A 111663-nucleotide genomic window follows, 5' to 3' on the forward strand; every position below is an offset into this window, starting at 1 on the left:
TGGGGAGTATTCCAGCCAGGCGCCCTTTAACAGACGCTCACAATGCTGAGCATACTACATTAACTTTGGCATCCTACCAGGTACCCATTTAGCACCTGGGTGGAGAGTGCCAAATGTAGATTAACGTCGGTCCGGGATTTGAACTCTGTACCTTGTGATCTACAGTCCGGCAACTTATCCACTAGAGAACCTACTTCCTAAGTTCTACATTAGACAATTTTCATTAGCCTTTTACCTTTATCAGAGGATATAACCTGAATGGCTAACAAAGGAACGGATTGAATTTTCTCTGGACCCCCAAATCATGTAGAATGCAGTCACAAATAAAAACATTGTATTGTCATCATGTTTTGTATCCACACGACATCACTCTATCAAGAACTAAAAGTCAAGAAAGCAATACAAACAATCTAGAACATAGAAGCAAGGTACATATGATACACAATGAATAAAAAGACGTTCAGCCACAGGTAAAATAAAACAGAAACAGATACATAACAAGGGTACCGTATAAAGCATGCATAAAATGACTTGATCCTGCTCTTTTTAAGTTGCATAGGCAAAAACATACATAGCGCATAGTAATGAACGGTGTCAAATTGAATAAACCTGAATTGAATGAAATGTAGATAAACAAAGCTCATTTTTAGAAACAAATAATATTTCCATCATTACTGACTGAACAAGTTTTTTAGAAAAGAATTATTTGTTTGTCTGATATTCATCAACAGCACACCAAACTTATCCAGCTTTAAACCTTGATTTTTAGCGCGTAGACTAGAGGAGTCTGTTGATTGTTGACCCCTCTATCTCCAACCCCAATCCCGTCATTATGAAACATATTTCTTATTTTAATTTCATTTATTAATTTTGTTTCAAATATTAGTAAGTGGAACACTAAGCAGTCCATAAATAAGTGGACTTCATTAAGCAGGCTCTGTGAATATGGGTCGACAGTATGACATGGTTGGATACATTCAACTCAAGATACGAAACCAAAATTGTTTCAAAACGTACTGCAAGACTTTTATCAATGGTCTCCACGAATATCTTTTGTATCCTATGCGTGTAAAAGCATACTAAAACATCCATATAAAATACTGCAAAGTGTATACTGTGTATTATAGACATGAGATGATTTGAATGGATATGGAGTTGCAGAAATTCTTGCGCAATAAATGTCCCTTTCTCTCTTTCTTAAATCAATCTGAATCTTTTTTTGAATCATCTTAATAAGCAATTAGCACACATCTCGAGTAGCTTATATTCCTGTTTCTTTCATTCTTACTATATAAAGCCCCGTCCTGGCAGTCATGATGCCCTGAAAAGTCTTTAAAAAAACCTGCTGCAGATAAATGACATCACACCTGCATACCATGCATCACAAGTCTGTATATATCAGGACATATAAATCCGATTACAGATAGCAGCCTTCTAGCATTGCCACATTTCTTTTACTCCACTTGCCATTCACTTTATACACATGAACAAAAAATCAATTCCAGCAGTGGTTTAATTGATGAACTTTATGGCAGCCTTTGCGAACATGGTTCAATATCTGCTCAGAATTTCATGCAAACACGAGGCAAGATAAAAATTTCAACCGTTTAATTATCAACTGTTCGATAAAAAATTAATGAATCAAATAAAATCAGCCAAATCTGTTATATATATATATATATATATATGTATTCTGTATGTAATGATTGCACTAGACTGTTCTCCCTACCATCATTGCACGGCAACTGAGCAGATCGTTTTGTGACCTTTGACCTATTGGTTATGCCATTCCGAAGCCCACGTTCCCTTCGGTGATGGCTAATACAATGGACTTCTGGAGATGTTCGATGGTGTCGTAGGTAGGCAAGCACAGCTGGTTAAAACTGAAAAACAAAGAAGAAAAACAAAATCTGGAAGTGCACAGATATGTCGTATAAATGTAAAATTGTTGTAAATGTATGACACGGTCATCAACATATCAAGTGTGAACAGCCAGACAAAGTTAAGGCTGGGTTAAATAATATGACTTTATGCCCTTTCTGACTACATCATTTACTAATAATAATAATAATAATAGGTAATAATAATAACGTTTTGTTTACCCAGGGTAGCCACTTCAGTTATAAAACTGCTCTCCCAGCGGGCCCTGCATAACATAACATGTTACTATTACCCTTCTCCAATCTAATATGCTGAGCGCCTAGCTAGAAGGCAGAAGGTTCCATTGTTATACGTCTTTGGTATGACTCGGCCGGGGATCGAACCCACGACCTCCCGTTCATGAGGCGGACGCTCTAACCATTGAGCCACCATGTCCGGTCAATTTAAATACAGTCATGATCATACTTTAATTCATGTTTATACCAAATACATTTATATTTTTTACCAAATGGAGGTTATGGACTAAGACTTTAGACAGTATATTTTTCAGGGTAATGTAATTTTTTGACAAGAAAGATGTTACTCCTCGAATCCCCATACACCTATTTCCTCTCACAATTGCATCTCTGTCTTAAAGCCTCGGTTGAACAACAACACATGCTCCGAAAATTGCCCTGTGGCCAATTTCCTACAGTAACAGGCTTTTTAACTTCTAACCTGAACTCAACATTGTACCAAAACCTAACCCTACGGGAAGTCTGATCTAAAGCCATATTTCAACCTAAACCTAACCTAAAACCCCAGATTGCAACCCTAACCCTATCCCTATACATTTGATAAGACAAAGCCTAGAACAATTGTCGCCAGAGTTTAAGTCAAATCAGTGTATTCTCACCATGTATGAGCTGTTGGGAGGATACCGTGGGTTGGGGCAGCTACCAGCTGGAACTTGGGTCTGAGTTCAGCAAAGCCTCCTGGGGGTAGCTGGGAGCAGCCGGTGGTAAACTGAAGCAAGCGAGACATCTCCTCCTGGGTGAAGCTAGCTATCACAATCCAGAACCACTCAATCATCTAGGAGAAACAGAAAAAGAATAGTTTAGTACATGATGCAAACATTTCTAAATGGCATTTTGGTTGCTTGATGCTAAAAATGTGTTTGGTAACCTAAAAAATATTTGGTTTAACAAGTTGATCATAGAGCTTGGTTTAACTCAGTTTGAAAGTCGACAATTACCTTTTCAGTTACAAATTTGCTTAACTAAGAATTTGAATAATGATGATGAAATCTAATAGTATAAAGTATACAGGTCTATCGCATGGCTAGCAGTCTACAGAAAACAAAGAGCAGTTGCTTTCATGCATAAATGCTGAATTAGAAAAGTGAGAGACACAGAGAGGTAGAGAAAGAGGGTGATAGAGAAACAAACAGAAACAGAGAGGGAGGGAGAGAGGGAGAGGGAGAGGGTGAGGGAGAGAGAGAGAGAGAGAGAGAGAGAGAGGGGTGAATTGAATTTAATTAATTGAAACCATATATACGTAAAAGCAAAACATACATTAGAAAAAAGAATACAAAATACAAAGCAAATATTATATGGTCAAGACCACAAAGAAGCAAATCGGAGAGAATGGGTTAGAAAAAGAGAGACAGAGAGACAAAATAAAGAAAGGAGAGTAACAGAGAAATAGGCAAAATTATGATAAAAGAGAGAGAAAGAGAATATACAGATAGAGAAGCAATAATAAAGAGCTGACCTTTCTGAACTGAGGTCCAGCCCCAGCCAGGATGTGATGAGCCTTGAGGTCAGCCAGGTCAAAGCAACATGTTCCACAGATGAGCAACTCTAACTCATTCTCATCAAACATACTCAGTAGGTTGTCTGGAATCAGATCATTCAAACCTGTCACAATAAAAAAAAAAGATGTATATCATTCATGGAAACAAATTAGAAAACCACCAATTAACAACAAATTAAAGGAATGGTGTATCATCTGAAATAAATATTTCATTATGTATCAAATATTTGATCTTGTTATTTCAGTCGTGGTATAGTGGTTCACTCATTTGACTCTTAATACAAGGGCAAAGGGTTCGGATGGCAGCTTAGATACAATTTTGCTTACATTACATTACACATGGTTATAAAAAAGAAGAAGATGATATTAGTTAAAGTTGGCCATTAGATAAGTTTTTAGGCTGGCCTTGAAACTATCTACCGATTTACAGTCCTTAAGTGTGTTAGGGAGACTGTTCCACAATCGGGGAGCTGCTGAGGCAAATGCTCGATCTCCCCATGATCGTCTGGTCTTAGGGATGATCGTAGTTGATGTATTGGCAGAACGCAGACCAGAACGACCAGGCTTGCGAAAGTTGAGTAGAGAAGAGATGTAATGTGGCGAGGAGAACTAATCCACATTGCCACTCTCTACCCAGGAGTTAATGGGTACCTGGCTGCCAACTGCTGGAGTAATAACAATTGCAGGGCCCACAGGAGGAGCAATATTAGTACCGTGGGTAAATAAGGCCCAATTATTATTAATTTATTACTGGGGGTATTTGTTTTTTCCTATACAAATTCTTTGCAGATGAGTTTGGAGCAACTGATGCATTTACATCAGAACACAATGTCAGAATAAATGGCTTAATTATGAACATAACTCGCCCCAATAGCTTTAAAAAGAACCCCCCTCCTCCCCCCCAAAAAAACAAAAACACAGACAGGTCATTTATGCCGTCACATGGTTTTATTTACTGTACGATAAAATGACTACAATATTTACCCTTTAGGAAAGCATCAATTTCCTCCTGGACCGATGTTGAGAGTCTATACTGGGCTAGGAGATCAAGGTATTGCATCTTGTTGTCTTCTGTTACTTGGAGACTTGAGCCTCCAGGTAACAGCTCTACAACCTACATTGAGAGAGTGAATAGATAACACACATTACTGTAAGGAAATTCTAAATGAATTCTTCTTTAGTAGAATTTACATTTAAAGGTGACTGCCATATAATTGTGCTTAAGTATTAATTGCACAGGACATAAAGAAAATGAATTTGGTGTAGTTCAATGATGTCAATAATCACGAGGACAGAAGAATGTTTAATTAGTAGTGATTTGGTTGTGGTGGTTGTGGTGGTGGAAATGATGCTGCTGTTGATGAGATTCATTTTAAGACAATGACTATGATAATCAGGAGGATATACAATGATGATGATGGTGAGGATAATATTGATGATGATCATGATAATGATGAAGGCGATGGTGATGATAATGATATGATAATATTGATGACGATGATGATAATGATAAAGGTGATGGCGATGATAATGATATAATATTAATGATGAGGATGATGATAATGGATAAAGGTGATAGTGATGATAATGATATGATAATATTGATGATGATGGTGATGATAATGATAAAGGCGATGGTGATGATAATGATATGATAATATTGATGATGAGGATGATGATAATGGATAAAGGTGATCGTGATGATAATGATATGATAATATTGATGAGGATGATGATAATGGATAAAGGCGATGGTGATGATAATGATATGATAATATTGATGATGGTGATGATAATGATAAAGGCGATGGTGATGATAATGATATGATAATATTGATGATGATGGTGATGATAATGATAAAGGTGATCGTGATGATAATGATATGATAATATTGATGATGATGATAATGATAAAGGTGATTATGATGCTGCTGCTACTGATGATGGTGAGGATAATATTGATGATGATGATAATATTGATGACGATGATTATGATTGAGATTATTATAACGATGATGATGATCATGAAAAGGATGGTAATGATGATGATGAGGAGGAACAGGTGGAGGAGAAGGAGGACACAAAAGAGCAATATGATAGTTGAAGTTGAAGTTGAAGTTGTAGTTTGTTTGTTCCACATTTATATAAAAAGCAATTCGAATAATCTAGATTTCAAATCAAGTATAATCTACGGAAAATAGGTATGAAGTTTTGAAATATATAGATATGACAGGCAAGGTAATACAATTTAAAATGTGGGGAGCCTAAATGAAAAGCATACTTTGTTTGTGAATAGGCTCCCGTACTGAGTAACAAAATATAGGTCTGAATTAAAAAGGCATTATAGAAGGCAAAACAGAGTAGTAGTATGAGATTTGAGAAAAACAGTTACCTGTTCAAGGTGTCCTTCTGCATCATAGACCTCCTCAGAGAAGTTGAGTTCCATGGATTCCACTTCATTGTCTCGTATATACCTCACCTTGGTGGTGAAGAATTCAGAGTCATCCGTCTCAAAATACTAATCAAAAGAGAAAGATAAGAGGATTCTGTTATCAATATCTGAAGCCATTTCAAAATACCAGCCACCAAAAAAGGCTACTAATCAAAAAGAAATATACAGTTCTATTTGCATATCTGAATCAATTTCCAAACACTAATGACACAGAATACCAATCAAAGAGAGAGATATAGGTCTAAAATTGTATATTCCATATCTGTCTCCATTTAGAAATACTAACCACAACGGGATGAATTATAATTTGGATTTACCCCGCAAAAAATGTCTACCAAACATGACATTTCCAATATTATTACCAAGCCATTAGCACAGACCTTTGCAAGTAATGTGTTTAAACCACACAACTATGACATTCCTGATCAAATTGTGGTCTAGCCCTCCATCTTCCCCATATTTGATCTGTTTTACTGTTATAACTGAACCAACAAAGAAGTTTAAGGAATATGACATATAAGATGCAGCCAAATAAAATAGAAGTTTGTGGAATATGGTAATCCTGAATTGAACTGAACTGAACTGGACTAAACTGAATTGAACTGAAGTGAATGTAAAGCTTCAGTCACTCTAACAGTATAATGAATAATCACTTTTTAGATGCAAATAAGTTGGTTATTTAATCACTTGATCATCCTGTCTTCCAAACTTTGGACAGAAGTTCTTCCATCTCTAAGCAGAGAAAAATTTGACCCCATACCTTGTGAGTGACTCTGAGACCGATGAGCTGTGCAAGGAAGGAGCGAGTGAACCTGGCTTTGACCACCATCTGAGATGCGGTTGCCGTGGGAACCGATGACTCGAACAGACACTTGCCAATCAGCTTCCCTGCAAACTCATAGTATTTCAACTTGCTGAGGTAGGTTGGGCGGTTAGGGTTGGGATGGACCTAGAAATGAGAACATCAAAGAAATGGAAATAAACCAATAATTGAAAAAATGTAAATAAACTACAAAAACAGAGAATATTTGTGACAGTTTTGTTGTCATGGAAGACGTTCATCTTATTGATAGGGTCAATAAGAACAAATTTTCATATTACACAATGAACTATTAAATCAAATCAGTTCATAAACAACTACTTAAATATTTAATACAACCAGCCTACTACCCTGAAAGGAAAATGTACTAGATACTGATATTTTCTCACTTTAAAGGGTGGAATACCGCTATTTTCTTGTCAGTTCTTTTAAGAGAAAATAGCATACAAATTTAAATAATTACTACATAAAGCATTCTTCCAGTTTTGACTGCCAATCAACTTTTAAAGTTCAACATTCAATATAAAAACTTCAATAAACACTGGAAAGAATGACATGTTGTGTCAATACATTACCAGGGCTTGATTATTGTCGTCCTCAAAGCGTTTGAAGAGTTTATTCTCGGGATCAAAGAGAGAGACACAGAGGAGATTGACCCATTCTCTCATCAGACCTCCCCAATCTTGACCTGCGTGTGAAAGATTTTTTAATATTTTGTTTTAAGTTGGAACTTGCATGAATGTAAAAACCACAAAAAGGGAGAAATCATTACATTTTACAAAACCATTATAAGTCTAACTTTGTGGACATCTCCTTGAAATGTGGTAGATATCGTCACTACGCAGTTTGTAGGATGTTAGGGAACTGATAGGGAACAGGTATTGTCCTGAAGTTCCCTTTATTCACAGACTTAGTTTTGAAAATATGAATAATTATTAGCCACCTACCAATAAATTACCAATTGCAGAGAATACAATTTTTATTTGAAACAAAAAAAATCTACTTAATATTCTCTATAGAACTTCATCTTATTATATGTAGGATTAAATTGTCCATATGCAAATGCTTGCAAAACACTTTCCCTTGGATTCCAGGAGATACAATACAAAATTAAGCACGTTTTCTTTAATCACATTAAAAAAAAATTTGCATTAAATGATCCTTACCATAAAATATTTCACTAACTTACCTTCTTCGTTCACAAAGTGGATATCAAATTTCTTGCACCATTCTGATGTTGACAGGCTTTTAGTGGCTTTCATCGACTGTGAAAGAAACAGTGCAGACAAAAATTATAATTCAACGTAAAATCCATGACATATACAATATATTACTTTGTATGAAACAACAAGGAAATAACACTTATGCAAACTTCATATAAACCATGTGTCAAAAAAGGGCATGTCTGAAGTCTTGATCCATATGAGAAAAATTATGAATATCTACAATACCACAAAAGAGTAATTATTTGACTCATACTTTCAAAATTCTGCATTAAAATAATACACCCCTTCACGGTTACAAGAGTGCGCGTGTGCCGACATGGGCGCAATTTTAAATTACAGGTAAACAATTTGTTTACTTGTAATTTAAAATGGCGCCTATGTCAATAAAGATGTGAGCGCTCAGCGCAGGCAGTGAGGCAACACTACATGCACATCTGAAAACATTGATGATGCAAAGTTTACTCGCAAATTAAAATGGCAGCCTTAACCGTGAAGGGGTGTACCGGTATTGCTTGAAACAAAAATATTTTATTCTACATCTTATTCTCTACATCAATTCTTTGATTTCACACGATATGAAAGAATTTGAACAAAATCTGATGAATTCCTATTGAGTATTTTATCAATATTTCTTTTGCACAATCAGAATGCCACAAAGTGATGAAAAACAACAACATGTTGTAATACAGTCAAACCTGCTTTAGTGACCACCTGTCTATAAAGACCAATTTTTGTGTTTCCCTTGGGCGGTCGCTATAGACAGGTTTGACTGTATATGATGATTATCTTGACTTACACTTTCTAGAAGGTTGTGTCTATCAATGACAAGACTGATGACTGATAATTTCCTGTTGTGATGCTTTATAACTTCTGAGTAGAAACATTTCTGCTTGTCTTGAAACGTCTCAGATCCACCTGCAAAAAATACAGAATATATGTTGGTGATTAACTTGTGATAAAAATAAGTACATTGACTTTATATAGAAGGCATACTGCATATCTTTCTCCTAAACATGTATCTGTTCAAGCTAACCACCAGTTTAAAGTTGACTACATATTTGCTAGAACCAACTCCTCATATGTCAATAACTAGTTAGAGAAGGTACAGGCCTAAATGCTTCGGACATAACAGTAAATCTACTTAGCCATTGTATTAATATCCGTGTTAAATGTGAACGTACTTATAGGGACTCAAATCAATGCATTTTTACTCTTTTGATCATAGTTTAGATCAAGCCAACTGATATTTGCTACTACAGTCAAACATGTATTAGTGGCCAACTCTCTTTAAAGGCCACCTGTCTATAGTGGCCAAGTATTTTGTTTCCCATGAGAAAGAAATGTGCTGTAAAACCTGTCTAGAAAGGCCACCTGTCAACAGTGGTCATCTTTTTTGTTTCCCTTGAGTGGCCTTTATAGACAGGTTTGACTGTATACCAGTATCTTCCAAAGGAGAACCCTAGGGATTATCAATGAAAGTCAAAGGTCATAGGTGACATACCTATGTTCATGAGGAGGAACTTGGTGAAGGTAGCAGCCATGATATCTCTGTGCTTGGATGCGAGCTTGATGGGAGGCTGCCCTCCGTCATCTATGCTAAACACAGGCACACTCTGGTCAACCTCTCCACCTTCAAAATGAAACTAGACAAGAGACAGTAGACATAGTCAAGAGTATATTGCGCATGTTGATTTCAAATTTCTTCATCGTGTCTGTACACTATGTTTTTACTCGTTCAAGATGTTAAGCACACAGTGAAAACTCTTTTGGTTAATATATGACCAACAGAGATTTTCTTTCATTTAAATTGTGAAGCAAAGCGAGAACGGTTTCAGTCACTTTGTGATCAGGAAGTATTTTCTATCACCATTATCAATTACAACTGACCAAGGGTAATCATCAATGTGACTTGATTTTATATGATGGGTAATACAAGAACAGAATATCTTTATTATCATTATTTCCATGGGATAAAAATACTTTTCACTCGTTCAAATGTTCAAGAATCTCTCCCAAATGAACTAACAATCTACCAAAGAAAAAGAAATTCATAACTCATCCCAATGACAACTGGATTAAATATATACAAAACTTTAATATCACAGTTTGAATATTTGATTTGAAACTGAAGTGAGTTTAAAACTACAAGTCATTTTAGGAGACACAAGACTCTGTGTGTGTATGTATTGGGTTTTTACAGACGTGTATCAATCAGATATGATTATTTACGTCTGGGGACCGACCTTTAAACGTCACCATCCGAAAGACGTGACTCAGTTTTGAACTTGCGTCCTTGGCTGAATCAGTTTGTAACTTCCCTTTGTTAGCTGAATTACAGGTGCACGCTACAATGCTGACATAGCCTCTGATGTTATAAAGAGCAAATATGAATTGCTTGAATACTAAATCAAAATTACCTTAGTTGCTGGACACACCCTGAAAGTGAATAATCTCTTTGGGATGACCATGAGGTAATACTCCTTGATGGTGAACTGTTTGGAGGAGATGTAGCAGTAGACCTTCCTGGGCTTGCGCAACTTCTCCTTGTTGGTGGCAAGCAACGTTGCTTCGTACCAACTGTCCACGTGCTTCTTCTTGATCGTCTTGCTCACCTTCGCAATGTCCGTTTCTATATTAAAGAAAGAGAAAGGAGTTTGTTGCATTCAATAGAAGCTAATTCACAAATAAATAAATAAAGAGTATTTTTTAAAGCCTGTCTGCACTAGTTTGGCCAGGAGGGATAAGACCTCCAAGAGTGGTCTCATCAAATCAGCTCTCAAGAAAAATGGGATTATGGGGGACCAACGGGTACTGCTAAAGCATTGTTTGCTATATAGAGGGCACAAGTAGCTACAAGTAGTGCAGTCCCGCTTTAATGCATGAAATAATAAGAGCAATAGTAATAATACAATGTGCTTAAGTCGTGTCATCTAATAAACTTTTCCAAAGTGCATTATGAAACTAAGAAGTGCACAATAGAAGAAACTCCAGGATACTAGAATTTTGTGCTGAATTACATGCTTTGGAAAAAGGGACTGTATGTAAATGAATCCACAGTTTCTAAGGAACAGATAAAAATAGACAAGGAGCAACAGTTGAGAAAGCTCGAACTCCAAAGGATGACGATTTTCTCTGGGTTACAAGTAGTTTCTTACCAGATAAATGGAGACTGCAAGTTTGAAAATATTGAGAAATGATAGAACAAAACCATGTACTTCTTTCCAAGATATGAGAAGCAGTTCATGCAATAATAGTTCAGCTCAGTTTGTTTAGGAATCTTAAATTAAACCACAGAAGTTACAAACAGATGTGTGAAACAATATATTGTGATAAGGATATTTGAATTTTCTTTCTACATGGCCCTGCATATACCCAATTAAAACTCCTAATTAGAACTAGGACCTGATATAATCTGCACGACATTTGAAGAGTGTCTTTCAGAGAAGCGCATGCCCCAGTTGATTATCTCTGGAGCACTACTTTCTTATCAGTATTCTTCTTGTTGGCTTAACATGTAACTCGTAGCGGCGGGGCCAAGTTCATTATCATGGTTATGGTAATATACTGATTATCTCTTAAATTCTACTTTGTAATCAGTTATTATCTTTCTATTTGGGCTCACCATTCAGCACAAGGACGTTGAAATCTCCATTCATGAGCTGTGTACCGTGGTATGTTGCAGTTGCCTTGTAGCAGCCGGCCAAGTCCAATTTTATGATCATCGAAATACACTGACTCTCCCTCACCGGGGCTATGTCGTAAAGGGGACTGAAAGAATCAAACTCTTGGTCTCCGACCTACAAGAATGAAAAAAAAACATGTTCATCATGAATTGGATGATCATGGATTCATTTTGACTGCATGTGCTTATCATGGTCCTACAATGCATGCTCCTGCAACAATTGTTCTGCACATAAATTAACTTCAATTCTCCGGTAAATTTCAAAATTAAACCCTGGACCAAACATTATACCTAACCCTAACCCACTCCCTATATTATTGATGAAAGATCGCCAGAGCAGATGTAAAGTCAACATCTATCACATTTTATGTTTTGCAGAGGACTAAAAAAGAAAAGAATATTTGGCTCTGACCTACATACCAGTAGGTGGAAAACACTCAGGCTTTATGTAGAGATATATGATTGTCCTTGACATTGCCAAAGTCATCGAGTGACCCGATGAATCAATTCATTGTTCTCTAACGCTGGGAAAGCTGACCCTGACTTTAGTGAACAAAAAAAAAAATCAAACAAATATATTGACTCTGATATACATGTATAAAAAAGTGTGGAAACTTACTTTATATTATAAATATGGTATAATCATTGTTTTTGTCTTTAAGAGGTCAAGTCTATGCATATTCCAAATGACCACAACAATGTGACGTCATTGACTTTGGTCTGTCCCTCTGATCAAAGGACTTGTATATGTATAGTGATTGCTGATATCTTTTGGATATGGATGTTGACTTAAAGTCACTGAGCAAAGTTTTGATGATGATAATAATAATAATGATGTCAAAAACAAATGTAATAAAAACCTCACTGTAAGAATTAGCAACGATAAATTGGTGACCAATATTAATGTTGCTATTAATCTCATAATCAAACCCTATGAGAAACACAGTTCACAGATTGCTATTTGTGATATAAAATGAAAAAAAGTTTTAAAAAAAAGGAAACTTCGCATACTTGTAAATACCAAACATAGACTTCAACTATAATAAACTGACAAAAACATATTAAAATTAAAAATTAATCCTAAATGGTTTGATACTCTTACAATGCTGACCACCCTACAAATTCTTCTACTGAACAAGGGATACACACCCTTGTGACTTTGAGCTCGAAACCATGCCATCGCTTGTCTCCATCGTCATGCCCCTTGCTCCACCTCTCCGGAGAGCATGTATTGCCAAACTGATCCCTTGGCTCCACCTGGAGTCCATGAAGGAGCCCCTGTGTGACTACCACTGTGGAGCTGTGTTGGACAAAACCTGTCTTGTGAGGATCCACATCACCTGGAGATAGATCAGAGACAAGATCATTTAAATTATTATCCATTATCATACTGATCCTTTGGCTCCACCTGGAGTCCATGAAGGAGCCCCTGTGTGACTACCACTGTGGAGCTGTGTTGGACAAAACCTGTCTTGTGAGGATCCACATCACCTGGAGATAGATCAGAGTTGAGATCATTTAAATTATTATCCATTATCATACTGATCCCTTGGCTCCACCTGGAGTCCATGAACGAGCCCCTGTGTGACTACCACTGTGGAGCTGTGTTGGACAAAACCTCTCGTGAGGATCCATGCATTCATTTCCATTCAAAAATACTTTTCTTCATACTACTGCAAGTTAGTCATTATCAATCTCTATGATTTGTATTTAATCATAAAGGACATTGTTGTTTCTCATTCTTAAAGTATTCTTAAGATAATGGCTGGTTCTTTATTACTTGAAAAATGAAGAAACCAAAACTAACACAATTCTGAATAGTATATGTGTACTTGACGGCTTAAAATAAAAATTCAAGACTATAGTGTGAAATCAAACTAAATTGATAATTTAAATTAAATCAATCATAAATTAGTAAACGGGTCATTAATGTTAAATATCTGTAACTTGTACATTGGAGGAATTCTATCCATTTCTTTTGAACACCAAATTTCTCAAAATATGATTTATTTATAATATAATTTTAAGGCACGTACAAGAATGTAGAAACTGTGTCCAAAAGCATATTTTGAAAAGGGCCTTACAAGAAATATTTCTTGACAGAAAAACAAAAATTCAGACAACATTTCTGCGTACAACAAAAAATATGTTGGCTTCATTTACCCCATGTATCATTTTGTTCATGCTAACTTCCATGTTACCTTGAACATTTTGGTAACAAAAAAATAAACACAAAGACTGAAAGAAAATAACCCTATGCTGTCAGAGGCATGAACATTTCACTAATTTTCTCAATGCACTGATCTCCAGAGGGAGCATCATGCTAGACATTATTCATGTGTCTCCTGAATACATACAAGTGCACCACTCTAACACATTAGTCCAATTTCTTAAACGTCGAACAGAATGCCACTACTTTCCTCCGTAACGCCCCGAGGCGAGTACCCAAAGTGCACCTGCTTTCCATAATGCATATGAAATCATGTATCTAGCACACGATCTTCCGACCCACATCCCTGGAGACGGGGTATATACATGCATGCATAAACACACAATGCATTTTTTTTTTCTTGGGGTCACACCAACTTGGATATTCAGAACTGATAAGCTTTCAAAGAATCTGATTTTAAAGGAGGAAAATACTTCAGGTACTCTGTGTACATGTGTCTACAGTATGTGGTAATATAAAACAACATACTGTACACTGTTTCAACATTTCAATATGAGGGGAAAATAAAATATCTTGTGACACTGATCAAGAAGGGTCAGAATGCATAAAAGTGATGATTACAGTAATAATTGAATCTTGTGAAATCTAAAAGAAGAACAAAAATAAGTAAAAGAAAAAGATAGAGATAGAGAGATGAAGAGAGAGAGAGTGAGAGAGAGAGAGAGAGAGAGGGAGAGAAAGAGAGTAGAGTAAGAGAGAGAAGTGGAAACCTACACAAAATTCTCAATCAATTACAGAAATGAACCATATAAAATATCAATACCGTCATTATATTCAGGAAGAAATAAATGTTCAATTATAATACATGCTCATTTCTATTTACCGGTATTCATCTGAACAAGTTCAGATGAATTGAAGTTGTGCTTTTGCTCCATCATATTGTCGAATTGCCCCCATCTCACATGCAGTTTGCATACTGTTTACGGTATACCTGTACATTTACTTCTCAACCCCAGATGGTATAACAAGGGAAAGAAGGGAATAAAGTTCATTTCAACATTTCATATTAGGTGTATTCGATCACTGGATCAGTGCCATATCTCAAGATTATGGTGCCTAAGTAAACATATAGTGCACCAACCACCCTTCCCTGTCCACAAAATTATCAGCTCTATCAATTGATTTAATCGTTCTTCCTTTCCTCTGCTTTCTCTTTCTCACTTTTACATTTGATATTTGCACCCTTTGAGTGCTGCCCGGAGCAAAGCCTCCCAATCCCTATCCACAAATTATCAGCTGAAAAAATGTTTTCATTCACTTTCTCCCCTTTCTCTTTCTAAAGCATTGTACCCCTCCGCTCCACCCCCCCCCCCCCCACACACACACACCACACCACAAACACAATACACCACTTTTCTGGACTCACCGGCCAAGAACTCTCTGATGAAGGGGCTTCCCTTGATCGGAGTGGGACCCAGACGGATGGAGATGTTATAGAGTCCCGACCGACGTACAGTGAACGCACACTTGACCAGGTTATAGTCTGTCTCACTGTATTCCACGGAGCAGGCCATTCTCTGCTGACCGACCAGGATCTCAATGGCTAGCTGGTCAGCATCAGAGATTGCATACTTCATGCCGTTCCTTTGGTAAAACTGAATAGCAAAAATGTGGAAAGCAGGAGATTTTTATGAGTTTGAAAGTGTAATTGTTTGTTGTTTGTTAGCAACCAAAGAATTCAATTTGGTAGAACTGAAAAATAAAATATGTAGAAAACAGGATATTTTATGAGTTTGAAAGTGTGATTGTTTGTAGTTTGTTAGCAACCAAACAATTTGATTTGGTAGAACTGAAAAGTAAAACAAATGTAGAAAGCAGGAGATTTATGAGTATGAAAGTGTGATTGTTTGTAGTTTGTTAGCAAACAAACAATTTGATTTAGTAAATCTGAAGGGAAAAAAATGTAGAAAGCGGGAGATTTTATGAGTTTGATAGAGTAATTGTTTGCAATTTGTTAGCAACCAAAAATTTGTTATAAATGACAAGCAACAATTTCTATTACATTATGTTACCAAAATCTTGAGTTCAAAGTTTAATAAAATATACATCAAGAGGACTTTGATTCACAATTATGACACACGTTTTCCTAAGATTTATAACACTTTTTCCTAAGGATACAAAATGCTGAATACTACTTGGCTTTAGCTGAGCATACATGATAAACCCCGAAACATATACAAAATGTCTTTCTATAATGTATGCATTACCTTCACATGGATTGAGAGTGGCAAATGTAGATTGATGTCTTGCTATAAAAGGATGTGAGTGCAATGGCAGTGATTAGAACTCATACCAATGAGATTCAAAGTCCAGTGATTTAAATCTACTATTGTATTGTTTTGTATTGTATTTATTTTCCATCAATTAAACAACAATAACAAATATACATTTACAATCATGAAGACACACTTATAAAATGAAGATGGAGGGATGGCCCTACTCAGCGTTGTTAGCACAACAATGCTGTTTTACAGAGGGGTCCCTATAAACTAGACTAAACCATGACAGATACTCGTAAATGATGTAGAATATAGAAAAGGTTTTCTCTTTATATGAAACTATTCACAAGGTTTTTATTGAACATACCTTGATAGTGAAAGACATGGTGTCACCCACAGGAACTGACCCCTCCCATCCCCAGTCCACCAGGCACCCGCATGGGTCAACCAGGCTTCCTGTGATGTAATCGATGATGGGGGCATTCCTGCTACGAGAGGAGACCCCGCTGGCCTGAGCGGTACGGTAGTTCCCATTCACCCAGGCAAAACCAACGGCGCATATCAATGTCGCAAGGGTGACATTGCCTGTATCAAAGACACAAGGTTAGATATTCTCGCTTAAAAAAAACCCAGTGGAATTAGCCTAGATATAAGAAATTTCTTTTGGGTAAATTACAATGATCATTTGAATTCAAGACATATTTTATTTGTTTGTTTATATGTATGTTTGTTGGCTTGATTTGTGTATTGTATGTTTAGTAACAAATATATTTCATATTTTTTATTATAAAAAAGGGTTGACCTTTATATAAGGATTATGTTTCCTTTCAGGTTGCAACCTATCAGTATTCAGTTTATTGTATGTCCTTGTGGAATATGTTCTCAATGCGTACTTTATGTTATATACATGTAGCTGATTGTTATATGAAATGTTGTCTTTTTAATGAAATAAAATTGAATTGAATTGAATTCTTTTTTGATTCATTTTTAACTTAATCAGGTTGATCTGACCGATCTCAGTGTGTTAAAATTGGTAATTCTACCTCTGGTAAAACTACCATGAAGTATGCATGGTGTACCCCAGGGTTCGGTAGGAGGACCACTGCTCTTTATATGCAACCAATCAGCAAGATATTTCACAAACAATGTATTAGTTACCGTTGTTACGCAGATGACATACAAATCTACCTATCTTTTAAGCCTACAATGTCTTCACTGTCATCAGCTGTCAGAAAACTTGAAACATGTCTAGAAGAACTAAAATCCTGGCTAATATCTGATGGCCTTAAGCTGAATGATGAAAAATCTAAATTTTTATTATTAGGTTCAAAGCACATGTTATGAAAGGTTGACTATCAATCTTGTCTTCTCCATATTGGTAGCACTTGCATCACTCGTAATTTAGGTGTTATATTTGATCAGGGAATGTCCTTTTGCAGTCATATAGCGGATGTTCAACAGAGTGTAAGGTATCAATTACGTAATCCTAGTCTCATAAGAAAGTGTTTCTCCAAACCTGCGGCCGAGATCTTGATTTACGCTTTAATTTCTTCTCATTTAGATTTTGCAAGTTTATTGTTCTGTAACCTTCCAAAAAAGATGTCACAAAACTTCAACGACTACAAAACTCTGCAGCCCGCCTATTAACATTCACTAAAAAAATCTGATTCCATATCACCAATCCTTCGTTCTCTTCATTGACTGCCAGTTGCCAAAGGATTATCTTTAAAATTCTGTTACTAGTACATCATTCAGTTTACTCTCTTTCCCCCACATACCTGCCCAACTCTGTTTCCAAATATAATCCCACACAAAGTCTTCGCTCATCATCAGACAGACTATTGCTTCATACATTTAGAATAAAACATGCTGGGGGCTATTGGGCTTTCTCAACCATGGAATGAACTCCCTCTACAATTATGTCAACTGTCTTCAACAGAAACATTCAAATCACAACTGAAAACTAGATTTTTCTTTTTGTTGTAATTATTGCAATATTCTAATTTAATATGTCTAGGAGAATTTTTGTTTTCATCTAATGTATGTTACATGTATTTTTCTATATTTAAAGCGCCATGAGCATTATTAATATTATCTTTTTCACTCATAATATTTACAAATTTAAACATCAATGTTGTTTTAAATGTTATTTTTCATCTTGTGTATACATGTGCAATTCAGCTTTTTTATATGGCTGCAAAACATGTTGTCTATTGGTCTAATTTAACTTTTTTTAAATTTAATTGAAATGAATGGAACAAGTGAATCAACCATACCACAACCATATTCGATGTGTTGTTAACAGATGTTCTAGATGCTCTGTGGGTTTATCCCACGTACTGTAAAATCTAGAAACTCAGCTATTCTCATAAAACTCTTTTGTTCATTATGTCGACCTGTGATTGAGTACGGCATACCAACATGGCTCCCTCATCAAAAGAACCATACAGAGCTATCTAAAGTCTTCAAAGGCATTTTACCTGATTCTGTTTCCCTTACAAAGTTGCTTAATTCCTTATCATACACGGAACGCCTGTCTCGCCTAAAAATGCCCCCTCTGTATAACAGGCTTGTGTACTTATCAATGTCATTTGTAATGCTAAACACAGACTTTATGACATGCCTGAATATATGTTACCAGTCCCAAGTCATAGAAGAATCAATACACTTGTTTTCAACCATGAACTAGCAAGATGCAATAGTTTGAGATTTTTTTGTTTTTATGTTTTCCCCAGATTTTGGGAGCACCTCTCAGAGGAAGACAGAGACTTGTGTCTTGGTACCAATGTTTTCTAATTTTTCTAGGAATCAATAATGTTTCACAATTTTGCTAACTTCCAATCATTTCAATAATCATTTTCCATAATTTTGATGACTTCCAATCAAATCAATAAAAATGTTACACAATTTTGCTAAGTAGGTAAATGCTAACTTCCAATATTACTGTTTCCATGTGATTGTACAAACATACAATTTTCTGCATTTAGCATGCATTTATCATACATGCATAGTTTGAACAGCTCTTCTGATAATAATCCTAACATCAATCTATCCATATTACTGTATGGTAACAGACATTTTGCTGTATTTGTGTATCATATACCAAAATTAGTCTTTATTGTATGACATAAAATTATTTGCTACTGATCTCCCTCATATGTGCCTTATATGAGGGTTAACTTTAGTTACACCTTCATGTATACATGTATGTTTACCTTATCTTCATATTTGTTTTATGTACATGTATGCACCAGCCAATGTGGAGAGCCTCTCGACAGAATTCCTAAATTCTTTTAGGTGATCCCCATGCATTGGCTGGTGCTAAATATCATACTGTTAATGTTATATCATTTTGTCAACCCTGTGATGTTGTCTATGTATTGTTATCATCTTGCTTGAGTATGAAATAAAAGACAAATAAAATAAATAGACCTTCCTAAAATCAGTTTTTGTGTAAATATCTTCCACATCTTAAACTATGAAACTAAGGAAAACTGCAAGAAGAATGAAAGTACCTTGCAACCAACAGAGTTAAAGATATATCTGTATGATTGATTTCTAAAATTTATTTCATTTTCACTCAATAAAATATACTATGGAGGGCTACAAAGAAAGAAAGAAAAATATCCAACTTACCAAATGTCTGCACAAAATGTGTGATCCCGCTCCACATGCGCCTTGCCAGTGAGAAGTCTAGCTCATATGGGCGATCCGATGCCATCTGCTTCTCTACTGCCCTCTGTAGGTTGTTGAGTTCAAGGTATACGGCAATGGATTTGAGAGGGTCTTCGTCGTCCTGGGTTATGTCATCTAAATCAAGGTCCAGCACTTTATGAAGTTCACTATATGCTGTGATGTCAAGATCATCAAGTCTGTGTTGAACAGATACACAAGAGAAATACACAATGAAAATAATGTTTGTTTTAGCTGTTATTTTTCCTTTTTTTTGTTATGTACATAAAAGTGGGCACAAAAGTACCACAACTTGAAGTGATGACAAAACCACATGATAAAAGAGAGAGAGAGAGAGAGAGAGAGAGAGAGAGAGAGAGAAAGATAAATAAAGATACCGATAATACTAATAACAATACAGTTTTTTTATAGTGCATTTCACTGCCATTGCGAAAGAGAGGGAGGGACTGGTAGATAGATAAATAAATACATGTATATATATATATAGAGAGAGAGAGAGAGAGAGAGAGAAAGAGAGAAAAAGAGAGAGGGGGATTTCAAGAAGAGCCTGTACAATTATACTCATCTTTGATCAATTTATCAATGCCAAGTTATTTGACTGATCATTTTGGATTTATTCTTAATATTAATTTACATATACATGTATATATTATATTGTAAATATTTTAATATGAAATCACAAAGTGAAAAAACAATCTATGGAGAATATAAAACTTAATAAAACTGGTAGGGAACCACATTACCTATACACCCTTGCAAATAAATAATAACACAGACATGTTGCACATGTACTGTACTGTCTGTACACACGCTGGGCGAGCCGTTTAATTACAAAAACAAGGTGTGCACACAGACATCTCCTAATTGAATAGAGAGCTCGCTTTAAAAGATAATTAATCATGTCAGTTTCCATGGTAACTTCTCCATTAGATAATTAATTTTGAAGTGAATGTTGTTACAGTTACCGAGAATAGGCTACACATATTGCACTACAAGTAGCACACATCAATGCAATGCAGATTCAAGGTTATAACGTTTTACAGAAAGGTAGAGCCAACATGATTGTTGTCCAAAAAGACATGCAGTACATGAACATGTACTACTAGGTATCATTTGACAGACTCCCTCGACTGATAAATTTAAAGTCACATTTGGTATCAAATTAAATTTTGCAGAATGTAAAGTTTAAGGTATTACATTCTTGTTTCAGTGATTCCTTAGTTTGCAGAGTAAATCCACATTGAATATCATCTTTAATTCATGCATTCTAAAGTAGAGGTGTTGTGGTCTAGTGAATATGTCTTTGGACTACGAATCACAAGGTATACTATGGGGTTCAAATCCCTGCCATGGCACCAACGTCCTTTGGAAATACATCTACACTGGGCCCATTATTACAAATCAAAATTGGGGAGGGGGGGGGGGGTGGGGAGTGGGTCACACTTTAAACATGTGCACACAGCCCCTGTTAGTATAAAACCTTTTGCAAACTTAGGGATACTAATATACAGTATAAGAAATATTCCATTTATTGTAAGCTTTGTTGAATGTACAATAAGTCTACATGGATATACATTTCCCTCTCTACCATACATGTCTGCAAACTGCACTGTATGAATACACCCCCTTAGAATATAAAATGTGATGGTATTAGTTCTTGTCTTCTTGAGCAATCTAATAAGGTAGCGATGCTTTGATTGTCTGACTGACTATGCCTCAGGGGGTGGCAGACAGAGAATATAATCCAGAGATTCGTCATTTAATCATTTCAAGAAGGTCTGTCATACTGATATCCTTTGAGTATTGCAACCACAATGAATTATTTAAGATGACAGGATATCATAGAGGGTTTCCGGTGAAATTAATGCCTAAAGAACACTTCGAACTTGAACAATAGTGATGCTTAAAACATGATAAATACTGCCATCTTGAAAGTGGATAAGTCTAAAAAGACATTTATTGCTTATCAGTGCTGTATTGATTTGTGGAATAGAATATTGTTTTTTGTTTCAAAAGAGGGCCAAGGAATCTGATTAATTTTTTTTAAAACCTAAAATATTAAACTGAGCACTAGATTTGTATTCTACATGTAACAACAACAACAATAACAAGAATAATAGCAACAACATGATTGAGAGCCCAAAATAGAGTTTGGATAATTTAAAATTGTATTTCATCAACTCCCTTGGCAATGTACACAAGGTCGTCAAATATCAGAATTCACATACCGGTACACTCATTAAATATAACCAGTGTACAAAAGTACAGTGTACATATATGCATTTTATAACAGTCGCATCAAATAAAATGTAATGGACTATTTTCCCTTCATGGCCTTCATATGTTTTACCACCAAAAATGTCAAATCTTCGAACATGGGAGCTGAGCAATAGTACCACATCTAACCAACTTGCCCAATTAGGCCAATTTTCTTTAATTTGCAGCAACATATATAAATTAAGCACTCTGGGATCGACAGGCAATGCACATGAACTTGTATTCTGGACAATATCTCATTCTGTAGAATGCCAATTCGCTCAAAATGAATGTAAACTGAGTATGGCTAATTCAATTCATTTTAAAATATGTATCACGAAAATTCACAATCATGATGTACAAATGTAAAGGAGCTAAAATCAAAAGCTTCAAAACTTGTTTCGGCCTTCACTGCTTCAAACGATAACAAAAGATATTTGTGATCTTGCAATACATACCGGTACATCAAAGAAACTGAGTAACAAAATTTAATTCACAGTTGAAAATGACTGAGTGATTTTAATCACCGGCAATCATATCATGGCGCTTATTTCTAGGGCTGGAGATGAAAGTAAAACTTCAATATATCATTGTTTTTAAAAGGAAACCAAATACAATATGGGAATCACATATCTGTTAATATTGTACATCCAGGGGGGGGGGGGGGAGCTGGCACAGGGGCAAGTGCCCCTACTGCTTAAAATTGCTACTACGGTTTCAGCACTTTTTAGTTATAAAGATTTGTAGTACAAACAACAATTTGTATTCCAACACAAACTTTTGTTCCATTTCTACTTGTTATACAAAATTACAAATGAACACTAAATATTTAAATAGTTTTGTGTGGATGGTTTGAAAACAGAATGTACACCTTGTATTATTATATCAAGAGCAGTTAGAGCACAGTAGTATGGGAATGTGATCTGCTGCCACTTAACCTTTGAACATTTTCTGAGTTCCATTCACAAATTATGTGTGCTGGTAAGTGCTCTGGGCTGAATAACATTAGCTGCATGTTACAATCGCACATGTATGGGGTTGCAATGCACTGCAGGAATTCAGACTTTGACATGTTAAATCTATATGTACATACAATTTTAAAATGAAAAGGGGAAAATTGACAGTTATATACATGTACGTAATCTTAACTCTAGTACACAAGAAACAGGTATAATCCCTCAATGTTTACATGCAAAGATATATGTTGCATGTTTGCAAATATTTGCATCGGTTACATAAGAACTAGGGGTACATTTTATTTATTGCCTTGGAAATGAAAGAAGGCTTATTCTTCTCAATTATTGTATTGACACTTGAGAAAGGTGCGAGGCGACAAGTTAAACATTTGTGCATGATGATATTGATAAAGCTGTTGGAAGCTAAGCACAAAATCTTAAATCTCAAATATCTAAGATGACAAGTAAAGACTCCCATATGTAATGCATTTTAGCCAATCATTATGCTCCCCAAGGAAGATGTATAATAAAAGATATGTCAAAAATTTGTGAATGATTGGCTGAAATGAATTACATACATGTACATGTCTATGCGTGTGCCAGAGTCTTGTCTTGACTTATCTCATTTCTGTCTTATACAAGCCAATACATGAACTCTGAAGTATACATATAATGAAATGAACAGTTTCTTAAAAAATATAGAGAGATATTGTTCAAGAAATTTTTTAATTCAGGTCTGATTCGGGTATCTCAACTGTATGTATACATTTCTATAGTAAACTATGGTGTACAAGCATGAAACTATCTAAGAAGTACTTGATCAATGTCACTGTAATTAATCTTTCTTCATGAACCTGTACAGACTGCCATTTACTCATGACATCACAACACTGCACAGTTTCTGCTGTGGCACATTTATCCAAGTTGAAGTATCTAGGTACACAACAGGAAGCATGTCATTTGTGAGGCATACCGCAAATTGTTCAAACATGGTAGTACCACTACATGTATGTGTAAACAGAGGTAATTTGCAAATACACACTCAAGGTTCTAAGCTGGAAAAATATTAAAATTTGCAAAATTGTACCCACCAAGTGTAAATACTTTTATAGAATCCAAATCTACAACCTTCTAACCTTTAGTAAAAACTGTTCAATCAACATGACTACAACACCGCTAATACCCAATAACATTTGTTCTGCTGACAAGAATCATGAATGTCGAAGAAAAAAACACAAATGTGTGTAATTTACATCTGTCAATCAAAAATACATTAGCTGGAATGTTTGACTATTATTGAATAAATAATCAAAACAAATAAAAACTTGTTAATTCGATACATTGCGCATAAGAACCAAGGTTAGAAACTTGATCTACTTACTTCGGTAATAGACTAAGTGAAGAATAATCTTCCAACCATTGGTTCAGTAACAGCTGGTCTTGTAAGTCTTCAATGGCTGATTCAAGATGCTCCTTGTCACGTTGTTTGAGTCTTCGTAAGGCCCTCTGATTAACGTCCAATTGGGCTGCCTCTTCTACACTCACACAGCCTGATCGAAAGAGAATGAAAAAGAATAAAGTTATGTTTGTTCTAAACTACTAAAGGCAAAGAAAGATAGTTGTTACTTGCAGATAATTATTAATTTCTGAGAATTGAACAGAGAACTCTAACCATTTCACTCAAAGTGACTGCATTGAAAACACACATCAGCAACAACTTTTTCTTTCCTTTGGCAAGATATTCATATTTTCCCCAACAAAATGTTGGCATGACATTAAATTGAGTATCATCAGCCAACTGCCATGATTCATTCCAAAACCAAACCTGTCTGTGATCTTACACATGTACATATAATATATAAATAATAATTTAAACAAACAGTTGTTACTTCATCGTACAGGATATCAGGTAAGGGTAGATGTAAAGTGTAGGTTACAGTGAAAACTATTTATAGTGCCATGGTAACAGGGCTGCATACACCACATTAGCAATGATTCATGGTTTGATTCTAAGTTTATCAGACAGACAGAGACTATCTTAGTTGTATGACAGGGTTATATGACATGGTCTGAAGTTTCAATATGAATGTGTAACAGCACATTCCTGCACTTGATGGCACTCCTTTCAGCTGCTTGCCTCACCTACCATCCCTGTAAAGTTATGAACCAGAGCAATATAGCACTGAGTTCCTATAGGAAATCTATTTCTTCAGATGGTCATATCTCAGCCAATACTTAGCATATTCAATTGGTTTTTGACATTCAGACATTATTTTTGATGCTCTTACAGAAAATGAAGAAAATATTGAGAAATTCCAAAAATAGATTTTTCATGACATCACACTTCACCACTCTATAGCTTCCTGAGTAATACTCTTTTCACACTGGTTTTGCTCAACCCCGTACTTTGCTTAGCCCCGTACTATCCTTAACCCCAGACTATTTTTTTTAGCTTTTCACACACGCTGTTTTTAGTCCCGTACTAGCGCCTATTCCAGAATAAGAAAATTCCCGCTGTTCTCACTGCATTTCGTTAACCCCGGATATCGTGAATGTTATGATTGGACATACTTCGCATCTGGCCAGCTCCGATACGCTCCATTGCGTAGTACCGGACTATTTTTCGTTTCTGTTCTCATTCATTTGCTTAGCACCGCAATTGCGGGGTTAGCAGGAGTTAGCACCACAATTGCGGAGTTAGCCCTGCTATTTTGCAGGGTTAGTTAACCCCGTACTATAGGTGGGGTTAGCCAACTTTAGCCCACTTTGGTAAAAACCAGTCTGAACAGAAAGTGGAATAGGCTTAACCCCGTACTATAGGTGGGGCTAAGACCCCCCTTAACCCCACCTATAGTACGGGATTAAGCAAAATATTGCCAGTGTGAAAACAGTATTAGCTGCTAAAAGGATTACCCAATCATGTATCAAGTATCCACTATCCAGGCAAAACAAAGTTATGTAATCCATGTGCATGTAAGCCTTTTAAAGTTCTGTTCTAATATTGAAATTAAAGACTCCCGATCGGTGACATGATATGGGTCCAGCCACTGAGAGGGTGCTGGGAGGGGAGGGGGAAGGGGTAGGGGAAAATCAGAGTTTCATGTTCCATAACATGAAAGGTAAATAAATACCGTTAATGTCATCATTTAGGGGAAGGTGTATTGTATTTAACATGTAGGGTCCTAATCCTAAAAACTTTGCTGCACAAAGCTACTTTCTTTATTCCTTTAACTTGCCATGAATTCATCTAGACGTATAAAAACAACAACCAAAATGAAAGAAAAGAAAACAACTTCCAGTTACAGTATTGTACTGGTATATCATTCTGAGAAGTGCAGTGATCACGTGCAAAACAAAAACCAAAATCAAAAGATCAGTCAGAAAAGGATTTGTTTTTCAAGAAACTTGAAATTTTAACCCTGAAATGACTGGGTGCTTTTTCATACGGAACCCAATCCCCCCCCCCCCCCCCCTCCGATCTCGAAACTTGGCACATAGACAGGGCATTTTCTGGCAAATAAAGCCCATAAACTTCCTGGTAAATAACATCTATCTCAAATGATTTAAACAAAAATTTATTATTGCTAATTAATTATATAAATCTTCATATACAGTCAAACCTATATTATTTGCCACCTCTCTATAAAGGCCACCTGTCTATAGTACGGGTACCAGTATTTGATTTCTGTGTTTCCCTTGGGTGGCTTTAATTGACAGGTTTGACTGTATTGATGGTAAAAATACAATGTGTACAATACTGGAGAAATGTATGTTTAGAAAGCCCTGGAAGGCTGTGGCACAAAAAATACTGGGTAAACAAATTAAATAAAAAAATAAAAAATAGAAAAAAAACATTTAAAAACATATTATAGATATAAGGTGTGTCTGGGAAGGGGGTGGGGGGGGGGGGGGGGAGAGAGAGAAATGGATTTACTGGATTCTGCCTCCAGCCCTATTCAATAGGAAAATATATAATATACATAATGTATATTAAACTTTGGTGTGATGGAAAAGAGTACAATAGTAAAAGTCTGTTCATTAATTTCAAATAAAAACTACGATATTACCTAGCAAATAAACAAAGTTTTTTATTGACGAAACACAAAGAAATTTTTCAAGAAATGTTAAGGTTATAACTATTTAATTAAATACTTTTAATTTTTTTTTTATTATGTTAAAATGTAAATTGATGTAAATACATGTATATATGAAATGTGAAATATGTGAAATAAAACACCTCGGCAAGAGGACAAGAAAAAGAAAAAAATTAAATAGGCTTAATCCATTGCAGAACTTACTATGCACTTACACAAAGTTTGGAAGAAAAAAATAATCTTGAACCAAATAAATTTGTGGCAAATGAAAATATTGATCAGCAGGTAGAAGTCAAATGGCATACAGATTACAGAATGAATCATTGTAATGTATACCAAACTTAGCACCTCATCAACATTCTTCATCAGCAGCAGCATCACGGTCACCACAATAGCACCAGTCAAAACCACCACCAACCAATACCACCACTAAAACCACTACCACGATCATCGCCATCATGCCTTTGGAATTTGGAATGTTGCATCCCTGGCCCTTCTACCCTTCTCTCATTTATGCAGAGCAAAGTGTACAAAAACGTGAATTCATTCAAGTTCTGAATGGTTTCCTTCAAATGTTGGGGATCAAAGCAATAACTTGATATAAGTATGGCTGTTAATATAACATGTGTTATTAAAGAAATATTCTTGTCCATAATGATGTTAATCATGCAAATGACATCTTAACTTAAGACAACAATAAACAAAGTCAATCAATTGAAAAAACACACAAGAAAATAAAAAATGACACAATCTATCTGACATAAACATAGACGTTAAACAACAATAAACAAAGTCAATCAATTGAAAAAACATAAGTGTAATTTAAGGAGAATTAATTACCAGCGTCTCTCAGTTGCTTTTCAAGATGTGTCAACTCGTTTCCCTTCAACCAAGTTTGAAAAGGGGCTTCTTCCTCAGAACTAAATAACTGTGAAAATGCCGTTTTCAGAACAACGTATATCAGTATACATAACAATAACCTGGACAAATATTTGAAGACAGTCGTTGTCTCATCCGCCATAGTATTGTTTTACGGGTTGTTTACTTATCAAGATCACTTTATAAAGTCCACAATGAAATGAGCGAATGTGTTACAGCCGACAGGACGTTGAAGGAGGCCGACGGGGTTCTACTAGGCCGAGCTCGGGTAGCTAGCGGTCGCCGTATCGCACGGTACCGTGTACTCAGCTACCAGCCCATGGATAAGGGCAAGGATCCGAACATTCGAAATGCAGTCAGCTCAGTTAATCGGTTAAAATATCTGATCCTCGAGAACTAAGTCACTTTTTACAGGAAAATGCAAGGTATGAGTATTATGGTAGGTTATGATCTATTCAAATCCAAACCATGCATCATATAAAATACTATAAACTCACAGAAATCCAGCAAAAAAAAATATGCCAAGACAAGACGACGCGATCCCTGATCGAAGATTTAGCTTCCATTACAGACACCCGATATTCCTAATGTTTATGTTTACAAATTTAACGATTAAATTGACTATTTTATCATTGTTTACATCACTAAATCAAAATTAGCTCTCATGGTGCCTTAAAATTGAATAATGTACTGCTCTATTCACAGAATGATGTTTATGATAAAATCTGATTAAAGACTGTTAATTCGACAGGTCTGACCACAGACTAACAACTCATAAATATTGCAATGCTATATTAATTTTCAGTAGACCTACAACTATGATTACTCATTCTTTTCAAACATTTACTCTCCAACAACTCTGTTTCTAATATCAAAAGAAATGAATATATTAGATTTTCTTCAATAGTTTTCAGTTTCACAATTTCTTTATTTTCTCAGTATTACGTCTTTTCTGGGAGACTTGCAACAACTGGGGAGGCGTTGATCTCTTTCTCTCTTTGTGCATAGTTTTTCAAACAGATGAATATTATCATATCTCGTAGGCCTACTACTTGATATATAACTCCTAACAAATAGGATAAAACAATAGAGATCGTTTTTAAAATAAAGTACACACTACATAAATGTTTGCTCTATTTCAAGCATGCCCTTCCAGGTACGTGTGGAGTGCTCATGAGGCATCTAACAAAGCATAGCCAGTTCGGCATGGCATCCATGGCATCTAATAACACTACAGAGCGCCATCTCCCGCTTTTCGTTTGGTACCAAATTCAACTCTCAAAATACCACGAGTAGGAAGTAAATACATAAAAAGCGAAAGGGATCCAACGACACTTTTTTCAAGAGATGAAAAGGAGATGATTTAAAGCTGCGGCTGAATAACAGCCTCAAACAGCTTCTCGAAGAAAGCAGTCTTTGCATGCATCTGCATCTCAGGGGTGTCCCACATGTAGAGAACGACGTAAGCAGTATGTACCCGCGAGATTGAATAACGAGTGGTGCAATATGTAATGCGTTATATTTCTTATTTTCTTGAATTGTGATTTTCAGGTGAATGTGAGTGACATATATGTAATCTTGTAAAAGAATGCAGTGCTCCAGAGAGTTCAAACTTGGTGTGAAAGCTAATGGATAGATCATTACATGTGTGTTTTTTTAAATAATATTTGTGTTGTTTTCCCAGTCTGACTAGACCTTTATCTAGATAGTCTATGAATATATAATAAGGTAATCTCCAACGTGATTGAACGAAAACAATTCATTAGATATATATATATATATATATATATATATATATATATATATATATATATATATATATATATATATATATATATATATATATATATATATATATGAAATACTCCATACAAAAGGTTCACATTGGCCTAATAAAATATTCTGTCAAGATTGACATTGATCCTATGACTGAGTTGTTAATCAAGTGGGAGATGCATCATTATTTTCTTATGTTTCTCTTTTGGGCAAATTGAGGATTATTGGTGTCATATTTAATGATCATCTGGCACCATACACATCCAAAATGCTTAAGGTCAATAGTAACAGGAATATCATGTTAGCAGTGCACCCGGAGGTGGGTTCCCCCTTACCTTTTTAAGAAGGAATAGATGATTCATGCAGACTTTGACAAATTCAATTTCTACATACCCGGTACTTAATTTCGGTCCACTAGCTGTAATCCATAATCATGCTTTGGGGAAATCTCAAGGAATAACAGCAACAAACTATTATTTAGAAATTACCATTATTTATTTGTTGTTCTATTTTTCAGCCCTCCACCTAAGATGTCAATGAAAAGAATGGAGAGTACAATGACTTGCCACGCCCTCAGACTGAGACCCGGAGAGGAGCTGAAGACTAAACTCCTAGAGTATGTCCAAGAGCACGGCCTCAAAGCAGCATTCATCCTGTCATGTGTTGGCAGCCTCAGGAAAGCGTCTGTAAGAATGGCCGATTCAGTATCGGTGAGTAGAATTACACTTTCCTTTGGATACATTGTATATATTGCATCTATTTATATGTCACTTTAATCTTGATTGGACACACTCTCAAAGAATTCAGAGAAATCAACTCAGCCTAGTCCATCATCTATTGAAACATGAAAAACATTGCATTGATATATTCAATACACAATGCGAACATGATTTCTGCGTTTTAAAATAGGGTAATGAAAGTGCCCCTGAGTTTATTTTATTCAAAGTAGTTGCAGTCATTTTTCTTTTTGAGGAGGTACTGTGTCGGTCATGTGCATGCTCACGTGGTGTCTTAGTTTGCTTGGCCTGTACTGCATATGGTAATTGTGTTCTTGTGTATATGTAAACTTATAAAGACCAAAAGGAATTGACAAAATCTAATCTTACAAGAATCAAAGGTGAGACCGGGCTCATGTAGAGATCAGCATTCACTGTAACACCATATTAATAGAAGAATGTACAGGCCTGCCAACTTCTGGAGTTCAAAAACTGTATTCTTTAATCCCAAAAGTTGTATTTTACTGTCAAAAAATTGTATTTAAAAAAAAATGGATCAATGCCTCTTACAGTTCCTACATACTGTACCGTGCGAGTGTAAAATAGTTTACACCTAGAAAATTGCTACTATAGTATTAATGACTGCTTTGAGAGAAATAGTTGTTTTATTACGCTCAAGGGAAGGTTAGAATTGTGCTATTCCCTGAGGCTTGCCGAGGGGAATAGCCCAATTGTAACCTTCCCGAGAGCGTATGAAAACAACTATTTCTCGAATATTAAAGCAGTCATTAATACTTTTATATGCCGAAAAAAAATAGACTAAAAAATAAAAAATAAAAAATAATTTACATTTTTGTCGAAGACGGGATTCGAACTCTTGCGTACAACAAGATGTGTATCGAAAACCAACGCTTAGACCACTCGGCTATCGCGCGCCGTTAACATGCTTGGCAGTTTTCTCCAATATATACATTAAAATGGATTGAAAACGGCTCCGCGTGAGGGATGCTTCGCAAAAGCTCCATGAAACGGACCCTTCTTTTACTTTTGCAATGCATATTGGCATGAACTTAGATCAAGATCTATCGGCAGATGTTGTTTTTTTGTTTTTGAGAGTTAATTTTCGTCTTCATGTCAACAATGCAAGATAAAATTGTCGGTAAGATCGATCGAGATTCAATTGTATTGAAATTGCCGACCAATTTTTCGCACACGTATGGTATCCTCCATCGCTCAAACCATTTTTTAACATGTAAACCTATGGGGTAACCATGGAGACTGACCTATTTTTTTAATAACCATGGTTATTAAAAATATTGAAATGTTTTAAGCATGGTTACCGGGAATTTTACAGGAACAGTTGAAGTTTATGAATGCAATTCGACCAATCAGATGGCTGGATTTCTTAAGTGAGGTATATAATGGTAATTATTTTATAAATCGTCTACCTGGCATCATCATGATACAGTGGAACCTCATTATAAAGAGCTCAGATATAATGAGGTATCTATTACCCGTATAACAAGGTGATTTTGCTGGTCCCAGCTCTTTATATATTTTTTTTTTTACCCCGTTATAACAAGATTTGTGATTTAAGAATAACAAGGTAATTTCCTTGGTCCCAAGGACCTCGTTATAACGAGTTTCCACTGTACTGTATATTCTCTATACACAGGTGATCAATGTTGACAAGAATCATGAGATTGTTTCACTGGTTGGAACACTATCAGGAGGGCATGGACATCTACATATCAGTTTGTCAGATGAGAAAGGCAAGGTAGGTTCAGGACAATTCTTCTGCTCTACAGGACTGTTGTGGATGAGGGTAGGGGGAGGCTGGGAGAGTCATATTGTTTTGGTCCAATATAAACCAATGTCTACTTTTGAGGGGAGGGGGGGGGGGGGTCTAGATTTTTTTTTTTTAAGGGGTCTTTATACACTTCAATATCTTGGGGTCCAATTTGGGAGCTTTTCAAGTATCCAGCCTTGCTTTATAGATGATGGCCTTCATATGCAGTGGACAAGCAGACAATGAAAAAAATATGATTAAATTAAATAGAGAGAACAAGGGTTTGGGTGTAATTCTGTAAATGTAAAGGAAACTTTATCATACATTTTGGCATCTTTGGTGAATGGACAAATCAGCCTCAGACCGAATGGTAATTTACCTGATGAAATAACTTGTCACAAAATTCTGTTCCAAGATATATTGCAATACAGCATACAACCGGTGGATCAAGTTCTGTATGCGTTTGTCATAATCTACCCGTTGTTTCTCGCTTTTTAGGTGTTTGGAGGACATCTCCTGGGTAGCGCAGAGGTCTTCACCACAGCAGAAGTTGTCCTTGGAGAGCTCCCTCAGCTGGAGTTCCACAGAGAGCCAGACCCTGAGAGCGGTTACGATGAACTTGCGATCCATAAGAGATCCAACCAAAACATAAACTGTGCATCAAACGATTCAAATCATGAGGGTTTGTGTACTGACAGCTGATATCATCTGACCTTTGACACTTGGGAAGTTGCTGGTTTTACAGTGGAAGTAAAAGGAGAACGGTTGAAGCCAAAAGGGTGCTAACTGATATACTTTTACACATAGTTGATACCCTTCTGGCTCTGAAAGACGATATTTCTCATTCCTCGTATATTTTGTTACCTTTATCTCACAACACATGGGATGTCCAATATCTAGGTCTGGAACCCCCAAACGTTCAAAATTTCCACATAGGACTCAAATATTTCAATCTGGACCCCTGACCAAAAAGCCCTGCTTTTATGCCGTTTTAAATTAGCTTAGACTACTGAATTATCCCATCCCAATTGACTCAATACAGAAGCCACCTAGTTCCCAGAGACAATGGGTTAATTATGTTCACTTTAGGCCACCACATACCTCAATATCCAATTAGACTGGTATGCATATATTCTAGGTGAACTTCTATTTCAACACAACAACAAACATTACTTTAAATGTTGATACTCTTATGGCACTATAGTGTAGTTGACTTCATATTGCATCACCAAGATTTAAGCATGTTCCGTTAATACTCGGTATAAAATTAAATAAAAACTCATACAAACTGTTGATTTGGATTTCTGTGTAGTTTAATACATGTATATCTACTTTTATGTACAAATTATTGTCACTTATTTATTACATAGCGAGTCAAAAAAGAGAACCAAGAAAAAAAATAATGAGATTTACTAAATACAAGCCAGTAATAGAGCTTCTCCATATTACAACATACCAGAACATGATCAAATAATTAACAGACCACTGGTGATATTTCTCAATTATGTCAAATTAATGCCAATTATTATAGGGTTTAAAAAAACCGGAGGTGAATGTTCAATCTGCCAGGGCGACACCTATTTATGGGAGCCTACAGTACACTGTACATGTGGCCCTTCCCTTTATAATCAATTATAAAAGAGGCTTTTGTTAACAGATAATATTAAAGATCTGAGAGAAAATTTACACTACTTATCTGTAAAAAGTAGACATTTTCTGTAATATCTGACTGAAATATCATGTATATATTGTCCTCTTTGGCACAAACAATATTGTCTACAAATTGATGTTTGTGTAAAGAGTTGTATTTGTAAATAAAGATATATAAACCTCAACGAATGTGTTAAGACTTTGTTTATTACAAAGGAAGTGAAACTCTACATTCACATCCTAAAAATTTAGAGTAGGCCTACTATCTATTTCAGCTCATATGAAAGAGAGCACTGGTTATGTTCATGCATTTCCATACATGTACCGGGTATTCTCAAGAAATAAAAAGAAGCATTAATGTACTTGCAGGTGAAAATAAGTGGTTTGATGATAAGTTTAATATGTGAATGATTTCCTGTATGAAACGCACTCATTTCCTCCATCCAAAAATGAAATGATGAATTGAATGGAAGTGGAACCAAAAAAAAAACAAACTAATTGTCAATGGTCACATCAAAATGATTTTTTATTTTTGGATGACATGTGGTTAAAAGACTTTTCATTTTTTATCAGATTACAGGGCCCAGGCTGGGTGCAATAACTGATACATGTACCGGTACATCATTTTAATGAGGGGAAGCGAGGTGATTATTGGCAATCACTTTGACTTGAAATTTCTTGAAACTTTCCCATTATTTGTATGCAATTCAGCATTCCTATGTGTGAATCAGAGCTGAATGACACCATTTATAATGCTTCATTGCTCCAACTAGTTGTTTCATGTTTTAAAGTATTGAAAGAAGACAAATAGATCTCCTCACTAAATGTGGAAGCAGGGTGAAGCATAATCTCATGAGTTTCCTTGCAGACATCATATCGTGCAACAATATTTCTACCAAGATGATTCTCCTAACGTCAGAGCCTGATAACAAACTCCAAGAAAATGAGAGTCACACAGGAAAGTCTGTACTTGTAAAGGATTGCGATCAATTAGTCCTTTGAAGCAGAAGCCGGTTGAAGGTACATTCCACATAGTTCCTTGCAGCTGTCTTGTCGTGCACCAACATTTTTACTAAGCCGACTGAATTAGTTGTATCAGAGCTTTATAACCATCTCAAAGATAGGTCCTGATCCTTGTAAAAAGTGGTCATGGGCTGCTGTCATTGTATCAAATGTCCAGTTGAGATGTGAGTCTGGAATAAGAGACTATTTTCAATATTCTGATCATACCTTAGGAGCACCGAAGGCATCTGGCATCCTTTCAATTGTGTACCTGAAAGAAATATAAAGCAACTTGAAAGTAGACTGGGTACTAAAATTGATTCTCTAACATAACAAATTTACTATACAGTGAAAACTTGTTATAGCAAGGTCATTGAGAACAAGAAAATTAATTTCTTATATCAGGAATCTTGTTATATCAGAGCAAAGAAAAATAAGAATATAAAGAGCTGGGACTAGCAAAATCAGCTCGTTATTACACATACCTCGTTATATTAGAGCCCTTTATATTGAGGTTCCACTCTACTTGTTCATTACTCCAATCATAAAGAAAATTTCAGTGTATCTTGTTATTCATTCATCAAAATCATAGAACTTCATCTAAATGACAATGGGGTTGATCAGCAACATAAGAGGCAATTTGAAATATGACATACAATGTTTTCAAATTTACGTTTCGATTCTATTTTTCATCAGCATCTCAAGTACTTGTAATAGTGAGCTTCTACATTCAGGAAAGAAAGATGTAAAATAGAAAAAAATAACTGACCTATGTTGAGAGAGATACATGATGGGCACTCCTGGAATCTTTCGTATTCTCCTCTTCAAATCTCTGTCACAAGTTGCAACAATATAACATTTGTGCTGCATAAAGACAAATAAAGAAGAAACTGTCAACTTTGCCAATGAGAAGATTCGTTTTGTCACATGCTCATGGGAATACTTCACAAATCTACATGTAGTTATAAAGACAATTCAATATGAGAGTCAATCGATTTCAGATAAATACAAAGTGTTTTTTGCAGAAATTTCATGGGAACAATGTGGCTTTTTTAAGTTATTGCACTGCAGAACCCAATACAAATTTGGGTTTTTATGAAATGTGGAGGAAAAAAAATTGTTCTAGTTTGGAAAGTTCAAGTTCTGATTATAGAAGTTTCAAAATAAAGAGCTATTTGTACTGTGAATTCCATCTAATACATTAGACTGCATACTTACCAGCCATACTTTCAGTTGGTATACATCCTTTCCATTTTCTACAATTTATTAAGAGGTGGCTGATCCCGCACTTGCTTTTGTGTGCTAAAATCCTTCCCATAGAGATTGCACACATCCCTACACAGTCAATGAGCATTGAATGCTGGTTCAAGATTGGTCAATGTTTTTATTACCAAATTGAGATTAAAACCAATACTGCTCGTGATCCTGAAGGTGATACTCAATGAGTGAGGTTTCATATGAGAGAGCAGGTTTTTCTCCATATTTCCCAAAAGGGGCTCGACTCTGAACTCGACAAATACCTTGATCAAAACAGTGGTTTAAACATTGTTTTCATCGTAATTCAGAGATTTACCAATTACATGAAGTGAGCCCCCGATGGATAAGTTGGGCCAGCTGTAAGGAATATATCCATGCGCCTATTTTTTTCTCTAGTCCCAAGGGATCATGAGCAGTTACAGTTTAAAAATACCCTTACCCCACGCTTTGCATATCGTGCTGTGCAGCTTTTGAGCAAAAATTAAAACTCGGCTTGTACCACTTTTTTGTCCATTCTGGACAAAAATTGGATGAATATTGCCTAGATTTTTTTTTTTTTTTTGGGGGGGGGGCTGTATCTTTTGATTGAAACATCGGTGAGCCTTGAAATTTGAAATGTGTTCTACTGAGTAGTTAATTTTTCAATTATCCAACTATGATGGTGAAAAACAATCCAAAAGGGAAAATTTAAAAATCGTTCAGACACCCTATCAAAGGCACTTGAAAAGTTGATTTTAGGGGGAAAGAAACATCATTTCTACACCACTGACCTGTGTAACTCTTTGTACAATGCAGTCATCAGCATATGTCCCTGTGTGCATGCAAGGCAGTCTTTCTACCCTTGGATCTTTGGCTGTTCGTAAAGCTACATTATACTTCTTGCCCAGCTTCTCAATCTCAGCCATGACACAGTCTGTAATGCATGGTATACCTGAAAGGATCCGAAAGACAGCTCCAAGTTGATTTTTCTTTAGACTTGATAGGTATCAGGGTCTCATTCATGCCCACTCTGTAATACACATATTTCTACTTTTCAGAGTTGATACAAACCCATCTTAGATGTGATGTAAGTTTAATTTAACCATCACTTACATACAAATCAAACACAAATAACAATTGAAGGTTGAAATGTATTTCTAAAAACAAGCTTGAAAACACCATTCACTGTTTGTTTATTATGTATTTTAAAAACAAGCCAGATAATTACCCAATTTAAATCGGTTTCCTGTTGTTGTCCCCCCCCCCCCCCCCCCCCCCGATTTTCCCCTTAGTTTCTCTATTCTTCCCAATTTTCCCTATTTTTTGCAATTTTCTTACTCAAGAGGGGGGAGTGTTGTTAGATGCCATTTCCCCCCCTCCGAATCCTCTTCTTTTTTTTTTACTCAGGGGGGGGGGGGGGGGGGGGTGTGGTTGAGGGCAAACCCCCCCCCTTTTTTTTATAGTGCTAACTATCACCCCTGTAAAAAGAAAAGATCATATGTAAAATGAAACAACATCTACAATTCCATCTTGAGAAAATAAGCAATTAAAAAAAGTAAGTACTTTTTCTGACTTGCACTGTTGTACCTAAATGAAAACAGAAAATTCACAACAGATATCAATTCAGTTTTGTTCATGCTGAATCCTTAATGAAATGTTAAATTAATTGTTAAGCACCGGTATTGTATGGTTTGAATACTTCAAATACTGCCTATGGGTTATTGTACTACTTTAAAGAAATGCCTTTCTACAGGTGTTATCTTCTCCATTAAAAAAGTAAATAGAATGCTAATTATTAACCTAATTTTGAATTTTCTATACAAATTGAAACATTCAGTTTCCCTTCAATCTCTGGGACAGAATTGCAGCTTACAGTATATTGTATATAGATGAGACTTGTAAAATTTAGCAATGGGAGATAATTAGGTAAAGAATGCTGTGACATATCACTTTGCATAAGAGATCTTTTAGAATTAAAAAAAAAAGGTAGAATTCCATCACCCCTTTGATATCAAAGGAAAGGCACTTACACTTTGCATAGAGGCAATCCATCATGCCTTGCACAAGGTCTATCTTGTTCTTGATGGAGAAGTTGACAAAGTTGGTATCTACGATGACGTAGTAAGGAGGACCTAGTTGGGTGTTGTACTTGAAGAAGAGAGCTGAGGAGTACTGGGGAACTTCCCTCTCTTTCAGTTTGGATGCCATTTCTTTATCTACTTTCCATTTGGGTTTCTCCTTGGGTTTTTCTCTGTCCTTTGCTTTTCTGTAACATATCAGCAGAGAATAGGATATAGACTAGTTCACATCATCTTCATAATAACAAGAATAAATTACGAATACTACTTCTACTAGTACTACTAAATAATAATTATCATCATCTCAATAAGAGGTGGCCAGCAATCTTATTACTACCCACGCTTAACGCTTTAGCCTGGCTACCATAAGGCAGCTACCTGTCATAATCCATTATCCTGCATTACCAAAAGAGATCATTAATGAGGCGAATGGCAGCCAGTGAAAGCCAATCAGAAGGGCCAATATATTATAGGCGCCAGACATGAAAGTGAGATATGATAAACATTGTGCATGCGCTAACTTCCGTTAAGTAAATTTAAATGCAAGCTAATTAATTGTCCGCGATTTGTATTAAGACTGTGCACAACAGTGTAATGAGGTACCCGAGTACACTCCCAGGCTTACAAGCGAATACTCGAATATTCGGACGTCATGTTTTTTTTATAATTTTTGTTTTTGTTGTTGAATTTTTTTTAATTTTTTTTTTTTTTTTGCCACCCCCATACCTTTGGAGCAGTATCCCAGTTCTGTCGCCGAAAACGCATGCAATTTTACCTCGAGTTGCAGTTGAAAGCACCGATTTAATAACAATAATAACAGTAAACAATGCTGTTTTAAAAACCAAAGATGGCAGAATAATCCATTTTCCTACAAGTCCAAACAGAAATCCAGACATTTGGTCCCAGTTTCTGAGTGGTGAGTTTGACAGTGCTTGAGTTGGGAAACATTTTTAACGACGGCATGAGTAAGCGTCGGCCTGGACAGATTTTTTTTTTTTTTTTTTGGCGGCCGAATATTCGGGTACGAGAGTAGTTGTCAACCGTGCGGGTACTCGAGCATTCGACTACACGTCGCAGCTCTAATTTGTATTACAGTACAGGTTAACGAAAAATATTTATATTATATCCTTGCCTCGTTTATCATCAATCCTTATTCTCGGACCAGCACCCCTACCCTTACCACTCAGTGTTATTCAGGGTACGCATATGCATGTTCCCTCCCTTTGAAAACACTCCCCTAAGTCCGGTGTGACTGTTAAGTCAATACGGGCCGATGTTTGTGTGTATTAGTACGAGCCGGACACAGACTTTGTAATTGTAGCGTGAAAAGTACCCTTTAATATTATGGATTTTGGGAACATAATTGCAGTCCCTACGTCCCGGAGTGGGGGGGGGGGGGGCGGGGCGGGGCGGGGCTGGACCCCTACTGGCTAGGAACATCAATGCGGAACTGTTAAACTCTGTACACAGGACATGGGAAGCAAACTGTTGTGCATGTGCAAGGGTTTGTGTCTGAAAACTAGCTTTACATATTTTTCAATACGTGGGAACATAATATAATAATTCTGAAATTGAACTCACATTCTCGAATCTTTCAGAGATATCATGCGCTTCATGGTAGCAACCTTCTTTGTTCTTTTATCCTTCCCCTGAAAGATATAAATAGAAAAAAGGTTTAATGAAAGGAAATACGTTAATAACATATCAAAAAGAGTAATTGACACTTGTTTTTTTCTTACCATGCTGATTTAATGTAGATATAATTGCGCATATGCAATGGTGCATCCGTCGCTGATCTGTATTTCTGTACACAGATCAGTGTGCATGGTGCGGTGCACGCGCTCACATATTTCATTATCACGCTATTATATCCTCTAAAACTGAACGTTGTTAGTACGGTGTCTTTAATGAGTACCTTTCCTTCTCTGAAGTTCTTGCTCTATTTTTCTTTTCAATTTCCTTTCGATATTTATATTTTTTCATCTCCTAATCTTTTCCTTTTCTTTTCTAAACGTGGATTTTTTTTTCCATGTATTTTTTAATATTTTTATTTATTTGTTATTATTATTATTTTTTATTTTTTAATAAAACAAAAAAAATCTTGGGGGGGGGGGGGGGGGGAGGGGGAGGCTGCAGCTCCTAAGCCCAAATCTATCTTGCTCACATTGATCAAAATGTTGATTTATCTAGGCCTATAAATGTCATGTTCTCCTTGCTTCTAATAATTGACACTTGTTTTTTTAATATTGCCCCTATGCACTTCACGCTCCCTACTATACTGCCCACCTTCAACTGTTGCCTGGACCTCGCACCAAGACACGCTACGGAGACCGCTCATTCACAGTTATTGCCCCCAAGTTATGAACGAGAAGCCCCTTCATTAGAATTATTTAAGTCTCTCCTGAAAACCCACCTCTTTTCAAACTGTGTAGCGATCCCCCTCCCCAAGTTAATTGTATTGAGTGTAATTATAATACCTTGCAGTTTAATGATATTGTTATTTTTATTGCATGTTGTATGATATGTATTTTGATATGCATATATAAATTGTTATATCGAATATAATAACTATGAATTTAATCTGTATTTGAATATTTCACTAGGTATATTATAATTATAAGTCCATATCTGGATTATCTGTAATATCAATTTTTTTTTGCCGTTGTCCTTATTTTTTGTAATGTCATATTCTTATTTGCCCTACTTGCAATTCAATATTTTTAACATGTTTCTGTAGTATCTCTCACTCTTCCTTCCTTTTCCTTTCTTCTTTTTCTTAATTGTTGTTGTTGTTGTTGGTAAATGTTTAGTGGCGTTCATTCAGTAATGAATATATACGCCATAAATATCTTCAATTTTATAAGAAAATCAGTTATAGTCTTCATAAGAAAACTGAGAATAAAGATTTGTAATGAAATAATTAATTAATAATTTTTCTTAATTGCGCTTAAAAACATTGCTTTATAAATATAATATATTATTATTATTATTTCTATCTTAGAAATGACTACTTTGATTCTGCGTCTACATTAAAGACGATATCATAGAGCATTTTTTTTGTTGCCAATTATCATGAGAAAAAAATTTGAAAACAAACCATGAAGTCCTTCAACATGTTCAAAGATCATTTTGATTTTAAAAACAGCGAGTACAATTTTTTGTTTGCTTACTTGAAGACATCACTCATTATATTGCTGCGCATTGTTGGTGGTCGGCTAACTAAATTCGCATCGACAATAATTCTTGAGACCGAGGCTTCAAATTGAATGACAGAGAACATATTTTTATAAAACGAAATGCCTCCTACAATTCAGAGTGGGGAAAGAAAGGATCGAGAAAGGAAGTGAGTACATTTATGATCATGAATATATTTGGCCTTCTCATGAAATATGATGACAGGGTGACGGGTCGTATTCGACTTCGAGTGCACAGCACAGCTGCACAGCCGACAGCACAGCGGCGGCGTTCACAGCACACTGACTGCACAGCAGCTCAGCTCTGTGACACTGACACACATTTGCCTATATGGGCATGATGGTGATGGGGAGGTGGAATTCCCCATCCCATGCATAGCCAGGCTGTAGAGGATCGTCCTCATAAATGAGGATATCCTCGTGAACGTGGATAAATCGAACCCTAAAAAATAAGGACCGTCCATATTTTTCGCGGAGGTTATTTCTTTGGCGCTCTGCAGGTTTCGGTTTCCCGTTCCGTGCGTTGGCTATGCGAAAAAACGGATTTGGCGTAGGTCTAGTCTAGATCTAATAAAATACCCCTAGTTCACTGTCTATCGCTCATTCAATGTAAAAGTCAATGTGAAAAACATCAAGAAAAGCTTCTCGGAATCCATTTTTTGCATCGCCATTGCGCAGATCGGAAATAAGAATCATCCGCCAAAATGCGAAATGATTCTTATTTTTTTGCGGACACATCTATCCGCGTTTAAAAAAAGATAATTTTTTGGAAAACAATTTAAATTGAGACTGTATTAACGGTAGATATTCACTTGAATGGTCACATTATTTTCTCCCATTTTTGTACATCATTTTGCTCATTTTTTTGTTCATTGTTTGTTGCATAACTTCGCCACGGTCTATATTATGACAGTGGTTGACCCCTCGTTTTGAAGTATTTTTAAAACACTTCCAGACTAAAAAAAAAATTAATATCGTTCAGTCATTTATAACATATTTCAACAATTTCATGAAACTGCCTTCCCTGAGTCTTTACTCTTGACTCTTGTCTTATACACTAAATCAAATGAAATTAAAAATAGGTCAGCATTTTGTTATGAAAATTGCATGTTTTTAGCTCATTATCCTCAGAATCATTTGGAAGAGCTATCATTACGGTAACACATTTCCTCATTTCTGGTTCAATTATTGACCGATTTCAAATTTGTTGGGGTATGAGTAGAAAGAAGAGCCCACTAGCGAACTCCAAAGTTTGATTGTGAAAGTGTAAGTGTAATGCATTTTTCTAGTCTAAATGCAAAACGTGTTTAATGTTTCCCATCTTATTTCTATTGTTCTCTACAGATCCCGATCATCAACAGGCCCAGCAAGGTAAATGAATCATCCTGTATTTATCTCGAGTATTTACTTCAAAATTATATTAAGAGAAAAGAAGAAATAAATACTTCAATACGAAAAACTAGTTAATGCTAAATGAAAGTGGTAATTGTTTCTCATGTAGCCAATACCCATGGGCTCCAAAGCCTCCCAGTAGAAGTCAAGAAATAGATGAGCTACATTTATGGTGCTCATAGCGTCATTATTCAGCAAAACTGCAAAATCTTAGTATTATTCAATGTTTATCTAGAGTGAATGATATGTTGTGAAAGCAAATTCATGTCATACCATGGCGTAAAACCATATTCTCCAAAAGGTGACCAGGCATTTGATTTACATTACAAGGCAGGTCCGGATGTCATACTCAAAATCTGTGTATTTCCACTTTTGGGAGATACTAAAGTTTTAAAATAAAATTTAGAGTAGTCATTAGTTGTCATACTCTACATGTATTGTTATCACTATCAGTTGAATCTGTATATGGAGACTTTCCAAGCAGTAGATTTTTCTGAATCTCTTTCAATCAAGGTCTGATATTGTTTGTCGAGTCAAGTATGCCAACTCGCTTCCAGACATCCCGTTCGATCCCAAGTTCATCACCTACCCTTTTGAGGCCAATCGCTTTGTCCAGTACAATGCCACATCACTGGAGAGGAACTACAAGCATGAGCTGTTGGCTGAGCATGACCTGGGGGTAACCATCGACCTCATCAACCCCGACACCTACAGAATACCTGGTAAGCTTTGGTTTGAATTGGGTCTCACCTATTCCGCAAATAATTGTATAATGTTTGAGGAAATTTAGTGTATGTGACAGTTTATCATTTCGTTTTTGAAAATAACAATTGTTATATATCAATATATATTATATTTGCTTATTTATGATTCATGGTCAGAAAAATACTTATTGTACTTTATCATTATTGTTATCCAAAAACTGTGTATTTACATGAATGCAGAAGAAAATCAAATCAAATCAAAATCAAATCAAAGTGTATAACCAGAAAATTCAGTGTGCATTAAATGTTTGCAATGTTTAAAGGTGAATAAGTTAATGATGTAACATTTATTTTGTAGAAATTGAATCATTTGTAAAGTGAATCCTGTGTTTCCTGCATAAGCCCTCTAAGGGTGGAATCAAGTGCATATATATAAACCAGTAAATATATATTTAACTAATGTACAAGTAGTTGTTGACATTGCATATCAACCCTAATTTTTTTGTCATTGTAGAGGAACATGTAGAATTGGACCCGGCAGATGAGAAATTACTTGAGGAGGAGATTGCGACACCAGGGGATTCTAAGAGGTGAGTTATTTATTTATGTATCGTTTCCTCACATACAATAACTTGTGAGAAATTATCAGTTTTCAAAACATGTTCGTAGTGTTTGCATATATATGGTTTGAATTGCTTGGAGCAAGCAATGGTTGAGTAGATAACATTTATCGCTAGTAGATGGTATAACTTGAAAACAAATACATTATTTTTATATCAGAATTCTGAATATGTACCCCTCCTATTATGGCAAGGTGGGTTATTGGTAGGGAACATTTCTCTACTATGCTAGAAATCTCTTCTTTTATTGAGCATGGTTGAATTAAAGAATTCATTTATGTCTGTTTATAGACCTTTAATGAAGAGGAAGAGTGCAGGTTATATGCCTTTGACCTCTTTTTTTGTCTTTTGGCCTGAGAAAATGAAATGAAATAGAGAATGATATATAACAATGAGCACTACCAGGTGGTGGTACAAATGTATAGAAGATAATGTATGTATTTGTTAGGTATTTGTCTATGATACCAAGGTTTATGTTGATTTTATATTATATTATGGACAAGGACAATAAATCAATTCAATTCAATAATTCTACTTGTCAAACCAAAGAATTTACATGCAGGGGATATTGCTCATTTTAACAATTTGATATAGCTGCAAAACTTCGTACGAAACAAGAATAATTGCTCAATTTTGTTAAAGGAAGAAATATAACATCCTGTATAAATACCTCTGTTTGCTTGCAGATCTCGACAACATTCCAAGACTGTTTCGTGGCTGAGGAAGACAGAGTACATCTCCAGTGAATACAACAGATCACAACACAGCAAAGACAAAATAGAAACGAAGTAAGTTCGAAAAATATCAGTATACATTTATTTTGTATGTGTACTATCGTAATTATTATATATTTGTTTTAATCAATCTTTTTTCTAGAATGTGTTTTTATGTTTGTTGAGAAAAACAGTAAAGTAATTTTTTTTTTTTTTGGGGGGGGGGGGGGCTTCAGCTTTAAGTCCCATCAGATGGACTTGTATGAACAAAGCAAAGGGCATTATTACCAAGACATGTTTATAAACTCTGGAGTTCCTGTTACAAGACCACTGCGCTGCCATCGAGCCGTCAGTTATGTTTAGATACTTCACTGAGTTCAACATCAATTGGCATGACAACAAAAATAGCAGAGAGATAAAACCCATTTGGTATGAAATGTGTGTTGACACTGTCTACTTTTGTCCCTATCTCTACACAGAGTCGGTCATCATCTCAAGAAACAATTCACTGAAGAGAATCTTTACAAGGTAAAGTCAATTTTTTCTGTACACAATACCTCATTATATCAGACAGGAGCCCTGCTTTTCCAATGTTGTTGCTGTCATACAAGGGTAGATGTGTGCTAGTGCAAGGCTCCACTAACTTCTTTTGAAAGGGGTTCGGATTGAACTGTTTTCAATCTGTATGCATGAGCCTTATGTAAAAATGTCCACATCTTGAGGGTCTAGACTTAGATTTTGGGCGCCCATGTGTCCCAGGCCCATGTTAGTGTCAAGCTCTGGCTAGTGTCTTAATATTTCTAAGAGAATTCTATTTTGATGAGCTTCCAGTGAGATTTCTTACAAATGAAATGAACAGAAGCTAGACCCTAATAATCTTTCCATCATGATAATTGTGTTTTGTCAAATACAATGTAAAATCTGTTGTGCAACGTATGAATTCAAATCATAGTTTTAATGTTAACAATTTTGATTTATACAATTCATGAGATTGAATGTATGTATGTTTATAATTCTCTATATTTTATACAACTTAACTCATACAGAAGCTTATCATTCAAACTGTCCTATTTTCTTGATTGTAAAGTCTCTTTTGAATCTTTTAGTTTTCAAATACCTTTATAAATAGTAGTGTGTATTTTTTTAAATGATTCAAATGCACTATATATTGCAATTCTATTTGTATCAAATGCCTTTGATTTAGAAGTTTTTTTTTATCAACAAGATGTTCTTACTTCTTTTAAACAGGACCGCAGCAACCAGATTAGTGCAATCCAGAAAACATTTGAAGATGCTAAGAAACCAGTAAGTATTTTTAGCGTTGTAAGTTTAAAATTCCTTTGAAAAATCATGGAGGGAAAAAAATATTACAATGTAAAGTTTTGGAAAGTAAAATATGTAGAGATTCAAACTATCTTGTATAGGTAGCTCTGAATTCTGTTCTTATTGTATGAGTATATGTTTGGTGCATTTGTGGATGCATTTGATTGAAGAGAAAGCTGGTATTTTAGTCATTGAAATGAAAGCCAGTGCTCAGCCTGTGTGAAGACAAATTTTTCCATTTATATGTGATGATAGTGTTTACGCAACTTAGTTTTCTCAAACATCCCTTCTGCTCATTATTGATTATCTTTTCTTGTCCTATCTCTCATTAGATCGAAACCCACTACAGCAAGCCTCATGTCACTCCAGTTGAGATCTTGCCTGTCTTCCCCGACTTTGAGGTAAGAATTGAAATCATAAGATATTTGCTAATCATCTTTGTAGAAGATTTGAGATGTATTCAGAGTATGTTTGAAGATGATGGTTTAGTCATTTAATAATTACAGTGCTTATATAGCGCCTAACACTTACTTTGTCAGAAGTCTCTAAGCGCTCTACAATAATGCAGCATAATTACCCTGGCTTTAGCAGTGCAGCTGTTATGCGCGCTGCATTTTAAGGAATAAATTCCTACCAGGTACCCATTTACTTCACCTGGGTGGAGTGTGGCAAATGTAGATCAATGTCTTGCCAAAGGACATTATTGCAGCGGCGGGACTTGAACCGCGGACCTTGTGATCGACAGTCCGGCGACGTATCCACTCAACCACAACACCTCTACACCATGTACATTTACATGTGCTGTATGTTTTACATCATGCATCACAGTAGTCTTTTCAGAATAGTAGAATGAAAGGGTGCATTTCTTTTCACAATATGATTAAAATGGCAATGATTGTACCTTCTACATACACCTTGAGTTAATTTCTTTTTTAATGTAACACATGATATTACAGGATTGGTTGGTTGATGAAATGGATGCGAAATCAATTAAAATTACACAGTTCAAATAAGCTACCTTCTAGAACTAAAAACATTGATTCTTTAAATCTATTATTTCTTACAATCATTTTACCATTAATTTTGCCCGAAATGTGTGAGTAGTTTAAACTTGTTGAGGTTGATATTGATTTGAAATTCCACTCTGTATTTCGAATGATCATTATCCTTGCGTATAGACCTGGATTCACGCATGTGCTCAAGTCATCTTTGATTCTGTTAATAAGCGTGTTGAGGTTAATATTGATAAGAATTTCCACTCTGTATTTCGAATGATCATTATCCTTGCGTATAGACCTGGATTCACCCCTGTGCTCAAGTCATCTTTGATTCTGATCCTGCTTTAAGAGATAAATCATCACATCAACAGCTGGAGGAGATGTCACAGGCTATGATCAGGTGGGTGTGTGTGTGGTGCAGCTTGCGTTTATGTTGTGTACAGTCAAACCTGTGCATTTGATTGATTAATTAATTAATTCATTCAAATATATTCTATCTCATATCAATTGTTTGAACAATAAAGAACATACATGTAGTTGACAAAGAAAGTTCAAAATCATGAAATGAAACAAGAACGTACTGGAAAGTATAGCTTGTTATTGTAGGTTTCCAATAATAAATATAATATGAACATTGTTTTCATAAATCATTTTAAAGCTGTTGCACAAGTTCAGTAAGTTCAGATTTCAATGGGAAATACTGTTTAAGGTAAATGAAGAGGTCCTTGGTGCGGGTTTGTACAATTTGTACAATTTTAAAGATTTGTTTTGTGCATGGTTTTGGTGCTATTAGGAGTTGATGATTGTCAGACACTGTCATTTCATAGTAGTGGGATGAGCAGCCATTTGATCGCTTCAAAATGTATGTTAGCTTTTGTGCTTATGAAGTGCAAATTATTGTATCATTAACAGGTTTTTGGCTCTCTGTATCCTAAACAGAGTGGTGGAAAACATGTTCTAATCTTGAAAACACAAATGAAAGAGGAACGCTGAATGTCATGTATCTTCTATTACTTCTTACAAAACCACTTCATTCAATGTTACTATCTTTGCTGTTTTTATTTTTATTTAGGGGTATGGTTGATGAGAGTGAGGAGCAGTTTGTTGGTTACTTCTTGCCAACGGAAGAGACCTGTAGAAAGAGAAAGAGGGACTTTGAGGAAGACATTGACTACGTGGAAGGAGAAGAGTAAGTCTTCTTTTCTTTTTTTTCCTCTTTTTATTGGAAACCACTTCCATACTTATCCCTATGCTTTCCTGCAAAGTTTACCCAAATATTTATCATCTCATTCATTTGATTTAATTAGTTTGATATATTATATCTATAAATATATAGTTTTTAGCCTAGCAAGTAATTTACAATTAACAGCATCATATATTCATGGAATTATCCAGTATCACTGCTTAAATTAGATGTTTAAGCATCAGGTACTAATGAGGCACTCAAATGATAATGTCATCAGTACAGATTGAAGAAATTTCCCTTCTTCAACAAGATGTGGCACATATTCTATATCATAATATGGCAGGCATTTGTGAAAAACCCACCCGTTTACAAATTTGGGCTGGTAATCTGTTCTTAGTTTAAATAGATGGAAGTCTCACAGGACAAAGACATCTCTCAAGTATACATGACTTTTGCTTTTTATGCTCTCTCTGATATTTTTGTAACAATGTTTTTTTATAACAGATATGAATACAAGCTGACGAGAGAGTACAACTGGAACGTGAAGAACAAAGCAAGCAGAGGCTACGAGGAGAACTACTTCTTTGTCTTCAGGAAAGGCAAGGGTGTGTTCTACAATGAACTGGAAACAAGGTGAGAAATAGAATGGTGCTCAGACACATGCTGGGGTGACAATTGCTCCAGGACCCTGTTTCACAAAACGTGTTATCAGTAACAAGTGCTACAATTCTATGACAAATTAGCTCTCAGCCAATCAGATGGAATGGTTTTAGTAGCTTATAACAGATCTTGTAACTTGTTATAGGTAATAAGTTTTATGAAAAAAGGGCCCTGTTCATCAAAGATTCAGGTTTAGGGTAGCATATGGGCTTAAGGCTAGGGTTCGGTGTAGAGTTGGGTCCAGTGAAGAGAATTCAGGTAGTTTAGGATGTTGACCGTGATGCGATTGTCACAGGGGCATGTGTTGTAGACCCATAGTACCTACTGCATCATAATCAATGACAACTTATAACTACAAACAGATATTTACCAACAATTTTTGTTGTTGTTGTTTGATACTGTATTTGGGGATTGGATGTGATTTATTTCCTATATGTATGTGGCAACATGATTACAGTAGGTCAAAGTGAAAACAGTTGTGACGTTATGTGACTTTAAACTAAATCTATTTGTCAAATCAATAGTACCTATAATAGAATAAGATACTCCAAGAATATTAATTGAATAGCGTATGTGGTTGGATATTACTTGGATCTGTACTTTATTGATGAATATGTGTCAATAAGTGCTTCATATGATTATTAAATGGGTCTGGAAATATATCTGACCATTTGTGTGTATATATACCCGGAAGAAGGAAATATATTAATCCTCAACCCTAGATGGAATACACAGGAGGCATGTGTTATTGCCCATATATACTTGACCATATATATATATATATATATATATGGGCAAGTCCAAGGTCCTGACCACATCAAAGAGAGCTTGGATCAAACCAAATATGATGTTGAATGATTGATGTCAATATGTCCATAATACTATTATACTTGGTTATGCTATGAGGATGATGTTGACCTGTTCTGGTGTATTTCTGTACTATTTCCAGGGTGCGGCTCAGTAAAAGGAGGGTCAAAGATGCCCCCTCAAGCAACTCGCTCCTGGTGGTCAAACACAGAGAACTGTTTGACCAAGAGTCGGCTATGCAGGTCAGTTTCTTTATCGTTATGCTTATGAGGGAAATGGAGATAATGTTGAGCTTGTTTGAGTGACAGGAGCCTGTCCCCAAGACCCTTACTATGCCAAGACAATGAGATCATGCTTTTGAATGAATTTTTCTGTGAATTTGTGTTATTTACACTTTGTTCCAAATTTACAGAGTAAAGCTGATCTTGGATTTCAAGATATTTGATTTAGGAAAATAGTGTAGCCAGAATTGGGTAAAGAGAAGAATGTCATACATTATACATGGCGTCATATTATCTTATTTGTAAAGTTATTCTGATTTTGCCCAAAAGAAGGTTTCCAATATATGTTTGACAAATTTTTAATCCGATTTTGTATAAATGCACCATTTTCAGACTTTTTAACAAGTACATTATCTTTACCTTCACTACTTGGATGCATGTCTTCTACTCTGTGAAAGCTCAATCACACAAAAGTGGTAACAATATTCACTGTTGTGTGGGTAGGTAATCATGTCTGAGGGTTTTGTCATCAATGAACTTTATTCTAATTTGATCTTTTTCTTATATCAGGATATGCGCATGAACCAGCTGGAGAACGTTGTCCAAGAAGAAGAGGAAGAAGAGGAGGAGGAGGTCGAGATGGAGGTAACGGAAGGAGGAGAAGGAGAAGAGCAGGAGGAAGGAGAAGAAGGAGCAGAAGGAGTAGAAGGAGAAAGTCAAGAGGAGGAAGAGGATGGAGAAGAAAAGGAAACTGAAACAGAACAACAAGATTCAGGTTAGTTTTATGTAACCGTTTAAGTTGACCACCTGAAAACATTGTAACTATGTAAAAAAAAAAAAAGGGGGGGGGGGGTTATACCATTTGCTTTAAATTTTAATTCATCAAGTACTCAGCTATTCTCATTCCACTTTGCCTGTACCCAGTCTATGTAGTATCCAGTTGGTCTGGTATAATTTTGCCTTCAGTAGTCCAACTTCCATTTTAATAGTCTAATGATTATAGATGACCAATTAGGCTCTTGTCATTTTGTATTCTGTATACTTTGGTCTAAAATTCCAGGTCCTGTAGAGGAAAAATATGTTTATTAGATCAAGTTTAAATGAGAATGAAAGGGGCATATAAGATAAATTTGGAATTGAATGGCTATTAGTCCATATGGACAAAGCAAAACTGATGTGGACAAAGCCAAACATTAGACCATATGGAAAGTAGATGTAATTTAGTGTAGATGGAGTACAATAAGATAGATTGGGTGTTTGGAAAATTAGAATTGGACCAAATGGCAATTTACCACTTGCACAGAAAAATGAAGTACATTAAATATACTGTTTTGGACAGTGTTGAGTAAATTTTCTAATTATGGCACTTTTGGTTCCCATTCTTTTTTTTGTATCAGATGCTGAACAAGTGGAGGAAGCTGGCAGTGGAGAGGAAGAAGAGCAAGAGGCAGAGGAGGAAGGAGAGGAGATGGTGGAAGTAGAGGAAGAAGAAGGAGAAGAACAGATGGCCAGCGGGAGCGAACAAGAGGCAGCTAGCGGAGAGGAGGAGGAGGAGGAAGAGCAGGTGGAGAGAGAAGAAGGAGAGGAAGAGGAAGAAGAGGAGGAGGAAGATGAGGATAGAGGGAAGAGGGAAGTTCGAGATGAGGAAGAGATCTTTGGTGATAGTGATAGTGAGGAAGAACAGGCAGGAGAAGAGGAGGAAGAAGAAGAACAGCAGCAAGAGAGTGAGGTAGAGTCACCGGTAGCGTCGCCGGTAGCCAGTGACAGCGATTAAAACCCCAAAATCACTCTTAAAAACTCTTCAGTCATGCCATCCCAGCAGAGAAAATTTTCTGTTAACGCTCTCACAAAATTAATTGCGTACAATAATTGTATCCATTGACCATAGTCGCATTTCTAGTTTTCTGAGAGACACGCCTAATTACATTGGGAAAAATATGTCCAAACAATAATATAATTTGTAAAATTTGGGTCTCTAATTCAAGCCTCGTAGTCTATTCAGGTAATGCTGCAGAAGAGCTTGTAATGTTTCTAATAGCTGCGTGCAGTGTCAGTGTTTAAAAGGAAACCATCACGTGTTGCAAATTGTAGAGTAAGTGCCCTGTGATATAATGCCCCAATCTTCAGTATTGAAATTTTATTCATTGCCAAGAGAGGAGAGTCGTTCATCCCTTTTATCTCATTTATCTCATTTTCAAAACATATTTACATCGCCATTTCAGAGCTGAGAACCATTTTTTGTTGTGCCAGTACACACCAGTGAAAATGATAACTGAAGTTGATTAGACTTCATATTTAGGTCAAAGGTCATCGAGGTAAATGTAAAGACTTGCAGCATTACGATACATATAAAAAATAGTTTCATTAAAAGAAACCTTTGTACTTGGTTGTAATATTGTAGAAAGATAACATTTACGAGACTTATTTTATCCCTAAGGTCATGGTCATGTCTTTGAACCTGTTGCCTTTCAATATCTCTGGAAGTGCGAAAATGTACTACAGTATTGTACAAACTTATGTACACTATGATGTGATGATGAAATTATGTTTTAGGTTTGTGATATTCAAAATTTGGAATTGCTCATTGTGATTAATGGTATGATGTGATAATCATGATCATTCTGATGTAGTGAGACAATTTTACATCTAAGCAACAGTTAAAACTGGATAGTCAAAACATATACTCCAAATGTACAGTGTGAAAACAGATAAATACAGTTATGTATGATTCAGGTTTTAATATCGTAGGATTGAATGGTCAGAGTGTGAAGGTTTCTATTGGTCATCAAGATAGTCATTGGCAGTGAAGTGTATGATGGATCCCTCTAGTTTTTTATTTGATTTTCTTTGTTCCTTGTAATTTCCTGTTCTGAAAGAAGACCGTTGAGAATTCATTTATCATACAGTACTGTTAAAGAGTCAAGGCTATGATGCTATGAAATTAGAAAATGCCCATGCCATTAATTCGGGAAAAAATTAACAGAGTTGAACATAGAATATTCCTTCCTTTAGCTTCATTATCTTTGCACAAATCTGTATTTTACTTTAATGCAACGTATTTGAAATAGCAATGAGTGCCAATTTGTCAAATGTATTACTACCCACTAGTCCTTTTTTATAACTTTTCCATTGCTGAATTATCCACATTGGTCATAGGTTGCACTCCAGACCTTCCTTCTGAAAACTTCACTGTTCCTTGTACATCATTTTAAGTTGCATTCTAGTAAAAGGTGTATAATACATGTACATGTATTACACATTTTGTTTGCTGTTGGGACCAGATTGTGCCCCCTGGGACGAAATCAAGCTGTGGGGAAGAGAATATTGTCAGCTGTAGGTTTATAATGTTTGTAAATATTGTAAATATGCAATTAAAATCATGTTACATTTGTAAATTATACATTTGTGTACGATTGTGTCATTTCTTTTTGAAGATTTCTGTATCTCCTTTAATACTGTAGGTTCACTGGCAAATGCATCTCACAATTCTAGTTGTGAAAGTACATGAGGTCAAATGAGGGGAAGGTATATTTGGAAGTAAAGGGCAAATCTGGCCCATTTGTCAAGTTGAATTGAATAAATAGAGAAAAATGAAAACAAACAAAACTGAAAATTTCATGAAAATTAAACAAAAAATAAGAAAGTTATGGAATTCTGAAGTTTGCATAAATTCATGAAATGCATTGACTGGATGCTAATTAGCAATTTTGATGATGTCATTCCCCATATATTTTGAAATATTTGTTAAATTTATGTACAAAACAGATGAAGAAATGGGCCAGACTTGCCCCATTTTAAGGGGTCTAGAGACGAAGAGGGATGGGTTGGGAAGGGGCCAGCTATAGGCCCAAAATCAAGTTTGGTTCCAAAATTTCTTGGCTAGCAGTAGTCAAGAGAGAGAGAGATAGAAAGAGAGAGATAATTTTGTTTGGGGGCGGGGGTTGTAATGCAAGTCATAATTCAGTACAACTGAAAAAAACTGAAAAATCTATATTCAGGGGATAATCAACCCCCCCCCCCCCCCCCCCCATTTCCATATACAGTGCAGTGGCGAGGGTCAGTAGAGTATTACTACACAATAAAGTCCATTTATCCATGGAGGATGAAGGATTCATAATTCATATTCATTTTGTGATGTGAGTTGTCGCCCTCTTGTGTTAAGGATTTCACATTCCGATGTTAAATGGAGGTTTGATAAAAATTCGCATTTGTGACTCAGCTCACACTGATGAACTTGCAAGAAGAAGGTGAGTCTTATTATATATACATTTAAGTTATAGAACGAATGAATATGTAACTCCGTTTTTTCAATACCGTTCGTATTAAGTTATTTGTCATTTGCTTGGCAGAATAACGATGAAGTAATGAGTGATTGCCAGACGAGTGCGAGAAACTAGGGGACTTGGTTACAGTGGACGCTTTATCGCAGCGGGTCAGCTTCGGCTTAGCAGTGTCCTGGGCAACCGTACCGAGCCCGCCGTGTCGGGGGCTTCAGATCTGCGGGGTGTGCCGTTGCATTGTGACTTGTCTTGTGTAAATAGATCTAATGAGTTGTTTTGCAATTAAATGTAGATCTAGATCCATTTGCAAATGAATCTCTTAGTTACATCATTCGATTTATATGATGGACAAGGGTCAAAGTCAAAGTGAAAAACATTAAACAGGGCTTGCACAAGAAGTTAAAAGATTTTTTTTTTTTCAGAACGAGAATCTGACAAACAAACTTACAAAGGCAAGCCAAGTCAAACCAGGGACCAATGTTTGCAAATAATTTAAAGATTTTATTTTTAGAATAAGAATCCGACAAAACCAAGCACAAGGCAATGACAATGGCAAAGTCAAGCCCAAAACAAGGGAAACAAGATGCAAATTTACACAAAATGCCAGACAAAATTTACATAAAAAAACAAATGAAACTCCATTCAATCTTGCTATTTGGATTGCATCTTAAAAGCATCTCCTGAAGTATAACATATTTGTTTTAATTCCTTTTTTATGGTTTCATGTGAAAATGTAGGTCAGATTTTCTTGCATGAATGAATGTATTTGAGATGTACTAATAGATGTACTATCTACATCATACATGCATGGCAAATTAAGTTTTTATTTCTTGATTTACATCATCCGTTTTGTATAACCATCTCCCTTGTTTTTTCTGATTCATTTACACAGGTCAGTGTATGTGGAAAAGGTTTTCCATGTATACAAAGAGATTACTGACTTGAAAAGCACATTTCCATGATATTGTAGCCCCTGGAGCATTGATACCTTGATACCTTGAAGAGATCATGAGGTAGATAAACTTCTCAAGGCTTCAGAGAGCAGAGAAATCACACCATGGGTCAAGAAGTGCCACTCCTCAACGAATATAAGCGGGATTTCTTCTGGAAGAGGTTCCCGCAGACCCTGCTAGGGGGTCCTAAGCTCAAGCTTGGCTTCTCTGCACCAGCCTATGTCTACATCAACCAACTCACACTCTTTCTCCTGCCATGGCTCCTGGGAGGTTTGTTCACCATTGTGGTGGAGCTAGATGTCCTACAGGCCTACATCGCTTACTACGTCTACGGGGCATGCATGGTGATGTACGTCCTTGCAGCACAACTGATAAGTCTGATCATCCAGCGTAGGGCGGACACAGTGGCAGCTTTTCAGGCCACGAACGTCCTTGCAGAGGAAGATGAAGTCGAATTTGACTCCTGCTGTGGCTACGAGACTTTCCAATACGTTGTGCCCTTGAAGCGCTGGAAGATCAACATACTCCTGCATGGGTTGGTATCAGGGTTAATGGGTGGACTTGGATTCTGGTATCTCCTGCCTTCAGTTCTGAATCCCCTCTTCAATAATATCGGAGCCACTGTCATGATTTACACGTTTGGATGGTTAACACTTTGTATAGCACAGTATCCTCTAAGCACAGGATCACCTCCAGAACCTGCATCCTTCAGAGCTATAGATAATCTAGAATTGCTGCCCTTGTTGAGACCCTGCTATGTCCTCATCTGCCTTTTGGTTCATCTTGCTTGGACGTAAGTTTTTTTTGTTGAATTTATCTAATAAATGTAGAGCATTAAAATGTTAACTCCCACATGAAAAGAAATGATATTTCAGTATTCAAAATGACCAGCAATGTGTGTGAGATGCAAGTTGACCAGCAATGTGTGTGAGATGCAAGTTGAGCATTTTTCTGTTATGTTTGCTTTGATCATGCTGTTTTAAGGCATTGACAAGTCTGTAAGGATAGTAATGCTCTTCTAGCTACCAATGTACAAAATAGATCCAGTGCCAGAGAAAGCTATGAACATACACATTTTATCTGCAGGAAAAGACACAGGCAATGAAATATGTATTTGGATTTTTTTTTTGTATGTATTTTTTTTTTATTTTCCTCTATATAATTTTGTTCATCTCATCTTCTTTTCATTGATTATTTGTAGCTTCAGCCCATCCTCACTCCTCTTGACCAACCAAATTCTGCATGTAGTCTTCATCTTTCTGCCTGTCCTGTGGTGTCTGGGTATCCTGCCTCCTCTTGATGCTCTGGTCCTGTGGCTCATGGAACAAACCCTGGTCCATTTCCTAGGAGGATCACCCATGGCTGGAGACCTCAGGTAAAGATATTAGACAGTTCAGAATCTGCTGTACATGTGTGCTAAGCTGGACAAAGCAGGATAGCATCGAATGGACCACCAGTGGGTTGTAGATTTAACAATGCTTGATTGTATACATGTAGTTGGATTATCTTGCTTTGATAGCCTGAAAGCATGATAAAATTATTTTGTTCCAGTAGGTTCTGCTCTGGGGTCTTGTCTCTGACTTAAAATAACATCTTTCATATTTGTAGGCTTATTACAGATGTACAGATTTTCGGCTGATTTTGTTGTGGTTATTTTTATCATCTTCCAGGTCCTTCCTCATGTTCGTGACCTCTGTCATCATTGCTGTAATCGCCTACTTCCTCCCAACTTCCCTGGCTATCATTGTATTCTCAGCATGCTTCGGCTACATCCTATCCCTCGACCTCAGCATCCTGGCTAATCAGGTAATAGCTTTCATCAAGCAATGTGTCAAGAAACCAACCAATCACAGCCCATCACACAAGAAGAAATCTAGTCCCGATCCAGCTGCAGATGAAACTGACGACAAGTTGAAAGCTATGGGATTGGGATGGATGTTTGGATGGCGAGAACTCCTCATCAATACATGCATGGTGTTGGTTGTTGGAGCTATTTCAGGAGTCTGCACACACTTTAGCTCCTCTGCACCTTCATCAGTTGTCAGAGGTCTTGGCTATGCTATCATAGGGTTGATGGTGATTGTGAAGATCTTGGGCGAATGCCAGAAAGTTTTTGTCTTTTGGGGATTGCTCAGAAACAAACTTTACCCAGACTCTATCAGCAGCACACAGAAATACAGCAAGAGGAAAAGGCAGCTTCACAGACTTGGTTTTATAAAGAGATTCTTACTTGATTTAGGTAAGCTATCTAGGCAAAATGATTTTGATAATGATTTAACATTGATGTTCTATATTCATCAACATGTTAATATTTTTTATAATCATCTAGTGGTATAGAATTTAGAAAGATAAAATGTATCACGATTTGATCTGGTGAAAAAACATTTATCTTTGATCAAGGTAAACTGCTCAGTAGAATGAATTAGGTCTGAAAAATTATTAATGTGTTTGTTTTTGGGGGGTTTTGGGTTTTGTTTTTTTTTGTTTTTTTTTGTTTGTTTTTTTTTTTTTGTTTTACTTCTCTTTGAAAAAAGAAAATGAGCATATGTATTGACCTCAGGCATTTGATTATGTTAGTACTGAATTTGATTATTCCTGTAATTTCAGAGGATGGACCTTGATATTCAAATGACTGTATGACAATTATTTATTTATATTTAAATAAATGTATTTTAAAATCTTTCATACAGTTTGCCCTTTTGTCATGGAAGCATACCTGGGACTGATAGTGGCCTATGCTGGGCTTACATTGCCATCTTTCTGGTTTGCAGTGGGAGCCGTCTACTCCTTTCGCAGGGTAAGTAATTCCTCTTTGCTTTGCAATTGCATAGCCATAAACAGGTCAGTTGTCGCTCTCTAAGATCAAGTACCAACTCATAATATTCGGATATGCTTTTTGTTAAGCGAAAACAACTGCACTCATAAGTTCACAATTCTCTGAACAAATATGTTTGTAAACTATATATGATCCCCATTTTATGATGTTAGCTACATAAATATCAAACTTTCTCTATAATAAACTCACAAAAATAGTAAACCAGGAAATATTATACCATCAACATATAACTATATATAATATAGCCATATATACCAATACTTTGGGATGAAGTCTCAGTTTATCATGTCAATTCAAATTAGAATATTAATGTTAGAAAAACATGTTGCAATGCAATTTTTTTTTTTTAAATCAATAAGAAGGAGCAGAAATTCTATGCTTTATCTTTTATCCTATTTTCAAATAGAAATTATGAACTCGAAACAAAATAGATTCTGCTTTCTGTTTACAGATATGGCAGCATACAAGCAGCTCTTTACTAGATGTGTCCATCCTCCATATTCTGCTTGAGCTGAGTGTGTATGGCTCAACAACATATGTTTCCTGGTGGCCCACCGACTATGGTCTCCAGCTGATCTTCATAGGTCTCTTACACTCCTGGATCAGTCAGAGCCTGCACAAGGTCTACTGCTACCTGACCATCCTCATCACATCCTATACCATCGAGAAGCAACGAAGGAAGTCATCCCTCCCACTCATCATCATCTCAATCCTCCTCTTCCCAATCGTCATAGCAACCATCATGGCATCCAGTATGCTGTCAGCCCCTATATTGCCTCTTTTCACTCTGCCAATCATGCTCATCGGGTTCCCACGACCCCTCAGGTTATGGCCTGGAGCAGTTGGTGCAGCGGCCAATGTCTGTGCAGACACTGTGTACTACAAGCAGCTGGAAAAAAGCCTGAGAGGAGTAATTAGGAGAGCGGTGGCTGCAGGGAGCTTGGGTAGGTTTCTTGAAGTTACTATGTTGCCTTGAGGGCTTTATGGAAAGAAAACCATTTCATGTATATCAGATAACTTGAGGTTTACTCATATGAAGCATTACCGGTATTCTATTTAGTAGTACTGTAAGCAGTACATTTGGCAAGATGAATGAAGCCACCCTCTATCAATTTCTGACAGTTTTATGTTTTTCATTGCTTTCAGGTGAGCTCCGTCCAGGATCATTCCTTCTACTTCGATTCCAGGATCGCATGGCATGGCTCCAGGTCCTAGAGTGTGGCTATGGCTTTATTACAATCAGCCTGAAGGGAATGGAACTGCAAGAAACCTCCTGCCACACTGTGGAGGCAGCTCGGCTGGACGACATCTTTGAGGCAGCCTTCACTCATCCAAAGGAGAAGTTCCCAGTTTGTTCCCTCAACCAGTTCCCTATGCACACCTTGACTCCGGTGGATGCTCAGCCAGTAGACACTTACTCGGATGCCAGAAACGTTTTGACCGGCATCATAGATTCCCCGGATACTTTAGAGTTGGTTGATTCTTGTTTCATCAAGACACTTGTGTGGCTTTTGATGAGACACAATTGTGCCAAAAGAAAAGACCTGCCCACTCCTTCATCAACCAATTCAGGATCAAACATTGGTAATTTCAAGGAAAGTGGGAGTGTGAGCAGTAGAACGAGACTTGTACAAACGAAGAGGGTTGTCAGTGTCAGTGAAGACAGTGGACGAGCTGAGTCGATAGAGTCCAAACCTATGAGTAGTCAGGTCAAGAAGCAACAGCAGCCTAAGAGAAAGTCTTTGGTAGGTTCTTGGCATAGCCTAGACAGCTGGGATGATGATCCTCTAGAGCTAGACGTAATGAACAGCAAACCCAAGTTGAATTCCAGTGCAAAGAAGAATGAAGGCCAGGTACTCAAAGAACCTGCTGGCCTTCCAGGTGCAATCTCAGATATTTCTGATGATGAAGTAGATGATATTTTGAATGAATTTGAATTTGGTTTACCCGCAGTGGACATCCATGCTCCTAAGAAGACGGCAGCTGCAACAAAGAATATTCCATTCACCCAAAGAACCATCAATCTAAACGCCTCTGCCCAGTTTTCATCTCCTCACTCGTCAAAGTTAAGCTTACCCCTCAAATGGCGGGAGATCCCCATAGACCAGAATCTCCTCGCCCCTCTCCTGCAGAAGTTCCCTCTGGACTGGTACAAGCATGTCATCGCTCAACTTGGTATTGAGTCCAGCAAGTCCCCAGAGGACATTGCAGCCGAGATAGGCTCGGATGAAGCCCTGACTACCATGTATGCCAACCTGGTCATGGCGTGCTATGGCATTGTCAACGTCTTTGGACTAGACGGTATGTCTGCTGTAGGAGCTGGAGCTAGTCATGTCTACAAGGTGTATTCAGGCGATATCCCATGGTCCATGAACCAGGAATGGCTGACATCAGATGAGGAGCTCCACGTTATTGTGTTGCAGGCCTACAGGTGAGAAATGTTGGAATAAAGATGCTTTGACCTAGCTATGACCTTATGCCTGCTATTAGTGCTTGCCAATCTTATTTTAGTTTGCATACCAAACCAATGTGAGCTCCAGAACAAGATGTGCGCACAACTTATCAGATAACGGCAGACATTTTTGTTAATGAAGGTCACATGGTCTAAAAGACATCACTTCATAATTTAAAAAGAAAAGAAGATATTTCTGTAAAAAGGATTTTCATTGTTTTTGATGCTGGGATCTTATAAACTTCTATTTGAGTTATATGGTAATTATATAGGAAATCTCTGAATATGCAGTGTATGTATGATAAGAACTGGCAGAATGGTTTGAACAAAGTTTTTCTTAAACTTTCAAAATGTTTTAGCTTTGATAGCGAAAGTGCAACGTGTTGCTGTAAATAGATGACCCATTCGACTGACTTATGTTGGATAATTGTAGTATTATATAATGGTAGAAACTTTGTATTCAAATCCTTGTCTATCTGGTGCACATCAACATATCTCCTCCTTTTTATACTCACTTCAGGTTTGCTTTCAAGCTCGCATACGACCAGACCGTACTTGGTGAGGCATCGGACCTGGATGAGATAGTAGAATACCTTCAGGAGTACGAGAGTGATTGGTACATGGGAAGGGATACTGATGTAGCATGGTCTGAAGCAGTCGAGAGCAATAAACCAAGACTCTTCTCGCTCATCTATGATACCAACGAAGTAAGTGTTGTTAATTTGTCTCTGTTAATCTTTCTTTGTTCGTTTTTCTTTGTCTTTACTGTAATGTAAAAAATGTTGAAATAAAAAAGGATGTTAACAAACATTACCGAAATATCAAACTATTTTCCATACTCAAGATTAAGAACTCACTGGGGATGATATTGATTAAAAAAGAATACTTTAAATTTCTGAATCAGTATTAAATTAAGTGATAAATATAGTCATTCACAAAATGAGTGGATTTCTTCAAGCTACTTATGGTCCCGCTGTAGCATTTGCTATTGAGCAGGAAAGTTACAGGGCAGTTATTATTATGAATTCTTTATGATTACCAACTTTGAGCAAATCCTTCAAAATGCCTTTGTTATCAGACCTCATGAAATCTCAGGTGTTGATCATATTATATTCCACCCTACTGACCCAAGTAAAACTAAGTTTAACAGCCAACTAAACATTTATTTTTCATATAACATCCTTGTCCATTGCAGAACACCTACAATGGACGCGTCCTCTCCAGGCAACCTGTGGTGGTACACATTGGACAGCTCAACTCTGAGATGGTTCGCTCCCTGTGGTCCTCGCTCTCCCTAGAACTCTTCTACTTCACCAACGATGATGAGGAGAGATACAGCATCCAGGCTCATCCAGTTATTCTCAGAAACTTGACAGTCCAGGCAGCTGATCCTCCCCTGGGCTATCCGATCTATGCCTCCAAGCCTATCTCTATTCCTACGTGGTAGGTCCTTCAGAACCTTCTAGGGTTCTTCTACTTCCCCAACTATGATGAGGAGAGATACAGCATCCAGGCTCAACTAGTTATTCTCAGAAACCTGACAGTCCAGGCACTGAGGTGATCCTCCAAGCCTATCTCTATTCCTACGTAGATCTTCTTCTTTTTCTCCTTCAAGATTATCTGCCTCCTTCACTACTGAAGATTCTTGCAGATGTGTGAGAGTGCATGTGTGTGGCAACATAGTGATGCCCAGGTGTGCAGGTGAAAGGTTTATACAATGTGCCAGGGTTCCTCTCCTACACCATTAATTATGAGGAGAGAATTAGCATCCAGGCTCACCCTGTAACCGTTAGGAACCTCAAGCTAGGTCCAGCATGTGATTCATCTCTGAGCCTTCCAATCTATGCCTCCAAGCCTTTCTCTATTCCTATGTGGTAGGCCCTCTTCAGAATGTTTGAGGGTTCCTCTACTTCACCAACAATGATGAGGAGAGAATTAGCATCCAGACTCACCCTGTGACCCTTAGGAATTACCTCAAGGTCCAGCATGTGATCCATCTCTGGGCCTTCCTATCTATGCCTCCAGCCTCCTCTCCATTCCTTTCAAGGCCTTCTTGGTTTTATCTACTTCACAATTTCATGAGGAGAGAGATAGCATCCAGACTCAATCTTAATATTCTGCTTGAAGCTCACAGTCCAGACTGCTGATCAACATTACGATCTTCCCTGTAATTCCCTTCTAACCTCTCTCCCTCTCTCTTTTTACATTTCTTATTCTGCTAGATTATTCCTCCCCCCCCCCCAACCAATAAATGAATTTCTTATTTATGCGGAACCCAATTTTTGTCCTAAGCATCATCGTTGGAAGATCACTTTTGAGGGGTACTTTATAAACTTCTTTAATAGCTAACCAAAAAAAGAAAGATGGAATCTTCAAAGGGTTCATGGAATTAATCAAATGGAAAACATTCACAGTACTCTGTCTTTGATCTTCTATGTAAAATATTGAAACTTTTAATGGAATTCAATGTCAAAATGTAGGTTACCTTTTTCTGTGATTAGGCCTTCCTGGTAAAATAAATAATTTTTTCAATTATCATGTGATAACTATTATTTCTTTGCAGCATCTCAGTTATGATAATCATGTATTTTGTACTTATGTAATATATATTGCTTCATAAAAATTTACATAAACTTACATTCAAATCTGAACGTATATATTTATATTTTAATTATCAAGAATTTTTTGTGCATACTTTGCAATTGATTCTGTTCATAAAAGAATGATTTTTTAGAGAAAAGAAGAAAATAAACATGTATATTAAACATATTGATATTACTGGGAAGGGGGTTCTTTGTGGTACACTTAATGTATTACTGGTTTATGTTTGAGGCTATGAGGAGATTAAGTTTCTGAAGTGACAGAAAGATTGTCCCAATCTTAAAGGTATTACAAAGTTTTGGTATAGGGTCATGAATTTGGTTCAAATTAACATATTGGACCCAATTTTCAAAATTCCCCAAAACTTTGTATTACCTTTAATGGACAAGCTTCTGTTTCTGGGCATTCCTGTGTCATACATACTACAGTAGTATAAAGTTGGTATCCTACGAATCATGGTAGATGTATGTATAGCTATGGAGCCCTCAAATTATATTTTCTGTTTCTTAAATGCCCACAAGCTTAGATGCTTTTGGGACTCGTTTAATTAGCTCTCGCAAAAAATTGCCCTTAGCCTATGCATGTTTGTAGAGTTGTAATTTATGCAGTAGTGAACAAAATAACAAGAAATACATTGTTCAAGAACTCTACCTAATGACTAATGAAAGTCTGTGCTGGTGTGTGCAAAAGGTAGTGCAATCACATTGCCACAAACCATAACCTTGATAACATTTAGTATTACTATACATGAAATGTGTACATTATAATGGCAATTATGGTCTATATCTAGCCTGACATATGTTTAAATTCAACAGGCCAAAAATATAAGCCATATGGTATGGATCACTTGTAATTCTTTTATTTTTCATTAATATATTATTTTGTCATTTTTGTTGCTGTTTGTTTCTCCTGGTCTTTTTGGCCTCTGCTGTAAATTGTATATTTTGATTTTCATTTCTTTGTCCATTCCGTCCTAAAGTATTTAACTTTATTCAGATTCTAATTTTTTCCAAAAAAAATGGACTAAAGTAGGATATGATGAAACATATGATATTCATAATCATGTGGCTACTTATACTTGCATTATTCAGTCCCCATCACAACTCTATGTGTGAACCCGAGGCCCAAAACTCTTGTCCTTTTCATACTACACAAGCTGTGTGGAAAAAAAAAAGAATCATCGCTTCAAGGAGCAATTTTGTAGTTACTTTATACTGGTAGACTTGGTTTTTATGTTTCTCTTCGTCTACATATAGGTGTAGTGAAACAGAGTGTACCTCAGCAAAAAATTGTACAGCTTATGTTAAAATGATCGGCAGAAGAATTGGATAGAAGACTATTATTTGTCAATGAAAAAAAAAGAAGATATATATTCTTTGGTGTGTGAATGTGTATACATGTATCTTTGTGCATGTAGCCTTTTGATGTAAAGTTGTTACATGTACTTACCGGTACTTTATTTTTGACTCAATATCTGTTGTTTGTATATGAAGAATGTAAATAGAAAAAAACTATCATCTCATATATAAATCACTTATCACCTTGATATTCATGGACAAAAATTAGAGAAAACTATCAAAGATATTTGTATGTGTGAATTTTCATTAAAAATGTCCTATCAGAAGTCAACACTGTCTTTGAGTTGTGATGTAATTCAAGAACTTTACCTTTAATTGATTCTTTTGTTAATATTATGATTAGCATCAGTTATGGCTTGACCAACAGTGCCTTGAAGGCTTATGCAAAGACAAAAGTTCCTCAGCAAAGGAATTTCAACTTATTTTCTAGTGTCATCAGGAAAAAGACTAGAACACATAACTCCTCTAATGAGCTTTCACAAGTTCCAAGAACTTTTGATCATACAGGGACTACAATAACAACACTCGCTACTCCTTTTATTTGGTATGATCAACACAAATTAATTTATTGATGTGGGAACTAGAAACCATTATTTTAAAATCTCGGCGATGAGCTGATTGTCATTGCGTTCCGAACATATAAATATACCAATGTCAATGAATACAAGGACATAACACTCCATAAATTTCAGATTTCAGTCAATGGCACAATACTTACATATACAAACAAAATAATGACTGTAATTACACTTTATACAGAATAAAATCACAAGAACTTCAAGGTAATGCCACATAACATTTATGATTTTCATAATCATGACAAACTGATTTAAGAAAAAAAATTGAACATTGCTCATTATTATGTTTTAAAGATTAAAAATGCATGATATGCCTTCATCAATTGTGAAATTGTTGGTGATTCCTATTGTTACATCACAATCAAAGGGTAATTATTGCAGATAAATTCAAGAAAGCTAAAATCCATCGCAGAGATAAACAATCACAAGGTGATTGACGTGGTTATGTTGAACAAGATATAATAGCGTTCTGAACTTTTACTACCAGCTTGTAAAAAAGGATTTACTGATTGAATAGTGATGGTTTGCGTAGTGAATAACCAGTATCAAAAGACGGTCGTCATGAACAAAAAAAATAATTTACAATTGACATACAGATCAAATTAAGAGAATAAAATAACAAAATCAATAAATTCTGCATCAAAGCATAAAGTATAGAATCTGCACTGTAAAATGGGAGCATAGCATTGTAATCATCATGAGCATCCCTGGACAGTGTGTGCGCTCTATAAGTGTACACTATTATTATTATTAATATTATTATCAATTAATTCAAAGAATAATGAAGCTTCTACAGATAAGCTTTAAAGTAATTTGGGAGCAGTGTTGAGCATATTAAATTGATACCAGTTTGCTGGTCACCAGTTATACTTCAGTGATCAATGGTTCAATTTATCTTTGGTAAGGGTGATATACAAGCATTGTAATCATCATGAGCGTCCCTGGACAGTGTGTGCGCTCTATAAGTGTACACTATTATTATTATTAATATTATTATCAATTAATTCAAAGAGTAATGAAGCTTCTACAGATAAGCTTTAAAGTAATTTGGGAGCAGTGTTGAGCATATTAAATTGATACCAGTTTGCTGGTCACCAGTTATACTTCAGTGATCAATGGTTCAATTTATCTTTGGTAAGGGTGATATACAAGCATTGTAATCATCATGAGCGTCCCTGGACAGTGTGTGCGCTCTATAAGTGTACACTATTATTATTATTAATATTATTATCAATTAATTCAAAGAGTAATGAAGCTTCTACAGATAAGCTTTAAAGTAATTTGGGAGCAGTGTTGAGCATATTAAATTGATAACAGTTTGCTGGTCACCAGTTATACTTCAGTGATCAATGGTTCAATTTATCTTTGGTAAGGGTGATATACAACTACAAGGCAAAATAGTTTCCGGCCAACCGTCATCAGGGCATAGAACTATACACAAAATGAAGCCCTAAATGTCTATGTGTTTGTGTCATTTGTGTTATTTGAAGGAAAAAATAAGAGGTAAAATTGGGAATTTCTTCATTACTGCATGACAAGGAATCTATACTCTTACACTACTCTCTCAACATTCATCACCAACATTAACAGAGCATGAAAACATAAAATAATATACCACTTTTGTCCTTTACCGGTATATCGAATTGCATTTTGCTGCTTCATATATTCCAACACATTACAATTCAAGTGACATTTTCCTTTCATAATATCACTATAAAAGGTTGCTTTGCATATCGAAGTGCATTTTGCTGCTTCATATATTCCAACACATTACAATTCAAGTGACATTTTCCTTTCATAATATAACTATAAAAGGTTGCTTTGCAAAACTTAGTGGCACAAAAATGGTTACCGGTAATTGTCTCGGGGAGAAAAGTATTAATCCTGATGACGCTTTCCTGAGTAAGCATGGCATATTGTTATTATCATTATCATAATTAATATTATTATCATCATCATCATTATTATTGCATTACAATCTAATACTGTATGCTTGAGATAATACTCAATTTTAAAGAGCCCAAGGTACAACATCCATTGAGTTTCCAGAGCACTTATAAAACTTGTTGATGCTAAATAATACCACATCTGTCAGTCAAGTAAAGTGTTTTCCATAGTACACCAATACCATTACAATTCTCGCTACCCCAAATAGCGATTCTGCCGAGATCCGGGGAAAATCCTGAAAACGCGCATTGCATTATGGGATAGCTTTTCGACATTACAGCTTCCTGTGCAGGCGTTCGTGATCACAACCCTCTCTTTCACGGTAGAGTTTAACGGCCTTTTGTGCTAAAGTCACTAATTCTGCCCGAAGCTTTCCATTGCATATTATAATCTGTACAAATTACACTGATTGGCATCGATTTTAGCGTGCGTGAAAACTCTGCACAGCGAACACAGGCGCTAGCGCCAGTGGGATGGGACTCTATACCGGAAGTTGTAGTGACGACCCGAGAGAGTGAAAATTACCTCGTCTCGCGAATTTCGAGATTTTCGTACCTATTTAGGGTAGCGAGAATTAAGTCTCTTGCATTATGGATGTGGCTTGTAATGCCACTAAAAGGTTTCTATGTTTCAAATTCTTAAGGCACTTGTTATGAAATGTAATATGAATATGTACACAATCAAAAATAGATGCCATAATGTTTAAGATTCATCAATAAACATCATCACCATCCCAACTCTCCTCCAAAAGATTTTGAAAGCTCCCACATATTTCTTACTTATTTAAAAGACAAACAGTCTAGAAATCTTAATTGGCAATCAATGGCACTTAAATCAGATCCTCAAAATACCCACAAGAAATCTCATTTAAAATCAATTCAATATGAAATCACTCCCACCGCACGCTGAATACATCTTTCCTTGCAAGTTACAGCATTACTGTGCCTGCAATTGACAAACATTGGAGGAAAGTAACAACAGAGGATTGGTTAGAAAGAGTCTTGCTTCACAATTAGTTCAATTTCAATCTATTTAATTCCTTGCTTAAAAATACGAAATGCAAATCTAACATACAAATACGTCAGAAAATAAACAGTCCACATAAAAATATATAGATATTAAGTGAATGAAGGTAAGAACACTTCAAAGGACCATGGTCTTGTCGGGGCTATGCCCATAAACGTAATATTAGGCTTGGTACAGAATGAGGAAAAAAATATTGATATTCTATATCTGATGATTGCATATGAGGATGATTTTAAAAAAAAAATTGTTTGGATCAAGAAAGTCATCGGTGGATAATCAACAAAATGAAACAGGTTTTGTATGAGATTGGATGTAACTTTCACAAGTACAAAACTGCAGGAGATTAAAATTTTGTTCTCAGCCAATCAGATGGTATGATTTCAGTAGCTTATAGCAGTAGCTTGTAACATTGTTATTGATATAAATTTTTATGAAACAGGACCCAAATTGGTGTCAACTCCAATCACTGTTAACGCCCTTCTGGCTCTCAGCAGAGGTCTGAATCTATCAAAGGATAGGATTTATTCTTACCTGAGACTGATTGTATTGTTTCACTCTCCCACGACCGATTAACGGAGTCATCCTGCAGGAGGGAGACAGAATTATACCATAGTCAAAGCAAAATCATAATCACCTGTTAAATCAATCATTAACTAAGAGCCAACAGTTCATCTGTTTTCAATGGAAACCTGTTACAAGTCACTACTTCCAAATTAACAATGAACCCCCCCCCCCCCCTTCACCAAATAAAAAGGACCACTAACACAAACACACACCTACCTTAATTAAGGGTACAGGTATCATACCTTGCAATCTCTAGCTTTGCTCGAATGTTACAAGGATTTCTTCTACCTCTCAAACTGATAAACATGAGGAAGAGATGGATTTATAATTGAAGATTATGCATTACTTTTAACAATTACATTAAATTGAGTGCATCAATAGGTCAGAGTCTTAAATTATTTAATAAAATATTTGGAAATTGGTGATTATGTGAAATATGTTCGATATGGAATGGAATATAAGCCTGTATCTCATCCGAAAATGAAGAAAAATTATTTTAGTCTAATCATTCACTAATGGTTCTTTTTAGCATAGCACCTGAACTACCGGTAGTTATGAGCCATACCGAGAGTTTTCAATTTTGGATGAAATAAATGGATTTCAAAAAAAGAACTTGCAGCTTTCAGCTAGGACACACTACTCGGGATCACTTAAATGAGAGCCAACCTACCACTTAGTGAAGCCTGGCATGTACTGAGCCATGTAGTAGAAGAGTAGAATAGGTTGCCTAGCAACCCAGACCTCGTTGAGTTTGTTTGCAATAGCGACCACAGTGAGTGCTGCACATCTCTCAGTGCTCATCAACACCTTGTAGCTCCGGTCTGCTGTACCGTCGTAAGGCTTTGCTGCAGGCTAGAAATAAAAAGGAAAATAGTTCCAACTCTGCGGCTCAAGAAAATGCACCAGAGAAATGTGCAATTAAGCTTTAGAAATGATGGAAAGGGCTCTTGAAAACTAAACAAAATCTCTTGCAAAGAAAAGTAAATATTTTACAATCGTCATCAGAAAAACTAGCACTAGCATCTGTTAGTGCTAATGGGACAACTGGTCAGGCCTGATCTTATCAATAATTTTTTGATTTTTACCATGCTATTCTGCTATATTTTGTATTCTGAGTAGTCACATTATGATTAGAAACAATATCCCCTTATACAAAACTATACATTACCACACATGAAGCATCCTCGGTGTAAAAATGTATGGAGTTCTTAGTACATGCACACTCCGACACTCACCCTTGTGAAATCTTCTCTGAGAGCATTCTCCACGATGTTTGAGACGACAGGGCCAGGGCAGACCATGGTCACTGCTATGTTCCTGTAAGATAACTCACTCCTCACTGAGTTAAAGAAACCCTGCCAAGACAGACAGACAGACACAATAAACAAAGATTCAGGGGCGTGCATGGAATGTTGAGAGGTGAAGTATCTGATGTCAGTCACCAAGGTTGTTGGACACAAGTTCTGGCAATAATTGCACTGCAGTCAATATTCAAAGTGGATTCTTCACCTTCTTTAAATTCTGGACCAAATACTATAAACGTAAACCCAGCTCTAAACCTAACTCAAAAGTCAACTGCTAACCCTAACCTGACACAATATTTTGATGAAATAAAGCCTGGTGAAATTATCGGCAGAGCATAGGTCAGAACACCCTCATCAGGGCTACTTCTGCTTCCAATTATCTTGGTCAGAAATATACTCCACTTAAAAGAATACAAATGTTAAAAGTGGCTGTATCAACATCAATCATATATTTTAAGACCCTTTTTTGTTTGGGGGGGGGGGGGGGTTAGTCTCTCTGCCACCCTCATTCCATTTTTTTAAACCAATGCATACCATAATCTTACAGGTCTAAAAACTATGTAGGATGTTTCAACCCCACTCATCAGCTTGCCAAAGAAAATCATATTAAATAAGGGACAAGGAAAAATAAAACATTTCTTCAGGACAAACAAGATATTTAAAAGGGATAGTGAATTAAGACTGTGCTTGAAACTAGAATGTATTTTATCCAATGGAAATAAAGTACTTCTTCAAGTCAAAGAAAAATGTGAATTTAAATTGGGCTTGAAACCACAATTACAAGGGACAGGGGAAAATATAGATACAATATTCTAGGTACCAGAAATCAGACCATCTTTATGCCTCATCAATGTAACTTTGCACTCTTTTTGTAGCCATGGTAAGCAAGCACAATACCCCTTTTACTTGAAATGGATGCTCATGTTTGACAGGCTTACATGCATGCCATGCTTGGAGGCGCAGTAGGCAGACGAGAGAGGGGCAGGCATTATACCAGTGGCACTACTGATGTTGATGATCTGTCCATAATTGTTTTCCAGCATGTAAGGTAGGGCCACTTTAAATAGTGAGATCGGACCCATGAGGTTCAAATCCATGATGGCCTTGTCCACCTCGATCTTGCAGTCCTGGACCAGGGCACGTTGGCTCCGACCACTGTTGTTGATGAGGATATCGATCTAGTATCCAAAAAGAACAAAATGGCAGAAATCAGTCACAAACAAGAACTTATGGATGAATGAGATCAATAGGATGACTTTTAAAAAGGACAGAAAAGTTAATGACTAATCAATCAAATAATGAAAATATATTTCATTCAAACATGTCAATGATCAAAGGTAAACTAAGCTGGGAAATGATAGCTCAATCTGAATGCCAAAGGTTTTATATTACTCTAAGACAGATTTAGAAACGTAACTTTTCTATTTGGGCCATTCTAGCAATGTACCTGGATCTTAAGCATCTTAAGCATCTCGACACATGGATGTGTATACTTTATAAATATTGCAAGTATTATTATTATTATTATTATTATTATTAATATTATTATCATCATTGTCATCATCATTGTTATTATCACAATCATGAGATTGAATCAAACTCAGTACACCTCTTTTGTCTTTCAACAATAATATTCAATTAGATGAAGACTTACATCATAGCATATAAATGCAAACAGTTTTCCTTTCAACATAAAATATGAACTCATAATGAACTTTCAGAAGACTGATTTGCCAACCGTGAGTTAATAAAGCTTTCAGAATTCCACCCCAGGACATACCTTGCCATACCGGTCAACTATGGTTTCGGCCACCTGACCATGAGTCTCATACTTGGTTGCATCCATAGGTAGGACTAAGATATTCTCCTCCCTCACCTCTGGGAATCGGACGCAGTTACCTCGGACTCTCTCCAGCTCGTTCACACGACGAGCCGACAACACGACTTTGGCACCCTAGAGCAAGAAAACACGACATGGACGCTTTGATATCTCTGTATACTTTGATGATGACAGTTTTAATTGACTGCTTAGAAAGCATGTATATGCTTGTAAGTAAACAACCAGGTGACCGACAGCTTTAATTCCTTTCTTAGGAACTTGGTAATGAGGATTAATGCCTTACCAAAGGGCACAAGCGCATTGAGTGGGTTTCGAACCCTGGACATCCCGGATATGAGACCACTGCTCTACCACTGAGCCATCGCGCCTCCTCGTTCTTATTCTCAATGACAAATACACAGACCTCACATTAATCAAGGGTTAAGAATAGTCAGGCCCTGTAAACACAAATGTTTTCTCAACTTTATAGCTCTCAGTCTAGTTGACTTATAATTTATCATGCAGCATATTGCATTTTGCAACAAGATCTGGGCCTCATCATCTTATCAACAGCCGAGTGTAATTCAAATCCATCAGAGATTAATACCATTATAACTTTGTACTTCACAGATAGAGGTTCATAAAGTTGCAAATTGATAGGATTTGAAATTAATCCAAATCAATCACATCTTTTCAGGAGACAAGGCTACGATCATCAACCAAGTAATCATGCTACTTTTATTTAAAAAAACTGAAACTGAGCATTTAATTCCTCTAAAATTGTGACATTTGAGAAATCAATTACTTACAGTACAGGAAGATAAAAGATGACTACTTTGCAAAACATTTTAAAAATGAAATTGAGCAAAGAGCTCATTGAGCGTTGAGCAATTACTCATTATTCATGTTATCTCTTTTTTCTTTCTTCATCATTTAATAAAGCTCCTTGCCAAAACATATTAGCAGCCCCCCCCCCCCCAAAAAAAAAAATTCTCTCACCTTACGAGCAAGCTGATATGCAAGTTCTTCTCCGATGCCACTGGATGCTCCGGTGATCCACACAACTCTGCCCATCATATTATCTAGAAATTACAGAAAGACCAAAGTGAAAGGTTGGCTGAATTGCATTTATTACATAATACATAATGTTTGAGCAATTTTAAGCAGACTACAATCCACAGAATAACTCTCAACTCTGTTCAGCCACCTGTACAAAAAAGTCCCTTTGTTATTCTACAATAATTATTGTGATCCAAGTATTGTTTCCCTTCCCTCCCCCCTACCTTTGATTTGAATTGAAGTTTCATGGTATCTATTTTGAGCTCCCCTTAATATTTGCTGTCACTTTATCACATCAGTAATGTATCAGTAGTAGTAAAGTATGGAAAGTAAGCTAAGTAAATGAATGTTTACAAAAAGTAAATACATGTATATAAATAGATGTGGTATCATACTGTGAACAAAATCCTAATTCAAGAAAACTCAAGTGAATATTCAATGAAGTAAAGATTAGAAATAAATAAATTAAATAATTTAAAAAAAAATAATAATGTGGTACAATTCAAATTCATACAAATTGATTCAAAAGAAATTTGTATTAAGTTGAATTGTACCATAATTTAAAGGAGACAAAGAAATAATACTGGAAATATACAGTCTACCAAAATAGCTTGTCGAACTTTACAGCCCCACCTGACAATTAACCTCACCTCCTTTGTTTCCAATCAGCTCATAGAGCATGAGAGTGAGGTCACCATCAGAGACCATGGAGAGGAAGAAACAAATCAGGAATGTCACCAGGAGAAACAGAGCGATAAAGTAAAGGACACGGATTGACAGAAGGATGAAGACTGCAGCAATGCACAGAGCAATGAGGTAGATGGTGCCAAGAGCCATTTTGGGTCGGATTTGTTTTCTTCTCTGTCTGTGGATAAAAGAGACAATTTATGATTAGTCTAAGTGGATAACATTTCCGTATCAGTTCTTAAAATCAAAAGGTCTAATCTCTAGATCTGAGATAGACCCTGGCCTAGTCTAAGGCTAAGCTAGATCTACATTCAACTTAACTCCAGGGAGCTCCGAGCTCCAGAGCCTGCATACTAGGAAACAATTCAAACAGCGGATTGGGTAAAAAAAATTAAACGTAAAGAAGTGGTGGTTATGTGGTGGTTATATTTTACCTGACTGCTAAGAAAGCATGAATGCTTGTTAGAAAGCAACCAGACGGGTCACCGGATTACGAGACCACTGCTCTACCAACTGAGCTATCGCACCTCCTCAAAGAAGTAGTGATTTCAATATTGACTTACAATGTTTTTCGACTTCTCAGCCGTTTTCATACCCTCGAAATGCGTGATGTCACGCCTAATGCGCGACACTTGGTAGCTCTGCATACAGTAGGTTAGGAAGAGGAATCATCCTTTTTCCCATCAAAGACGTCTTCAAATTATGTCAAAATTACTTCTTTACATTTTGAAAAAATGCATGTGACACGTATAGCAACCCGCTGTTTGAATAAATTTCCTATGCCTGGAGTTACATTCAACGTGAACTTAAAATTCACGTAACTCGTAAGTTGACACTTACTCACTGCGGATCATGCCGACTAGGTCTATTCTAAATTCACAATCCATGTGAATTCTATTCAAAACTAGGGTCTAGATCTAACTTTTAGATATATCTATACCCGGTAGGGCCTACTCCAACTTCAAATTACACAGACTCAGTCACAGATCAAACTTCATGATTTCGATTCGTTTTTACCTGAGACTGAGTGCTTGCTGAGGATGAGCCTAACTAACTAACTCAAACTGAACTGGTGTGGCTGAGCATAAGAAATGCAAAGGGACTGCTGCTGGCTGCCGAGAGCTGTATAGACTCTGCATGTGCTGTCCGATGCCGTGCCGTGTAAACCAAGTTGCGGTCTGCCAGATCGCCCTCTTCTTGGCCTTTCCTCTCTGGTCCGAAGTTGGACTTTGAGTTTGATCGAGTAGACCCTACGTCCGACTTAATGTTCTTGAACTTGTAGGCTGCTACGCTCCCGGGCACGCCTTTTCAAATGCATTCAGTTGATGTAAATATTTGTTTCAGGTCACCGGGTTGTGAAGATGTAGAAGTGTATACCGGGGAGTTCTTGTGATGTATTTCGTAACGGTCACCGCGCGCGCCGAAATACACTATGGAATGCCGTTAATATGCTCCTTACTATAATTTTCGCTTGGATGCAAAATTGTATTTTCTGGGTACGTACCGGTATACGATCGAGGCTTATATGCCTACAAAAAAAAGAGAAGAAGAAGAAGAAGAAGAAGAAGAAGAAGAAGAAAGAAGAAGAAGAAGAAGAAGAAGAAGAAGAAGCCAAGAAGAAGAAGAAGAAGAAGAACAAGAAGAAGAAGAACAAGAAGAAGAAGAACAACAAGAAGAAGAAGAAGAATTAAGAAGAAGAAGAAGATGAAGAAGAAGAAGAAGAAGGAGGGGGAAGAAGGAGAAGGAGAAGGGAGGGAAGGAGGAGGATCGAGAGGAGGAGGAGGCGGCTGGGAGAAGGAGTCGGAGGAGGGGAAGAGGAGGAGAGGAGAAGGGAGAGGAGGAGGTGGAGCCTGACTGAGGAAAATGAAGAAGAAGAAGAAGCCGTACGACTATAGGAAGCTTTCGAGACGGGGTGGGGGTGATGATGGTGGGCACACGGGTGCATGAGAATTGAGATAGAAATTAATGTTAGTTTCAAGCGTATCATTCTCGGTGCAAATAATAATGATGATGATAGTAATAATAATAAAAATGATAATATTATTACTATATTAATAAAAATTACAATTAAAGTAATGATACTTATGATAATGACGTAATAATATGTCATAATGATGTTATAATTATTATGTTCTTATAAAAGACCAGTTGGAGAGCTTTGATTGAACTAATAAGTTGTATAGCTTTATTGAGGCTCTATGTCAGTCAGACATCTTTGTAGGCATCCCCTGTACAAGTACTCATTGTTTCATAACATGACCTGGCATGAGTCATGGGTTGCAGGTCATTCTATATTTAGTTATACATGCTAGTCTGTATTTGCAGACTCTGTTAAACTACATGTAGCTATCACTACACCTCCCTTCTTTAAAAGAGGTTTACATATACATATATAAAACTTCTTAAACTGTACAGAGTGACAGGGTGGACTACCTGTACACTCGCGACTGTACTAGGGCATTATTCTGTCCCTTAAAGCTGGAGTACTGTCGCTTTCAAATATATAACTTATTACGCGACAGTCCATATCTTTCAAGGTTGCGATTCGCGAAACTGGAATTCTCCGTTGAGGTTGAGTGATATCTGTTGATTTCTGTAATCAAAGTGACTAATTGAATCCGGTTATATTTTTAAACTATAACATGCAAATATATATATCATGCTCATGCAATCCTGCAGTTATGTTTTAAAGTCCAAGTTGAACTCTGTAACTATAAACTATTTAAAAAACGCGAAAGTCTTTCTCTGTAGTTCGCTTTCATTTATTTACAAGTTCAAGCGATCTGGCGGTTTAATAACTCGTCCGCTTCTGGTTCTGGTTGATGACATAGTTGAGCTTTCTTCAGATGCTGGTTGCTCTGTAGCTTCTGCAGTGTCATCTAGCTCGAAGTCATCCTGTGTTGGTAGTGGAATAGACTCGGCTTGTTGTTGACGTGGGACTGGCCTGAGGTGACGTCTGTTTCTGCGACGTATATCTCCTGTTTCTGTCTCGATCTGGTATGATCTGTTTCGATCCTGGACAGACCTGAGAATACCACGTTTCGACCAGGTGTTGGTTTTCATGTCTTGGAGTATGACATGATCTCCAGGCTTTAGCTTTGACAAGTCTCGAGCATGTTTGTCGAATCGCTCTTTTTGCTTCACCTTATGATCCTCCTTTCTTCCCCTCACTGATCGAGTATTGACCTGTTTTGGTCTGGACATTAGGCATGAAGTACAACTTAGGACCATTTCAGTGATGTCTGTGTTGATTCTGGGCCAATAGATGACTTCTCTAGCACGTTTCTTACACTTCTCGATGCCTAAGTGTCCTTCATGGATTTTGTTTAGCATGAACCTTCTCATCGTAGTGGGAACCACTATTTTGCTGCCTTTGAAGATGATGCCATCTGCTTCAGAGAGTTCACTCCTGATGTTCCAGTATTCCCTGACTCGAACTGGACATTGCTGCTTCGTTTCCGGCCAACCATCTCTGATGATGCCTAGCAGCTCTTGCAGTTGATCATCTTTCTTTGTCTCTTCGACAATCTGATTTCGTTTGTTCGATGTAACTGGCATGCTCTTGACAATAGCATCTACGTAGACTCTGATATCTTCCTCAGTTTCAGCATTCAGCTCAGCCTTTGGATCTACTGCTCTGGACAATGTATCAGCAGTATACATGTACTTTCCAGGCGTGTACAAGACCTTGAGATCATATCTCTGTACCCTGATGAGTAACCTTTGAATGCGTAGGGGACAGTCACCCAGTGACTTTACAAACAGTGGAATAAGTGGCTTGTGATCAGTCTCCACTTCTACTTGTTGTCCATAGATGTATTGATGGAATCTTTCACATGCGTATGTGATTGCCAGCAATTCTTTCTCGATCTGTGCATATCTAGTCTCTGCATCAGTCATTGATCTAGATGCATATGCGATCGGAACCCAATCTTGATCATATTGCTGTAGTAGCACTGCACCAATACCATCCTTTGATGCGTCTGCTGACAGCTTGGTTGGTTTCTTGCTGTCATAGAAATGTAGGACTGGCTCTTGTATCAGAGTTTGTTTCAGCTGATTCCATGCATCCTCTTGTGCATGATCCCATGTCCATACATTCTTTTTGTCTAGTAGATGTCTCAGCGCTGCTGACTTGGTCGACAGATCTGGAATGAACTTCCCTTGGTAATTGATCATACCCAAGAACCGTTGGACATCTTTCCGACATTTCGGTCTCTCAATGTTCAAGATAGCAGACACTTTCTTTGGATCAGGTTGAACTCCTTGATCACTGATCAAGTCACCAATGAATGTGAGCTTCTTGACATTGAACTCGCATTTGTCTTTGTTCAACTTGAGATTCATTTTTCTCACAATGCTGAGAACCTCTCTCAATCTGTCATCATGCTCCTGTTGGGTAGTTCCCCATACAATCACATCATCCATCATTGTGTTAACTCCCGGAATATGTGCAAACAGTTGGTGCACTATCTTGTGATAGACTTCCGGAGCACTACAAATACCAAAAGGTAGTCTCAAGAACTTGTACCTTCCGTATGGCGTGATAAACGTACAAAGTTTGGAGCTTTCGTCATCTAGTTGGATCTGCCAAAAACCACTAGATGCATCTAACTTGCTGAAGTATTTGGCTCCTGCAAAATGTGCAGTTATTTCAGCTCTTGATGGCAATTGATAGTGTTCTCTTTTGATTGCTCGGTTCAGGTCTCTTGGATCTAGACAGACCCTGAGCTGACCGTTCTTTTTCATCACCACCACGAGAGAAGAAACCCAATCAGTTGGCTCATCAACTCGTGTGATTACGTCCATTCGTTCCATCTTATCTAACTCGTCTTTGAGTTTATCTTTAAGTGGAAATGGAACTTTGCGACATGCATGCTGAACAGGATGTGCATCCTCTCTCAATGTGATGTGGTGTTTACCAGGAAGACAACCTAGACCTACAAACACATCTTGATAGTCTTGAACTACACTTTTACCCGTTCCGTGTTCAGTTTGTTTCTCAACATGATACACCCGTTTCACCAGATACAAGTCTTCACTCGTCCGTAATCCTAACAAAGGCTGACGATTTCCAGGAATGACTAGACACGGCACATTGCGTTTGATCCCTTTGTACTCAACTTGTACACAACAACGACCTTTGACCGGGATATCTGTCTCATAATAACCTGTCAACAAAACTTTGGCTTTCTGTAGCTTTGGTTTTGGTTTCAACTTGTGAAATACTGTCTCAGGAAGAAGATTCGCCTGAGCACCAGTATCAACCTTGAAGTCAACCGGCTGGTTATTGACTAGTAGATTAACTATCCATTCATCCTTGGATTCTTTTGATTCAACAGAGCAAATCATGAAACCTTCTGAATCTACCTCCAAGTGCTGCAGTTCATTGACCTTGGCTACTGGGGTTTTACAACATTTAGCAAAATGATTCTGCTTACCGCACTTCTTGCATGTTTGACCTTGTGCGGGACATTTGTCTTTGCTATGTCGGTTTCCGCACCTGCTACATGCATCACGTTTAGTACGACCTTGAGGTTCTGACCGTTTTGACTTTGAACCAGGAAATTTCTTCTTAGTCTTGCTGAAAGAATCTACCGGAATTGAAGCGTTTTCCCCTGCGGAACTCAACGCTTGTGCCTGCGTTCGAGTTTGTTCAGCCGCACGACATACTTGCAACGTTTTAACCAATGTAAGATCATCTTGCCTCAACAAACGTTCTCTTAGACCATCGTCTAAAATACCACAGATAATTCTGTCCTGGATAAGACTCTCTTTCAACATGGAAAACTCACATGACTGAGCACGACTCCGCAATTCTGTTGCGTACTGATCAACACTCTCATGCACTAACTGAGATCTTGTGAAAAATCTATGTCTCTCATACGTTAGATTACGTTTCGGCATGCAATATTCCTCATATTTGTTCAACACTTTCTCAAGCTTCATGCTCTCACCCTCAGCAAATACAAACGTATTATACAATTCCAAGGCAGCATCGCCAATCACGTGTAGAAGCATTGATGTTTGTAACTTTTCATCTTTTTCAGACATTCCTGAGGCAACATTGTATAGAGTGAATTTCTGTTTAAATCTTCTCCAGTTCTCGGACATATTTCCCTTGAAGTCGAGTGGAGGAGGTTGACTGAGATTTGCCATTTTGTTTCTTAGCCTAGTGTAATCACTCACATGAACAGCATAACAATTAGCTTTTTCTTTTTGTATCTTTGCAACAATTACTTTAAGCTCAACTATTAACTTTCACTGAGTTATCCTGTATGTTCATGTCCCATATATGTCACGCTTACTGCCCGTTATACTGGAACTGGCCCGGCACAGAACTATGCACTCCAATCCATACAACGACAGCGCTAACTATTATGGACATAACTACATTCACTGGACATACACTTAGACTCTAATCATCTCTCACATCACAAAGAATTGGATTGAACTGGCCTGATTTCAATGATTCCTCCATAGATATACTGCAGGCTGGGTTGCTCAGCACAAACACTGGCTGCTAAGTTCTGACACCATATTATGTTCTTATAAAAGACCAGTTGGAGAGCTTTGATTGAACTAATAAGTTGTATAGCTTTATTGAGGCTCTATGTCAGTCAGACATCTTTGTAGGCATCCCCTGTACAAGTACTCATTGTTTCATAACATGACCTGGCATGAGTCATGGGTTGCAGGTCATTCTATATTTAGTTATACATGCTAGTCTGTATTTGCAGACTCTGTTAAACTACATGTAGCTATCACTACAATAATAATAATCATAGATAAAAACACGTCAAACAGGTGCACGCGATTCGCACGAGAAATTCTGGCCCGTTTAGCGCTTCATAGAAATAAGATAAGAGTGGTGCTCATTTATCTCCCGGGTCTATAATCAATTTTAGTGTCTCCGATATTTAGCTAACGGAGAACAATCTATGTCCTAACTCCATCTGTGTTTATGTTACACAATAATTACCCTACCTCCGCTCCGATACCGGCTTGTACATGGTCATGCTTTTGATATTTGTTCATAATAGGTAATTTATCCTTTCAGGAGTCAACATGTCGAAAGTACTTCGCTATGTTATGTCCATTGGTATTATGGGAGGAAGTCTCCTTGGTGGATGGGTCTTGATGAACACTATCACTCCAGATCCTGAAGAATTATTGAAGGTAATTTGCTTGCATGAGATGAAGTTGAGTTGAAGTTGAACCAGCTGATGAAGCTTGTTGAAGTTTGAACCTAGTATATTGTTAACGATTTTCAATGATTCATGTTATTGTAATTATATCTGAGTAATTCAGGAAATACTTCCAAAAATCATGAAATAACATTATTAACAAAACTAGCTATATTGTGGATTTGTTTGTCTGCACGCATGTATGAGTATGAGACCGATTCGATGCGTGCGTGTGTGACAAAATGAAGCGCCACTGACATTATATCTGAGGAGAAAATGGTGGTTTTTATTTCACGATTCCACAAAAGTAGATATTATCAATCTCTTATCGATATATTATGCATTATCTATTTCTATGCATGAAAGATTTAGCATTTCTTATACTACTACAGTATTGCCATATTTCATGAACATCAAGGGGCCATTTTCTGTCCTCCCCCTCCTGCTATTGTTTAATCTAATTTGTACTTTTTCTTAACTTTGGCAAAGTATTTATAAATGTAGTTCCCTGATAATTTTTTCTAGTTGTCATGCATGTACACTTGTACAGCCTGCACCATCCGAGAACCAAGTAGATCTAATAATCAAAAATCCATTCTCTCATTTCCCCTTTCAGCGTCTCCCGGAAGCAGATCCAGTAAAAATGGCTGAGTCAAAGCAAAGGACGAAAGAACTCGTAGCAGCACTGAAAGCAGCAGCAGAAAGCCCCCATCCTATATACAAAGATATAAAGCGGGAATGAGAGAATAGTTAATGAACTGGTACTCAAAGACAACTGCCGTCTCTAATGCAGAGAATTGGGAAGTGAGCATGGAAGATCGAAATATGATTGGTAGCTTCAGGCTCAGCGCATTACAGGAATCTGTGTCTTCTGCGATATACTCCAGGGAATGAACGTCACTGTTACTCGCCACTCACCAGCCATGTGACATGTTGAATTAAATCTCCTTGTACGTTATTCAGCATTTATGGGCATATATGTCCGATGTGACTTAGTTACATAATTTTGATGATGAATTACCCTTGACTCCACAATTACTATTTTTCAATGAGAAGATTCAAGGCTTTATGTAGGGTCTGTATTGTTGTATGCATGGGTCCCCACCCAGAAACTACAACATTCTAAGGGTTGTGTTAAGAGATAGTAGCCCAAGTGTATGGTACCACTGTTTATTCCTGTTTATTTTGAGGCTTTATTAGCCAAATAGTTTTTTAAAGACCTGAGTCAATCTGTTTACTGGTTCCAGAATGAACACTTTTTTTAAAAGGTGTGAATGTTTTATGGATCAAGTTGAAGCATACTGATTGATTCCTATGGAACCCTGCTATGGATTATGCAGACACATTTAAAGCACTAGCATTATCACACTGTTAAAATAGAAAGTAAGATTGATTTCAAAATCAGTGAGGACTGAAAGGAACTGAAAAAAAATCAGTCAAAATGTATCTGTATGCTTTGAGGAGGGGGGAGGGGGGGAGATAAATAAATATTAATTTTTACGTTTTGTACTTGTGAAGATAATTTGTAAAAGAGTCCTGTTTATGTAAGTAATTTTTTTACATTGGACATTTCAATTTCAGGAAAGTGGACAATTCTAAATTCAATTGAATGGCAATAATTTGAATTTGCAAAGAATACAATTTTTGCAAAATACTGGTATTGAAGAGTCCATAAATGCATTGGTTTTGGTAAAGATCATGTGATATGTTAATCTTCTTGAACTTTATCCTTACATCTTTTAAACATGATGTCATGGGAGACAACTTGAAATGACATGAGATGCATTATTTCAACTTTAGATGGATATGGGCTCATCATTATTTTAAAAGTCGAGGCCCGGGTTTAAGGCAGTTAACTTTTCCCTCTGTAACCAGAGTTTCTTTATGTAATCAAGTACAATGAATGACTAGAGTCATGGTGTGGTTAGAAATAAAACAAGAGTAAAAAACTACTTCAAGTTTCTCAGGGTTGTTTCCATTTTAACAGAATCTTTACTTGTTGAATACTAATCCCCTCAATCCTTTAGGTAACACAAATCCTGGGAGGGTAATTATTTGTCCAAATAACTTTCAGTCAGTTGTAGGCCCAACTTACCAGAATCATTTTTTGCTCAGTTTGTTGAAAAATTTGATTGTTATTGGGCGAAACGTTATCCGAAGATGGGCATGAAATCACCCCCAAAGTTGGTCTAACACAAAATAACCCTGATGTTGAGCAATAATTGTATCCATTATTTTTTGGTTTTACAGTCTTCAAGTCATCATCACACAAGTGGCACAACATTCTCTGGAAATATTTCATTTGTATAGGGTGAAATGAAATGTATATTGATTGGATGATAAGGATATGATTCAGTTGATAATATGCAAGCTTCATCATTCATGTCCTAGACGGTTTCATTTCTCACTTACTCTCATTTGCTTTTAACATATTATCGATTACAATGAAATTGTTGACAGAAGTTTTATTACAGAAATGATAAGCTTCTGGACCTTTTAAAGGCCTGGCTGATATAATTCTACCGGTGTGGAAGAGTGTAGGTGTTATGATCTGGGGGATACAACATTGCAGCAAATTATTTGTTTAAAAACTTCTGCTGTATTAATGTGTGTATTATGTACTTTTTCATGAGTGATAAAAATCAAGAATGATTTTTAAAAGAAAATAGAATAAAACAGAAGCTTCACTTGACTTGTCAAAATGACTCTTTTTCAATTCAACATTAAAATACTTTTAGACAGAGATGGGACAACAAGGCTAGCATAAGACAACAAGTAGGATTGAGTTTGGGTGATATAGGAATAAATAAATAACGGAGAAAGAGAGAGAGAGAGAGAGAGGTAGTGAGAGACAGTAAGAAGGTGAATAGGGTTGAGAAGAAGAGATGTGAAGAAAAACTAGACTTGGAATACAGTGTACAAGACGGAATTCTTGCGACACAAAATGCCAGGAGAAAGCGCAAAGTACTAGGGAACGTAATACAATTGAATCCATTACAAAAAGGGGGCACACAATAACTGTGCCCCCACCCCCTTCACAGAATCCTGCATCTACCCCATGACAGGGTCATCGCGAGACCATTATCAAATTAGGTTTCGGACTAAATTTGCAGACAAGCTAGCTGAAAATACATGTGTTCCGAAAAGCATGACAAGAACAATAATTTATACAAGATGGGATGAATGAGAGAGGGGGTGGGGGGGGGGGCGGTAGGGGGAGCTTGCAGATGTTTGTTGTTGTTGATGTTTTATCATTTTTTGTAAGCCTAAACAAACTGACAGTGCTGAAAGTTTGATGTGAAACATGGAATAAACCTGAATGAAATGAATTCTTAGTAATATGTCAAAATATAAATGGAGATTTGATTTGATATTGCCATCTAACAGGTATCTTTTTCTTAATCAAAGTTTATGTTTTATATAAAAGAAAGAAAAGCAAAACATTGATACCAATCCGAGCACCTACAGTCTAAATTATTCCCTATATTCTATTTAGTAAGAGATGAACAAGAAAACAAAAATACACTCAATTATATCTGATTAGATTGAAGTATAATTCCGCCGCTATTTTAAACTTATGTTTTTTGTGAATAGAATTTAATGCACCACGATAAGAGCGTCATAAACCAAGGAGTTATAACTCCTTGGATAACTTTAAGTGTAATTTGCTACTGTTGAGCTGGATATTATCAAAGAGGTATATCAGTACATAAAAGTAGGAAAAAATATAGTGGAGAATACATACATGTAGGCATATCGACATATTTGTACTTTTATAATACCCTTGATAATTCCTTTCCGCCCCGCCCTTGTTATCACATGGATGCTCATAGGATGCGCGCTTTGTTTTTCGAATCCCCTTTATTGGTAGCACCCATTAATAGGATCTTCCTATTCAACCGTGTTTGATGTTGCCGATCATGCTATTGATATGTGATAAAAGAAGCATGCATGCGCGGCGACTGGTGGTGATGCATTGCATTCGTGGACCAACCAACAATTTAGGTAACGAATTCTGAGTATTCATTAAAAACAGCTCGGGGAGGCCGGGATTCCGAAAGAGAAGGGTATGTATGATACTTTTCTATATTCCACATTTTAAAGGGCTCTTCTATTGTACGCTAATTCTGGAGGATGATTGGGGTATATTATTTTACAACTGGCGCCGCGACGAACTACTATCCCTACGGGCAATATACCAATGTTGTAAACCCGGTAGGATCTGGAGCCGCCATTTAGTGGTGCGAACAGTGCACAGCGCCTGGCCTGCCGCACAGGTGTCAAAGCTCAGGACCGCCTGGCCTGGCGATCACTATGCGCTGAGTTGGGCGGCTCCTGCATGCCTAGATATATCTCCGTGTAAATAAAATGTGTATTTAGAGGATATATATATATATATATATATTGACCTCTTTCTTAAACAGAGGATTCCGACATATCACGTGTTTGGATCCAGAAGAGCATTAATAATTTATGTAATTTTACGCAGAGTTCATAATAAGTCACTAATTCATAATCATATGCCCTAAAGTTCTGGCTCCAAATTAAAATTTGATAGCTGTACAAATACTACAAAGTAAGGCCTTTACAGCCCTACAATATTTTTCAGTAGATTTGGCAAAAAAAGAAGAGTGTAAAGAAATATTTTGAGGGTAATGAAAATGAAATTCAACTATGATTTTTATTAAAAGTATTTTTTGTATGATCCATATATTATTAATCCATTATCACTAGTGCACTACCAGTATTCTGTTTTCTTATAAAAATAAAATCCTTTTTTTAAATTAATGTTTCACTTATATCATAATCCCCCAGTCAGAGCTGTCTAGAGGCCAGAGCAAGCTCGTAATGTAAACAGAAACTTATACTTATATTACGGTATGTAAAATATGCACATTACAAGCATATATCTACAAAAACGGTACCGTTGATTTCCACATATTCATTTTTTTCCTTCCTTCCTTTTACCCCTTCCTTTTCTCCCTCAATCTAATACAGGTGTTAAAGTGAGAGTTGTTCTAGTATGGTTTGATAGGGTATGTTTGTTCTGCAGTGAGGAGACTTTGAATGTTTGAACAGACAAGATCGAGACTGGCATTGAATGATTGAAGTACCTGTCTCCTAGGCTATACATGCTTCAAGACACCAAGTACCCCTCCAAGAACACTCTTTGCCAGCATCATAGACTAATTTAATTGCACTAATGAAAACTTCCAGATGTTTGCTCTATCCATGTGAAAACTGCTTGATCATGCTATGAAACTGAACGAGGACACCTTTTGTCAAAATGGCGAAACAATACGATGTTCTGATAAGACTTCTCATGCTTGGAGACTCTGGTGTTGGCAAAACATCCATGTTGTGTAAATTTACAGAAGAAGGCTTCAACAGTACACACATTCCAACGATAGGTAAGTTTTTTTTCTTTTTCTATTGTCACCTTTGATCTACCTTTCTTTTAGTACATGTATTAAGAAAATAAAATAAGAAAAAGTAACAACAATGATAAAAGGTATGATAAGATTACTGAATATAGAAGCTTGTGTAGGTGCTATCTGATATACATATTTATGTATGGTGTGTATGTGATATAACAAATAATCTGCACGTACTGTTAAGAAACACTAATAAAGCCCATGAATGTTTTGCTTACGATATTATTTTACGATACTATCTTAAAAGATAGATAAATATAAAACGAAATAAATGTATTTTTAAAAAAATCCAAAATTGAGAGATATAACACGTGCCGTAAAGTAATTTGGCGACAATAGTCAAATCACTGACTAATCGCCAATAACTCAAAACACAACAACAACAACAACATGCATGTAGATCAGTTATTATCTGCTGAGAGCCAGAGTGGCATTAAATCATATCTTGTGATTATAACACAGTGAAGAGCTAGTGGAGGCCTTTGCTCAACAAACATAATCATGTATTACAGCAAGATTCAACATACCTTACACAGGCACCAAAAAAGGGTTTATTTGAGAGATTTGGTCACCCAACATAACAACCCAAAGATGTGTACTTCATTATGTTTGGCGGAAGTAATTTTGTGTAAAACAGATATTAATGTTGAATTCATCACCTCGTATAATGATATGAAACATGTGTCACAAGAGAGCAGATGGAGGTTGGGTACAGCTATATAAGCCCTATTGTTCTAAATCTTAGTCTGGCCATTAAATAGTTTCACTTTCCTTGGCCTATCAATTGTAATTACTGAGAGGTTTCACTTATTCATAGATTTGTATGACTACAGTATACTGTCTGGAATGCCATCAGATGCAGATGCTTTTAACCTCTGGTTCAGTATTTTGATAATTGATCTGTATGGCAAATATCTAAATATGTGAATTATTTAGGAATATTGATATCTAGTGATGGTTGTAGGAAAGCTCATTGTTGAGAGAGGACATTGCAGCTGTTTCTATTGTTTACATTTGAATTACATTTATATCGTGTTAATGAGTTATGATTTTATAAAAGAGATGTAAACAAAAAATACAGAATGTTACTGGGCTCTTCATTTCACTTAGATGCCATATAACCATCACCAGTTTTTGTATGTATATAAGATTTTTTTTAAATGTTTTACTTTAAACATATCGTGTTTTGTTAATTGGTTTAGTGTGCCTGGATACACAACTGATAATATTTCTACAGATCTTCTGGATAGGCTGCATACTGTGCAACTGCATAGGGCTTTGAAAATTAACAGAAGAAGAACATTTATACATCAATGATTCAATTCACTTGTGTGGCCCTTAATATCTAATGACTAGATTTGTTACACAATACACATCATATTTGCACATCATTATTCAAATTCCTCAGTTGTTAAGAGGTCCTTGCAAGACTAATTTTGTGTACAATTTGTTCAAAAATACCTCTGTTCAAAGTCTACCCGGTACATACTACATAGAGATGTTGTTCTGTTTTCTTCAATTCTTGACTTTATTGAGAAAATGTGCATTTGCAATTATAGGTGGCTCACCCATCAATGCATAATTTAAACAAGAGACTTGCAAAATAGGTTTCCACATGGGATAGTTTGCATAATCCAGGGTGTGTTGTTTTTCTGTTTAAAGTGGTGATTACCTGCATCCGGAATGATATTACAGATGGGGAAAAGGAAACACGTTTCCGAGGTAGATCGCTTCCAATCAGGATATTCTTTCTGACTATAGTGCATAGACATGTGATATCTAGTAAAAATTAAAGAAAATTGTTTCCTCAAATAGTTTGCCAGGGTTAACATGAAAATTTGTTATTCTATCACCTGATGTGAAACTGAAGTAATGAAACTTTATCTGCTGTTTTAATATTATCAAAATTCTTCTTATTATTATTATTATTATTATCATTATTATTGTTGTTGTTTTTATCATCATCTTGACATGACAAAATCAGTTTTACATTTATTGCGCTTGCAATGATATGTGGATCATCACATATTTTAAACTGTTTGGATCCTCACAACCTATTGCATTATTTCTTCTGATAAATCTTGGTAGAGAATGAAAAGCAAGTATCACTGTCTATCTAAAAGGAATCACTCATGCAGTATGTATTGTGGTTGGTGAATCAAATCCTTTAAGAGATGTACATGTATTAAAGACCAACATGCGGGACTTAATTCTGCAAAGAGGTTTTACAATGCAATTGAAATGTGGAGAGGAGTCAATGATAAGTAAACAATAGATGGAATGTGCGAAGTAGTACTATATTTATTTAGCTCTTGATCACTTATTAGTGTTACCGAAGTAGCATACTATGTTTGCTAGATTTGAGGGTTATTTTTAACAATTTGAATCCTACTTGTACGCTGTAAAGGTTGTAATTTGTTTCTTTATTATGGTTCTAAGAAAAGCAAGAATGGTTTAAAAAATGATCCAGATGTTATTTCAAATGTTTCAAAGTGATATTTATTTCTATGGCAAATCTCATTTCAATGACAAAATGTTTCTCAGAAGTTAAGATGAATTGCCTGTCATGATGTCATTCTGTATGAAGGTTGGTTTTCCCATCCATAACATAACCATATTCAAAATTTAACTGTTTATGTTCAGATCAGAGTCAAATTCTTTATTGGAAAGTTAATGTTCTCCATTCTCAATCCAAAAGTATCATTTTCTAGCTAATTTAGTGGTTTATGCATGGTAGAAATATATTACACATTGCACATTGCACAATAATATATTATACACAATCGAAGTAGTTTTTGACCATTTGGAATAGACTAGTTTACTAACATTCAAATTTTAAAACAAAGGTTGTTGTTGACACCTTAAAAGCTTGCCCAACATAGTAACAAGTAATATATATGCAGACTGGATGCTGGTTATTGTGGTAGTAACTCGTCACTAGGTCCCTAGGAATGATACATCCATATATTTGAATATGTTAATGAATCGGTGTATTGATTATACCGTACATGTATACTGCAGATCAAAACTGTCTGAGGAGAAGTATAGTTTGATATGTTTTGACCTTTATTCTCTTCATATGCTTTCTATCTTCTGCATTGCAGGTATCGACTTTAAAATGAAAACGCTCATGGTGGATGATAAAAAGATCCGCATTCAAATTTGGTGAGTAAGGTATATATTTGATGAGTAATATGGCAGACAAAATATTTGCATGATCCCAGAATTCCATACATGCCTCGAGTATTGTCGAGGTCAGGGTCTGTGATTGTTCTCATTCATTGTTCTGCATGGTTTCACAACCCAAGCTCAATAATGCATAGTATGAAATTGACTGACTAGGAGCGTGTACACACTGCAAAGCAAAGCTGTGAATTGTATTTTCCTGAACTATTATGCATTAACTGTTGATTCACCCAGTATGAATATCGTATGATCATGTTTTTTTAGCCTTGGGGTATGAATGAATTGCATGTATTTGTATATTGGCTTAAAAATTTGATCAGGGTTAGCTCAATTCCATTTTATTCCCTTTTCTTCCTTTTTTTCTTCGATGGGGGGGGGGGGGGGTCATAATTGTTTTTCATCTGCTATTAGAAATGAATATGAACATATATACATTGGTTAAAGAACTGCAATATTAATTATGGAAAATTGAAAATCTATTTTTTTTTTAAATTAATGAGAGACATCCTCTTCTGCTATTTCCTTCTCCTCTTTTTATTGTAAAAGATGTTATTTAAAAACATACACACATTTGTTGTAGTTAAATGTGTAAGGTTTGAGATTGAGATTTCAACAGTGATGATTGATTAGTGCAAATACATACACAACCACAAAAACCAATATTTTGACTCTTTCTTTTCCTTTCCGCACATAATGATTATTTGAGTTAGTTTGATTTACGTATGTACTTTTCATTGAAAACATCCTATTGTAATGAGAATAAATATTGAAATAGTGGCTTAACAATGAAATGACATCCTGGCAACAATACATTGACATTGAAATAATGTGCCAATCAGGCATGCAGCAATTTGTTTAAAGGTACAGTAGCCTGCATGTTAATATGTACTGCCCAATTTAATTTAAATTTATTAACTTATTAATCCATAATTAATTAATTATTATCACTATCTAAAACGTGTGTAACAAACTAACAATTACCACTTCCAGCATGTACATGTATGTTGTTACAGGCTGCCTGCAATTATTTGCGTTCTATTTTCAACATGATACAGGGTTATTGCCTGAATTATAGGGACCATGTTATGAAGAGTGTGATATGTTTCCGGAGTATGATCGGCTCATGTGCTGTTTACGTACTCTGTATTACACAATCATCCACAATGTAATATCATGTGGTCAGACAGAGAAAATTTCAAAGCTTATAGTCACAAAATATGGTACACAATCACAGTGTTGACTATATAATGTCCACACTGTGAGTAACAGACTGTGCCCACAATGTGAGATTGTGTACTGTAACACAATATGACACACAGATAGCCACAGTTTTCTAATTAGTACTCAACAAAGTGATAATATTGTACCAAGCAAAGCCAAAGTGAGCACCAGAATAGAACTATACATGTACCAAGAGTAAAATCTCCCCAAATGCAGATAATATAATTATGTCGATCGCCCAAAACATGCCAAATTTATTTGTTAGTTTGGTCCTTCCACCCCATCTTGCCTACATCCCCTCCCCCTGCCCACACCCCCTTGGACAATGCAAAGTCACTTAATTATTAATTTTCATCCAAAGAGTAAACAAATTTCTAACAAGAATACTGTGACTTTAAAAATTAATCAGTGTGTACACAATATTATGTTGGAATGAGTCATATTGTTTACTATGTGAATAATCACAGTGTGTAGACAATATTATGTTGGAATGAGTCATATTGTTTACTCTATGAATAAACTGTTAAGTGGACACCATTTATTTTTTGCCAGCTATGTTGGCACCATGTTTTCATATCATCTATTTGGAGACAGAATCATATCATCTTACCCAGATTTAACATCCATCTATAGTTCAAAACGAACAATTTAATTATTTAAATCAATCATTTTTGTCTGTTGGGAGCCAAAACTCACAATAGCACTATAAATAATAATACAAATAATTTGCAGTATTATTACTTTGGTGCTCAGTAGACAAATCAATGTTGTAATTTGTAAGTATATTAATGATGCTTTCTTCTTGCTTGATACTATGTACAGGGACACTGCTGGGCAGGAGAGATATGACACAATAACGAAGCAGTATTTCAGGAGAGCACAGGTAATGTGTACTGTACAGTGGAAATATCAAAACTGAATGAAATATATAATGGACAACAGCAACCCCACCCCTAACATGTATATACAGACATACAGTATATTTTATAAGCATGTGTTTGATAAGATTAAAGCAGCATTACATTTATTTGTCAGGCACCAATACAAATATGTAAGTGAATCCTGAAGGTTACAAGTAATGACGATGCTGATATTATACTTTTTTTCTGGTTGGATACATTATTTCAGAATTGTATTACATTCAAGAAATTAATTAAAATTCTGCTTTGGAATAAAAAAAATTTTAAAAAAATGTTAAAGGCACACTGCCATACTTGTAGCTACTTGCTCCCTCTATATAGAAAACTTCCCCAATCGGTGCCTGTTGGTCCCCCATGATCCTCTTTTTCTTATGTTAAATGAGAGCTGAGTTAATGAGATAGCCACCTGTCACAGTGACCTCGCTGGCTCGCTGCGTGGTCTAATCCCTTCTTGCCCAGTAGTGGTGACGGTCTTTAAAACTAATGTGATGAGTCTATTTTTGATTATTTATCTAATTCATTGTCATTTTGCTAATTTTCATGAAGTTCAGATATTCCCACTATGATATTTGCTTGATCATAATATATGAATACATTACTTTCTTTGTTCTTCATAGGGTATCATGTTAGTCTATGACATCACAAGTGAAATATCATTCAGGCATATTAGCAAATGGCTGGATATGATAGATGAGGTAAGAATAAACTAGGGCTCAACAAGACCCCACATAGATAAAAATGTTATCTGCTGTAAATATCAGAAAACATATCTTAGGGTTTTGAGTACCTAAGCTTATCAATGTTTAATACTGAAATGAAGGTGGAAAATCAGTTTGTCATAGACAAATAAAATTGGAGTGCCACCATGTAATGTGACGTTTCTTCCCTTAACTGTTTAGACAGATTTTGTTGAGGAAGTTAAATTTTACCTTTAAAAAACAGTGATTTAACTCTCGTGAAGGAAATATTACATGTGTTTATACCCTTGTACATGAATTTGTCACTATGATTCTCTTCCGCATGCAATGCAATACCTTTGATACGCATTCTGCTGGTATATGGATGCGAAAAATATATTCTGGTATAAAATTACCATGGAAATATCAGTAAATATATGAGTCATGTACACTATTCTACAGGGATCTACTTATTTAATAATATAAAGTGGCTTTAAATATTACCACAATAAGGCGTTGTTATTAATGAGCAATGCAAATATGATTTTAATTTCAAATTTTATTGTTATTCATGTATTGCCTAGAATCTAATGATGAAAATGAATTTAATGATTTTCTCCTATTTGTTCTTGTACAGGGTGCTGGTAGTGTTGCAAGAATCCTAGTGGCTAATAAGTCGGATGCATCGGCACTCCGGATCATATCTAAGGAAGAGGGTCAGACGGTAAGAGAAAGAAGCAAAACTCTAACATTTGAAGTCTTTAACAAAAATATTTGGATAGATAAAAGAGTATTGAACCTTGTATGTGATTTTTTTTTCTTCAATTTGAGAGATACATGTATATGATCAAAAGCACAGAGAATTACAAAACTATACTTTTTTAGATGATATGGTCAACTCGGAAATATTGAATGCCTGCTTTGTTTGTGTTTTGTTCTCAACTAGTTATTTATGCAAAAGCCTAACGTTGTGTTTGATGATGAATTGTTTGAGGGCATTGATGATATCGTTTGATCTAAGATTATTGAACTCTTTTAATAACCACCATTTGTATTTGTTTCTTGTGTAGTTTGCGAGGGAGAAGAACCTAGCGTTTGTAGAGGGCAGTGCTTTCAGCGGAGACAATCTCGATGAGGTATGCTCAATTGTTTTTCGTATTTGAACAAAAGATATTCAATCTTGTTCCCATGTTCAGCTCTTTCATTTTTCATATCAAACTCAATCAATTCAAAATCAAATTCTGTGATGCTCTTATTTAGAAATGTAAATACATCAATCCATATTTGCCAGTATCCACCCAGGTGTAGTAAGTGCTTTGATTTACTCCTTGAAATGCACTGTGGGCAGCTAAGACTGGCAGAGCTATATAAGGCTAGGGTAGTAATTCTATATACTTTGACAGGGGATAGAGACATATGCAAATAATACAATACAAGTAGAATATTAGTATTAGTATCATAATTATTATTGTCATAGCATATTTCATAGGTTTTATTTATACATCTTTTCCGCATCTTAGGCTTTACAGGTGTGAGTAGCAATTCTTTCCGCAGCAACTTTGTGTGGATCGAACACTAAAGAAAGAAAATCAAGTATTTAATTGAAAATATGTACATTTTATTTGTGTCACATGTTGCAAACAGGACCTCACTGAAGAATACTTTTATTGGTGAAATAACCCCTTCTTTATAGTGAATAAAAAAAGTGAATAAATGTATGTACGTATTATTATTATTTTTTGTATCTTCCAGGCATTTGAAGGTCTCGTCAAGATTGTCATGGACAGGAACAAGAAGGACATAGATGAGCAACTACAGAGCATCAAGCTATATGGTTCCAGAGAGAACAGTACTATAGATGCTGAGGTCAAACCAGGTGGCTGCTGCAGTTGATGTCTGTATAGTGTCTATCCACGCCTCGTTCACTCACAACGTCGTAAACTGCCTTAAAGGTACTATGTCCCATTTGCAGGCCAAAAAAATGAAAAGGTTAAATTCCAACGGCATTTGAAAGACAATACTAAATTAGAACTTCCCTAAAAAAAGAGGGGCTTGAAAATGTCTTTAAGTGGGAAAATAATGACTATTAGTTGTCGAATCGACTTAGGAGCTATAGAGCTAGTAAGTAATAGTCTGATTTTTCAGACCATTGTACCGAATGGTCATACGTTTTATGCTGCGCAAAGATTCAATCAGTTTAATTTTGGCCATTACAAGAAGTGGGTTATTGATGTAGACAAATGCTCATGTACCCTTTACAGCTCATTTTATGCATGTTATTACTAAAGATGATAAAAAGCCAGTCAGTCACTCAATAGTGTCTGACAGTGAAGTCTAGAAAGTAAACAGGTTTCCTTGCATAATTTGAATATTAGAACACTGCTAACGTTTAAATTTCACAGACATTATGACATATTCATAATTCCTGCAAAGTTCTACAGAATTTGATGTTGGCTGCAAAAGGGACATAGTATCTTTAAAGGGATCGTTTAACAATGTTAAATCTGAGATATGCACGGCCCTACGTGTTATCAGTGTCTGTGATATGGTGTTATATTGAAGCCCTACAAAAAAATGCACTTCAAAATGATCAAGAAGAGCCTCAAAAAAGTAAAAACCTTTGAGTGACCGGTTTTTAGACTGTAGTGTCATGAAAACCGTTTTGCAAACGCAAAATTTGATTTCGATTTTCAATCATAAATATCTTGATAATCAGACAGGCGATCGGCTTGTAATTTGCGTTAAGCCATGGGGTTCCTGACTGACCTAAAGGTTTATAATTATCATTGCAGCATGGCTAAATCAAGGATTTTTTTTAAAGGATCTAAGACAATCTTAATGGGCCTGTAAATAAAATAAAACGTCTTAAAGAAAATAAAATGCTGTAGCAAAATAAAATAACATAAGCAAGTGTGCTCCGGATTTCTGTTTCTTACAACACACAGATGCGGAAAGAGGCCTTGTGGTGCCTTATGCTCTACCATTTTCAACACCATTTGCTACCGGTATTCATTTACGATACCATTTTACTGATACATGGGAAAAGACTTATTTTGCGCTAGCGCTTTTTTCTAAAAGGCTGTTTAACATGTTTTGCCTGAACGAGGCTGTATTGTGTAATTTTGAACTTATGAAAGAGATACATGTATGATAGTGAATAAGAGTATTGTTTCATCTTATTAGAAGTTAATTCCTTTGTATTTCTTTTGTCATGTTCCACTGTGTTATGGATATAAAGTTCAAGAGAACCATAATTTTAAGTGAAATTTTATTCAGCAGCTTTTATTGTCTGTACATGAAAGATTCCAAAGATCATTTTTGGGTTGTGTGGTATTTGAGAAATCAATGTAAATTTAATGACATTCTTATATGTTACAACACTATATCTTCTTTCATTTTTGTATTAGGTATCAGACGGCCCTACATAATAATGTGCAGGTGATACTGTGAATAAGAAATGCACCAAATTAGCCTCTTTTTTTTTTTAGATGCTTTCTTTCCAGTTTAATTTTCAACTGTATGCTTAAAACTAGTCGTTTTGAATGGCCTTAAAAAAGCCTACCGGTGTTAAAAAAAATGATAATAATAATTTTGATAATGGCAAGAATTTGATATCCATGGATACTGTACATAACACAAAAGAGTATGGTAATTGATCAGAACTATAGGAGCCTTGACATTACCTCACTATATACGAGTTACATATCATACTATTGTAAAGTATTTTTATCTTCACGTTTTGCCAGGATAGATTTATTCTTTGGACATAAGTGTATGTTTTTTCCTTAAATGGAGGCTGAGGTGAAGGATATAGGATATGCTGTTAGGTTTACATAAATTACACATTGCTAAAAATGATGTGCCTTTTAAAAAATGTACAATTGCACATTCACCTTTTTAATTATGTTTCACACTTTGGTATTGAACACTCTGTGCACGGTTAGCACATAGTCACAAAAAGAATACAACAATCTGACACTATTTGCACTATTTTGACCCAAACCTCTATTTTTTCATGAGCAATTAATTTTTTTTCAGTGCCAGCTGTAAAAAAGAAATGTTAATACAATTAAGAAGGTAGGACTCGATTCCATTCCTGCATTTTTCATAAAAATTAAAAAAGAGGAATAGGTTTTAATATCAGTCGTCATAATAAAACACGTTTTCCAGTATGTTCTTTTGGCAATTTTGCACCTCTATGAATCCTGTAAAACTAAATACTATCTGTATGTAAAAGTATGACTTTATAACCAGTTGGAAAGTTTTTTCGGTTGACCTCGCTAGTCATAAGGACAGCTTATGAATAATGACCTTTTCTCAAATTATGAATAGCGGGTCCCTATGAAGGGCGAGTGGACCCCAGTGTTATTTACCAGTAGAATAGTAATTCATTCCTTTCTCTAATTTTCCTAAATTTACCATTTTGGGGGTTATTTTATGACATTAACATTTATATTGTAAGATTAATTATATTTGCCTTTTCATTTGAAATTCATATGCATTCCAACACCAGTGGGTATGTTTATGTGTAACAATGACATTTAATACAATAGAATGAATAGCAGCACTATTATGTCTATATCAATGTAATATCGACGAAGTGTATTTTTACAATTTGGCAGAAATATCTACTTTAACCAAAAAATGTAGATATAATATTCTGTTCTGTTAGTCAATCTGGTTACTTGTAATGTATTTAAAACTTAAAATATTAGCTTTAGTGAAAATAATTACTAATACTTTTTGTATTCCCCCTTTGTCATTCCATTTATGGCTTTTCCATCTTTTTCCCGCAAGGGTCTGTATTTTAGATATAATTATGCTGCTGTCTTTCACCTTGAATAACAAAATGTTAGGATATGGGTAGGTGTCTTCTTTGACAAGGACGAGAAATATATTTAACTTTGTCCTATCATTTCTAAAGATTTTATTTGTTAAAATTGCCATTTTATTTCTAGTCATATTAGTTAACTGCATATGTAGTTTGAGAAATAGAAATATATCCATATTTAAAGGGATTATTCAGTTCTAAATGGCAGGTTTGTGTGTGATCTACCAACAAAAGAGTATTAACTCTGTGAACAGGAAAGGAAATTTAACTTCAAATCAAGATAGATTTGTTGGAGAGAAGGAGCACTTTAAAACTTATATGTATCTTGCAGTGTTTGGCAAGTGCTTCATAGATTGTAGCATCCATCTGAACTTTGGTTTAGATAAATTTGTAATGTAGAGATTATTTGTGTAAAATTGGGGACACCGTACAGCTTATTGTCAGTTCTGCATATTGAGCAAATCTGACAAATTTATTATCTACCAGAGTACCAGAGTTTGGTTTGTTCATGAATTGTGCATCACACATTTAGATGCTGGGTATTGTGCAATGATGTTAAAGGAATTTTTACAATGAATATATTTGTATATTGAAAGAAAAAAGGAAGAATATGTTTCCATAATCATCTATTTTTGGCATGCAAAAATACCTCTAGGGCTCTAGGTGATCTGTCACAGGCCAACATTGAAGAACATCATTTATACAATGGGAGATCATACAACAATCTTATACAAAAATATACAGAACAAGACAATCAAATAATATGTGATCATTTTTTTTTTTGGGGAGGGGGTGGGTATTACTCTTAAATACTTTTGAATGTAGCACAAAATCCTGTGTGCTCAGTACCGGTACTTAAATTTGCACAACTTTTAACTAATATATAAAATCTTATTTGCACTTGTGACTCATTATTAGCATTTTTTTCTCCATTGTGTATAAACATTGATGTTGTGGTTAGACATTTTGCATCATCATTAAACACATATCATATTGTCTGTGAGGGAAGTTGTGTGAATAATTTGATTGAATACACAAATGATCTAATGAAGTAAAAATTTAGTAATAAGAATTTAATCTCTATTTGTGAGTTGTAAAGTACCAAATCAATATGGAAAGTGATTTTTCCAAAAATGCCAAATAAATTGTCTTCCTATCAGAAATGAATGGTATATTAAAGATATATTTAAAAACACTTTAAATATTTGTGTCTTGCATTTCATTTTGTGCTTTTAATTTTTCAAAATTAACTGGGTATATTATTCTATAATATTTATTTCATATTTAATTTCAATTTACTTAAAGAATGCTCCACTTTTGAAACACGTTGGAGTGTGCAAGAGCAAGAGCAGTCGAGTGAAAGCTTGAAAGAAACTGGAGTGATAAAACAGTGATGAATATCTAGGAGTTGAGATCAAGAAATATGTTCATCTCTGGTGTATTGTCAGTTAACATTTCCTTGGGGAGGGGGTGCAGCCCCAACTAGTATACTAGTGTTCATTTCATGTTTTTAACAAGGGCCTCGAGTCAGTGGTAGAGTACAACAGATATCAAAATTGTTTTCACGGTTTTTAATCAGAAATGAAGTAGAAATATACATGTTATTTCAGGTATTTTATTTGCAGGACCATAAGGGAGAGAAGTCCGACTCAACTCAAACATGTTGCTAAACTGAATTTCAATTCCCATTTGTCTGCCAATATCAACTACCCAATACTCGACCCTTCATTATTCTTTGCAATATTATTATTTACGCTCAGATTAACATTGAAAGAAGTTTAAATATCTAGTCTTCTTCTAGATCACCTGTACCAAAATCTACAAGTTTTCCTGATGTAAACATTTAATGCAAATCTTGCTTTCTCTCAACATGTATCCATTCAGTCATAACACACATTCGTTCACTAATCACGCTTTCCTTTTTTGTCAAATCAACCAATCATACCACCTACAATCCTACATCCATGAACTGATACCAAGCCAAAAATACTATCACATTATTATCATTCACAGTACATGCTTAAAACTATGAGCACTAGGTGACATTTAATACTGATTTTCAAGTAGTTCAGGGTAACACAAGTCAAAGAGACGATATGAAAAACATTTCTCACACATATGTACATATCATAAATAATGGAATATACACAATATGCAACAGTAAATCTCCCATATACCGGTAAACATTCTATGGTATACATCATTGTTTATAACATGATTTCCACATAAAATATTCAAATTCAAACATTCTATGGTATACATCATTGTTTATAACATGATTTCCACATAAAATATTCAAATTCAAACTTTCACAAACACCAATGACACCTCTAATAAAAACTCACACACAAGAGTAAATTGCTGTTGCACAAGAGCAGACTAGGTTTTATTATCTGATCAACACATCGACTATTTTACAATTTGTTTCATGCAACATTCTCTGACAGGGAATGACAGCTTAGGAGTTGGAGTTGGGTCCACGCCTCTTGCCGAAGGTCTGAACAACGTTGACGAATCGGCGGTTGTACTGCATGCGGCGCTTGGCACGTCCGACCTTCTTCTTCTTCTTCTCCTGGGGGTCAACCTGATAATCAGAGCAAAAAACAAAAGCAGATGATTTCATTGTCATTCTACAGATGGTGATGCAGAACTCATGGCAAATATTAATGTGTTCTAAAGAGCTATGCTTGGTCAAAGGTTTCGAGTAACAGTACGCTCAAAATTATAACTCCATGACATATTTATCCAAAGCATTTTGTGCTAAACAAGCAGGGAGAGAAAAGCGGTCCATGGCAAATTTCCTTAATCTCCCTAGTCTCTCACTACTTTTCTTTCTTTCTTACTCATTTACACTCGCCTTCTTATAAGAATTGCAAGCAACGTTGTTGATTTGCCCTGCTCAAAGACGTATTTCAGTAGCCAGGCAGTCCTTATTTGTTGGCCTGATTTCAGGCACTTGCTACAGCTGAGCCCGTTCATGGTCGATTAAATGGGCCATTCAGAACTAACATCTGAGAAATTTCACTGAAATTTCACTTCCATCAATATTAATTTTTAAGTTTTTCTTTCATAAGAAAGCCAAACTTTTGTTTCAGCCTTTTACCCCGACATGGAGAAATAGGGAGGAACAAAATGGATTGTGGTACTTACCTTGGGGGTCTGACCTCGCACTTTACCAGCACGAGCGAGGGAGCCGTGAACTTTTCCTCCGAGCAGACGTCCGGAGAGCTCAAGGGTCATCAGGTCAACGAGTCCATTCTGGGAGAGGGTGATGTCCTCATCCAGGGGTGCGCCACAGCAGGACAGGACCTGCTCAGAGGCAGAGAAGCCAGACAGCTCCTGGATCTTAGCCTTAATGGGATTAAGATGAGAGGATTCATATTTCATGTAAAAATTGACATGTCAAATTTAGATTTATAATTATAATCTTTAAAACTATCTGAATATTTAGTGCGCACAAAAGGAAGACTTGGCTCATTTGAGCATTCTGGTTTAGTTTTAGCTTCATGAACGAATGATTACATAGATGCTAAATGAGGCAAATGAACTTGCAATGGCTCCTGGTCTTGACCTTGACAAAAAAAAATCTTTCTTTTTTTTCCTTTTTGTTCATGCAAATTTTTACATTATGCTTTAATATAGGTACAACTCAAATTCTCAAAACCAGCTACATTATGGTTTAAAAAGTATTGTCTATACTTTCTTTCTTGTATATTGTCAAATATAGGAGGGGGTGTCAAATAAGTAATAAACGACATTTAAAATTAATGGCTTCGACTGTTCTAACCTGAATATCTCTTACTAGTTTAGTTCACTTGGAAAGAAACAAAACCATGAAATAAATAATTAATCAAAGATCAAAGTGCAAAGAGTACACATACAACTGGTACAAGGCCTTTACTGAATCAAACTTCATGACTATTACCCTTTATCAAAGAAAAGAAAAGTGAAGAAAAAGAACTTTCCTTACCTTCAGATCAGCAATAGATTCTTCACCAGTCACCTCAAGGGTGTGGGTCTCGTCAGCTCGGACAAACAATTGCATCTTGGTGCTGTAAAGGGTAAGAAAAAATGAGAAAAATAATCTAGGTTAGTTCTCTTTTGAGTAGGGAGTACAAATTGAATTTCATCTTCAGCACATGAAGCTGTGCTTTGAAAGTGATAAGTCAGAATTGATTTCTTCATCTCTTCATTCATTAATTAGCTTTCTATCTGGGAATCAATTGGAGAAAATTGTGATGGAAGATTTTGATTCTAGAGAGTCCATTTTTTAAAACTTTGTTGATAGGGTCTCAGATAATTGCACTGCTGTAAATGCAGGTATTTGATAGTAAGAACAGGGAGCTGGTGCAGGTGACTGATGCAAATCTGCATATATACAGCTTTAAAGCCAAAATATATCAGGGTTTAGTTCGACTGCAATCAAGCTCTATAGCCCCTGTTCAGTGCACCCGTTTTTTTTTTTTTTTTTTTTTTTAAGTGTAATAAAATTTATCACATTAGCTACATGGCAACAACAATCTTTAGAAGAACATGACCTTGACATCAATTAGGCTTTTTCAATTAAAAATATATTTGGAAAGCTAAGTATAAGTGCTTGACCTCTCCAGGTCTCTCTACACTGTACTGGGCCCAAAATTCCTGACTCCTCTCCCCGAAACTGTAAGTTTAAATTCAAACAGAGGTCCAATGTAATGACTAAGTTATCATTCTGAACCCTTTGGAAAAAAGGTCAGTGTAGATCCCTGTTCTCTCACTTGGAATTGGATTGATAAGTGTTTACCAATCATACGTAACCACAGCTGCAGCAGCAGGCACTGAAGCTGGAAAGCTAGTATGAAAGGGTATTTACCATTTACATTTTTTTAAAGATAAGTTTGCAATTCACATTGTCACAACTCACAAAAGATAATCTCAAACTAAATACAAATTTCTCTTCAATGGTACAGAGACATGATTGAATTTCAATGAAAATAAAACATCTCTTAAAATAACATTTAAATTTAGTAAGACATTAGTTTACCTCTTACAGTCTCGAGCACATTCAGAAGTGTTAAAATCAATATCAATTCTCAGTAGACTGAAGCTTAAGATAAATTTAGATCAAGATGTAACTGCAAAATGAACACATAATACATATTCCCTTTTACGTACTTGGTTTACATGGGCACAACTTGAAAATTGAGTGAATAAATTTGTAAGATGTATTTTGAAATGTTGATGTCAAGTCGCAACACACACCAGCTATAAAAAACTCACACACAAGAGAAAATTGCTGTTGCAAATGAGCAGACTAGGTTTTATTATCTGATTAACACATCGTCATTAAAGAGTTAAAAAGACATAATCAAACTGACCTACGGCTACGGGTCATGACTGTGTAAGATTATTTAATCTGTGCCTACCAACAAAATACAAAAAATATACCCACTCTTCAAATGTTCTCACTTTATTTCCAAATTCATGCTTGATGAAATGATGCTTTGCCTATGTCTGAATATGAATATCACAAAAGAGTAGAGCCAGAGTCGAAACAGAACCCAACGTAATTCATTCAGTTCAATTATAATCTGCATGCGCTGGCAGATGCAGTGGACTTTTTGATTCGATACAAATTATTTGTTTTCTGCATTCATGATTCATCAATATTCCTCCTAAATAAATGGTTAAAAGCTAGACATCACAGCAATTGCCTGTTTCTGTTGCAATTATTTGCATGGCCATGGCGACCATACATGTCGAGAAGATGGCAATTAATAATTGTACAAGAATTGGGATTGCATGTTGCAATAGCCAAGCCCATGTAGTTATCTCAATGACATCGCATTCGCACCAACACACTGCACCATCGCGTGCATTATGCATACAGCACCAATCAAAGAATGAATAGTCTCTCAACACTACGAGCAAACAAGCTCATTTCTTTCCTCTTCATACAACGACATTTCATGATGGATTTTTAATTATCTTACACCATTATATTTTTCAATTCGTAAACCACCCTAAAAAATTATTTCAACATCATATGGATTATACATAACATGAAAATCGCATTTTTATAAGGACGTATCGGTAGTCACCTTAGGTAAGCCACGATGTCGCACAAAAAAGGAAAAATTATGGGTATATGGAGCGCCACCTACGATAGTATATACAGAGCTATTTCGATTGAAATGGCCGATGATGACTGATCTGTAAACAAATGGTAACTCTCACTTGAAACTGTTTGAAATCTATATATTGAAACGTTGTTATTAATTGAACTATCAAGACATGGAAGCTGAAGGAGGTACAGATTCAAGGACATCACACATACCAACAGACATGACCGAGGTTAATCATGAAACGGTAATTTGTTTGCTTGGAAACGATTCATGAATTAATAAATGGCACTTTGCCTTTCCCATCATCAGATTCAGAGTCAGAGTTAGAATAGGCATAACCAGAAACTGAATGAGAAATGAATAACAAGTGAACCTGAGTGAATGAATAGTGATGATTGGTTGATCAGTGATAATGGACTTTAATGAAGAAGTACAAACAATTTCAGATTTACAATATTAAACTCGGATTGTCCGATTGATAAAGTTAAAGTTGAAGTGATGCCGACAACATCACTGACACACTGTCAGTGATCAACAAAAATTTAAATGGTCTGATATGAGTGATGGTGGTGAATTCTGTTATTGCTAATGTTAGTTTGAGGCTCTGGCTCTTGTCTTGGCATGTTAAAGAGTCATTAAAGTAAACCTGTTAACATTTTTATCAAGAATTTAATTTTGTTTTTATATAGATCTAGTCTAGATCTAAGTCAAGTACTTTTGTAGTAGGACTAGGAATGTGAAGAATTTTGTTTCTTCACACTATTGTGCCAGTTGAGGCGCATCTTTTATTTAGGGGGGGGGGGGGGGAGGTAGGAGGAGGGATGAAAACATTGTCATTGGCCGTGCTTGAGCTAGCACCAGCAAGTTTGGTCAGGATTAAGGTTCATGTCGTGGGGAATCGTTATTCTATTTCAGTGGATTTTCTCAATACATACATTTCAGTATTTTGGTTCAAATTAAAAAAAAATTCTTTTCACTATTTGATTTTCTTTTCCTTTCTCCTGTTACGTTTCTCCTCTTCTGTCATCATCATCTACTCCATTTGAGTATCCACTTGTGATACAGCTCTTCTTTTTCTTATACTTCAGTTTTCATCTATGTCATCGATCATCTGAATTAACCTTGTTTAAATCCCTCTCTTATTTTGATTTCCTTTTTGTCTTTCTTAAATTTTTTTTAAAACAGGAAACTGGGAGCATCGGGCAGGACGAAGCCTCCAGTGTTCCTGTGAGCATCATCAGCAGTGGACCTGTGTACCCCGCATCCCTTGTACCAGGAGCACTGGGAGGGGATGCAGGAGACGGATCCATCCAGCCAGAGAAGAAGGACTTTGAGAGCATCTCTTTGGAGGAGGTGAAAAAACCCAGGAGAATCATCCATTTCAGTGATGGGGTACTGGAGGAATACAGCACGGATGAAGAGGATGAGGAAGACGGAGAGTTGACGAAGGCGCCTCCCATTGATCCAGTAAGATTCATTGCACCCATTGTTCATTTGGCTGCTTAGCAACTGATTGGGATTAAAGTAAAGGAAATATTTTCTTTGTAAGAGAAAAGAGGAATACGATATATGTCATGAAGTATGACCTTAAACATATTTACATTCAGGTATGGTTTGTTGAAGGAAAAAAATTGTTATAATTTTAAAGCACATCTGTGATAACTAACAATAATATGAGAGTTTTTGTTGGACCAGGCCCATTGTAAACTGCATCTACATGTAGATCTTTAACTCTTTTCTTTACTCTATATTTTATTGCTAGAAAACTTTGGACTGGTTGCCCTACATGTGGTACTGTATGGTTAAGTCAGGAACAACTACATACAAAGGTGAGATTGATTTCATTTTTGACTGAAAGGGATTTTGAAGTTTGGTAGAAATTATCTTTGAATGTTTACTTGCACAAAATTAATACATGTATTCACAGTTATCTTCTTAGAAAGAAATTTTTCAATGGAGAAAAGAACCTTACTGAGAAACTCATGATACAACCAATCTGTGTGGTTATATTAAAGTAGACTATGAAGTTCATATGAAATATTGGAAGAGTAAATATTTTCACCAAGATGTTATTTGTTTCCAAATCTAACTAATTTAATATCAAATCTCTTCTGTACTTTTTTTTTGGAGTAACTGTCTCTTTCTAAAAATAACATGATTCTGCAAAAAATATAACATGTGTCCAGAAACATTGAAGGGTGCAATAGCTCTTGATACGGATCTGTTTCTGTTATTTGATGGATTTTAGATCAAAATTTGATCAAATGGTACTGTCCTTGAAATTAAGAACATGAACGCCACATTAGAAATGTATCATCAAAATAAATTTTATTTTCCCACAGTTTGTGACTACCTTGGCGAGAAACTGGCATATTTTTTTGGAATCACATCACCAAAGTATGGTTATGCCCTGAGTGAATACAACAGATTAGAGAAAGAGGTAAAAGTTCATGAATCATGGCTAAATACGTCAATTATAAATAATTCACTATCCAAATTGTTTTGTTTAATTCAAGTTGGTGAATTTGGCAAATGTCTGACTTACCTGAATCGTGTTCCCACACAGGTTGAAAGAACTAAACCAATTATCGATTTTGGAACAGTCCAACTAGATTTAAAACAAATTCACATCGAATCCATGACCTTGACAAATGCTGCCTATTACCTGACCTAAATTTTACATTATTTTCTCTTGCCATACGGCATGTTGTATAATATGGTATGGTAAAAGAGTATGTCAAAATCAAATATATTTTCTTGTTCAGGGCCCCATTTCACCAAACTTATCATCAGTGACAAATTTATTGACAGTTTTTGTTATAAGCTACTGAAATCCTTACTTCTGATTGGTTATCAGCAGATTCGGCACTGATTTTTGACATTTGTCATTGCAAAGAGGCTTTGAGAAACGGGTCCCAGATGTAGAAAGTACACTACTTTCTTGATTCATTCATTCCTTGGTCTATGCTACAGGAGAAGGAGGAGCTGGATCGCCAGATGGCTGAGAGAGAAGAACAGAAGGACCTGGTAACAAGACAGGAGGCCGAGAGAGTGTTCCAAGCATCCCTGGCCAGTCAACCTGAACCAGGACTGCCTACAAGCACACACTGAGATAGGGCTGTACATACGACACATGCTTCGATGACAAGTGCTCTGTGGGCTGGGTCAGTATCCTATGCAAATCTTATTAAACTTCCAGAAATTTATCAAGCTTCAACAAACTTCACTCAAACTTAGATCCGGAACCATGCAGTATAACTAATCCCTAACCCTTGCCCTGTCCTAAACCCGATCACAACCTATCCCTCTATGTTCTATGAAATCAAGTCCAGAAGCAGAAGCAGTTGTTGCCAGAGGATATGTCAGAGCACCTTAGAGGCTGAGATAGAGCCAAGGAACTGCTAAAACCTGAAATAAGATATTCAGATTAGAAGAGAGCTTTGGTATGTTTGATTTGTTTGATGGAAATTTGTTACCGGTTTTATTTGGAATGTTTGCCAATTTTATTAATTAAATGGCAATTTCGAGAGAAGGTAACGCAGCCATTCTTAATACGGCCCTTCAAGAAAAGATGAAAGCAAAGAATCAATTCTTATCCAAGGTATTTTTCAAGTTTATCATTTGATTTAGAAAGCTTTTGAATAACAATGTGGTACTAATCATTTATATGTTTTTATAAGTGAGTGTTTGATATACAACTACCACAACTAAAGGCATAGCATCTTCAATCCACTATGCCATATGTGATGTTGCTCATGCACACACATGAGTCATTTGTAGACTAACAACACGATACATTATTTTGGGTCATTACTGCAGCACCAGAAAATTAGCACATTTTGTGAGTAGTTTTTGTTGTCGGTGGTCTTGCGTATTGCCAAAAGCTTTATTAACTATTCTTAAATGTGCTTATTTCAGGTCTGAATATAATATATGTTTAATACCACCTACATCAAAATGTGGTGCCAGAAATATCATTGTTTCCACCTGTAAAATGCTTTATTTAGAACATACCTGGATATCTTTTGCAATCTGCGAAGATGCATTTTTGTTTTTGAAGGATAGTCAACCATGATAGTCGACTCGCCTTTTCTTTAAATGGTGCAATATATTGTAAGATATAATTTATAACAATTCAAAATCTATTCATATTGAGGGAAGAAAGGTGTGAGAAAATTTGTTCTGTCAATGTTGTGTTTGCTAACTATATTAGGATTGATGTTTTAAAAAACCGCTATCCTGAATAAGCAAAGATGTTATTGGCTGTGGTTGTGTGCATTGCAAACTATATTTATTTCTAATAATTTACCATTCTGAGGCAATACTGGTACAGATTTATCATGTTACACAGTGCCTTTTTTGTTTTTTGTTGTTGTGGTTGAAGCTATTACATTTCCTGTAGTTAAGCATGTGCCTTATTCTTGTACAAACTTGATACACACATTTTAATGCTGAACTATTATGAATTTACGAATACATTCATTTTGGGATCTTTCCATTGATGTGATTCAGATACACATAGATCTGCATTCTAATTTGATTTCAATTGTTTTGCTGTATTATGCATTCCTTATTTTTGTATTCATTTTGATGGTGTCAGATTACCATGATAATCATAACCTTATTGTACCAGTCATCAAATCAAGTTCTTAGAAGAGCCTTTTAAGCCTCTCAAGTGAGAAGAGGAAGAGAGATTTAACCCAACTCATGTAAATTAAGTCGGTTGGGGGGGGGGGGGGGCTACTATTTTATATAATTGCTGTTTTTAATCTTTTCCTCATTTTCTCTTTATTTACTTTTTCAAGTTACATTTCTCTAGAAATTTTTGCTCAAGATGCTTATTCAGGAAATTGGATATAAAAGTTTTTTTGTTTTTGTTGTTGAGTGTTTATGAAATTCAACTTTGGAGGTCACAATTAATGTTTGGTATAGATTGCTCATTTCTCCATTCTAGTATGTGAGGTTTTCTTAGACCATTTGATGAAGGTATGCTCCCTGAAATATTAAGAACATATTTATACAATGTATATGGAATTCATTAGTTTAGGGTAGAATATATGTATATTAAAGTTGTTGTGATTTTCTGAATGGATTTCTAGTTTCCCGGCTTATTTTGAGATAAAGTGTTCTTGACAATCTTTAATTGTCTTTCATACATTATATGGTTACTATTTGGTGGTATATACTAGATGGTACATCCTTCATACTTTAAATTGTTACATTTTGATGATATTTAAATGATTGTCCTTAATTGGAGATCACACTTGGGTGGTGTATTGATGTCATACAGGGTTAGCTTAAAAACAACTGGGCAATTACGCTTCAGCCCACTACATTCAAGCATCTAAAATATATAAGTTCACACATACTGTGTACATCTCTGCCTAGCTTCTAGCACAAAGCAACTATTTCACAAAAAAAGTTGGAAAATCAATTTGTCTGTTTAGAGCCAGAAGGACAAAAAATATTATCAATTTAATGCCCTTCTTTTCCCAGGAAAAGATTCATTGATCCAAATCCTGATCAAACAGTATCTAAATGCTATCTGGGTATTTTGGTATGCTCTAACACTTCACAGCTACTTATTTCGTCGCTGTTTTCACGAAGTGACGGTAGTGAAAAAAAATTGCATTCACTTTGCGTGACGATTTTCCTCACTACCGTCACTTCGTGAAAACAGGGACGATTTAATGACTTTGTTAAAGTATTTCAACATTCCATGTTTTTACAAGCTATAAATCGTACTGTTCAATGCAAACTTTGACAGCCAATATCAAACTCATTTATATTATGATATTATATACATGGAATCTAGCTGGAGTATATAAAACTGTTAATTTTTCATATTTATTTACTTTTTGTATCCATTTATTAACATATTTGTTATATAGCATGAATTAAAATTGTGTTTTACAGAAGATTAATATCCTATTTGTGTCTTTATTTATACGTTACATAAAAAGCTTCAATAGAAGCTGAACAGTTGTGATGTCTACACAATTTTGAAAATGGATCTGTTTGTCTCCAACCATTTGCTTTCATTTAGTCTTTTGAGTCAAAAGTAAAATTTGGACTGGGTCCAAAATAATACTAGTCATGAATTGTTCCATCGTGTAAGAGAGTAAGTGCATATCATAATCTACTCTGAAATACATGAGCTATCACTGTTCACTTACGATGGCTAGTCAAGCCCCCCCCCCCCCCCCTTCTTTATAGGTCGGTCGGTTGGTCTATCTCTCTCTCTTTTCCCTTCAGTTTTTATCTGCATCTCTCTCTCTTTTTCCTTACTGCTTTAAGCCCCACTGTCCTACTTGCTCCTACTTGCTCCCTCTATATAGAAACTTCCCCAATCGGTGCTTGTTGGTCCCCCATGATCCTCTTTTTTTATGTTAGTAGAGAGTTGAGTTAATGGGATAGCCACCTGTCAGTGACCTCGCTGTGTGGTCTAATCCCTTGTGGCCCAGTAGTGTTGACTGTCTTTAATGTACTATCTGCCCTTTATTTTATATGTATCTTTTGCTCACTATTTCACTCTGTACAATTAATTTCTGGTGTTTTCTCTAGGCTCTCTCTCTCTCTCTCCAGAATGTTTGATCTATCTATCTATATATGACACAATTTGTAATGACTTTTTTAAAATTATAAACCATTTTAATGTATTTCTAGAAAATGATCGTTCCTTTGGCATCTGAGTGTTATTCGTATTATTCCTTTAGTATAAAAGGAATTTTCATTGAACATTTTAGCAAATTACACACGATGCCTGAAACGAGAGAGGGCAGTGTGCCTGAAGTCTGAAGACCATAGAGTATAATTATTGTACAGACAGTTATAGATATAGTAGAGTTAATTCGTAGTACGCGGTTCTAGGACAATTACCCCCTGTGCAATCATCCCCCGGCCAATTACCAGCGGGAAAATCCCCCCTCCCGAGGACAACCACCCCGAGGACAATTACCCCCCCCCCCCCCCCGAAAAAAAATCTTCTTCAAATAAACCAACTTGTTATCAGGTTGAACAGGGGCTAATTTCGGAGGGGGGGGGGGGGGGTAATTGTCATCGGGGGTGATTTTCTAGGGGTGATTGTCGCGATACGGTATCATTTTCACGAAACGTGCCTTCCCTAAACCGAATTTACTTTACACCACCCCCTGCAGCATTTCTCCCGCAAGAATAAAAGGAGTAGGTCTGGTTATCTTTAAAAAGAGTTGGTATCAAATTATTATACTCGGGGTATCGGACAGCAGTAGGTGGTCTTTTAAGTTTTACATTTTATTTCAATTATTTTTATGACACAATTATAATAATGTCTGACTTCCTATTGTGTTCCAATTATCATCTTTTCACCTCCCCTTCCAATCTCTCTCTGCCCCTCTCTCTCTTTCTCTCCCTCTCTGTCCCTCTCTCTGTCTCTCTCTTCACCCTCTCTCTCTCTCTGCCCCTCTCTGCCCCCCCTCTCTCTCTCTCTCTATATATATATATATCTTTCTATCTCTCCTTTCCTCTCCCCTTCTCTTTCTCTCATGCTTGCCATTCAATTGGGGGCATAGCCTATGCGCACCCCCTGTCTCTCTTAGCTATTCTAACGTTGACAACCGTCAAACATATTTCTGTTTTTACATCTTTTTTTCTCGCAATATCAGACAATAAGGGTTAACATGATATTTATCATATTATGTCGATTCAATCAGCAAAGAAATTAAGTGCTGCATATAGCCTAATGTTTGATGAGTCATTATAACGAGTCGAATATTAATAAAAGCTAATCGGTTAGGAAGTAATGATCAGTCATTAATCCACAATTCATGAAAGATATTATTTGGAACACGAATTACGGACACTAATTTGCTACATACGGGCATAAAATAAAATAGTAATTTCATTTTCATCAGCTAGGTAATCACAATTTGCAGCCGCCAATAAAGGAACTGAAATATGTGAAAACTAGTAGGTCTACACTTCAAATGCGAAGTGTATTAGTTCACAAAAGCAACGCATGCATCATTGCTGTCAAATAATATATTTCCGCATACATGCAGTCGAGGTAAGATTCACCTGCTTTTGCTTCCTGAACGCAATGAAAGGAGGGAAAAGAACACAGGGAAGGTATGAGGATGGAGATGATTGTAAGAAACGGTAGAGAAATATTATATGGAAGGGAGGGGAACAAGACAGATGAGTGACAGAAAGAGAGAGAGAGAGAGAGAGAGAGAGAGAAAGTGGAAGGGGTGGGAAGAGATCGAAGTAGGAAGATAAATGGATGTAGGTGATAAAAAGCGATGGCAGGAGAAAAAAAAAATACATAGAGACAGATGCAAGAAAATGTATAATAGGCGAGGGAAGAAGAGAAAGGAGGGGAGAAAGAGAGAGAGAGAGAGAGAGAGAGAGAGA

At 36.1% G+C, this 111663-nt stretch overlaps 10 protein-coding genes and 1 long non-coding RNA gene across 13 annotated transcripts; 6 read left to right on the forward strand and 5 right to left on the reverse strand.

Moving 5' to 3' along the window:
* Positions 1 to 236: 236 nt before the first annotated feature.
* Positions 237 to 28567, reverse strand: LOC586154 (apoptosis-resistant E3 ubiquitin protein ligase 1). Its single transcript, XM_011676563.2, has 19 exons — positions 28144 to 28567; positions 24591 to 24759; positions 19941 to 20176; positions 16672 to 16889; positions 15452 to 15680; positions 13264 to 13346; positions 13005 to 13112; positions 11796 to 11970; positions 10591 to 10802; positions 9675 to 9816; positions 8970 to 9088; positions 8137 to 8212; positions 7523 to 7635; positions 6888 to 7076; positions 6068 to 6193; positions 4660 to 4789; positions 3634 to 3779; positions 2777 to 2952; positions 237 to 1883 (listed from the first exon to the last, which is right to left on the reverse strand). Exons 1-19 carry the CDS (start codon positions 28322 to 28324, stop codon positions 1781 to 1783), a joined length of 2931 nt encoding a protein of 976 aa, XP_011674865.1. The 5' UTR covers positions 28325 to 28567; the 3' UTR covers positions 237 to 1780.
* Positions 28568 to 29377: 810 nt separating this feature from the next.
* Positions 29378 to 34298, forward strand: LOC115929709 (bifunctional protein GlmU-like). 3 transcript variants are annotated; one of them, XM_030999584.1, is made up of 4 exons: positions 29378 to 29690; positions 30476 to 30668; positions 32350 to 32451; positions 32962 to 34298. In XM_030999584.1, exons 2-4 carry the CDS (start codon positions 30489 to 30491, stop codon positions 33163 to 33165), a joined length of 486 nt encoding a protein of 161 aa, XP_030855444.1. In that variant the 5' UTR covers positions 29378 to 29690; positions 30476 to 30488; the 3' UTR covers positions 33166 to 34298. The 3 variants fall into 3 exon arrangements, with proteins under 3 accessions (XP_030855444.1, XP_030855446.1, XP_030855445.1); XM_030999586.1 differs by having other exon boundaries at positions 29378 to 29651; XM_030999585.1 differs by having other exon boundaries at positions 29378 to 29644.
* A 344-nt stretch (positions 34299 to 34642) lies between these two features.
* LOC115918076 (rRNA-processing protein FCF1 homolog) lies at positions 34643 to 40294 on the reverse strand. Its single transcript, XM_030999582.1, has 6 exons — positions 40169 to 40294; positions 40011 to 40078; positions 38382 to 38617; positions 37143 to 37303; positions 35885 to 35979; positions 34643 to 35386 (listed from the first exon to the last, which is right to left on the reverse strand). Exons 1-6 carry the CDS (start codon positions 40169 to 40171, stop codon positions 35338 to 35340), a joined length of 612 nt encoding a protein of 203 aa, XP_030855442.1. The 5' UTR covers positions 40172 to 40294; the 3' UTR covers positions 34643 to 35337.
* Positions 40295 to 41617: 1323 nt separating this feature from the next.
* LOC580362 (RNA polymerase II-associated factor 1 homolog) lies at positions 41618 to 53216 on the forward strand. Its single transcript, XM_780425.5, has 14 exons — positions 41618 to 41772; positions 42968 to 42994; positions 43529 to 43737; positions 44234 to 44309; positions 45026 to 45127; positions 45532 to 45580; positions 46301 to 46357; positions 46708 to 46776; positions 47670 to 47773; positions 48446 to 48562; positions 49064 to 49192; positions 50169 to 50268; positions 50818 to 51022; positions 51645 to 53216. Exons 1-14 carry the CDS (start codon positions 41726 to 41728, stop codon positions 52019 to 52021), a joined length of 1668 nt encoding a protein of 555 aa, XP_785518.3. The 5' UTR covers positions 41618 to 41725; the 3' UTR covers positions 52022 to 53216.
* A 1199-nt stretch (positions 53217 to 54415) lies between these two features.
* LOC580422 (pecanex-like protein 4) lies at positions 54416 to 62353 on the forward strand. The gene is made up of 9 exons (XM_780482.4): positions 54416 to 54494; positions 55420 to 56273; positions 56682 to 56855; positions 57151 to 57719; positions 58171 to 58277; positions 58768 to 59260; positions 59463 to 60747; positions 61289 to 61475; positions 61964 to 62353. Exons 2-9 carry the CDS (start codon positions 55585 to 55587, stop codon positions 62213 to 62215), a joined length of 3756 nt encoding a protein of 1251 aa, XP_785575.2. The 5' UTR covers positions 54416 to 54494; positions 55420 to 55584; the 3' UTR covers positions 62216 to 62353.
* A 5539-nt stretch (positions 62354 to 67892) lies between these two features.
* On the reverse strand, positions 67893 to 75064 carry LOC580541 (dehydrogenase/reductase SDR family member 7). Its single transcript, XM_780593.5, has 9 exons — positions 74729 to 75064; positions 73675 to 73889; positions 72965 to 73047; positions 71927 to 72100; positions 71085 to 71324; positions 70078 to 70197; positions 69513 to 69694; positions 68810 to 68861; positions 67893 to 68197 (listed from the first exon to the last, which is right to left on the reverse strand). The coding sequence occupies exons 2-9, from the start codon at positions 73859 to 73861 to the stop codon at positions 68189 to 68191; spliced, it is 1047 nt and encodes a 348-aa protein (XP_785686.3). The 5' UTR covers positions 73862 to 73889; positions 74729 to 75064; the 3' UTR covers positions 67893 to 68188.
* Positions 75065 to 76477: 1413 nt separating this feature from the next.
* On the reverse strand, positions 76478 to 80441 carry LOC115929515 (uncharacterized protein K02A2.6-like). Its single transcript, XM_030998622.1, has one exon. The coding sequence runs from the start codon at positions 79868 to 79870 to the stop codon at positions 76478 to 76480; it is 3393 nt and encodes a 1130-aa protein (XP_030854482.1). The 5' UTR covers positions 79871 to 80441.
* A 144-nt stretch (positions 80442 to 80585) lies between these two features.
* Positions 80586 to 83590, forward strand: LOC115929714. Its single transcript, XR_004066689.1, has 2 exons — positions 80586 to 80890; positions 81515 to 83590. It is a non-coding gene; the product is annotated as an uncharacterized LOC115929714 (long non-coding RNA).
* Positions 83591 to 86046: 2456 nt separating this feature from the next.
* Positions 86047 to 94308, forward strand: LOC582060 (ras-related protein Rab-15). Its single transcript, XM_782033.5, has 7 exons — positions 86047 to 86309; positions 89438 to 89498; positions 91563 to 91623; positions 92278 to 92355; positions 92975 to 93061; positions 93408 to 93473; positions 94090 to 94308. The coding sequence occupies exons 1-7, from the start codon at positions 86186 to 86188 to the stop codon at positions 94228 to 94230; spliced, it is 618 nt and encodes a 205-aa protein (XP_787126.1). The 5' UTR covers positions 86047 to 86185; the 3' UTR covers positions 94231 to 94308.
* Positions 94309 to 99526: 5218 nt separating this feature from the next.
* Positions 99527 to 103294, reverse strand: LOC577982 (ubiquitin-like protein FUBI). Its single transcript, XM_778178.5, has 4 exons — positions 103249 to 103294; positions 101139 to 101220; positions 100319 to 100519; positions 99527 to 99752 (listed from the first exon to the last, which is right to left on the reverse strand). The coding sequence occupies exons 2-4, from the start codon at positions 101211 to 101213 to the stop codon at positions 99627 to 99629; spliced, it is 402 nt and encodes a 133-aa protein (XP_783271.3). The 5' UTR covers positions 101214 to 101220; positions 103249 to 103294; the 3' UTR covers positions 99527 to 99626.
* Positions 103295 to 103336: 42 nt separating this feature from the next.
* Positions 103337 to 108403, forward strand: LOC581961 (protein FAM177A1). The gene is made up of 5 exons (XM_781938.4): positions 103337 to 103516; positions 104458 to 104739; positions 105035 to 105101; positions 105615 to 105712; positions 106246 to 108403. Exons 1-5 carry the CDS (start codon positions 103442 to 103444, stop codon positions 106381 to 106383), a joined length of 660 nt encoding a protein of 219 aa, XP_787031.1. The 5' UTR covers positions 103337 to 103441; the 3' UTR covers positions 106384 to 108403.
* The last annotated feature ends 3260 nt before the right edge of the window (positions 108404 to 111663 follow it).

This window comes from Strongylocentrotus purpuratus, unplaced genomic scaffold, assembly GCF_000002235.5.
Source record: "Strongylocentrotus purpuratus isolate Spur 01 unplaced genomic scaffold, Spur_5.0 spur5_scaffold_5, whole genome shotgun sequence".
In the NCBI taxonomy this organism is placed as follows: Eukaryota; Metazoa; Echinodermata; class Echinoidea; order Camarodonta; family Strongylocentrotidae; genus Strongylocentrotus; species Strongylocentrotus purpuratus.

Excerpts from the sequence above, each read along its gene's own strand:
- LOC577982 (XM_778178.5), bottom strand. The coding sequence starts at position 101,213 with ATGCAATTGTTTGTCCGAGCTGACGAGACCCACACCCTTGAGGTGACT. Across the intron at positions 100,520-101,138 it reads AATCTATTGCTGATCTGAAG|GCTAAGATCCAGGAGCTGTC; the intron begins GTAAGGAAAGTT and ends AATCCCATTAAG. Across the intron at positions 99,753-100,318 it reads TGCGAGGTCAGACCCCCAAG|GTTGACCCCCAGGAGAAGAA; the intron begins GTAAGTACCACA and ends TCTGATTATCAG.
- LOC580422 (XM_780482.4), top strand. The coding sequence starts at position 55,585 with ATGGGTCAAGAAGTGCCACTCCTCAACGAATATAAGCGGGATTTCTTC. Across the intron at positions 56,856-57,150 it reads CCCATGGCTGGAGACCTCAG|GTCCTTCCTCATGTTCGTGA; the intron begins GTAAAGATATTA and ends ATCATCTTCCAG. Across the intron at positions 60,748-61,288 it reads ATTGTGTTGCAGGCCTACAG|GTTTGCTTTCAAGCTCGCAT; the intron begins GTGAGAAATGTT and ends TACTCACTTCAG.
- LOC580362 (XM_780425.5), top strand. The coding sequence starts at position 41,726 with ATGCCTCCTACAATTCAGAGTGGGGAAAGAAAGGATCGAGAAAGGAA. Across the intron at positions 42,995-43,528 it reads TCATCAACAGGCCCAGCAAG|GTCTGATATTGTTTGTCGAG; the intron begins GTAAATGAATCA and ends CTTTCAATCAAG. Across the intron at positions 48,563-49,063 it reads GACTACGTGGAAGGAGAAGA|ATATGAATACAAGCTGACGA; the intron begins GTAAGTCTTCTT and ends TTTTTATAACAG.
- LOC115929515 (XM_030998622.1), bottom strand. The coding sequence starts at position 79,870 with ATGGCAAATCTCAGTCAACCTCCTCCACTCGACTTCAAGGGAAATATG.
- LOC115918076 (XM_030999582.1), bottom strand. Across the intron at positions 38,618-40,010 it reads TCTCTGAAAGATTCGAGAAT|AAAAGCAAAGGACAGAGAAA; the intron begins GTGAGTTCAATT and ends GATATGTTACAG. Across the intron at positions 37,304-38,381 it reads GGATTGCCTCTATGCAAAGT|GTATACCATGCATTACAGAC; the intron begins GTAAGTGCCTTT and ends GGATCCTTTCAG.
- LOC115929709 (XM_030999584.1), top strand. The coding sequence starts at position 30,489 with ATGTCAATGAAAAGAATGGAGAGTACAATGACTTGCCACGCCCTCAGA. Across the intron at positions 30,669-32,349 it reads GAATGGCCGATTCAGTATCG|GTGATCAATGTTGACAAGAA; the intron begins GTGAGTAGAATT and ends CTCTATACACAG. Across the intron at positions 32,452-32,961 it reads TGTCAGATGAGAAAGGCAAG|GTGTTTGGAGGACATCTCCT; the intron begins GTAGGTTCAGGA and ends CTCGCTTTTTAG.
- LOC586154 (XM_011676563.2), bottom strand. The coding sequence starts at position 28,324 with ATGGCGGATGAGACAACGACTGTCTTCAAATATTTGTCCAGGTTATTG. Across the intron at positions 9,089-9,674 it reads GTTCCTCCTCATGAACATAG|GTGGATCTGAGACGTTTCAA; the intron begins GTATGTCACCTA and ends TATTTTTTGCAG. Across the intron at positions 1,884-2,776 it reads CTCCCAACAGCTCATACATG|TTTTAACCAGCTGTGCTTGC; the intron begins GTGAGAATACAC and ends TTTGTTTTTCAG.
- LOC581961 (XM_781938.4), top strand. The coding sequence starts at position 103,442 with ATGGAAGCTGAAGGAGGTACAGATTCAAGGACATCACACATACCAACA. Across the intron at positions 105,102-105,614 it reads AGGAACAACTACATACAAAG|TTTGTGACTACCTTGGCGAG; the intron begins GTGAGATTGATT and ends ATTTTCCCACAG. Across the intron at positions 105,713-106,245 it reads ACAACAGATTAGAGAAAGAG|GAGAAGGAGGAGCTGGATCG; the intron begins GTAAAAGTTCAT and ends TCTATGCTACAG.
- LOC580541 (XM_780593.5), bottom strand. The coding sequence starts at position 73,861 with ATGGCTCTTGGCACCATCTACCTCATTGCTCTGTGCATTGCTGCAGTC. Across the intron at positions 73,048-73,674 it reads GCTGATTGGAAACAAAGGAG|ATAATATGATGGGCAGAGTT; the intron begins GTGAGGTTAATT and ends TGTAATTTCTAG. Across the intron at positions 72,101-72,964 it reads CATATCAGCTTGCTCGTAAG|GGTGCCAAAGTCGTGTTGTC; the intron begins GTGAGAGAATTT and ends TTCTTGCTCTAG.
- LOC582060 (XM_782033.5), top strand. The coding sequence starts at position 86,186 with ATGGCGAAACAATACGATGTTCTGATAAGACTTCTCATGCTTGGAGAC. Across the intron at positions 89,499-91,562 it reads AAGATCCGCATTCAAATTTG|GGACACTGCTGGGCAGGAGA; the intron begins GTGAGTAAGGTA and ends TACTATGTACAG. Across the intron at positions 93,062-93,407 it reads CTAAGGAAGAGGGTCAGACG|TTTGCGAGGGAGAAGAACCT; the intron begins GTAAGAGAAAGA and ends TTTCTTGTGTAG.